The sequence below is a fragment of the Panicum virgatum genome, chromosome 6K (genome assembly GCF_016808335.1).
Source record: "Panicum virgatum strain AP13 chromosome 6K, P.virgatum_v5, whole genome shotgun sequence".
Taxonomy (NCBI): Eukaryota; Viridiplantae; Streptophyta; class Magnoliopsida; order Poales; family Poaceae; genus Panicum; species Panicum virgatum.
The window spans coordinates 46,527,911-46,633,833 of record NC_053141.1 but is presented as its reverse complement, the minus strand read 5'-3'; the positions used below and the strand labels follow the sequence as shown (position 1 = coordinate 46,633,833).

The following is a 105,923-nucleotide window of genomic DNA, read 5'->3' as shown; positions in this document are numbered from 1 at the left end:
ACTCCGGTAGGCAGTAGGATCAACTATGGGATCACTCAAATCAGCAGACAGCTTCGTCTGAGTGTCGACAGGAGTGGAGCATGGCTTGCAATCAGTCATCCTAACCCGTTCCAGAATATCAAGTGTATACTGCCGCTGGTGAATGAGAAGGCTAGACGGGCGAGGCTCAATAGTAACGCCCAAGAAGTGGTGGAGCTGACCAAGATCCTTCATAGCAAACTCTTGCTGCAGAGAGGAGATGATGCACTGAAGCAATTGCTGACTGGAGGCTCTGAGCACAATATCATCAACATAGAGCAGCAGGTAGGCAGTCTCATCCCCACGGCGGTAGATGAACAGAGAAGTGTCAGATTTGACTTCGGTGAACCCCAATGTCAACAAGAACGTGGCAAACAGAGAATACCAATCCCGAGGAGCCTGCTTCAGATCATAGAGAGACTTGTTGAGTCAGCAGACCATGTCCGGACGAATGGAGTCCACAAATCCCACTGACTCACTATAGTAGACTGTCTCTGACAGAGTGCTATGGAGAAATACATTCTTCACATTCAGCTGGTGCACAGGCCAAGAGCGAGAGGATCGTGCGCACAGTAGCAGGCTTCACCACCGGACTGAAATTCTCATCATAGTCCACACCAGGCTGCTCGGTGAAGCCCCGGAGAACCCAACGAGCCTTGTAGCGATCCAGTGTGCCATCAGCTTGACGCTTATGCGTCCAGATCCACTTGCCAGTGACCACATTGCAACCAGACAGACGCGGCACGAGGTCCCACGTCTGGTTGGCAAGAAGAGCCGCGTACTCCTCTTCCATCGCGCGACGCCAGTGAGAATCCACCAGGGCGTCGCGGACAGAGGAGGGTACCGGAGAGATCCGCGGCTCTCCCTCGGTGGCGGAGAGAGTCGCGGGCTGAGAAGTCATCCGCCGAGTCACCATGGGATGAATGTGACGAGGGTCCCGATGGATGACTGGCGGGTGGTACACAGCCGGCTCGACTCGAGAGAGAGTCGGCGGAGGTGGCTGCGGCAACGGCTCCGGTGTACGTGGCGGTGGCGACTTCGGTGCCGGAGTCGGGTCCGGCGCCGGTGCTGGCACCGAACGACGCCGGTACACCTGCACCGGCTGGGCGTAGCGCGCATGCGCCGTAGGAGGCACCGGGCCGCGCGTGGCGCAGCAGGAGACAGCGGGCCGCGCGTGGCGCGACAGGAGGTCCCGGGGCCGCGCGTGGCGCGACAGCAGGTACCGGGGCCGCGCGAGGCGCAACAGGGATCACCGGTAGCGGTGTCGGTGTACCAGGAAGACCTGCAGGAAAAGGACAGGCAGACAAAGGTGGCTGAGGCACCGGGTCAAGCGAAGATAGGGTGTAGAGGAGGTGGAGTAGGGGAAATCCGACTCGTCAAACACGATGTGTCGGGAGATGAGGATCCGGCGAGAGGTGAGGTCAAAGCAGCGGTACCCCTTGTGGTCGGGGGAGTAACCAAGAAACACACACCGTGTCGAGCGGGGTGCCAGTTTGTGAGGAGCAGTGGCGCAGATGTTAGGATAACATGCACACCCAAAGACACGAAGGTGGTCGTAGCAATGAGGGGTACCGAAAAGAGCGTGGTGTGGAGTGGGAGCAGGAGAAGCAGTGGACGGAAGGCGGTTAATCATGTAGGTGGCGGTGCGGAGACTCTCAGCCCAGAAGCGGGGAGGCAGAGAGGCCTGCATCAGAAGTGTGCGCATGACGTCGTTCGTCGTGCGAATCATCCGCTCAGCCTTGCCGTTCTGGGGAGAGATATACGGACAAGACATACGCAGCTGAACACCCCGAGAAAGGAAGAAAGAACTGCAGATGGAGTTATCGAACTCACGCCCGTTTTCACACTGGACGGCCTTAATGGTGAGGCCGAACTAAGTGGACACCTAGGCAAAGAAGTGGAGGAGGGTGGGAAAGGTCTCAGACTTGGCGCGCAAAGGAAAAGTCCAAGAGTAATGAGAGAAATCATCAACCACCACCAAATAATATTTATAGCCAGAAATGCTGGGTACGGGAGATGTCCACAGGTCACAGTGAACAAGATCAAAGGCATGCATCGCATGCGAAGAGGAAGAAGAAAAAGAAAGTCTAACATGACGACCTAGCTGGCACGCATGACAGAGGTGCTCTGCAGGAGCTATAGTACAAGGAACATTGGTACTACGACTAAACTGAGCCAAAATATCGCAGCCAGGGTGACCAAGACGGCTGTGCCAGGTGGTGGAAGACGGCGTCGCGGCAAAAGCGGCAGACGAAGAAGAGGTCGAAGGTAGTGCAGCGGAAGACGGAAGGCGAAGGGTGTAAAGGGGCCCCGTGCTGTCACATCGGAGGAGCGGACGTTGGGAAGCCGAATCCTTCACAGTTAGACCAGAAGAGTCAACTTCGGTGGAACAAGAATTGTCAGCTGTAAACTAGCGAATGGAAAGAAGTATACGAACCATCTGAGGAGCAACAAGAACATTGGGAAGACGAAAAGAACCAGGAGCAGAACCCACGGCGGTGACAGGAAGGCAAGAGCCATCACCAACCATCATGGAAGAAGGACAAGAAGGGTGTGGGGGTCGGACGGAAGAAAGTATACCAGCATCTGGGGTGGTGTGGAAGGAGGCACCCGAGTCAGCGATCCACTCGGTGCTGACTGGCGGCGTCAGCCCCATGGTGCTGAAGGACTGTGCCAGTGCGGCCTGGTCCCACCCCCCAGGCCAGGCCGGCTGCTGGCTGGGCTGAGCGGGCGGGGTTCAGGACGGCGCGAACGGGACGGCGCGAACAGGGGAGCAGCACCGGTGAACATGGCCGCCGACTGGGGCTGAGGACGAGCCCCCCCTGACTCTGAAACGGCCACATCGAGATGCGCCCTGACCATGGGTTGCTGAAGGATGGCTAGGGCGTACCTCCAGGGGCAGGAGCAGGAGTGGGAGCCGTAGTCGGAGTCGGAGTCGAGGTGCCCTGACGGCCCCCACCAGCGCCACCAGGAACAGTGTCGCCAGCACCACCACCGTCCCCCCCGCTGATGACGCCCGCGGCCCCCCCACCCTCGGTCTGGCCGGTGGGAGGAGCAAAGGAGGGAGGTGGCAGGCGAGGCGGAGGAAGCCAGTGGAGCAGCCACGAGCGCGGTGGAGGTGGACGAGTACGAGCCGGTCGCGGGACCCCTGGTGATATCCTCGAGGACGAGGTCGTCCGTTGACCTGCAGGAAGGAGGGGAAGGGCCTCTGGCGGGTGATCCATGTCCGCAGGTGGTCGTAGGTGCTGTTGAGACCCCGCAGGACGTTGAGCACCAAGACCCTGTCGGGTGCCGAGCACCCGAGGTCGTGAAGAGCATCGGCCATGCCCTTCATCCTCCTGCAGAACTCCCCAACAGAGAGGGCCCCCCCTGCTCGAAGGTGCGGAAGGAGGCGTCGAGCTGGAGAGCGCGAAACTCGGCGTTGCCAAGGAACTGCCCCTCGAGCGCCAGCCAGGCCTGTCGAGCGGTGCCGCTGTGAGTCCTGACGATGTCCTGCAGATCTAGGGAGATGGTCCCAAAGATCCAGGACATGACGAGGCTGTCGAGGCGCAGCCACACCACGTCCCGTGCCTCGACCAGCGTGTTGAGGAGGACGTGGTCGTCGAGGGCGTAGCGGCGGAGGGCGAGGAGGACCTGGTCCCGCCAGCGCCCGTAGGAGGAGGACGTGGGGTCGAGGACGACGGAAACCAAGGCCTTGATGTTCTGGACGCCGGCGGCCTGAAGGTGGAGTTGGGCGACCATGAGATCGGTCGGGTCGAGCCGGGGTCCAGAACCAGAAGGCGGAGCCTGGTGGGAAGAAGAGGCGCCGTGCTCGGTGAAGGGGACGACGGGCTGCGGGCCGAAGGAGACACGGAAGTAGTGCTCCGCCTCGGCAACCCGACGAGTGAGAGCATTGGCCGCGGAGCGCTCGCGCTCCCAAGCGAGGGCAGCCGCACGGACCCGCTCCTGAGCCGCCGAAGCCTCGGACTTGGCGGCAAGGAGGGCCGCGGCGAGAGCAGCGTCGGCCTGCTGCCCACAGAGGGCGGCGGCGGCGTACGGCGCATCCGCGGGGGGCACCCCGAGCCCAGGCCACGCGGGAGCGGGCGCGGCCGGCGCGGGAAGAGCTTCATGAAGGCCGGTGTTGGTGGTAAGGGGCTGCTTGCCCGCAGCGACAGCGGCGCGGTGGGTGGCGGCAGCAGCGGCGGCGCCCCCCGCGCCAGCCGCAGCGGCGGTGGCGGCGGCGTCGTCGGGCAGCTACAGGGGGCCCTGCATGGGCGGCAGCTGCAGGGGCGGCTGTAGGGGGCCCGCGGTCCCTGCGGCGGCGGCGCCCGCGGCCCCCGCGGCGGCGGCGCCCGCAGCAGCGGCCGGCGCTGGCTCGAGGATGGCCAGGGCGGCGGCCGGAGCGCGCCAGACCGGTGGAGCGCCGGAGCCCGCAGTGCCAGGGGCTGGCCCGGCAGATCCAGCAGCAGAGGAGAGGGGAGGGAAGGAGGAGAGGGCCGGCGGCCGGCCGGCCATGGAGGCGGCGGCGGTGGCGGCGGCGGCTGGAGAGGGAGGAAGAGAGAAGCTAGTCTGATACCATGCTAGAGGATAATTTCAGTGTATTCCTCCAAATTCTAGAAGAGTGGGTAATATAGTAGTTATACATAAATCTCTAGATGAGCCTCACACATGAGCCATATGGGCTGTACACATATACACCAACAGAGATGGCGACAAGGAGGTTGTGGTGAAGCTGTTGCTGGACCAACAAGATCAGCAGGATGTGCAAGTGTTGCCCGTCATTGGGATGGGGGGTGTGGGCAACACCACGCTAGCCAAGATGGTGTACAACAACCACATAATTCAGAAGCATTTCGAGTTGAAGATGTGGCACTGTGTATCGGAAAATTTTGAAGCTATTCCTCTTGTGAGATCTATAATTGAGTTAGCTACAAATAGCAGATGTGATCTGCCTGACACCATTGAGCTGCTGCAACGGCGACTGCAGGAAGCTATTGGCCGTAAAAGGTTCCTACTCATTCTTGATGATGTATGGAATGAAGACCAACACAAGTGGGAGGATGACCTGAAGCCACTACTCTGCTCTTCCATTGGTGGATCAGGAAGCATGATAGTTGTCACAAGTCGAAGTAGACAAGTGGCATCGATAATGGGCACCTTTCCACCCCATGAGTTAGTGTGCCTGAGTGAAGATGATTCATGGGAACTATTCTCGAAAAAAGCATTTAGTAATGGAGTACAAGAGCAAGCAGAGTTAGCAATGATTGGCAGACGAATCGTTAACAAGTGCAAGGGACTGCCTCTTGCACTGAAGACAATGGGTGGCTTGATGAGTTCGAAGAAACAAGTCCAGGAATGGGAGGCCATTGCAGATAGCAATTTTAGTGATACCACTCAAGGCAAAGATGAAGTATTGCCCATGCTCAAACTGAGCTACAAACAATTATCATCTGAAATGAAGCAATGCTTTGCCTTCTGCGCAGTTTTCCCCAAGGACTATGAGATGGAGAAGGACATGTTGATCCAACTGTGGATGGCAAACGGCTATATTCATGAAGAGGGAAAATATGGATTTGGCAGAGAAAGGTGAACTTGTTTTCAATGAGTTGGCTCAGAGGTCCTTTCTTCAAGATGTAAATGTGAAACAGATTTTTGGCCATGGATAACAGTGCGGGAAGCCTACGGCAATGGGTACGCCCTTTTTTATATTATACTGCAATTGGATGTAAAATGCATGATCTAATGCATGACCTAGCAAAAGATGTCACAGATGAATGTGCATTTGCAACAGAGTTTATTGGTAAAAAAATGTCGATGAAAGATGGAATACGTCACATGCAGGTTTCAAGTAATGATATGGAAAAAATCAATGGATTTTTGAAACCCGTATCATCTCTCCACACTTTACTCACTCACTCAAAGTGCGAGGATCTTAAGGGGATTAAATTGATGCCATTAAGAGTTTTGCAATGTAAATGGACTTCTCTCATCCATAAGCAGCTCATAAATACAATACATTTACAATATCTTGATATTTCCTGTTCCAACATTATTAGATTGCCAGACTCAATATGTTTATTTTACAACTTGCAATCATTGAGGCTCAACTATTGCCGCGACCTACAATATTTACCTGAAGGTATGGTAACTAGTTTGAGGAAGCTCATTCATATTTGTCTTTTTGGATGTGATAAATTGGAACGCATGCCTCCAAAAATTGGCTTACTACACAATCTTCATACACTGATGAAATTTAGTGTGGGCACCGTGATGGCTTTGGAATCGAGGAGCTCAAATACCTACGACATCTTGGCAATAGGTTGGAGCTGTACAACTTGAGGAATGTAAAGAGTGGGTCAAAGGCCAATCTCATGAGAAACAGAATTTAAGTGAACTATTGTTGTGCTGGGGCCGCAACCAATTTTACAATCCTACAAATGTTGATGCCAGCAATGAGGAACAGGTTCTGGAATCTCTTGCAACACATCCACAAGCTGAGCTCAAATATTTGGAGGTACATGGGTATGGTAGTGTTAGAGGAGTCAAGGGCTTATTGGGCCTTAGCCCATTAGAGTTTATTAGTCGCTTGTTTAGGGGTCAAGTAAACATCTCTATATAAGGAGAGGAGATATATCAATCTAATCAAGCAACCTCTCTAATCAAGTAAACCTCTCCTTATATAGAAAGGTTTACTTGACTCCTAAGCAAGCGACTAATAAACCCTAATGGGTTAAGACCCAATAAGCCCTTGACTCCTCTAACAGGTGGCCTGGCAATTCCAAAATGGACGAAAGACTCTCAGCTATTCCTGCGCTTGAGAAAACTCATTATTTCCCATTGCCCTAGATGTGTTGATCTCCCAACAGTATGGTCGTTGCCTTGTCTTGAGGATTTGTCTTTATCCAAGATGTATAGCCTGACCACGCTATCTAGGAACGTTGAAGCTGCAGGATAGAATACCCCTGTGCAATTATTCCCGATGCTAAAGAGGATGGAGCTAACGTTTCTGCCTGAATTGGAGAGATGGTCAGAAAACAGTGCGGGTGAGATTAATAGATTGGTGACGTTTCCCCGGCTTGAAAAGCTATCTATCCGGGACTGTGATAAGCTTGTAAGTTTTCCAGAGATACCCGTTCTCACATGTCTAAACCTATCTCGTAGCAAAGAGAATAACTGTGCTACTGGTGCTCACGTTCTGATGCGCATGCCTTTGGGCTATTTATCGTCCATCGTCCGCTTAAACATAGAATTTTTGCTGGTAGACGTGGTGATGCCACCATACGGCCAGCCACAGCAGGGTCAGAGATCAGTGTACACCCTGCGATGTTTGCATCTCAAGGGCGACGTCAGCTTCGCATCAGTATTTAACAAATCCAAGTTGCAACTTGGACTTGACAACTGCTTGGTGTTGGTGGAAGAATTGCGTATCAATGCATGCTCCAATATTGTCCGCTGGCCAGCGGAGGAGCTCCGATGTTTGCCTCGGCTTCGATGCCTGCGTATTTGGTTTTGCTCCAAACTCGAGGGGACGGGCTGCTCCTGCTCATCATCGAAGGAAGAGGAAATTCTTTGGCTGCCCCAGCTGGAAATACTACACATATCCTCTTGCGACAGCTTGCTCCAAATCCCCAAGTTGGCCGCATCGCTCGAGGAAATCTATATTTAATATTTAGCCCAGTTTCAATGGAGGTGTCATCGATACAGTTACCTAGATTGGAATCTTAAAAACTGTGCCAGTGGAGGGTCATGGTGATGACACTCATCTCATATTTCATGACACTTTTCTCTTCTCTCTCCTCATACTATTGGTACATATTATCAAATTTAATATCCATAGCACTCTTATGACCCTCCCACTGATACTGGACTTACAACAACACAAATTTGGTGGCGCTGCCTTCAAACCTCGGGGATCTAGCCAAGCTGAGGGAACTCTACGTGTGGAAGTGCGAAGCGTTGAAAGCGCTGCCTGATGGGATGGATGGCCTCACCTCCCTCGAGCGGTTGACGATTGGTGAGTGTCCAGGGATAGAGAAGCTTCCGCCGGCTCTGCTCCAGCGGCTCCCAGGCCTGAAATACCTATGGATAGGTGGCTGCCCTGACCTGCAGAGGCATTGCAGAGAAGGCGGGGAGTATTTTGACTTGGTCGCTTCTATCCCCGATAAATACATTGAAGCACCAGAACCCACACCTCAAGTGAAGAAGGCAGTGAAGTGGTTCTTTCCCTCGTGCCCTGGTGGTTCTAATCAAGGCAACTGATGAGGTGCGTATGCTTGCGCTTCACATCTCCCCTGTGAACTTCTAGTCCGATATACCTGGTACTTACCCAAACTGTGCTCCTCATCTGAAATGTACCATAAGCTACTCTATTATCTGAAGGAGATTGGAGTGTCAACTACAATTGTATTGATCTCCTCTTGAGTTTATATACATGTACACAAGCACAACGTGCGCCTAACCAACTACCCTAACTAGCCGCCGTGATCCACAGAAAGAGGACCATGGAGCGGGTTTCCAGGGACGACGTGGTCACGTCGCCAACACCCCCCGGCAGTCGTAGCATCGGTCGGTGAGATGCCAAGACTGGAGCGAAACTCCTGGAACACTGAAGAGGGTAGTCCCTTGGTCATAATATCTGCAAACTGCTGGCCTGTAGGAACATGTAGAACTCTCACGTCGCCGACGGCCACCTTCTCACGAACAAAATGTATGTCGAGCTCGATATGCTTTGTCCGTCGATGGTGGACTGGATTCGACGCCATGTAAACTGAGGAGATGTTGTCGCAATACACAAGTGTCGCCTTGTCAACCGGAACTGATAGCTCGCCCAGGAGTTGGCGAAGCCAGCAGCACTCAGACACGGCGTTAGCAATCGCCCGATACTCCGCCTCGGCGCTAGAACGTGAAACCGTAGGCTGGCGCTTGGAGGACCACGACACCAGAGCATCACCAAGGTAGACGCAGTAGCCTGATGTAGATCGGCGCGTATCCGGGCACCCAGCCCAATCGGCGTCAGAGTAAGCGATGATGTCCAGTGACCGTGACGCCGGAAGATGCAGCCCGTGATCAGTAGTACCTTGGAGGTAGCGGAGAACGCGCTTGATGAGAGCGAGATGACCTTCACGCGGATCGTGCATGTGCAGGCAGATTTGCTGAACGGCGTGTGCAATATCTGGACGCGTGAGGGTCATCCATTGAAGTGCTCCGGCAATCCTCCTGTACTCTGAAGGATCAGACACTGGTTCTCCACTGGCTGCAGGCAGCTTCGGTTTGACGTCGATGGGCGTAGAGATCGGGCGGCAGTTGGACATGCCGGCACGATCAAGCAGCTCTTCGGCATACTGAGTCTGAGACAAGTGAAACCCACCGGCTGACCGAGTGACCTCAACACCCAGAAAGAAGTGGAGGTCGCCCATGTCTTTTACTGCAAATTCCGCTTGAAGCTTGTTGATGACTTGCCGAAGAAGAGCCGTAGTGGAGGCCCTGATGATCATATCGTCAACGTACAGGAGAAGAATGGCCATGGCCGTGCCTCGACGAAGAACGAAGAGGGACGTGTCGGAGCGTGTCGGTGTGAAGCCGATCGTGGCGATGAACCCAGCGAAGCGCTCATACCAGGCGCACGGTGCCTGCTTCAGCCCGTAGAGGCTCTTGGACAAGAGACACACGTCGTGTGGTCGCCGTGGATCGACAAAGCCAATCGGCTGCTGACAGTACACCCGCTCGGAGAGGTTCCCGTGCAGAAAGGCGTTGGAGACGTCGAGTTGTCGAGCTTGCTAGCCACGAGACACAACGAGTGTCAAGACCATGCGGATTGTGGCCGGTTTAACCACCGGTGAGAAGGTCTCTCCGAAATCCACTCCGGGACGTTTAGAGAACCCACGGACGACCCATCTGGCCTTGTAGCGATCAAGAGAGCCATCGGGCTTGTATTTGACGCGGAACACCCACTTGCCGGTGACTACGTTGGCACCCGGTGGACGTGGTACGAGTTCCCACGTACTGTTGGCGAGGAGAGCACCATATTCGGCTTCCATGGCCGCCTTCCAGTTGGGGTCACGCAGAGCCGCACGTGCAGACGCCGGGATCGGGGAGATGGTGGTCGTCATGGTAGTGCACGCGTAGCGCGGGTTGGGCTTGACGATGCCAGTGCGCCCGCGTGTCACCATGGGATGCCGTGGTCGAGCCGCATCAGTGGACGTTGACGCCGTGGGTGCGCCGCGATCTGGAGCCGGAGGCTGCGTCGGTGTACAGTCGAACGCCGGGGCAGTGCGCCATGCTGGAGATGACGGCGACTCGGGTGCACGAGTCGGTGCAGTGGTTGCCATGGGTGATGCCGATGGTGATGCCGTCGAGGTCCGCACATGCGACGCAGTCGGTGTAGACGAAGGACTCAGCGTCGACGGTACAGGTGCTGGTGCCGGGGACGAGGCCGACTGAGCGAGCGTAGGTGTGGTAGACGCGGAGGGCAAGATCTGCATCGGCGAGCGCGATGGGGACACGGCCGGAGCGCGCACTCGCGGTGGCCGTGGCGACGGACAGTCGATGTCACGATGAACCTGCAGAGGGTTAGCGGCCACGACGGAAGCAGGATCAAGCGAACCGGTGGGTGTCACACGTGTCGCTGTCGGAGTGGCAGAACGGTATGGGAAGGAGAGCTCGTCAAACACCATGTGACGCGAGGTGAGCACCCGACGTGTCGCAGGATCATAATAGCGGTAGCCGCGGTGATTCGGCGAGTAGCCAAAGAAGACACATTGTGTGGTACGGGGAGAGAGTTTGTTGGGTGTGGTAGCAGTGAGGTTGGGGTAGCAGGCACAGCCAAATACACGGAGCAACGTGTAATCCGGTGGTGCGCCGAGAAGAAGGTCATGTGGGGTGAACGAGCCTGTGCTGGTGCATGGTCGTCGGTTGAGGAGATATGTCATGGTGGCGAGCGCCTCTGCCCAGAACACAGTAGGGACACTAGAGTGAAAGAGCAGCGTGCGCACACCATCATTGAGAGTGCGAAGGATGCGCTCAGCTTTCCCATTCTGCTGGGATGTGTAGGGACATGAGAAGCGCAAAGAGACGCCGTGCGAGGCAAAGAAAGAACGCATAGCGTGGTTGTCGAACTCCCGGCCATTATCAGTTTGAAAAGCAACTACTGGTCGCTGAAACTGCGTGCAAACATATGAGTGGAACGAGATCAGGATCGGTGCAACATCAGATTTGCGTCGCAATGGAAACGTCCACACATAATGTGAGTAATCATCCAAGATAACAAGGTAGAACTGAAAACCAGAAACACTTGCTATTGGGGATGTCCATACATCAGCATGCAGTAGTTGAAAGGGAAAATAAGAAACTGAAGTAGAGGGAGAAAAGGGCAACCGAGTGTGCTTTCCAAGTTGACAGGCAATGCAGGTATGATCAGTGGCTTTATTACAACTGAATTCAAATGATGCAAGAGAGGAGGGGGAAATGTGACGGCCTGGGTGCCCTAACCGTTGATGCCACAGATCAAGGGAAGTGGATGCAGTGAGCAGCTGTGGTGACGAGCGAAGAGGGTAAAGGTCACCATTGCTTTCACAACGCAAAATCACCTCCCTGGTGTGAAGATCCTTAATGGAAAAACCATAAGAGTCAAATTCAACGGTGACAACATTGTCACGGGTTAGAGCACGAACTGAAACAAGGTTCTTAATCAAATGAGGAGAGACTAGAACATTGTTGAGATGCAAAGCAGAATGAGGTGTAGGTATAGAAGAGACACCTGTAGAGGTAACAGGAAGGGAAGCTCCATTGCCAACGAGAATGGAAGAGGGAGCAGAGGAGTGGGAAAAGGAGTGGAGAGGGGCAGGTGTGGAGGAGATGTGAGAGGACGCACCAGTGTCGAAGTACCATTCAGAGGTGCTTGCAGCAGGGCTGGAGGCGATGTTGTTCAGTGCCGCGAGCAGAGCGCTGTGATCCCAGGGCCGCGTCATCGACGGGGGCATGGTGGATGCGCCCGTCGATGAAGGCAGTTGGGCCGCAAACGCCTGTTGTTGCGGCTGACCTGGCCGAGGACCAAGAACACCGGCGGCCGGAATGCGGAACGGCATGGGCCAAGCCTGCACCATGCTGGTCCACGGGTTAAACCCGGCCTGCCATTGTGCCGCAGACGGAGCTGGAGGACGAGCGAAAGGTGCGCCGGCGCCGCCGGAACCGCCCGTGGTACTGGAAGCGGCGGGGTTGGAGGAGGAGCCGGCGTTGGAGGTGGACTTCCCACGCTTCTTCTTCTTCTTGTTGGTGGTGGCACCAGGCGCGCTCAGAGAGGAGGTGGACGACGAGGGGAGCCCGACGTAGAATGCCTGAGCGCCAGGCCCGAGTTGCTTCTCCTGTTGCTGGAGGCTCTTCTCCTCAAGGAGAAGCTGGGAGCACACCTTGCGGAAGGAGGGAAGGGGATCTTGCCCGTTGATGGAGGAGATCATGTGACGAAACTTGGGGTTGAGGCCGCGCAGCATGTTCACCACTTGATTGTCCTCACGAACGGGATGACCAACGTCGGCGAGTTTTCCGGCGAGCACTTTCAGTTGAGAGCAGTACTCAGTCATGGAAAGATCGCCTTGCATGAGGGAGCGGAACTCCGACTCGAGGTGGACGGCGCGCGTGAGGCGGTTGTCGTGGAAGAGTTCCTCGATGGCCGTCCAGACGGTGAGCGCGGTGTCGTCCTTCTCCATGACGATGTCCAGGAGATCGGTGGAGACGGTCATGTAGAGCCAATTCACGATGCATTCATCAATCTTGGCCCAGTCAGGATCGGAGAAGTGAGGGGTGGTGGTGGCGCTGACATGGTCACGGAGACCGAACTTGCCGAAGGCCGTGTCGAAGAGGCGCCGCCATTGGGAGTAGGAGGTGTTTTCCAGATCAAGGACGATGTGAACATGAGATCTGATGTTCACGGACTGGATCTGGGGGAGGGAGACGGTGGAGGTGGAGGGAGGAGGCGGTCCCATCTGAGCCCGACGAAGGATGTCGCTCAGGGCATCAGGGGATTGCGCAGTGGAGGAGCTAGAGGAACCGGAGGCAAGGGCAGAGGTGGAGCTGACGTCCATGGCAGCGGAAGGAGGCGAGGAAGGCGAGGAGAAGGGGTTAACGAACTCGTCAGATTCCCCGTCTGATACCATGAAGGAGATTGGAGTGTCAACTACAATTGTATTGATCTCCTCTTGAGTTTATATACATGTACACAAGCACAACGTGCGCCTAACCAACTACCCTAACTAGCCGCCGTGATCCACAGAAAGAGGATCATGGAGCGGGTTTCCAGGGACGACGTGGTCACGTCGCCAACATTATCCATCTGAAATCTTTTAATCTGCAATTAATCATTTGCTTGCCCTTGTGCAGCAGCGTAGGATGATCGTGCCCATGACAAGTCCCAAGTGTCAAAAAGGAAGACGTATCGACTGAAAGGAACATTCTCTCAAGAGACCAGCTTAGGCGAGAACATGATGCTTGGTCTGAAGAAATGAAGCAATGCTTTGCCTTCTGCGCAGTTTTCCCCAAGGACTATGAGATGGAGAAGGACATGTTGATCCAGCTATGGATGGCAAACGGTTTTATTCATGAAGAGGGTGCCATGGATTTGGAACAGAAAGGTGAATTCATTTTCAAAGAGTTGACTTGGAGATCCTTTCTTCAAGATGTGAATGTGAAACAGTTTTCCGAGGCAGTTGCATGTAAAATGCATGATCTATTATCTTAATACAATAGTGTTAAAAGAAGCCACCACGTTCGCCGAGAGAGTCTAGAAATTCCCACGTTAATCTAAAAAAGAGAAAGATTTGCACCGTTGGATTTTATGAAGATCTAACGGTATGTATTATTCTAAAGAATCTATATCACATAAAAAACTATATTAGATTAAATTTTATGTTTCCTATTTCCTATTAGACTTGGGCTCTATTGTTTTATTACACTCGGACTCTATTATTTCCAATCTAAAAAAAAGACTCCATTATTTCCATGACGTAGAATTCGTAAGGTGTACTCCATCCTAGCTATCTAGCTATAGGAATATGTTGATGTGTAGTTTAGTTTACAAAATAGGATAAGAGTTTTACGAAGCTGAGGGCACCGATGGTGTGCTGCTGTGATCAGCGGCCACTAGAAAAGCAATTGACATCTATTTATTATATTAACTAGCATAGTGCCTGTGCATTAGTGCGGGTAATTTAAATTTTACCTAGATCTACATGAGACCATCAATTTTTTTACTCTCTCGCTACGTCTACAAACCGTGTGGCGATAGTGTGAGATGTTGATTAATTGCCCAGCTTCCAGTTTTGATTCAGATTGATTTTGTTCGGGTTCCGCTTAGGATTCCGATTGCAAATCTGCCCCCATGCGTGCTACGGACAAAGTTGGTATAGGTATCAGATACATATAGTTGTCCATATTTTAATGTATAAGGATTTATGTGATTGAGTCATGGACGGAGAAGTTGTCCGACTTGCATATGGGATGGACTAAGATCCACATGTCAATGACACAAGACAGACCAAACAAAAAATTAAGGTGGAAACCTTGCTCGGTTTAGAAATAGGTACATATAAGAGAGTATTAAAGGAAGCCACAATGTTTATCGAGAGAGTTTAGAAATTATCGCGTTAATTAAAAAAGATAAAAAATATACTCCCTCCGTATAGGAAAAGAATATCGTTTTGGATAAGGTTTGGGTTAACCATTGGGAATATAAATCATGAATAACTTTTCAGTTATTGAGTTTGAAAAAGTGAAAGCCATGTAAATAGATTTTTCTTAAAAATCACTTATATATATATCACTTTTCAACAAATATTTTTATAAAAACAAGCAGTCAAAGTTATGCTTTGGAGACTGTGTTGTTATCCTAAAAATCTTCTATTTCCTATATGGAGAGAGTACAACATTGGATTTTATAAAGATCTAACGGGCTAAACTAACTTGAAGAGAAATTCCCAGGTTAATCTAAAAAAGTGAAGGATTTATTAAATTTTATGAAGATCTAACGGTCTAGACTAACTCGAAGAGAAATTTCCACGTTAACCTAATAAATAGAAGGATTTAAACAGTTAGATTTTAAAAAGATCTAGCGGTTCATATTAATTTAAAGAATCCATACTGAATATTAGTAAATATCTAAATTAGAATTAGTAAATAGCTAAATTAGAAATTAAAATAGGATAGACCAAGCTTATAACGTCAAAGACTTTTCAAAAAAAAATATGCTGGAAATCAATCTTTCATCCACGTGCTATTCAAGTCAAAATCTAATGCATTAGGCCATTAACATTAGGAAATAGTACTATTGGTTTTTCTCAGCGCCATAGGAATAAGTCGCCTTAGCCCTAGATAGATATGGGGTAGATAGACCCAAAGACAATTCCGACCTGCCACCAGGTAATGGTCTAGAATGAAACGCACGTGTGGAGCCCTTTGGATTGAAGGGCCCCGCACCGGGGGAGGTCACACATCCCTCAGAAGTAGGGTGATCCCTTCGTGGAGAACGGTTAGCCTGGCGGCACATTTAATACATCATCTCGGTGCAGCATAACAGGGCTCGAGGATGACGCGCTTTCCCCATAAAACTGCATGATTATAGGGGAGGCGTGCCCACAAACGGCGCTGTGACCACGCTGGGAGGGGGGCTCCCTGGGGTCACGTCACATCAACTGGTGATGGATAGTGTGGTGCCCCCAGCATCCGCCGCTTCCCATCGTGTTAGACAAATATGGAGAAGAGCAACCGCGACCCCGGGCAAAAACTTAGGGCAAAACAAGGATCCCAATTTACCCCAGAATATCACGGGATCCCTCGGGGTACAATCTCGAACAAGAACAGGTCTGCCTTTTAGAATTGGGCCATGCCCAGACGGTAGGCACCACTTGCCGCCCCGCGCCTATCCTAGGGCATCGTGTTCACACCTAAGCCTCCCCCCACCCCAACTATAAGTAGAATAGAAGAGTAATGTGTAAGTGGGGGATGCTTGGATCCTGATTTAGGACTCCCTCAGTTGATGATACCAGACTGAATATAACAACTAGCATCGCACAGAACATAGGGTGTTACGCTTCCAAGCGGCCTCAACCTATCTAAACTCATTTGTCCACCGTTCGTCTCACGGATGGGATCTATACTGTGTGTTACACCCCATGAATCTCTACTCGCGGTACTCACCCACCGTTAGTTTTTCTTAATAAGTAAACAATAGTAATCGGTGTATATTAATTTTAGAAAACAATTTAATTTGCAATTTTGTGGATAAAGGGCATAAGCAAAAGGAAAAAAATTATCAATCATGCGGCAGGGTATGCATATATATATATATCGTTGCCCGAAAAGACAGACTGTCTTGGCCAACAAGTAGCATCAATCAATCATGCAAAAGGTTTTGAAGTGAAGAACAATTGTACTTGAGAGTGCTCAACTTGGGGGAGTGTGACAATAACCAGCACATGGACATTAGGAGCCTATGAATGAAAATTTGGTGATGCGGCCATGTTGTACGAGAGTATCAACATGATGCATCCTAGCAAGTCATTACCACTGCAGCATGCTCATCATCACTAGCAACTGGAATTATTAAAAAATTAAATTTTAATGATACCAGGATAGTATACATTGAGCCACTCACCAAGAACTTCTTCTTAATAAAAAACAAAGAGAAAATTTTAACCTTAACCAAACTTTCATACAAAACTATTCATGACCAGTCAAAAATAAAAATATATTCCTATTGAATATGAGAAAATAACATGTTGTAGGGAAAGAGTGGTGATATGATCCAAAGAAACCAACTCGGGACCAATATTTGACATGGATATACCTAATTATGGGCAGTCCAACCCAATGAACCTGACCCGACACATCCAAAATGCCCAATCCAACCAATATGTTGACCAGTTTGGATAGAAATTTTCGACCCACAAGAAACAATATGTTGGATAGAGCTAGACTTTTCTTACCTAAAATCCCAAAAAAAACGGCCGAACCCAAAAATTGTACATGAAAAATTGGGTTTAACCCGACCTGACCACATATCGGGCCGGGCTTGAATAAAAGAATCCGACCTGGTGGCCGGGTCGGGTCGAGTTCGCGCTGAAGAGAATACCGAGCTTTTCTTTGACTCAGCCCCCGATCAGGTATGTATAGTAAGTCGCGGACCACATTGACTAAAGTGTAGTGGGCAGAGCTTCTTGGGTGTAATTTTAGCAAATGGAACGAGCTCAAGGGTCTATATCTTGCTTGCATAACAACAAATTTATTGGTGCAGCAGCCATAAAACAAGGGGAGCATGTTTAGATCTGTTGTAGCAATTGGAGAGGCTGGATACGAAAAATAATAAAGATAATGCATCCACTACTCATTAAGTTTTTTTGACTAATATTCAAAAACTAAATTCTAATGATCTCATAGTAGTGTATATTAAGCCACTCATCTAAATCTTCTTCTTAAAAAAATAAGAGTAATCTTTAATCGTAACTAAAACTTTCAGACAAAAATATTCATTACCGGTCAAACAACAAATATATTTCTATTGAAAGCTTAATTTTTGTATTACTTTCAATAAATATCAAAATTATGTTTCTACGTGAGGTATTCTAAAAAATTATATACCACAAAGTATTATGGTGGAAAAAAAAACATAGATGCTACCTTCGTCTAGGATATTGGGACAAAACAATTACAATGACATCACAAACAATAATATTGGCGTAAATTTCTTTTAGAGTAGAATGCAAATGTTATTACATCCATTCAAAATTATTTAGCACTTTAATTTTGTCGTAAGTGGAACATTTTTATTCACTGACCAGGACAATAAAATATATTAATTTTCATAATACCAAATAAATACACTATAAATATATATTTTATGATAGATTTAATGAAACTAATTTGACCTTATAGATGTTGGTACTATTTTCTATAAATTTAATTTGAATTAGATTAGTTTCAAGTAGAACAAAGATAATACGTACCTAATAAAGTGACTAATAATTTAGATAGAAACAGTAACATAAAAATATCAAATATCTAGCTACCCGCGTTATTTGCGCGGGCCTCCTTGCTAGTTTAATGCATGACCTAGCAAAAGATGTTACAGATGACTGTGCCTCTGTAGAAGAGTTGACTCAGAATAAAGCGTGAGTGAAAGATGTGACTCAGAATAAATCTTGTGAATTGGATGAAATCAGCACATTACTGAAAGGCACATCATCTCTCCACACTTTACTAATTCAATCGAAACAAAGGGATAGTAAGGACTTCAAACTGACATCGTTAAGAGCGTTCTGCTGCGTCAATTCTTCTTTTATCCACAGCCCACTCATAAACAGAACACATCTATGGTACCTTGACCTTTCTGAGTCAGACATTGCTAGATTGCCAAATTCACTATGTGTATTGTATAACTTACAGTCTTTGAGGCTCAATGAATGTATAATTGTAGCAATTTAGTGTTAATCATGGCCTAATTATACTCATTAGATTCGTCTCATAATTTACAAGCAAACTATGCAATTAATTTTTTATTTTGTCTAGATTTAATACTCCATGCATGTAAGATTCCCGTTCGATGCGATAGATTTGGAATTTTACAACTAAACAAGAGCTTGGTCTCTTCTATTCTGTTGACACCGTTTTTTGACACGTGTCATGGAAGGTGATTTTTGCGAAGGGAAGGTGGCGGATTTGGAAGAAACCAAAAGACGCACAGGGTTGGAATCGACCGATGGAGTCCGTCCGATGGGCCAGGAGAATATTCTACGAAGATGCTAATTTGTCCGCTCTGGTGCTCGGCCGATGGAGAGTTGTCGATGAAGTCAAGGAAGGAGAAGAGGATCCGGACTCTACGAGAATTTTGATGATTCGGTTGTATTGTAGTATTTAAAGTAGTTTATCTTTAGTTAGTCTTTTCTTTAAAATCAAGTAATGTTTGCCGTAATCGGCTAGGACTTGATAGCGCTAGGCTATAAATATCAGTTGTAAGGGACCGGAAAAACTTGATACACATCCAATACAACAAAACTTTACAATTCCTTTGCACTTTTTCGGCGACTTCGCCTTTTCTTTTCTTTTTCGACGAGTTCTTTCAAGTTGATCAAGAACGCCTCACATTCGAGCGACTTGATTTGCTGGTGAGTTTTCGTTTTACCGAGTATATTTGAATTTTAGTTACCGGGCGCATCGCTGTGGCTTCGTTCAAATCTATTCAAAAGTTATCGAGTTTATCTAGGCTTTGACTTCCGGGCGTATCGCTGTCGTTTCGTCTAGATTTATTCACCAATTATCGATATCGGCTAGATTTGTAGATTTTTCTACGCTTTTTGGCCATTATCATATTTAAAAATATATCGGATCGGCTTTAGGTTTTGCAGTAACACTTTTGTTATTTCAAGAGCCGGTTTAGATCTGTTTTTAACTCGCATCATCTGAGTTACACATTCGTAGCTTAGATCTTGTCATACACACGCGATCGGCTGTTCAGAGCCGGTTTTGTCGTTTAGTGCATCGGCTGATCCTGCCGATGCGCTTGTTTATTACACACCTGCATTTAATATCTTTTTGTCGTCTATGATATCGGCAAAGCTTGCCGATACGCTCATCTGAGAGATATTCGGAATCCCAGCCGATACGCTCTCGAATTTGACTCTATTTTCTCCCTTGTCAATTTCAGTTCAAATTGACTGACACGCTTGGTTCACTTTCCGTGCTTGGCGAATACTTGCCCTCGGATTCCAGTGTGTTGATTTTTGCGTCAATATATTTCAAGAAAGCACATTCCAGCAGCAGAATCCAAAAGAGAGAAGTCCTTAAAGAGGTTCCTTCGCCACTACTGACCTGCATCCCCTCTCTTCCACTTCTCACATTCCAGCAGCAGAATCCAAAAGAAAGATCAGAAGGTTGTCCAGGTGCTGCCTATCATTGGAATGGGAGGTTTGGGCAAGACCACACTAGCCAAGATGGTGTACAACGACCATAGAGTCCAAAATCACTTTGAATTGAAGATGTGGCACTGTGTGTCTAAAAATTTTGAAGCCACAACTATTGTCAGATCTGTCATCGAGTTAGCTACAAAAGGAACATGTGACCTGCCTGACAACATGGAGCTGTTGCAAGGCAAACTGCAGGAAGTGATTGGTAGGAAAAGGTTCTTACTGGTTCTTGACGATGTGTGGAATGAAGAGCAGCGCCTGTGGGAGGATGACCTGAAGCCTCTATTGTGTTCTTCTAAAGGTGGATCTCGAAGCATGATACTTGTCACTAGTTGCATCCAGCAAGTGGCCTCCATAATGGGCACCCTTCCACACCTTGAGCTAGCATGCCTTAGTGAAGATGATTCATGTACATTGTTCACAAAGAAAGCATTTAATAGTAAAGGGGCACAAGAGCAGACAGATGAGTTGGTCATTTTGGGAAAACACATCGTTAATAGGTGCAAAGGACTACCTCTTGCTCTGAAGACAATGGGTGGGTTGATGAGTACGATGCATCAAGTTCAGGAATGGGAGACCATTGCAGAAAGCAATATAGGTGATACAAACAATGGAGTATTGTCCATACTAAAATTGAGCTACAGATACTTGTCATCTGAAATGAAGCAATGCTTTGCATTCTGTGCTGTTTTCCCTAAGGACTATGGATGGAGAAGGATAAGTTGATCCAACTATGGATGGCAAATGGTTTCATTCATGAAAAGGGAAATATGGATTTGACAAAGAAAGGTGAACTTCTTTTCAACGAGTTGGTTCAGAGATCCTTTCTTCAAGATGTAGATGTGAAAGCGATTGTTTATGGATATAAATGTTATACGGTAATTAGATGTAAAATGCATGATCTAATGCATGACCTAGCAAAAGATGTCACAGATGAATGTGCATTTGCAGCAGAGTTTATCGATAAAAAATACCAATAAATGATGGAGTACGTCACATCCTGGTTTCAAGTGATGAATGGAAAAAAAAACCAATGGATTATTCAAATCCACATCATCTCTCCGCACTTTACTCACTCACTCACTCAGAGAACAAGGATATTATGGAAATTAATTTGATGTCATTAAGAGCTTTGCAATTGGGAGGTGGATGCCCTTCTGTCAACTATAACCAGCTCACAAGTACAATACATTTACGATATCTTGATATTTCTGAGTCCAAAATTACTAAATTGCCAGACTCAGTATGTTTATTGTATAACTTGCAATCGTTGAGGCTCAACAATTGCCGTGGGCTACAGTATTTACCTGAAGGTATGACAACTAGTTTGAAGAAGCTCATCCATATTCATCTTTTGGGATGTTGGAAATTGGAACAAATGCCTCCAAAACTTGGCCTGCTGCATAATCTTCATACACTAACAACATTTATTGTGGGCACTGGAGATGGCTTTGGAATCGAGGAGCTCAAAGACCTGCGGCATCTTGGCAATAGGTTGGAGCTGTACAACTTGAGGAATGTAAAGAGTGGGTCAAAAGCTAATCTCCATGAGAAACATAATTTAGAGCATCTCCAAGAGACTCTTTATATCTTCTCTAATTTATAGAAATAGATATTTTGATGAAAAATTAGCCTCCAACAGGCTCTTCAAATGAATATCCAAAGATAGATATCCTCTATTCCGGATTTCATGTTAGCCAAAGATGGAGAGTAATGATAGCTCTCTAGACTACAAATAAGATATAGAAGAGCTGTTGGAAATGACAAAGATATGGAAAACGATTTTCACTCAAATGACTCTCCAAATGATAATTTAGAGAGTAGATTTTGGAAAAGCTCTTGGAGATGCTCTTTAAGTGAACTGTTGTTGTGTTGGGGCCGCAGCATATATGACGATGCTACATGTTAATGCCGAGTGCTAGAATCTCTCGCACCACATCCACAAGGCGAGCTAAAAGAATTGGATGTACACGGGTATGGCGGTCTGGCAATTCCACATTGGATGAAAGACCCTCGGATATTCCTGCGCTTGAGAAAGCTTGAAATTTCTCACTGCCCAAGATGTGTTGATCTCCCAATGGTGTGGTCGTTGCCCTGTCTCGAGGATTTGTCTTTATCCAACATGGATAGCCTGACCACACTATGTAGGAAGATTGACGTGGAAGCTGCAGGACACAATACCCCTCCGCAACTATTCCCAGTGCTAAAGAGGATGTGGTTAATACATTTGCCAAAGTTGGAGAGATGGGCAGAAAACAGCGCAGGAGAGATTAATAGCTCGATGACATTTCCCCGGCTTGAAAGTCTATATATTATTAACTGTGATAAGCTTGCAAGTTTTCCAAACGCACCAGTTCTGAAATATCTCTACCTATCTAATGGCAAAGAGAAAAACTCTGCTACAGGTGCTCTCGTTCCGATGCCCATACCTTTGGACTGTTTGTCGTCTCTTATCCGCTTAAACATATCATTTTTGCCGGTAGACGTGGTGATGCCTCGAGACGGACAGCAAAGTCAGAGTCAAAGACCTCTGGACACCCTGCGATATTTGCAGCTTAAGGGTGACGACGGCTTCGTATCAGTATTTAACAAATCCAAATTGCAACTTGGACTTCGGGACTGCTGGGTCTTCGTGGAAGAATTGGAAATCAGTTCATGCTCCAATATTGTCCGCTGGTCAGTGGAGGAGCTCCGATGTTTGCCTCGTCTTCGACGTCTGCATATTTGGAGTTGCTCCAAACTGGAGGGGAAGGGCTCATCATCTGAGGAAGAGGAAATCCTTCCGCTGCCCCAGCTGGATTTTTTACGTATATACTCTTGTGACAGCTTGCTCCGGATCCCCAAGTTGCCTGCATCCCTCGAGAAAATTGACATTTCCTTCAGCAGAAGTTTGTTGGCGCTGCCTTCAAACCTCGGAGATCTAGCTAAGCTGAGGAACCTCCGTGTGTTGAGTTGCGGTGCGCTGAAAGAGCTGCCTGATGGGATGGATGGCCTCACTTCCCTTGAGCGGTTGGAGATTGGTGATTGTCCAGGGATCGAGAGATTTCCGCAGGGTCTCCTCCAGCGGCTCCCAGCCCTCGAATTCCTATGGATATGGGACTGCCCTGACCTGCAGAGGCGTTGCAGAGAAGGTGGGGAGTACTTTCACTTGGTCGCTTCTATTCCGTATAAACTCATTCCAGCACCAGCACCAGAACCCGCACCTGGAAGAAAGAAGCCAGTGAAGTGGTTCCTTCCCTCGTGCGGTGGTGGTTCTCAATCTCAACTCTCAAGGCAACTGAGGTGCGTTCGTATGCTCCCGCTTTCACCACCTCTGTCCCATCAGCTCATTCTGCTGCTATTATATTGTTCCACCTCGCATTATTGCTTGTTCCGGCATCATCACAACTCGAGGCTACGGCCTATATGTATGCATGTACCCGTGCATCATGCTACTCTTCCCTCATCTACCGTACCATGCATTCCACAATCTGAAATGTGCAACTAATTAATCACCAGAAAATTAATTAGTGGGAGTGCCATTGTCATCTCTGCTTTCCATCTCGTGACAACAAAAAATGTCTTTTTTCACTGGGTGGTGTGTTTGTGCAGCAGTTTGTGTGAGCTGCATGTTATCATAGAGAAACTTTTCATTGTGTTGAGATCGTTAGTGTGCAACTATCATGTGATCCGGTCGAGAATAATTAATATCAGGGCTAATTGTTTGCTTGGCGGCCTTTTGCAGCAGTTTGGGATGATGGTGCACATTAGAGTCACGGGCGTCAAAAGGAAGAAGCACATCGAGCAATCAAGCTAGTTTTGTTGCTCTGATCTCGGCTGGAACTGTTTCTCAGGATATCAGTTTGGCGAAGGCTGAACGGAACCGCTCAAGACTGCAGTAGTTACACCATCGTTTCCTTCACTTGAGATGGGCCTACTACTGGAGCCAACTCCTCTGAGGACGTGGTTTTCCAGAATGAGCTTGAGCTGCGATTCCTCGACCAGTCATACGAACGCCTTCAGCGTCAAGGCATAGTAAGTATACTGAGTGCTCGTACGTACGTGTAACTGCATTCCATGTTTGTTTTAACTTTTCAGTAGTCATCAAGTGGCATTCATATTTATCCTGACATATTTATCCACATATTTATCCTGGCAGAAGTCCTCAAACAAAGCCAGAGTCGTCACCTACAACTGAAGAAAAAACTTCGTCGGAGGTCCTTGAGCCATGTCCAAATAGAAGAACCAGACCTACACAATAAATAAAGATACTGACGACATGCCCTGTCTGCCCTTTCCAAATGCAGATGGAAGGTGGACCGAACAAGGTAGCATCTATCTTGTTGCGTGTTGCAAATGCAATCCCCACAGGAACTCTGTATGTGCAGTGTGTTGCTTTGCCGTCATGTGTGGCATGCTTGGTTGATGGAGCTGCGTGCACTGATGCAAGTCAGTCAACTTACGCCTCCTGCTTCTGCCAGCTTTCAGAGATGGTTTGGTCGTAGACAATGATATGAGAGGCCAGGCAGCACGACGTCACGACACAAAGACAACAGCTATGCCATGCGCGTGAGGTGCTTGAAGAAAATACCCAACGAGCAGTTCCCACTGCATCCAACGTCTTTGCTCGCCATCTCACAAGTACTAGCAACGAATCTTCGGGGGAATAAGCCAGCGTAGTGCGGCCAAACAATTGCACAAGTTGCAGTACTTTATAGAATAGCTTTAAAACCTACAGTCGCTTTAGACCAACTACTGTTGTCTAATAGTGAGGTGGCCATAAGTTCATTGGTCAATTAAATTAGCAATAATCTTTCTTTGCCCGAGGGACCAGTTTCATCACCTAATATTGAGCTTCACTACAACCCAATGAAAATTAAACCAGACCATCAACATCACTTCCACTTCCACTGACAAATTGCCTGAAACGAACCGGGTTGTCGAACGGACAACCTGACTCCCTGTATCGTCGTGATAGTCTCTGGATCAGTAGCTATCACATATAGAACTCATTTCAATTACATATCACAGTCATACTTCGCGATAAAACACAACAAAGGTTTAATTATTACATAATCCAGCGGATTGTGGTACGAAATCATCTGGTACAAGCCCATTGGGCTAAAAGGGAACAACCAGAAAACGGAAGCGGTAGCTAGACTTCTGGGGCATCCTTCATCTTGACGTCTTCTTTCATCCACATGCAAACTTGAGCGAAGCACGAGTCGTCCTTAGTCCTTCCTTCAAAGTCATCGTCGATCTTCGAGTCGGATCTTGCATCTACCAAACTATCCCCAAGGACGGGATAGATTCACTTCACCATCCGTATGCAAGCTTTAAGTGGATGCATTATGGTATAAGAAATAGTCAACGGATAAGGCTAGGGTTTCCTATGTGTAGCATCAACAAAGTATAGCATCTGCCAAGTCACCTGACGCGGGCCATTCCGGCATCCCGGACTCCCGGTCAACTCACACCTCCAAGACTCACCCAAGTCCCTGATAACCAAGTCGGTGCGAGAACTCCCTCTCCTCGCACCTCAGCTGCTATCCAAGCAGGAAAGTAGGCTAGAGGGAGGTAGAAAAGTATCAAGTCACACTAACTAATGGAAGTAACAGAAGAGTAGGAATGTACATGACCGAGTACGCGGCTATACTTATAGTTTTCACACTGCAGGGGTTGTACACATGTACCCACTCGCCCCGTCTCCAGCCAGCAGACAACTCCAACTGACTCCGAGGCACCGGTCTACTGAGAACAAGAACTAGCAGCCATGGCACCATCCTGCTTTCCCGGGTTTGGGCGCGTTCACTCGCAAGAGGTTGCCCCGGGACTGTGAAGCCATCTAGAATAGGATTCCCATGAATCCCGTGAATCGGGGAACATCAGGTCCACACCTGCTCCCCCTGCACTGATACTACATCCGCCTACAGGCTTGGCACCATGCTTACTAGCCTCGGACCGGATCCACCCGCATAGTGGATAAGTGGTGTGCATGCTCACAAAGTCCAACTAATCATAGTTACACCAACCGGTTCCTTATATGCCAGGGCGAGCATCTCCGTCCTCATGCGTATCCGCCACAGCAGTCCGCGACTGGCACCCATTACAGGTAAGGCCCACAAAACACCTCAAAAGTCCAACCGTGTCCAACGACACCTACTTGCACCCGCAACAGGTGCTCGCAGGGTGTGCCCAACACACACCCCCAGCAAAGTCAACTTGCTCGCCCCCTGCTAAAAGCCCTAATCACCAACTCCTGATATGGTGGATCTCCACTCACGCCAAGACTATCATATCTCGAGGAAATCCCACACATACACATGCAAGCATATCAACCATTCAAACATGGTTTATATTAGGAGTTCAAGGAATAAGGGCACACAATTGGCTATGCAGGTTCATCTCATAACAGTAATAAAGCGATAGCAGTTCTAGCAAGCAATGTCTAATAGGTAATCAAATCATAGATGGGCGTGAACCTGAGACTTCTCGTAGTCGTCCTAGGTCTTCAGAGTCTTCTCGTTGTCCAGGACGTACTCCTGAGTCCTCTGGGCGTCCGGGGCGTCGATCAGCTCCTCCTCGCTAAGGGCCTATTCGTAATTACGAATTACTAAGGGCCAAAGTGCAAAAGTGCACAAAAGTATCCAAATAACATCCAAATCACACCAAAACCTATTCTAACGGGTAGATCATGATTTTAGTAAAATTATGAAACTGGTTTCATAATTTTCGGAGCTCCGGTTAATTTATTATCAATTTTTGAAGCCTAAATCTATTTCTAAAATTAAACAAAGGTTTTCGGAAAAAGAAAAACACACAGTCAGCCATGTGGCAGCCTCTGGGCGCGCCACATGTCAAGCTTGACGTCAGCACGGGGTCAGGCTCTGCTGTCGTCATTTATCACGTCAGTGTTGGCTCGGTCAACATTAACCAAGTCAACGGTCAACGGGTCCACGTCCAGGTCAGCGGGTCCGCGGTCAGTGGGGCCCACCAGTCAGTTCACAGGAGACACTGACATGTGGGTCCCGCGTGTCAGCTGGGTTTAAAGCAAACGAAAAGGGTTAACGGGCTCAAAGGAAATGGGCTGGCTAGGCGCAGCCCAGAAACTCGGCTCGGCTCGGCTTGGCTAAACGGGCTGGTTTGGGGAGCAGCTTAGCAGATCGGCTCGCCTTGGCAGGATGGAACGAAGACGGGCCGGCTCGGCTTGGCAGGCTCAGCTCGGGGTATGGCTCGCGGACTGGGCTGGCGAATTGGGCCAAAATCGGCCCATCTCCTTTCTTCACTTCTTTCTTTTCTTCTCCTTCCTTCACCGGCTGACAGTCCGGTCCCTGTGACATCCCGAAACAATTTACTAATTAAGTCACGCGCTAAGTTATTTTCAAAATTTATTTTTTCTTCATTGAGCTCAAACCCTAATTCCTCCCCAGAGTTTTCCGCCGTCCCGACACCCGGCTTCATTCTTCGTGCCACTCTTTTCCGCTGACCGTACTTCTCTTTTTCCTCACCACTGTCAACCCCCACCGCGGCGCCACCATGACCGCCGCCGCCTACTGACCGCCGCCGCCGTGAATCCCCGCCCTGCGGGCCCCCTGTCCCCAAATCAAAGGGGGGAAATCGGCCCCTCGGGTCTCTCTCTCCCATTTTCCCTCACCCAGAGCCGCTCCCGGGCCATACAGCCGGCCCAGGGCCGTCGCCGGCGACGTGCTGCCCCCTCCCCTGTTTCCCAGCATGAGGGGAGGGAGAAGACAGGGCATTTTTCCCATAACCCCCTGGCCCTTCCTCTAATTACTTAAGAACCCTTCCACCTTTTAACATTTTTTGCAAATAAAACCCTTCCCTTTAATATATTTCGAAATAAACCCTCCTCCCATATAAACATAGTTATAAATAAACCCCTGAACCTTTTTAGAATAACCCAAATAATTTCTAAAATACAAACCAAGCCCCTGCCTTCTTAAATTTAATTACAAATAGGCCCCTGGACCCTGATTTAACCCCTAACCCTTTATATAACCTATCATTTCATGTGCCAAACGACCTCGGATCTACCTAAAACTTTACCACGCCTCTCATGACATGATTTTGTCCATGCCATTAGGGAACCGCCCAAAAATATTACCCCGAGCTCCATATCTTAATTATTCTCTATTCGAGCTCAACGATAAAACTTTTATTTCTTTTTCTTGATTGTGTGTTTGTTTGTACGTGTCGTAGACCACGGTGTGAATGAAGGAGAGCCCATTGATGAGTAGTACTGTGAGCCAGCGAACGAGGACCAGTTCTGCGACCCCGAGCCCGAAGGACAGTGCTTCGACCAGGACCTCCCCGAAGGCTTCGAAGACGGCAAGTTCAATCCCATCCTTTGATGCATGTTTTTGTCCTAGTTTTTATAAACACAACCCATTGGCCTATTTTACAAATTGCATATGTTTTGCTTGCATGAAAACACGGTTGGATAGCCACCCCTTGATTTATTATGATCATTCCTTGACCACCGAGATTAATGTCTGATTTTGCTTGGACGTTAATCAATACTAGAACGCTTAGGACCTGCTGCTTCATACAACTTGTTTTATAAAGAAAAGGTGTGTGTGTGGGAAGGGATAAAAGTGGATTTTCGAAAGATGAGTCTAGACGGGATGGATGGCATTTCAGTGTGATTTGCCGTTTGGTGTGCTCGTGCCGGTGTGGCAGGGCAAGGAAGGGAGATATCCATCTTGTCACCCCTAAGGACTGAGTTGGTGTTACATCTCACCTAACTCCACTATCGTGCAAACCACTCGACCGTTCTATGGGCAATGGCTTAGCATAAATCCCACTAGTTAGTCTGATAGCCATCAGGAGAGCTGAGAGCAACGGGTGACTAAGGAGAAGGGATAAGCCCCGAGTGACTTATGCCTCGGTTAAACCTAGGTGAAAGGTCGATGACCCCTTGGTGCATCCCGTGATGGCTAGTCAGGTCTGGCTAAGGTGGGTAATGGCTTTGCTGGGATCTGCACCGACACTAAGGTGATCGTGTTGTGGTACCCCACTTGTGGGTAAAGTTGCACACCTCTACAGAGTTGAAACCTATTCGAATAGTCCATGCCCACGGTTCTGGGCGAGTTACGGTGTGGTCTCACAACTAGTGTTTGCTTTGGGATGGTTTGGCGTGAGTTGTTTTGGAGATGTGTCCGGCAGTTGTGCCGTGTGCTACGGCGGATGAGGAGTCCGGTAGCAGTCTTAAAACTTGGATCTTGTGCGGATCAACCCTTGGTGTTGCTCGATATAAGAAAAACTGGTTCTAGAAATATTTGTTTTCAAACGAATCCCTACATAAAATGTTGTTTTCCGCAAATCAAACCCTAGCCTTATCCTTGATTTACCATATGCATGATACTCTGTTTATACCCCCTCTGTGGGTGTGGTTGGACTTGTTGAGTACGTTAGTACTCACCCCATTCTTTATTTTTACAGAAGAAGATCCAGACTTTGTACCCGACAACGTTGAGTAGGGGTACCGTCCTGCACCCAGCCTTGCATGTGGATTAGGGTCACCCGCAGAAGATACCGCATGGCGCCAGACTCTGATGACTTCCTTTTTATATTTAATATCATTGCGTGTGTGTGGATTGTAATCCTCGCGATAGTGGCGCTTCTCTGCTCTCTACCGCGTAGAGTTGTACGGTAATGAACCATCTAATGTAATAAATGTGTCATCAGCCTCCTGGGACTGATGTTTGTAACACATTTAAGTCTTCTCTTATGAGGGGACGCTTCAGTCCCACTCGTCAGTGCCTTCTTCTACTCTCTTGCAGCTGGGCTCCACATGTCAGCCTCCACGGGATCTTCTGCGTCGGCTCGAGTGATCCAGAGTGGCCTTGTGCCCATGTGGTCGTTCGTGTGCATGCGGGCGCGCTCGAGCCCGTGCGGCGACGGCGGCCAAGCGGACGGTGGTGTGCAGTGCAGAACAAGGCAGCGAGGCTCAGCGGCGGCCCGACGGCGAGGTCCGGCGGCGGCCCGACGGCGAGGTCCGGCGGCGGAGCGGGGTGGCGACGGGTTCCAACTCCGGTGAGGACAGGGCAGGTGCTCGGCTAGGTCAGGAACACGGCGGCGGCACGGCGTGTCCACGCGGCCAGCGCATAGGGCAGGGCCACGGCGAGGCAGAGAACGGGTCGAGGCAGGGCAGCGGGGTCTCCAGGCGACGATGGCGGCGCCAGCATCTGCGTGCGTGTGCGTGGGATTATGCGTCACGGTTCGCCGATGAAGCCAAGGGGGTCAAGGTGGATGGCATGCTCGGCGGCGAGGCAGAGCAGGACAGGGCAAGGCTCGTCGGCGCAGCGGCTTGGGCGACGCGAGGCCGGGAAATGATGGCGGCGAGGCACACGGACAGCAACGGCGAAGCTACGAGGTCCAGGCGGTGGCCAAAAGGGGCAAGGCAAGGCCAAGGCGGGGCCGGGCACGGCGAACGTGCGGGCAGCGCGTGCGCGGGACAAGGCCGGCACGACGGCGCAAAGGAAGGTGAAGGGGGCTACGGGTCACGGCGGTGCGGGCTCCTGCAAGAAAGGCACACAAGGGGATTGGGGTGGTCCTAGGGCTGGCTACAAGGTTCATCGGCGGCAGAGGCAACACCGGCAGCACACAAGGGGAAGGCGAGGAGCGGTGGAACGGCGGCCTACCTCTCGGATTGGGGAAGAACACGACGACGAAGAGGCGAGGTGAGGCCGTGGCGATTCGATGCCGTGCAGGCAGCGCAGGATCGTCGGTGTAGTTGATCGTGGGCGCCAGCTCGGCGACGTGCTCCAGCAGCGGCGGCGTTCTTCTCCTCCTGGCGCTCCTCTCCTCCTCCTTCCTCTCTTCTTCTTCCTCCTCTTCGAGTTCTCCTCTTCTCCTCTCCCTTGCTCTGTTTCTCTGGCGGCGGCGGTAGGAAGGGAAAATTCCCCTAGCTCTAGGGTTTGGGGAGCGGCAGCCACGGGTTTTATAGGGAGCGCCGGCTAGGTTTGGAGCTCGCAGTGGGTCCGGACGCCGAGGGCGTCGATAGGACGCGCGCGCCGGGGCTGGGACGCGTGGCGGCATCCGAGGCTCGCGCGGCAGGGACTTGGCGGGCAAGCAAGGGGACAGGGCAGGCGGCCTTTTCAGCTGGCATCGCGGCACGGCGACCGGGTGGTTGTGGATCCTTGTTGTGAGGTGAGGACGGTGGTGTGCCGCGCGCGTGAGGGCGCAGTTGAGGCTGCGGCGGCGTCATCCACTCAGCGCGAGGAAGAGAAACAAGGGAGGTGATGGGAAAGCTGCCCGGTGGGGTAGAGCTGTCAGCGAAAGCGGGTTGAGGAAGAAGGTGAGGCGGCTGGCGCTCGCGAGCTGGGCCGGGCGAGCGGCTCGGGCTGGCGGCAGGCCATGCGGGTGGTGGTGGCGTGGCTATCGGGCCGGAGGCGCGCGTGTGTGTTGGGCTGGCCTGATGGCGGTTACTGTAGCTCGAGCACTGTAGCACGTCGGGTACTGTAGCGTCGCGTCACTGTTCATCCGCGGGAATTGTCCCATACTGAAAGTTGGTTGAGAGCCAGACCAATTTAAATACCGAGTCACGGGAAGCTAATTAATTCCGGATCGATCCTTTTTGCGCGAAGCGAGGACGAAAGCGCAAGAGGATTAATTAGTAGGTGTGGTTTACTCAACTTGAAGAGTAGATCTTAGCCGTTATCCCGGGCCGGGTCGTTACAGTGGTATCAGAGCCGACTCTCGCGGTTTCACGCCATATACGGGCAGAAGTGCGCGGACATGAGCACGGGCGCGTGGTCGCAGATGCCACCGGCATGTGGACGGGCGCGTGTGGGCGCAGATGCGCGGGCATCGAGGATGCGCCGGCACTGGACGCACGGACGTGGCACAGGGACCGTTGGCACTGGACGCACGGACGTGGCACATGGGACCGTTAGCACTAGACGTATGGGACGTGGCTAAGAGAGGAGATCCTGGTATTTAGGTTGGTCTGGTACTCGACGAGGACGTCGAGTCCTAAGGGGGGATGATTGTAACAGCCCAGGGGAACAGTGTCGGGCCGGGTACTGTAGCAAGACGGGTTACTGTAGCTAGAGTACTGTAGCCGAATTGGACCGGGCCTGATGGCGGTTACTGTAGCTCGAGCACTGTAGCACGTCGGGTACTGTAGCGTCGCGGCACTGTTCATCCGCGGGAATTGTCCCATACTGAAAGTTGGTTGAGAGCCAGACCAATTTAAATACCGAGTCACGGGAAGCTAATTAATTCCGGATCGATCTTTTTTGCGCGAAGCGAGGACGAAAACGCAAGAGGATTAATTAGTAGGTGTGGTTTACTCAACTTGAAGAGTAGATCTTAGCCGTTATCCCGGGCCGGGTCGTTACAGTGACGGGCTGGCGGGGTTAGCAGGCCGGGTTGGGTAGGTTAGGAGGTTTGGGTCCAGCTAGAGTTAGGGGTTTGTTAGCTTTTGTATTTTATTTGAATGGCCCTTTCAAATAAAATACCACACAATTCAAACAAAAGGAATCCAAATCAAATGGAAGCAAGGTAGATTCAATTAAACTCCAACTCCAAATGAATCACACTAGCAATTAATTATCCTTATTTCAAAACAAATTTTAATTTACTAAGAATTTAGAAGGGATGAATTCTTACTTAAGTGCATTTATCTACAACATTCCCACAAAAATTTTGAAATTCACATTTTTGGAGAATATAACATTCCGTAAAAATACAGGATGTTACAGTCTCCCCCCCTCACAAGAATCTCGTCCCCGAGATTAAAGGCTTCCTAGGGCTTCGTAAAAGGTGAAAGGTCACTGTCACTGTCGGTTCCACAGATCTAGCAAGTTGATCGTGGGTCCCCTTCTTTTGTCCATATTTGTGTCTTGTATTTTCTTCGGAATTCCTGAGTTGAGTACTTGATTCTCCCACGAAACTTGGGGAGCGTACGATACGCCCCAGTTATTTGTGAAGTAGCCTCTCTCGAAGGTTCTCTTGTTGATTTCTGTTTGGCCAGGTATCCAAGTTCGTATCCTTATACCAACTGAGTCTCGTTACTTCCATCTGAGTACGAATTAGGCATTAGCCAGAATCTGGTTTCAAAGGTCTGACTTCCATAATGATCCTGTACTTCTTGGATATCCATGGTTAGTCTGACACCAACTGAAGTCCTCTGCAATCTCGGGGAAATAAGAAAAAAGTCCAATTTTGGAAGATTGGAAAAAAAAATTCGACTAAAAGTCTATCTGAATCAATTGTTCATATTGGATAGGCGGGGAGGAAGATCTCAAAGTATGGGGCAAAGGATCAAGCGCTTTTACTTTGCTTTGTCACCCGGGATCCACCACAGGTTGGGTTCGAAGGGATCCTCCAATTGAAAACGATAACAGAATGCATAAGTCATTAGAAGGAATTCTAATAAACAAATAGATATAGTATACCACCTAACGATTTTATTTCCTTTCAAAAAGAAATCAATTCCGTAATGATAAGACGGAAAAAAAGAAAAAAATAAAAAGGAAGTGTGCAAAAAATGACAAGAAGATATTGGAAACCTAAATGGTTTCAATTTCAACCAATCTGTAGTTGATAGCCAAGGTCGCGTTATTAATACTTTGGCTGATATCATCAACCGTGCTAATCTTGGTATGGAGGTAATGCATGGATGTAATGCTCACAACTTCCCTCTAGACCTAGCTGCTCTTGAAGTTCCATCTCTTAATTGATAAGGTTTTTCTACTAACATAGACCATAAGGGAATTTTCATATACACCAGGACTATAATATCAGATTGGGGAGGAAGGTCAGAATTAGCAATTAATAAAAAAGAAAGGACGATACTCCTCCGATGCGAAAGTAATTATGCATCATTCGCATACCTGTAGCAGTTTCAAATAGATCATATATCAATTCTCTCTCTCTCTAAAAATGTAGAAAAAAGGAGTTTGTGTCGTTTTAGCTGGTTGTGACCAAGAAACCACCGGCTTTGCTTGGTGGGCTGGGAATGCCATACTTATCAATTTGTTCGGTAAACTACTTGGAGCTCATGTAGCCCATGCCGGATTAATTGTATTCTGGGCCGGAGCAATGAACCTATTTGAAGTGGCCCAGATATTGATAGTAACCTAATAAAATAAAAATCAAGTAAACATTCTTTTTCCTTAGTTTAAATATTGTATCCTTTTTATTTAAGATCCCCTTTTCTCCATCTCATTTCTACTTCTACTGCTTATTTGGATGTCTATGTGACCCATAGAAAGTAGGTCATATAATACATACATACATAATTGTATGTATAACTATAACTATAAGAAAAAGGAAGGGAAATTTGATAAGATAAGAAGAATATTGGGTTATACATATGGAAAAGCAAAAGTCAAAAAGAATAAAAAAATAGAATAGAGGGAGTTTCGAATCCAATCAAAAAACCTATTTTGGTCTTAGTATGGATAAGGGATCCTCCTATGTTATATTATCCCACTATCAACCATAAATTGATTTGATAGATCCAATATTCATAATATTGAATTGATTCAGTATTATCAGAATGCAAGTCCTCCCCTTAAATTTACAGGATACCCCTTCTTCCTCTCTATGGGATTACATCCCGAGTTATTGTGAAAAAAATAAAGAGATTATGGAAGTCAATATTCTCGCATTTGTTCCTACTGCATTGTTCATTCTAGTTCCTACTGCCTTTTTACTTATTATTTATGTAAAAATAGCCAGCCAAAATTAGAATTAAGAAAATTTTGTCGTTATTGTCGCAAGCATACGACTCATAATGAAATAAAGAAATAGGAGCATCGTGTGTTCAATTTTTCCAAAAAATAGAAAGAGTAAGAACTTCTTATTGAATATATAGAACATAGATGGAATAAAAAATACAAATCAACTCATCTGATTTTAGGTAGATATTATTTCATATGTATAGAAGGTTTATATTTCTATATATTGTATATGAATCAAATAATATATGGATCAAAGAAAGACTACTTCTGGATACAAAATTAATAAAATAAAGAAATCCATTTTTTTCAAATTTTTAAATAAGAAATAAATCATGTATATATCTAAACAACCTTTTCATAAATTTAAGCAGCCCTTTCATAAATCCAAACTAAATGCTACAAAAAATAGGACTAAGAAAGAGGCAAATTGTGTCTAAATAATTAATAGTAGCGACCCTCTTCTACATTTTTATTCATTTAATTTTTCAATTAACTCAATGTTCGTTCCCCGACAGGTTCTACCATAGAGGACAACGATAGACAATAACTCCCCCCCCCCCCCCGAACATCGTACTATGCTCTCCAAAGAGCAACTCTTCTCAAAATCTCAACAAGTTTAGTTCAGACATAGCTGCCTTCTTTTTGGGAGTGAAGCAATGTCAAACCAAAATACCCAATAAGCATAAGCATTAGCAAGGGTTTCAATGCGGACTTTGATGGGGATCAAATGGCTGTTCATCTATCTTTATCCTTGGAAGCTCAGGCGGAAGCCTGTTTACTTGTGTTTTCTCATATGAATCTCTTGTCTCCCGCTCGTCTTCTTTCCTTGCTCTTTTCTATCGGTAGAGTCCTTCCGCACCAATACCACTGTTTGCAGTATTCACCTAGGATTCCATCTCTTCACTGTCCGTAGGTTGTTGCCTTTTGCTTCCCCATCTCTTCTAAGAGAAAAAGACCCAACTCAAGCTTCAATCAGACAATCACCGTGATTCTCGATCATCGCCTCCACCTCTCCTTGCTTGTCATAGCGCACGGTGCTCACTGAGAAGTGAGCAACTATGAATCACCGATACTTCACTAACCCAGCCGTACTCGTATCCGATACTTCGATACTTCGATACTCCGATACTCTCTCTATACTACAACTATGTCATTTTATAAACTCACGTATCACCGTATCGCCGTACCAGTATCGCGTATCGGTGATACATAGGTGAGCAAGCACCATCCCCAACAAAGACTGCCCATGGCCCTGGCCGGGTCGCTACTTCTTCCCTGGGTGGAAGGTTTAGTCGGCAAGGCGGCCGACGTGCTCGTCCAGAGGGTCACCGGCATGTGGGGCATCGAAAGCTATCGCCGCAAGCTGGAGGACCAACTGGTGTACATGCTGTCCCTTCTAGCCGTCGCCGAGGAGAAGGCCGAGGCCAAGATGGAGGCCGGCCGTGCTGTCAAGGCGTGGATGAAGAAGCTCAAGACTGCCGCGTACGAGGCTGACGACGTCCTCGATGCCTTCCAATACGAGGCTCTGCGCCACGAGGTTCAGGCTAGCGAGTCCGCATCACGAAAGGTACTCTACTTCTCTAAACATTATATGTTCCTCGCACTTGGGCTTTATCGTAATAATTTGCTTTTTTCTTCGGACAGAATTTGTTCAATGTTGAGCTAATTTGGGGCAAAGTGTGAAACCTGCTCCAAGACTGGTTCAGCCTATGTTCAAGAGTGCTGTGCGCATGTGGTGGAAGAAGTGAAACACATCTGCTCAACTGTAGCAGTTGAGCAGGAGACTGCTCAGATAATTGCTGAAGAAGTGCAGAGCTCCAATCTGTGGCAGAAGATGAAATGGTAGAAGACTGAAGCTGAAGTAAGACACAAAGAAGAGGACCGAAGGAAAACAGAGTGCATCATTTTTGAGCTTTTGTTGTTCTTTTTTTTTGATACGTGTCCCATACGGTAGCTGTATGCATGCTGATTGCTGAGGGTGACGTAGCTGAACCCAAACTCGCCGTGGATGAGCTGCTCTGAAAACTCAGTTTGGTAACACTGGGACATTGCGATGGCTCCGGCTCAGCTCGTTGTCAAAAGTAGGAAATACTCTCATTGTTTGCATGGTTGTACATATATCGGAAGCAACGAAAATCATGTTCTGACCATTTCTATATGTTAAAGACCCACCGCTCCGAGCCTTCTCATTGGGCCACCATAGCAAAAATAATTTCGTCCGTTTGATCTGCATCCTTCGGTGACTATCTCCTCCGCTAGTTCTCCGGCTGCCGTAAAAAAAATCTCCTTTCGCGAAGCATCCGATAGGCCGCCACTACCGTGGTTGCAGCCGGAACTGCCGTGCCGGCGACACCCGCGGGACGCCGGCCCTCTGCTCGAGCGCGGGGGCCGCAGCTGCCTCCACTACCGCTGCTGGAGCTGCAAGCGGCGGCCGCAGGATCCGCAGCCGCAACTGCATCGAGCGCCCACTGGCCGTCGGCCCTTCCATGCGCGGCCCGCCACCCGCTGCCTGCCGTCCACATGCGTCCCGCTGTTGCCTCCAATGCTAGCGTCCCAATGCGTTAGAGGGAGAGGGTAGGCGAGACGTCACCTGTCCGCTACCGCTGCCGCAGCTGCATCCGCCCCCGCACCCGCAGGCCACTGTCCGCGTGCAATCTGCTACCCGCCGGTCAACACTTGTTGCCTACCTGCTTTGCTTGTGCTGCCAGTGCCACCAACGCTACCGTGCCACTGCGTCATCTCTTCATGTCGAAGGTGCAGTGATGGCAATAGAGACCGCTCCACCTATCGCTCATTCTGTGATTTTAGTTGCTGCAGCCCCATTACTTGCGAACTAAGGGTTCTTAAACCTTCTAAACTCTATGGTCTTAAGCTTGCAACTGAATTCATTAGATCTAGATTTAATTTGGTTTCCTTATAATGTTTGAACCGCGCTAGATGTTCCTTTCATTCTTCCTCTTTTTCTGTCCTTTTCTCTTTGCAGCATTATGTTACTGTTATGTGTCTCCCCTTTTACCTATAACATTTCTAAATTGTTTCAAAAAAAGAACTATGAAGGAACAACAAAAAGCAAGGCAACAAATCAGCTTTCCACAAGCAGGGAAGGTACTGGCCAGGTATGTTTTCTCAAATTCAATCGTTATAACATGAAATATATTCAGAAAATATAATCTGTCTGCTTCCTGTCAATAGGATGAAACTTTAGATCATGTTTCTGATTTAGATGACACAAGGAAGAAAAACATCTCATTAGAAGGTGATTCATCACTTCATATTGGAACCAAAAGGTGCTAATCATCATCATCTGCAATTTTCATTTAAAATATGATAGAATAATTTTCTGAAGTCATCTAAACTGAAAGAAACTTCAATACAGATTCCTAATCGAAGAAAATCCACAGCATCTAAGAAAAGCAAGCCATCTAAGAGTCCCCACGACTCCAAAAAAACTACTAACACAATCATTTAATTGTTCATGTAACAATACATCTGTTGACATCGTATGTGCAGTAAATAGGGAATTCAAAAAAAGAATTCTATTTATGTTATCGAAACTAATTATCTCTTCTCAATAATAATTACAGGCACCAAGATGGCACCAAAAGGAAGAACTTTGGATTTATTAATTTGACTTACCTGTTTACAATAAACATATGATTACTTCTATTCATATCTGCACAGAACATTACAATGCCCTTTTGTACTAATTCTATAAGTACAAGGCAAAAGGGAAATAAGAAGATCATCATATCTACATTCTGTTATAAAAATGTGCACCAAAGCATCATTGGAGAATCTGGTAAATCTTAATAACACTCAGTTTTGTCTTATCATAATACAACATAGGTGGTTGTAAGAATGTTCCTAATATTATTTTCTAATGGCTTTTCAGGAATCCAGTCATCACTATATTTGAAACCTACTTCTTGAAGTCAACCTGCATTTCTAGAACCGAACCTGGCAGGCCTCATCTTCTGAAAGTCAAGGCGTTATCTATTTAATTGTGGTTACATTTGATATGAAATTAAACTCTGCTTCTGCAAGTCAAAGACTTCCTTTCCAATGTTGACTATTATAATAATAAAGGATGGCAACCAAGATGACAATTCCTTTCCGATGTTCTTATTCTCATTTTGATTTTCTTTTTCTTCTGTTTTGCTTCATCTTTTATTTGTTCTTTTAGTTACTCCTTGATAAAAGACTTCCTTAAATTTAAATGTAGAACTCTGCTTCTGCAAGTCATATAGTTTTTGGCAGGAATGACACACACACTTCCAGAAGTAGGAATGGCAGTACTCTTCTGCTTGAGTTCTTAACTGCTTTCTCGCTTAGTATTTCCAAACAAAATCTCAGCTAACAATGTATAGAAAGGCTTTTATGTGAAATGCATAGGGAGGTATGCCATGAATATCTATTGTCACTTGAACTTTCCTGCATCTAGTAGTTTGATCTGCCTAAAACTATCTATATGTATGTAACTGAACTTCCAGTGCACTGTAAAAATGCTGAATGTCGCTTACTTATAACTACTCATGTAATATATGTGCATGTCCTTGCTATGAAACCTCTCCATAGCTTAACCCTCTTACTGTTCCCTCATGGTCAGCTGATTCCTAAACCTTTATGTACATATATATCAATAATTTGCATACTTCTTCAGTATGCAATGCGATGTAACAGATGCTGGCTCCAATTGCCTTTGCCAATTATCATGCAACTCCACATAGACAAGTTTTTTTAAAAAAAATTGCTGCTATATACGTATGTATATTTCGAGCTTCACAGATGTTAAACGCATTTACTCTTAAACTTTGCTTATATCATTAAAAAAATGACATGAGGGTGCGCCAAGGCACGTGCAAAGTACTCGTTCAGTGTTAAAGGAACTGTGAAAGAATTGGCCCTGTTTAGTTGCCTTCAAAATTTCAAAACTTTACAAAATTCCCTGTCACATCGAATTTTTCTACGCATGCATGAAATATTAAATATAGTTAAACAAAATAACTAATTACACAGTTTAACTATAATTTGCAAGACGAATCTTTTGAGCCTAGTTAACCCATGGCGGGACAATAATTATCAAATACAAACAAAAATGCTACAATGCTTTACACCCAAAACTTTATACATCTAAACAAGGCCTGAGACTGAGAACAATGTCTGCACGAAGGGAACCTGTATGAACGTCCACAACTCTACATGAATGAATAACTGTAACTGGTTAGATTTTTGCCCCTCCAAGACTGATCACATCCACGCCGCTCCTCTCTTTTTTTTTTGACGCCGCCGCTCCTCTCTTGTGCGCGCGTGTCTCTATTGGTCAAAGGCTAGCTGCTGTTCGGACCACTAGAACATTTAGTGCGCTTTGCGCGCCCTAGCATGACTACAATAAATTTTAACAATATAAATGAGTTAAAGAGCATCTACCTGAAATTTTGTTCAAAAAGTATGTAAAAAATTATATCAGGTATCCCTAATATAGCGTGCTTTGCTAAGCCTATGCTTCCCTTTTCTTATTCTCAAATAGTCAATTTATTACAAATATTTTAAGTAGCATCTGGTAAAAACTTTGACGGAGTTATGATGATGAATAGAAGCTCAGACGATCAGCTATTAATTATACAAAATAAAGTTGCATGTTCCCAATTAACATCTACACTATATTAGTGATTAGTGATAAGAATATAACAAATCTTGTTCTCTTCTATTTATTTTCTTCTTTTGTTTATTTCTCTTGCTTTTTCTTCTCTTTCCTATTTCTTTCCTTCTATTTCTATTTCCCTTCTTTTTCCCAATCCTTTGTATCTATTTTTTTATCTATTCTCTCTCTTTCTTTCTTTCCTCATTATAAATCTCATGTATATGTTGTCAGTCGAAACCCACCGGCGAGCAGCGACGGGCAACACGAAGAGCCGGGAGGTCGCCGGGGCGCTGGCAGGCACTGCTCCCTCGTCGACGGCCCGCAATTCCGTCACGCGCCCGGAGAATGTGTGGAAAGCCGAGCGTGCCATCTGACCTATACCCCATCAGGAGGGTGCGAACGTGCTCCGAACAGTTTCCTGCGTACAAAGACACGTGTAAATGTAAGTCCGAGGCGTGGTCGGCTCCCCGGGACGACTCTTGCATCGGCTTTAAAGAGCCGATCGAGTCCCGGTGTCAGATTGGATCTGAATCTATCCAGATATTGATGAATAAAGCAAATAACTAAGAAACTGCTTCAATTAAATCTAATTAATCTAATCCACGATGGTAACAGCTTCACTGCTAGATCGGAACATCCTACACGTGACTAGGCCTAATGAACGTAACAGACAACTAAACCGTAACCCAAAACAGAGGCCTAAGAACTAGCAAGAGCCGAATCCCGGAACAATCCATATCAAGGCCAAGATAAAGCATCTATTACACCACCGGATCATCCAATCCGTTTGCAAGGCCTAACCTAACGATATTACACAAACTCTTAAGATAAGAGCAAACCACAACAGATTAGATCTACTAAACATAAAAGAAGCAGGGTGCTGGCTCTGTGCAACTAATTCTATGCGACAAGAACTAGCATAAGATTGAAACGTGACTACACAGAGACAACATGATATTCGTAGATGATAAGCAACGAAGCACAATGGATCTGCTAAAAGTCAAGCTATGAACATCAAGATAACTAGCATTACTCGCCATAAAAAATGCTTCAGTACGAGTAATACCAAGGTAAAAGCAAGAACAATGTTGCCCTGATCGCAAGAAGCGATCAGGGCAGCATGGCACTTACTTGGATGAAACCCTAGGATTAGGTGTGGCGATGCGCCGAGAGTTGTTGTTTGCGAAACGTGATGACGCTCTCCTTTACGAATAACAAATGGTACATATTTATAGTCTGGAGACTTGGGAAACAATCTAAACTAATCTTGTCCCGATCGGACTCTATCTATAATCTTAAACTAAATCTAAGGATACATGGCCCATGTGGCCCAGATGCTCACGCAGGAGCCGATTTACAAGTCTTCTTCAATCTTCTGCTTTAAGCCCATCTTGCTTTCGGCCCATAAATTAATCCTATTAATTTATGGCAATAACATATGCCCCCTGGTTTTGGCAATGATAGTTCCAAAACCAATCCATTGCTTCATCTTCCCGTTAATGCTCATTAAACGCACTGCAACCACCAAAGAAGACGCAACGTCTCTACAACTGGCTCCTCGTAGAACGTGAAAACTGCCGATCCATCTTCCATCTTTTCACTATTTAATCTCGCCCCGAATCGGCTCTTCTTCACAGCAAAAACTTCTTCTTCCTCCCAAGCCAGTAGCACAGAAACCCCAATCCTTCCATAGCCATGGCCATCTCTTCCTCCTCCGACTCCAACTCCTTTGGAGACTCTTCTTCCTCTTCTTCTCCTTCTTCCCCTCTCCCTGCTTCTTCCATCGACTCCATTCCGGAGAGTCGGGAGTCGACGCCGGAGTGGGACCCAACCGCAGCGTATGAAGCGCTGGCTCCTCTGCACTGGGATGCAGAGGAGTTTGACTTCGGGGTCGTCTCCGAGGAGGACGAGCCCATGACTGAAGGAGAAGACCTCCGGCTCCTCTTCCAAGAGGAGTCGGAGAGCGGCGAGGAAGAAGACCCCTCTTCGAACGGAGTCGACTCCTCCTCGGAAGAGGAGATCGACTCCCCCTCCGATGACGACGAGCCGATGGGCGGCAAGCCCTTTCGGTTCCTCGGGTCCTCCGAGGAGGATAGCGAGGAAGAGAAGACCGGCGACGGCGACGGCTGGAGCGACTTCGGGTCTGAAGGCGGCAGCAGCGCCTTCAGCAGCGATGATGACGACGACGACGGCAGCGACGACGACGGCAGCGGGGATGCGCAAGCCCGAAGCCCTAAGCGTCATAGGTACTAGGTACCTACGAACTATAGTAGTAGCCTCGTAGGGGTAGGATCACAAAGCCGAAGGATTAATTCCTTTGTAACAATCGGCTTTCCTTGTAATGAACTCAACTTCCCTTTAATTTCGTGTGTTCGATATTTACTTTCCAAAAAGCCGATGGCAACGCATCAGGCTTCTATAAATATCCAAGAGCCGACGGAATTCAAACTAGAAGCAACCCGCAGAAGAATAGAGTAATACTTCCTGCCTGAACCGAACTCGATGAACTCTCGAATCCGAGCGCAATTCGAAAAACAAGCTCTACAAATTCGAGCAAGAACTCTCCAAGCAGCCGGAATTCGAATCAGAACCCATAGCAACCAAACCTTAAGTCAACGGATCTTGGACCATGGCAGATTCTGCAGCTCATACGACAAGCTCTGCAATCAATGATGCGGCAATCCACGACCTGAAGGTAATATTCGGCCTAATCCTTTAGTTTTCTTCAGCTTACCAAGCCTCTGAAACTGAAACTCTGAAACATGACACCATACGCATATTTCTGAATTTCTGAACTTCAGGTGTCAGACATCCTTCTGCCGCATCCCTCTAATCCAAAATCTTTCTGTCTTGGCCCACAAACCCATGAAAACACCATATATTTGATCTCTTGTGAAGCAAATAGGATACCTTTTGTGAGTCAAAACATCGATCTGAACCTCTGGGCCGACTGCTTAAGAGCCTGACCCAATCCTCCTGAGAGCTGGATCACATGGTACAACAGAGTAGCAAAAGCTCATATGCCCTTGTGACAGGATTTGAACATAGCCGATGCACTTAGCTTATCAATGTCACCCCTTGACAAAGATGAAAATCTTCTGAAATCCATCGGCTATTTTTGGTCTGATGCCCTGAATTATTTCCTCTTTGGTCATGGACCCATGACCCCTACCCTGCTGGATGTCACCATGATCACTGGCCTAGACATTAGCTCTCCTAATCCTACTGCCCACAAAATGGCAGAAGTCCCCTTCAAACTTTCTTCCAAGGTCAACTGCACAAACTGGGGCACTTACATGAACCAGCACATGAAAACAAATGGTCCAGTGACTGAGAAGGAACACACAGCCTTCTTAAATCTTTGGTTAGAGCACTTCATCTTCTGCGGTCCTTCTTTAGCTCCAACAGAACTATCTTCCCTTGGCCTACCACCTGGCCCATGGCAATCACACCGGCCTTGGCAAACTCTTCCTTGGAGAAACTTACAGATATCTACATTTGATGACATCTAACCTGCTTAATCACAAGAAACTGAGAACTGGAGGCCCTTGGTGGTTTATTCAGTTGTGGGCACAACTGTACTTCCAGCACCATATTCCCAACTTCCAAGGCCTGACCAAGAACTCTTTCCCTGATGAGAGTGGAAAACCAATTAGATGTACTAGTTACGGCCAAGCTTTATTCAGCCTTCCTGGCAGTAAATTAAATTCATCAGATGCAGCAAACTGGTTCAGAGTTTTCTACAAAGGACTAGATAATCCCCTCTACTTCCCATTCACTGAATCTGAATCCTTCGAAAACCCAACTGCCTTCAGATTAGATAACTTTGCCGATGATGACAGCACTCGGCATTTGTATTCTTTGATGATTCGACCTGGCTTCCTCCCTGTTGGCATCAGCACCTCTAATAGAATCATCAAGCCAGGTTATGAATCTTACCAACCAATTATAGCAGCTCGGCAATTTGGCCTAGGACAGGTCCCTCCCCACTTCCATATTCACCACTTGGTGGAGAGCAGAGCTGATCTGCCTGATGGTCTCACTAGCTCAAGATGTTACAGCATGTTTGATAATCTCCACATTCCAATACCAGCCGATCTGTCCTTCACCTCTTCATCAATCGAACTTGATACTTGGTGGAACATGTGGAAAACTCATGTCTTCAGAAAAGCTCTAGGTCCTCGACTGCAGCAAATCGATCTTGAATATGTAATCCCCGAGGAAGAGGTACTGAATTTATGCATTTTTCTCTCTCCAAATCATCCATCCTTCCATTTGTCTAATTCTAACTCACCCTGTTTGCAGCAACAAGATGGTCCAGATCCTATGACCATCAACGGGGAGCCATTCCACTTTCTTCCGATTGCTCCTAATGTACTCTTCTGCAAAGGATCACCAATAATGAAGAAAGTGATAATGACTGTTTAGCCAGACTTACTTCAGTCGGCTTCCAAACGAAGACAAACTTCTGCAAGTGTTGCCCCCGAGTCTTGACCAAGAAAAGGAAGATGATCACGAGGCGAGTGATCAAGAAACCAGTACCAGCTTCTCCGAGTCCATCAGAGTCCAACACCAACCAGGTAACTTATCATTCAAAAACTTCTTCTTTATTTCGTACACATGCACTCTGGTTGACTGTAATTCTATTTCCAGGATGCAGCTGAAGAAATCCCCAATGCAGAAAGCCAAGTACAACATGGGATGACTGCTACTCCTGATGCACTGACGGAGACAAACGAAGAACAAACCGATGCAGTAGATGTTCTTGACGTCAACACCAGCTCTAACAGGACAGTTGCTCTTGAACCGTCCAACACTTCTTCTTCAGAACAGGTAACATTCCAAAACCAATTCTGAACCAGCCAATAACTCCATAAATGCATCTTGCTCTAACCCCAGATATATCCATAGAGCTTTGACATTTCAGGTTTGCTTTCCTTTGACCCTGCATCAATGGGTCTGACTGTCCCTGGAGCAGAGACATCATCTTTGGAGCAATCGGCTAACTTAGCACATCAGGTTCAACTCATCAAGGATATACTATCTGCTCCAATCACTGCTCTGGTTGATGATTCCAGCAAGATAAAGAACATCTTCGAGCAAATAGAATCCCAACTCCCGGAGCCATTGCAAATCAAACTCTGGCCAGCCAGCAACCTTCCATTCTTTCGGATAGAAGTGAATAAAGCACAACAAAGGATGGACGCACGTCGCTCTCAAGCTTCTCTGAAAGCCGACATTACCCAAAAGTGCAAGGCCCTTAACCAGAAGAAGGCAACTCTAGATATCAAAGCTGATGTGTCTGCCAACATGAACCGACTCAACCTCCTGAAGAAAGAATTGGCGGAACTCGAAGAAAAGGTCCGCACCACCAAGGAACTCATCCAGGCCGAGGAAGCTTCCATTGCAAACTTCAGACAAGAAACCCAGGAAATAGCCGAGCAGATACAAGCAGAGTTTGCAGAAATAAGCACCTTGAGTCGGCATATAGTAACAGGCAATGACAAGGATGACGAAGCAATTATAGCACGAGCAGACGCCGTCCGTACTGAAGCCATACATGCCATAGAAGAATTCCTGAACCAGTAGATAGGCTCGAGAAACAATTAGTACTACCTGTTAACCTGAAACTTGTAACTATTTTAAAAACATCTTAAGTCGATGGTTAGACATCGGCTGTCTTGCTTTTATATATATTTTACTAGCCAACTCAACGTGTTGGCCCCTTCTCTTTTTCTTTTTTTTTACTGGCCAACTCAACGTGTTGGCCTGTCATCATTTTTTTTGCTGGCCAACTCAACGTGTTGGCCTTTCATGATATTTTTTTTTTGCGGCCAACTCAACGTGTTGGCCTGTCATGATTACAGCCAGATGGATCTCATCGGCTCTTGTTACTCGCTTTCCCACATGCTCGGGAAATACTTCTTGAGGTATTGACCATTGACAGCGACAGACTTGACACCGTCCAATTCCTCGAGCATGTATGCATTCCCAGGCAAAACCTGATCAACCTTGTATGGCCCGTGCCAAGTTGGAGACCATTTACCAAACTTTTTATCTTTAGTTCCCAACGACAATACTACCTCCCAAACCAAGTCTCCCACCTGGAAATCCTTAGGCTTGACCTTCTTGTTGTATGCACGAGCAACTTTAGCCTTATTTTCCTTGATCTTCTCCAGCGACCAAAGCCTTAGCTCTGTCAGATCCTCCACGTTGTCATTCATCAAGGCTACATATTGTTCGGTTGATAGATCATTCTGAAACTCAACACGCCTTGATCTAGCCATGATTTCCCATGGTAGCACAGCATCCTGGCCGTAGACTAGATGGTACGGCGATGTCTTGGTGGACCCATGACATGAAATACGATATGCCCACAAGGCTTCTGATAACACCTCATGCCAGCGCCTAAGATATTCATCGATCTTTCTCTTTATGAGCTTGATGAGGCTCTGGTTGGATGCTTCAGCCTGTCCATTAGCTTGGGCATAATATGGAGATGATCTGATCAGCTTAATCCCTATGTCATCGGCAAACTTTTTGAATTCCTCTGATATAAAGACCGATCCTCCATCTGTCGTGATGGTCTGAGGGATCCCAAATTTGTGGATGATGTGTTCTTTGACAAAGCTGATCACATCTCTCGATCGTACTGACCTCATGGGCGCTGCCTCTACCTACTTTGTGAAATAATCTGTGGCAGCTAAGACCCATTGGTGACCCTTGCTAGACGACGGGTTGATCTGTCCAATCATGTCCATGCCCCAACCTCTGAATGGCCACGGTTTGATGATAGGATTCATCAATGATGCTGGCACTATCTGAATTTTGCCAAACCTCTGACATGCTTGACATCCTTTATAATATTTGAAACAATCTTCCAGCATAGTGGGCCAGTAATAACCCGATCGCCTAATCAGCCACTTCATCTTATGAGCCGATTGGTGAGTACCGCAGGCTCCTTCATGAACCTCATGCAAGCGCCGATTTGACTCTGAAGGTCCCAGACATTTAAGTAGTAGTCCTTCCAAGGTCCTGTAGAACATGTCATCCCCTATCAGAACATACTTCATGGCCTTGAGTCTTGTCCTTCTGGGTGCCCCCCGAGCCGAATCCTTCAAGTAATTGAAGATATCGGCTCTCCAGTGTCCGGGTTCTAGAAACTGAACCTCCACGTCGACTCCATCGGCTGCTTCCCTGTACCCGGAAGCCATCTGTGCCAAGTCATTGGCTTCATTGTTCAGAGTTCGGCGTATCCAGTGGAAATTGATGTACCAAAATTGTGACATCAACTCACGGCACTATGTCCATATCGGAAATAGAGCCTCGCTCTCACATCTATATTCTTCCATGAGCTGAGAAATCACCAACTTTGAATCTCCAAAAATTTCCACGGCTTCTGCACCAGCTTCGAGGAGTAGTTCCATCTCTTTGCGAACGGCTTCATATTCCACCAAATTATTGGTGCATGGGGCAGTCATTCTGATGGAAAAGGAGTAAGTCGCCCCACGCGGTGAGACCAACAGAATTCCCACATCGCACCCATCATCACAAGCCGATCCGTCAAAAAACATAGCCCAAGCACGAATAAATAATACAGCAATATCAGCGCTGATCCTGTCTGCAACAAGATCCGCCAGTGCTTGTCCCTTGACCGCTTTCGCAGGCTGATACCGAATATCGAACTCTGACAATGCAAACATCCATTTTCCAAGCCGGCCTTTCAGGACAGGAGCCGACAGCATGTGCTTTACGACATCCGATTTGCATATGACAATTGTTTCCGCCGAGAGAAAAATATGGCGAAGCTTTGTACATGTAAAGTATAAGCAAAGACAAAGCTTCTCGATTTCAGGATACCTGGTCTCGGTGTCTAACATGCGCCTACTGAGGTAGAAAACCACCCTCTCATGGCCGTCATGCTTCTGGACTAACACCGAAGCAATGGACGTGTCACCCACGGATAGGTACACATAGAACGGCCTATCTTGCTGAGGAGGAACCAATACTGGAGGCTTTGACAAATATTCCTTGATTTCATCGAAAGCTTGCTGCTGTTCTGCCCTCAGCGAAACTCATCATCGGATTTGATCTTCACTAACCCCATAAATGGTTCGATGCATCCAGACAGATTAGAAATAAATCGCCTGACAAAGTTAATTTTACCGATGAGCTTCTGTAATTCTTTCTTTGTAGTAGGTGGCTTCATCGTCTTTACAGCTTCTTGACTCTTTAGGCCGATCTCGATTCCTCGCTCATGCACCAGGAATCCCAGAAATTGACCGGCCGATACTCCAAAGGCACATTTCTTTGGGTTCATTTTGAGCCCAAACCATCGAGTCCACTCCAACACTTGGCGCAGATCTTCTAGATGCCCCCAACTGATTTGGACTTGACCACGACATCATCAATATAGATCTCTACCAGTTTACCGATGAGATCATGAAAAATATAATTCATGGCACGTTGGTACGTTGCACCAGCATTTTTCAGTCCGAAGGTCATTACCAAGTATTCGAATAAGCCGACTGCGCCTGGTACTCTGAACGCAGTCTTGTTCACATCTTCTGGGGCCACGAAGATCTGGTTGTAACCAGCATTGCCATCCACAAAACTCATCATTTTGTGGTCGGCAGCTGCGTTGATCAATGTTTCTGCAACAGGCATCGGGTATTCGTCCTTTGGTGTTGCTCTGTTGAGATCTCTAAAATCGACGCAAACACACCATTGGCCATCCTTCTTTTGCACCGGTACCACACTAGAGATCCATTCTGCATACCAGCACGGCCTAATGAACCCAGCATCCAGCATCTTCTCCACCTCTTTTTTAACTTCTTCTAGGACTTCGGCCTTCATCTGACGTGCTCGTTGCTGAAACGGCCGAAACCCTTTCTTGAGCAGGAGCCGATGCTCGATGATGCTTCTATCCAGTCCGGGCATCTCCGTGTAGTCCCATGCAAAGCAATCCTGGTACTCTTTCAGTAACGCAATCATCTCCTCTCGCAAAGCCGGATCCAACTTCTTGCTGATAAATGTCGGCCGTGGCTTATCCCTAGGACCGATGTCAACCTCTTCCAAATCATCAGCCGATGTGAACCCGTATCCGAGTTTGCCGTCGTCTGAAAAACCAGCTGCGAACGCAAGCGAGTCTTCATCACCCACAAGATCAGCGGCAAACACAGGGAGATGATAAGAAAAATTATTTGGCCAACTGCCAGAGCAGGCCATCGTGTGTACATGATGTAATAGTTCCGAACCAAAACATGATTTTTCTATTTTTTGGGGCCGATTGCTGGAATCGGCCTCTCTATTTCTATTACATCCCGTAGCATGCCCGGATGTGTTTACTCTGTGAGGCCAGTGGATAAGACCAGCCTCAGTCTGTTTTTTGTCGCCTCGATCCGATCACAGTCTTCCAGGGCAATCCCTAAGATCGGCTCTTGTCCTTCTGCATCCCAGGCGTTCATGTCTGCGAGCGAGACCTCGCTAGAGTCATCTGCACGGACCACCTCCACTTCATCGCCGTCCCATTGGACGAGATACTGATGCATTGTGGAAGGGATACAACAGTTGGCGTGAATCCAATCCCTCCCAAGCAATACCGTGTATGTACTTTTGCTGTTGACGATGAAGAACGAAGTCGGGATCGTCTTGTGGCCCACTATCAACTCCACATTAAGGACCCCCATCGCCTCTGATAGTTGTCTGTTGATGTCATTGAGCATCACATTGGTCTTGATCAGATCGGCAGAAGAACGACCCAATCGGCGCAGCACAGAATACGGCATCAGGTTGACTGCGGCACCAGTGTCGACCAACATCCTGTTCACAGGCTTGCCATTGATGAAGCCCTTGAGATACAATCCCTTTAGGTGCTTGTAGCTTTTCTCCTTGGGCTACACGAAGATGATCGGCTATGGGCCCAGATCCAGTTGTGCGATGGCCGATTCTTCTGGTTAGGGTGCCCGAAATTCCGATGGGAGCACGAACACCATGTTCACATCAGCCGATGGCTTCTCATCAGCTTTTGTCTGCTTGGGGCGCCACTCTTTTCTCGGAGGGCGCTTTTCCTCCCTTCGCGGTTGCCTGACTTGCTCCGCGAGATCCGGACGCGCTTTCCTCAGCACGTCGAGGGTACTTTGCTTCTGCCTCTTCCAGATTGCGCAAGCGCTACACCCTACGCTTCTGCGAGCGATTAAGCCCGTCAGGACACCACCGTGGACGATGGTACCTATCTTCTTCTTCTTCTTGCTTGGAATCACCCCTGATCGGCCTCCTCACACGGTCATCATGACGTGTTCTGGGCCCTAAGCGCCGAAACACCGATGTCTCGTCTTGCTGGTGTCCTCGAGGCTTGCACTCCAAGCAATCATCTATAGTAGTCAATCGGCTCATGCCGGAATTCCAACAGTACCTGAAGAACGGGCAATGCCAGTGGTCGCGTATAGCCTGGCGTCTCCCCAGTGTCCTTCCTGAGCGGCGCTCGTACTCGTCCTCCTCCGATTCATATCGGCGGCGCAACTTGTACTGGTACTAGTACTTTTCCAGAAGCCGATTAGAAGCTGGAAGCTTATTGCGGATGTGAAGCACCTGCTCTTCAGTCACATGTTGCTGTTCCAACTTGCGTTCATCCTGCGGCCATTTGCCAGAAACGGCCTCTCTCCTCTGCTTGTCATGGCGGCGCATGGGTCCCACCATGTTGACCTGGAACGCCAAATCCTGGCCCTTGGATCCGAAATCTGACAGCTCCACCATGTTAGCTTATGGGAAGGGCTTTGTGTCAACCTTCATCGTGTGTTGAGCCAGGATTAATCGGCCTTGCTCGATAGCCGATTGTATCTGACGACGTAGCTCCTTGCATTCATCCGTGGAATGAGTGAACGAGTGGTGCCATTTGCAGTACAGTCTTCCCTGCAGCTCCTGGGCCGTTGGTAACTTGTGATTCTCTGGGAGCTTCAGCTGTTTTTCTTTGAGGAGCAGATCAAATATCTGCTCTGCTTTGGTTACGTCGAAGTCGAAGCCCTTCACAAGCCCTTGCTGTTTGACCCACTTGCACGGGACAGGGTTTGCCCCCCCGAGTCCACTCTGCCATGGCCACTTCTTGCTCCTCGCCAGAGTCGTCAGATTCATCTGCCTGGGCCATGTTTACATGGCTCTTGAACTTGTCCTGGTACAGCTCAGGATGGTAATGTTCGTACACTGTGAGCTTCTGCACCAGGTGCGCCAGAGATGTGAACTCCAACTGAAAAGCCGCATCCTTGATCGGCTTAGCAAGTCCCAGGACAGCCAGATCGACTGCCTCCTTCTCTGTGATGCGCGACGAGTAGCATCAGTTCTTGACCTCCCTGAAGCGCTGTATGTACTCTGACACAGTCTCTCCTCGCTTCTACCTGACCTGGGCGAGGTCGGCAATTCTGGCTTCAGCAGTCTTCGAGTGGTACTGGGTATGGAATTGATCTTTGAGCTGCCTCCAAGTTCGAATCGAATCCAGAGCCAGTGATGCATACCATCCAAAAGCCGGGCCTGTAAGGGATTGGCCGAAGAACCGGACCCTCAACGGATCCGACATTGAGATCATCCCAAGCTGCGTTAAGTATCGGCTCACATGCTCGATGGAGCTGGCTCCCTCTAACCCGTTGAACTTGGTGAACTCAGGAAGCCGATACTTGGGTGGCAGTGGGATCAAGTCGTAGTCACTTGGATACGGCTTGGAATAGCCGATCGCTTTCCTCTTGGGCAGGATGCCGAACTGGTCTCTCAGTATTGCACTGACCTGCTCCACACTAAGAACTCCTGGGGCCGATGGCTCAGCACTCGGCCCAGTAGCGTACTTTGCCAGCCACGCTTGTTTCTCCGCGTCTGCTCCAGAAGCTCCTGGGTTTACCATCTGCACCGAGCATGTTGGATTGACGCTATCAGGGATGTAGGCGCACGTGTAGCCGTGCGGAATCTCCTTGGGTGGCTCGGTGAGGAATTGGACTTCTCCAGGATCACCGCCGATCTTGTGGATGACGAAGATCGGCGAACTTTGTGGTTTTGGAGCCGCAAACGAGAACGGCAATACCGGTCTAGAATGCAGTGCAGCTTCCTCTGAGTGACTCCCTAGGGTTGGCCCTGATGGAGAGTACTGGTTCTTGATTATCTCCTGGATGACGCGATGCGCCATGCGCTTGAGTTCGTTCATCAGGCTCTGAGAGTGCCGATGAAGCGCATGGGCCACCATGTAGTTCATCTCCTGACGCAGGGCTCTGGTGCGCTCTTCTGATGGTACAGACAGATCTACATTGTCGAGAGCGCCTTCTGGTGAGAACCCCTTCCACCTGATGCCATGGTTGCGGGTCCTCTCAAAAGAGCCAATGAGATCGGCTTCCGGCAAAGCTTTAATCTCATCATACTTCTTCTTGTGTTCAGGAGAGAGCTCTTCATACGTGACGGGCTTGGGAGCGGGTTCTTGATCTTGAGCTCCAGTCATTGTTGCAGTGGACATTGTTGCCGAGAAGGGTCCCACTGGGCTTGCCAGAATGTGTTGTCAGTCAAAACCCACCGGCGAACAACGACGGGCAACACGAAGAGCCGGGAGGTCGTCGGGGCGCTGGCAGGCACTGCTCCCTCGTCGACGGCCCGCAATTCCGTCACGCGCCCGGAGAATGTGTGGAAAGCCGGCGTGCCACCTGACCTATACCCGATCAGGAGGGTGTGAACGTGCTCCGAACAGTTTCCTGCGTACAAAGACACGTGTAAATGTAAGTCCGAGCCGTGGTCGGCTCCCCGGGATGACTCTTGCATCAGCTTTAAAGAGCCGATCGAGTCCCGGTGTCAGATTGGATCTGAATCTATCCAGATATTGATGAATAAAGCAAATAACTAAGAAACTGCTTCAATTAAATCTAATTAATCTAATCCACGATGGTAACAGCTTCACTGCTAGATCGGAACATCCTACACGTGACTAGACCTAATGAACGTAACAGACAACTAAACCGTAACCCAAAACAGAGGCCTAAGAACTAGCAAGAGCCGATTCCTGTAACAATCCCTATCAACGCCAAGATAAAGCATCTATTACACCACCGGATCATCCAATCCGTTTGCAAGGCCTAACCTAGCAGATATTACACAAACTCTTAAGATAAGAGCAAACCACAACAGATTAGATCTACTAAACATAAAAGAAGCAGGGTGTTGCCTCTGTGCAACTAATTCTATGCGATAAGAACTAGCATAAGATTGAAACGTGACTGCAGAGAGACAACATGATATTCGTAGATGATAAGCAACGAAGCACAATGGATCTGCTAAAAGTCAAGCTACGAACATCAAGATAACTAGCATTTCTCGCCATAAAAAATGCTTCAGTACGAGTAATACCAAGGTAAAAGCAAGAACAATGTTGCCCTGATCGCAAGAAGTGATCAGGGCAGCATGGCGCTTACTTGGATGAAACCCTAGGATTAGGGGTGGCGATGCGCCGAGAGTTGTTGTTTGCAAAAAGTGATGACGCTCTCCTTTACGAATAACAAAGGGTACATATTTATAGTCCGGAGACTTGGGAAACAATCTAAACTAATCTCGTTCCGATCGGACTCTATCTCTAATCTTAAACTAAATCTAAGGATACATGGCCCATGTGGCCCAGATGCTCACGCAGGAGCCGATTTACAAGTCTTCTTCAATCTTCTGCTTTAAGCCCATCTTGCTTTCAGCCCATAAATTAATCCAGTTAATTTATGGCGATAACAGTATATAATCTTTGTTTGAGTATTGTGACATCCCGGAAAATTTACTAAATAAATCACTCGCTAAATTATTTTCAAAATTATTTCATCGTTGAGCTCAATTAACCCTAAACCCTAATCCCCTCCTAGAGTTTCCGCTGTCCTGACATCCGATTTCAATCGTCGTTCCATCTTTTTCCGCCGCCCGTACCTTCCCACTTTTTCCTCGCCGCCATCTCATCACGCGCCGCCCGGCTTCCTGTCGGCCACACGCGACCGCCCGCCGCGATCGGCGCCGGCGCGATTCCCCTCCCTCTTTCTTTTTCTCTCTCTCTTTTCTTTTTCCCTCCCCTTTTCTTTTTCCTTTTCTTTTTTCTCTTTCCCTCCTCCTCCCTTCTCCTCTCTCCTTCCTATGCTCCCGAGCGCCGTGCATGCCCGCGCACCCCGCCCAGCCCGGACACGCCGCACGCCGCTCCTGCACACGCACCCCACCCCGGCTTCTCCTCTCCTCTCCCGAGCGCTGCAGAGTGGCCCGCTCGCCGCGCCGCCCCTGGCCTGCCCGCGCGCGCGCATGCACGCACGCACGCGGCGCACCGGACCGCGACGCCACGCCACGCCGCAGTCTCCCTCGGCTCACGCTCGCCGCACCCAGATGTGTCGAGCCGAGCACACCGCACCCGCTCGCCCGCGCGCACGCCCGTGCCCACGCCCTCCACGCGCACGCGTCCAAGCACACCGCCCGCCGCGCCGCTCGTCGCTGCCCTGCTCTGCTCCCGGCCCCGCTCACGCACGACAAGCACCGCGCCCACGTGCGTTCGCCGCGCCGCCCGTCGCCTAGCTACAGCACCGTCATGCGCTTTGCTCAGCGCACGCCGCACGCCGCCGCTGCCACCCCTTTGCACGCCCACGCGCGGCACTGCTCGCCGCGCCGCCCGCCGTCAACCACAGTAACGCTGGCCCACTCGCCGCGCCTGCCCGAGCCATCCCTTCACCCCTGCGCCGGCCTCGCCGCCCGTGCGCCGCTCCACGACGGCCGCAAGCGGCTGGAGCGCCATTAATGGCGCCCTACGATGCTCGCTAGTCGGCCACCTGCCCCACACCGCTCCACCGCCTCATTCGCCCTATAAAGAGACCCCCCCCCCCGCCGCTCCTCCGCACCACAGCCACCTCCGCCACCACCAGCGCCCCTCCCTGCTCCCCAACGCCGCCGCCGTGGGTGCCAGAGCCGCTCGCCGCCAGCTGCCGTGGACCGATCTCCTCGCTGTGCCCCGGCCCAAATCGAGGTGGGGAATGGGTTCCCCGAGGCCCTCTCCCCCTTTTCCCTTCCCCATGGCCGCCGCCGAGCCCCCCAGGGCCGCCGCCGTGTGCCGCCCCCCCTCCCCTGTTTTTTGGTCGGCAGGAGGAAGGGGAAGGGCAAAATTGCCCATAGGCCCCTCCTTTACTTCCTTTTTAATTAAGAATCTTTCTCCTTTTATGTCCCTTTTCACATAAGCCCTCCATGTTTTCCAAAAGTTAGAAATAACCCACCCCTATACAGAAATAATTACACATAGACCCCTACACCTCTGTGGTATGCCCAAATATTTCTAGAAATTGCAATCAAGTCCTTCCTCTATCCAAATAATTACAAATCGGTCCCTGACTCCTTATTTAACCCCTAGACCTCCCTGTAACCTATCATTTCATGCGCCAAACCACTCCCGATCGACCTGAAACTTTACCACGTCATTCCTAACATAGTTTTAGCAATGCCATTAGGAAACCGCCCTAAAATATTACTCCTATCTCCATATCTTAATTGTTTCCGATTCGAGCTCAACGATAAAACTTTTATTTCTTTTCCTTGATTGTGTGTTTGTTTGTATACGTCGTAGATCACGGTGTGAACGAATGAGATCCTATCGACGAGCAGTACTGCGAGCAAACGAACGAGGACTAGTTCTGCGACCCCGAGTCCGAAGGACAGCACTTCGATCAGGAATCCCCGGAAGGATTTGAAGACGGCAAGTTCAATCCCGCCCTTTGATGCATGTTTTGTCCTAGTTTTTATAAACACAACCTATTGGTCTATTTTAGAAAATTGCATATGTTTTGCCTGCTAAAAACACGGTTGGATAGCCACACCTTGATTTGTTATAACCATTCCTTGACCACCTAAATTAATGTCTGAATGTGTTGTTTGGACGTTAATCACTGCTAGAACGCTTAGGACCTCATACACAATACAACTTGTTTTATAAAGAAAATGTGTGTGTGTGTGGGAAGGGAGAAAAGTAGAATTTCGAAAGATAAGTTTAGACGGGATGGATGGCATTTCTGTGTGATTTTCCGATTGGTGTGCTCGTGCCTGTGTGGCAGAGCAAGAAAGAGAGATATCCATCTTGTCACAATTAAGGACCGAGTTGGTGTGTCATCTCACCTAACTCCACTATCGTGCAAACCACTAGACCGTTGAATGGGCAACGGCTTAGCATAAACCCCACTAGTTAGTCTGATAGCCATCAGGAGAGCTGAGAGCAACGGGTGATCAAGGAGAAGGGGTTAGCTCTGTGTGACTTATGCCCGGTTAAAACCTCTGTGATAGGTCAATGACCCCTTGGTGGATCCCGTGATGGCTAGTCAGGTCTAGCTAAGGTGGGTAATGGCTTTGTTGGGATCTGCACCGACATTAAGGTGATCGAGTTGCGGTACCCCGCTTGTGGGTAAAGTTGCACACCTCTGCAGAGTTAAAATCTATTCGAATAGCCGTGCCCACGGTACTGGGCGAGTTACGGTGTGGTCACGCAACTAGTGTTTATTCTGGGATGGGTTGGCATGAGTTGTTTTGGAAAAGTGTCCGGCAGTTGTGCCGTGTGCTACGGCGGATGAGGGATCCAGTAGTAGTTTAAAACTTGGATCCTGTGTGGGTCAACACTACGTGTTACTCGGTACAAGAAAACTGGTTTTGGAAATGCTTTCTTCAAACGAACCCCTGCATAAAATATTGCTTTCCTCAAATTAAACCCTAGCCTTATCCTTGATTTACCCTGTGCATTATATTCTGTTTATACCCCCTCCGTGGGTGTGGTTGGACTTGCTGGGTACATTTGTACTCACCCCATTCTTTATCTTTACAGAGGAAGATCCAGACTTCATTCCTGACGACGTTGAGTAGGGGTACCGTCCTGCACCCAGCCTTGCCTGTGGATTAGGGTCACCCGTAGGAGGTTCCGCATGACGCAATACTCTGATGACCCCCTTTTCGTAGTGAATGTAGTTGTGTGGGTTCTAGTTGTAATCCTCGTGATAGTGGCGCTTCACTGCCCATTACCGCATAGAGTTGTACGGTGATGAACCATCTGATGTAATAAATATGTCATCAACCTCTTGGAACTGATGTTTGTATCACATTTAAGTCTTCTCTTATGAGGGGACGCTTCAAGTATATAATTTATCATTCTTATAATTTTTATCAACCATGTTTGTTTCTTTTATAAGATATCATATTAGTAGATCTGTACTTACTTACTTACCTTTTACCGTGATCTAAAAAAACATTTTACTATAGTATCAAACTATTTGATCACAACTAAGAGTGAGCCATGCTTAATTTATATTAATTTATTTGTGTTGTGGACTCATAAGTTGTGTGAAATAATTTATTTCCTTTTATGAGCTAAGCTGTTCATCACGTGTATGTTTACTTATAAAAATATATTTTTTAAATGTATATGTATTTGTTCTTCACATAAAGTTTGCGATATTTAATATTTTATTTGTAGCATATTATTATTTGTTCGATATGTTTAACATTTTTTGTAAAAAAATATTTATTCTCAATAGTTTAAATTAATTATTTAGTGTAAAAAATATTTTTTTTCAAAATATCATACAAACATAGGTAACTGGGATCTTGTTTGAAAGATCTTGTCATAAGAAAGACAATGATGCAATTTAAATTTAATTTAGAAGCTTGATCTAATAGTTATAGTTTTTTAATTTTGAATTTGCCAGCTAAAACTATTATCCCGCGGTATGCATGGAAACAGTTCCGCAGTTGGACTGATGATTGCCCATCCAATATATCCTCCAGGTAATGATAGGTGGAAATATCATCTGAAGTGATATATAACTGCACCATGAGCCTCATTTGTTACTATTTTTCATCGCTGCAGATGGGGTAGTCATACTTCAGGACCTATCAATCTGTATGGGTGGAAGTTGGGCATACAATACGGATGAATAATGTTGTATTTTTTTCCTCCATGCCCACCATCGTGTGGCAAGCTGAACCCATTCCACACTGACTACGATGCCATAGCGATTGTATGGCCCATCCTCTGGTGTCTAGCACGTCATAGTCCTGATGCCTCCATGTTTGCCAAGGCCTCCGCCTGGGGGCGTCTACTCCTAGCATGTACGACTACCGTCATATCATCGCACAAGTCCGTTGGAGTTTAAAAATATTCCAAAGATGTAAATTGTTTCAAAATCAAATAAAATGTTCCAAAATAAATAAAAATATTTTAGAAAAATATCATCTAAATATAATCAAGTGTGGTCTAGTTTTGAAGATCTTGTCGTAAGAAACACAACAGTGCAATCGAAATTTAATTTAAATAATCGGTTCGTAAAGTAGAGCAGTTTTTAATTTAGGATGTACGAAAATCAAGACATATGGCCACCTCTACCCTTTCCCTCCTCGTGGAGCTGTTGTGCAGCAACTAAAAATCACGAGCTCATGTTGACGACGTAGCCGTAAAACGCGGAGAAGGCCGGAGAGGGCACCTGTCTTTAAGAACGACTAGAACTCAACGCGCCCTTCGCGCGCCCCATCATATGAGTTTACATCAATATAAAAATAGTACAATAGAAGGAATACTAAAGTAAATATTTTAAATGATAAATTTATAATAATATCTCATACAGATATCTTAATAACAATAATATTGCTAATTGAATGGCATCCGTAGCATGTGGATTCTATCAAATCATATATTGAATTTATCTATTAATATTAGTAGTTAGCAAATACTTTAATAATATAATAGGTAGCTCAATATTATATTTTCCTATCAACATTAGCAGCTACCAAATACTCACTCACTTACGGATAAGACCCATTTCACCAATGAGAGATGGCGCACAGGAGAGGGAAAGAAGGAAGAAAAGAAAAAAAAAAGAGAAAAATAAGGTTCACTCACTTACGGATGGGATCCACCAAGTAGGGGTTTGTTGGAGTTGTAGGTTAAATACAAAGGCTGTGTTTAGTTCGCGAAAAAGTTTGGGTTTTGATACTGTAGCACATTTCGTTGTTACTTGACAAATAATATCCAATCATGGACTAATTAGGCTTAAAAGATTTATCTCGTGCTAATCAGTTAGACTGTGTAATTAGTTATTTTTTTCAACTGCATTTAATGCTCCATACATGTGTCAAAAAATTCGATGTGACGGATACTGTAGAAATTTTTTGGGAACTAAACAGGGCCAAAGTCGAGAAAGTAGGGACAACCCCTACTTTAAAAATAAGGATCTTAAAGTAGAGGTTATTGTTGGAGTATACAATAAAACTAATATTTGTGTGGAGGCAACTATATTTTAATCAGCCATTAATTTTTTAAGGACATTTTTAGTGGAGGTTTCATGAGAGTTTTATACACATTAAATAGGGTACTATGTCAGTATTTTAGATGATGTGGCACTGGATTACCGCAGAGAGAGATGAAAGATGAAACTATGTACGCACAGTTACCAACTCTTGATGAGTCTTAAAATTAAATGAAATGAGAGCATATGAAATAGCAAACATGGAACAATGCATTCTGAAGTGAGTTTAATCTATGGTTTCATTTGTGTTTTGATGATGTGACATTTTTGGAAACAAAAAATGAAACTACCCAGTGGGATTAGTCTAAGTAGAGAAAGATGTTTAGGTAGGCTTGGGACTGTCATGTACACAACTATTGTCTTCGTTTCCGGTGTCTTCGTGGGCAGCAGCTTCCTGGTGATTTTCTTGTTTGAAACGCGACACTAAAAAATGAATGTTTGATATAAGATTATCATTTGACATGTTATGAAAAACTACTTTATGTTATGGTTTTTTTACGATCTTTTCTCTTCTTAATTGTAGAGTTAGTAGTATACGAGCAAGAGAGAGACGTATGAGTGAATGAGGGGTTGTTTGAATTGAGGGGCTAAATTTTAGTCTATGTCACATCAAAGAGAATCTTAATATTTAGAAATATTAAATAAAGATTAATTATAAAAGTAACTGTAGAATCCTGAGGCTAAACTGTTAGACGAATCTAATGAGATATATTAATTTATAATTAGAGGATGGTTACTGGAATATCACTGTAGCAAAATATGGATTAATTAGGCTCATTAGATTCGTCTCGCGAATTAGCACTCAGCTGTCAAAAAATATTTATAAACAGATTTTATTTGATACTCTAAAATAGTAAAAAAAATTTTGATGTGATAGGGACTAAAAAAATCTGTGAAAACATGGCCTAAGAGAACTGAAGAGATGGGGAAAAAATAAAATAGGTAGAACCCATGCAGCACAGGAGCACCTCTCCCAGCCCAGTCACGCCACGCGTCCCGTGGAGGGCTCGGCCAGGCCGTGAAATGCGGCCAGGCCGTGAAGGGGCAGCATTCTTTAATTTACCCGATTGTGCCCCCGCCATGGTGGCCATCGCCGGGCACAGCTCGGTCGATCGCACACGCCCTAAGCCAGGCAGGGTACGCGCGCGCTCTCTCTCTCTGTGTGGTGTCGCTTCTCCTTTATGGTAGGGTAACCCTCTCTCTCTCTGTGTGGTGTCGCTTCTCCTTTATGGTAGGGTAACCAAGTAGAGGCATGCTAGTGCACACGCGACACACTTGTAGAAATGACTGAGCAGAAACATCAAGCGAGCCTGCTTGCTCGACGTCCCCTGTACGTTTGCGTAGTTCGATTCGATCCTTTTGGTGGTGTACGTGAAGTGCTAGTCATTTGCCACCCCTTGGCCCTTGCCCACCGTGAGTCCGTGACCGTCCTTTCCTCCCGTTGCCGCCACCTCCGCTTAATTTGAGCATGTTCGTGCTGTTTTTCCTGAGGCAACTTCTAGCTATTTCACTCTTAAGCGACATGGTTTCATTTTTTTTTGAAAGAAACACATGCTTTCATTTGTAGGCTCCCTTGATCACAATCACAAGCTCACACCCTTTCAGTTGCCGGTCTGATTTTTGCCGGTAATGGTCCGGAGCGTCGTGCAAACCTTTCGTGGCCTGCCGCTTGTACCCGTCAGTTGGCGACACTGATGTGCGTCGAGCGGGGCGTCCCATGGCACATGGCAGGGCACTTGGCCTTGACCACCACCGCGTGTCCGCATCCGTTGGTGAAAATATCTTCTCAGGTAAAAAGTTCACCAGAGTAAAAGATGTGCAGCCGCGGGGCATGCAGCAGGAAGCACCACATGATGGATTTTCCTCGGGGAAGAAGAGCGTTCATAGTTTCCCACGACAAGGCCCTGTACAAGCCTACAACTGCAAGGACTGTTATGCTGGGCCAACTACCAGGCCATGCATTATTGCTTCCAAAGAGATTCACTCTGCGTTAAGTATATTAGACCAATCCCCTTCATAAGTTAGAGATAATTTATTTTTTCTTATAATACTGGCACCAGTTTTGCTGACTTGTTCTCTTTTTCAATGTGAAGGCATGTCATATCATACACTCATACCTGCGTACGTGTCTTTTTAAGTCAAGACGCGTTTCAAACCGAGTGGCCGGCGGGCCATGAGCACAGCAGCAAGTTCGGAGAACGGGAGAGGAATCAGCAACAAGCAGCCATCGCAGTGGCACTGGCAGCAGCTGCTGCCACGAAATGAGGTAGTACTCGTAAAAGCAGCAGCAGCACATTTCCAGTGAGGCATTATTGACTGAGTCGAGGCTCGAGAGAACCCTTCTCCCTCGCTCCTGCTGAGCCTCACTATTCTCCTATTGCTGCAGACATGGTGGCCAACAGGTCAGTGACCTGAGAAGCACACTCGTCACCTGCTTTTCTTTCACAGCCCCCGCAGCGGGAGAAGGAGACCCCGGCCCGTGTTGACGCGCTCCTCCGATGTGGAGTGCAGCAATAGCTACCCACCAATAATTGTCCTTCAGCCTCTTCACGGGTTGCTTTCCCCATTCCCCTTCTCTTCCAGCTCAAGCATTCAAGCTTCCCTCACCATAGTCACCGGTGGTTCACATTCACTGCCTCCCTCGATTCTCACAGCGCACACACTGCTTGCCAATACCTAAGAACCATCCCACCCCAACAAGGCCAACCATGGCCATGGCCATGGCCGGGTCGCTGCTCCTCCCCTGGGTGGAAGGTTTAGTCGGCAAGGCGGCCGACGCGCTGGTCCAGAGGGTCACTAGCATGTGGGGCGTCGATAACTATCGCCGCAAGCTGGAGGACCAACTGGTGTACGTGCGGTCCCTGCTGGCCGACGCCGAGGAGAAGGCCGAGGCGAAGACGGAGGCCGGCCGCGCCGTCAAGGCGTGGATGAAGAAGCTCAAGGCTGCCGCTTACGAGGCCGACAACGTCCTCGATTCCTTCCAATACGAGGCTCTGCGCGATGAGGCCCAGCCCAGCAAATCAGCTTCACGAAAGGTACTCTACTTCTCACGTGATCGTCTTATGTTCCATCATAAGGCGAGCAGGGATCTCAAGAACGTGCTTGACAAGATTGAGGAGCTGGTGGCGGAGATGAATACATTTGGTCTGCTAGAGCGGGCAGAGGCGCCACAAGCTCTGTATCGGCAAACCTGCTTGGCACTGGATGAGTCTCTGGATATCTTTGGCAGGGATGACGACAAGGAGGCAGTGGTGAAGATTTTGCTTGATCAGAAAGATCAGAAGGTTGTCCAGGTGCTGCCTATCATTGGAATGGGAGGTTTGGGCAAGACCACACTAGCCAAGATGGTGTACAACAATCATAAAGTCCAAAAGCACTTTGAGTTGAAGATGTGGCACTGCGTGTCTGAAAATTTTGAAGCCACAGCTGTTGTCAGATCTATCATCGAGTTGGCTACAAATGGAAGATGTGACCTACCTGACAACATGGAGCTGTTGCGAGGGAAACTCCATGAAGCGATTGGCAGGAAAAGGTTCTTACTGGTTCTTGATGATGTGTGGAATGAAGAGCCTCGAAAGTGGGAGGATGACCTGAAGCCTCTATTGTGTTCTTCTAATGGCGGATCAGGAAGCATGATAATTGTCACTAGTCGCAGCCAGCAAGTGGCCTCCATAATGGGCACCCATCCACCCTATGAGCTAGCATGCCTGAGTGAAGATGATTCGTGGAAATTGTTCACAAAGAAAGCATTTAATAATAGAGGGGCACAAGAGCAGCCAGATGAGTTGGTCACTTTCGGAAGACGCATTGTTAATAGGTGCAAAGGACTACCTCTTGCTCTGAAGACAATGGGTGGGTTGATGAGTTCGATGCATCAAGTTCAGGAATGGAGGACCATTGCAGAAAGCAATATGGGTGATACAGGCAATGAAGTACTGTCCATACTGAAATTGAGCTACAGATACTTGTCATCTGAAATGAAGCAATGCTTTGCATTCTGTGCAGTTTTCCCTAAGGACTATGAGATGGAGAAGGATAAGTTGATCCAACTATGGATGGCAAATGGTTTCATTCATGAAAAGGGAAATATGGATTTGGCAAAGAAAGGTGAACTTGTTTTCAACGAGTTGGTTCAGAGATCCTTTCTTCAAGATGTAAATGTGAAAGAGATTTCTTATTTACAAAGATGTTATAAGGTAATTAGATATAAAATGCATGATTTAATGCATGACCTAGCAAAAGATGTCACAGATGAATGTGCATTTGCAGCAGAGTTTATCGATAAAATATACCAATAAATGATGGAGTACGTCACATGCTGGTTTCAAGTGTTGAATGGAAAAAAGCCAATGGATTATTCAAATCCACATCATCTCTCCACACTTTGCTCACTCACTCAGAGAACAAGGATATTATGGAAATTAATTTGATGTCATTAAGAGCTTTGCAATTGGGAGGTGGATGTCCTTCTGTCATCCATAAGCAGCTCACAAATACAATACATTTACGATATCTTGATATTTCTGGGTCCAACATTACTAAATTGCCAGACTCACTATGTTTGTTGTATAACTTGCAATCATTGAGGCTCAACAATTGCCACGAGCTACAGTATTTACCTGAAGGTTTGACAACTAGTTTGAAGAAGCTCATCCATATTTATCTTTTGGAATGTCGGAGATTGGAACAAATGCCTCCAAAAATAGGTCTACTGCATAACCTACACACTTTAACAACATTTATTGTGGGCACTGGAGATGGCTTTGGAATCGAGGAGCTCAAAGACCTGCGGCATCTTGGCAATAGGTTGGAGCTGTACAACTTGAGGAATGTAAAGAGTGGGTCAAAGGCCAATCTCCATGAGAAACAGAATTTAAGTGAACTATTGTTGTGCTGGCCCCGCAGCACAAGAGACGATGCTACAGATGTTGATGCCTGCAATGAGGAACGAGTGCTGGAATCTCTCGCACCACATCCACAAGGCGAGCTAAAACAATTGGAGGTACATGGGTATGGTGGTCTGGCAATTCCACAATGGATGAAAGACCCTAGGATATTCATGCGCTTGAGAAAGCTTGAAATTTCTAACTGCCCAAGATGTGTTGATCTCCCAGTGGTGCAGTTATTGCCCTATCTTGAGGATTTGTCTTTATCCAACATGGACAGCCTGACCACACTATGTAGGAACGTTGACGTGGAAGCTGCAGGACACAATACTCCTCTGCAAATATTCCCGGTGCTAAAGACGATGCGGTTAATGCATTTGCCAAAGTTGGAGAGATGGGCAGAAAATAGTGCAGGAGAGATTAATGGCTCGATGACATTTCCCCGACTTGAAAGTCTATCTATTATTAACTGTGATAAGCTTGCAAGTTTTCCAGACGCACCAGTTCTGAAATATCTCTACCTATCTAATGGCAAAGAGAAAAACTCTGCTACAGGTGCTCTCATTCCGATGCCCATACCTTTGGACTGTTTGTCGTCTCTTGTCAGCTTAAACATATTATTTTTGCCGGTAGACGTGGTGATGCCTCCAGACGGACAGCAAAGTCAGAGTCAAAGACCTCTGGACACCCTGCGATATTTGTGTCTTCAAGGTGATGTCAGCTTCGGATCAATATTTAGCAAACCCAAATTGCAACTTGGGCTTCGTGACTGCTGGGTCTTTGTGGAAGAATTGCTTATCGAGTTCTGCTCCAATATTGTCCGCTGTCCAGTGGAGGAGCTCCGATGTTTGCCTCGCCTTCGACGTCTGCGTATTTGGTGTTGCTCCAAACTGGAGGGGAAGGGCTCATCATCTGAGGAAGAGGAAATCCTTCCGCTGCCCCAGCTGGAAACGTTATATATTGGGGATTGTGACAGCTTGCTCCGGATCCCCAAGTTGCCTGCATCCCTCGAGAAAATCGAAATTTCCTGGTGCACAAGTTTGTTAGCGCTGCCTTCAAACCTCGGAGATCTAGCCAAGCTGAGGAACCTCGATGTGTCGAGTTGCGGTGCGCTGAAAGAGCTGCCTGATGGGATGGATGGCCTCACTTCCCTTGAGCGGTTGGAGATTGATGATTCAGGGATCGAGAGATTTCCGCAGGGTCTCCTCCAGCGGCTCCCAGCCCTGAAACGCCTAATCATAAATGACTGCCCTGACCTGCAGAGGCGTTGCAGAGAAGGTGGGGAGTACTTTGACTTGGTCGCTTCTATTCCGTATAAATACATTGAAGCACCTGAAAGAAAGAAGCCAGTGAAGTGGTTCCTTCCGTCGTGCGGTGGTGGTTCTCAATCTCAAGGCAACTGAGGTGCGTTCGTATGCTCCCGCTTCCACCACCTCTGTCCCATCAGCTCATTCTGCTGCTATTGTATGCATGTACTCGTGCATCATGCAACTATTCCACAATCTGAAATGTGCAAGTGCGCTTCACGGAGCACACTAATCACCAGAAAATTAATTAGTTGGAGTGCCATTGTCATCTGTGCTTTGCATCTCGTGAGAACAAAATATGTCTTTTTTTTCCACTGGGTGGTGTGTTTGTGCAGCACGTGCAGTTTGTGTGAGCTGCATGTTATGATAGAGAAACTTTTCATTGTGTTGAGATCGTTAGTGTGCAACTATCATGTGATCCGGTCGAGAATAATTAATATCAGGGCTAATTGTTTGCTTGGCGGCCTTTTGCAGCAGTTTGGGATGATGGTGCACATTAGAGTCACGGGCGTCAAAAGGAAGAAGCACATCGAGCAAGCAAGCCAGTTTTGTTGCTCTGATCTCGGCTGGAACTGTTTCTCAGGATATCAGTTTGGCGAAGGCTGAACGGAACCGCTCAAGACTGCAGTAGTTACACCATCGTTTCCTTCACTTGAGATGGGCCTACTACTGGAGCCAACTCCTCTGAGGACGTGGTTTTCCAGAATGAGTTTGAGCTGCGATTCCTCGACCAGTCATACGAACGCCTTCCGCGTCAAGGCATAGTAAGTATACTGAGTGCTCGTGTAACTGCATCCCACGGTTGTTTTCACTTTTCAGTAGTCAAGTGCCATTCATATTTATACCGATCTCTTTATCCACGACAGTTTTCACCTACGGCTACACTACAACTGAACCTTCATTAAAAAGAAGAAGAGAAGAGAATACTTCATCGGAGGTCCTTCAGCCATCTCCAAAGAGAAGGGTCAGAACTACACGGTAGTTAAAAGAGATGAAGCAACGCAGTTGGCAGTCCAATGATTAGGCGGCTACAGCAGGCAGCCGTGCAACGCTGAGAGAGGTGCTATGCAAACCAAGTGCTGAGGGCTGCCAACACCCTGACCAGTCCTCCCTGAGTGCCCTTTTCAAGTGCAGATCAGCAGGGCAGATAGGATCGGAGGTAGACTGAATACGGTAGCATCTGGTTTATGTGGCTTGCGAATGCAATCTCCACAGGAACTTCTGCATGTGTAATGTGTTGCTTTGCCAATTGCCATCGCGCGTGGCAGCGGACGGCGGTTGAAGACGCCAAGTCGTGGAGGCACGGGCGTCGGTCTCGGGACTGACAGAGGCGACGGGTGTCGACGGCGTCTAGGGCCTCGCTGCGGGCGAGGAGGTGACGGGCGTCGGGCGGCGTCTAGGGCCGTCAGAAGGCCGAGGCGGGAACGGCGTCTAGGGCCACGGCGTGGAGGCGGGAATCTTCCTGTGCTTGAAGTTTTGGCGGTTTTCTCAAAACCGGCCACCTACCCGGGTTTCGCGGACCTTCCAAAACCGCGAACCGGATCTTCATCGACATGGCGGCATCGCGGAGAAGACTTCAATTCGAAGAAAGAACATCGGCCGTCGGATGAGTCCATATATCTTTTCCGGTTTTGCCCCTATGGACCTTTTAGTTTATTTTCAGCTCTTGGGGTAGTTTAGTCTTTTGGGATGAGAGTTGTTGGGGTTAAATACACCCTCACCCCTTCTCTCTCACTCTCTCTCCTTTTTCCCCCTGGACAGCACGCAAGTCGCCCCTGTCCCTGGCGCCCTCCTCTTCTCCTCTCTAGGATTAGGACTTTAGGGATGTATTGTTGAGATTTTTGTATTGAGATTGATCGGGAAAGGAGGCCCAATCCTCCTTGTGCCCTCCGGGGTTTTGAATTCAATTCAATCTCGTACGTGTTGTACTTTGTTTTGGATGAATTCGATTTTCCTTCGACGAATCTTGAGCATGAGATGACGAATGGTTTTCTGATGATCGAGTGACTCTTTGTAGTGATTCTAATACATCTAACCTAGTGCTAATCCCCCTAGAATCATGAGTTCACTCGAATCGAAGTTCTTGGCGTTCTAAAGAAAACCCCCGTTTTTGCTCGGAATTCTTTGATTCCTCCCAAACCATGGAGTGATTCGTCGATTCCTTCCGTGGACATGTTCACAAGTCCTTTGTGATCATGCCTGCAAAATTTTAGCTCCTTTCGACTTGATTTGACCCTCCAATCATCAAAGATTCCAAAGGTCGCGGGCTGAAAAGCGTTTCTGGACACTGTTCTTCCTAGCACCGGATGAACCGACGCTTTGAAGTTGTACGCGTCGGTTCAACCGGTGAGTAGGCTGTTCAGTGTTAGGGTTTTGGCGTTTGACTCGTTACACCGACGTATAGAAATTTCTGAGCATCGGTTCAACCGATGTTCAGTGTGATTCGTTTTGCAGTGTCTCTGGACAACTGCATCGGTGTTCGGGTTTTCGTTACATCGGTTTAACCGGTGCGTGGAAACTCAGGTTTGTGGTCCATCTGGACAACTGCACCGGCGTTGGTGTTTGATTTTGCCGGATCATCCGGTGTGTGACACCGGTTGAACCGACGTTGTTCAAACTCATCCGTCGGATCAACCGGTGCTCACTTTTTGACTGCTGCCGGCTCTGCTCGTCGGTTGAACCGACGCCTTTCAAACTCAAGCGTCGGATCAACCGTGAGTTATACCGTGCTGTTTTTGTGCTGATCTTCGTGGTTGCTTCCGCAGTTGATCTTGCTTGTTCCTAGGGCTGCTTTGTGTTAGTGTAGCTCCTCTATAGCTACTCTACACTACACCTAGGACTCGAGGGTTGGGTGTAAACTTGGGATCACAGGCCGAGCTTTCAGTTTGCGATAAATTTTGATCGGCTCCCATTCACCCCCCTCTGGTCGCCTTTTCGGTCCCTCGTGGAGCCAACTCCTCTGAGGACGTGGTTTTCCAAAATGAGCTTGAGCTGCGATTCCTCGACCAGTCATACGAACGCCTTCAGCGTCAAGGCATAGTAAGTATACTGAGTGCTCGTGTAACTGCATCCCACGGTTGTTTTCACTTTTCAGTAGTCAAGTGGCATTCATATTTATACCGATCTCTTTATCCACGACAGTTTTCACCTACGGCTACACTACAACTGAACCTTCATTAAAAAGAAGAGAAGAGAATACTTCATCGGAGGTCCTTCAGCCATCTCCAAAGAGAAGGGTCAGAACTACACGGTAGTTAAAAGAGATGAAGCAACGCAGTTGGCAGTCCAATGATTAGGCGGCTACAGCAGGCAGCCGTGCAACGCTGAGAGAGGTGCTATGCAAACCAAGTGCTGAGGGCTGCCAACACCCTGACCAGTCCTCCCTGAGTGCCCTTTTCAAGTGCAGATCAGCAGGGCAGATAGGATCGGAGGTAGACTGAATACGGTAGCATCTGGTTTATGTGGCTTGCGAATGCAATCTCCACAGGAACCTCTGCATGTGTAATGTGTTGCTTTGCCAATTGCCATCGCACGTGGCATGCTTGGGTCCGATTCACGGTCAGATTTCTTTCTTTCTTTTTTTTGAGTCTCTTGAGTCTTTTTGTATTCTCTTCATTTTTCCTTTTCCCTGCCCCTGCTCCAGGTTAGGGCCAAGAACTCCAACGCAAAAGAGGGTTAGGTTTAGCTAATCTCTCAAATTAGTGGGTAGGATGATGGGCGGATGGCTCTAGCTTTGTATAGGTGAATTCCTCTGAAATTTATGAATGAAATCTTGTTGAGATCATCTATGTCCGCTGAGTATTTGTCCTCCCCTTCCTCTCTTGCGTTTTGGGTTTGATTTCTCCTCTTTTGGGATGCTTCATGTTTAGAGGAATCAAGCCCGTGGATTCGTGTTTTGCCGAACTCTTTGAGACGATTCCTATGCATCTAGCCTAGTGCCAAACCCCCTGGAATCGCGAGTTCTCACGAATTGGAATTTTTGTGTTCTTGAGAAAACCCCAATCCACTTTGATCTTTCCGCGAATTCTCACAATTCTTTAATCTTTTGGGAGAGATCTCTTGGGGATATGTTCACGGGACATATGTGAAGGTATCCTCCAAATTTCGTTGGACTTAGACTTCGTTTGCTCGAGATTTGCCATTTGGAGCTTTGGTTGCGGGCTGTCTGGGAGCGACCGGTATGACCGTTCTGTGTAACCGGTCTGACCGGTCTGTGCTAGCGGTCAGACCGGTCTGACTCAGCAGAGCTGCTGTTTGGGGAGTTTTTCCGCATTGCTTCCGTTTCTCTTCCTAGTGGTTTTTGCTTAGAGATAGCTAGTCCATAGCTACTCTCTCACCCTAAGTTCGAGGGCTTGTGGTGATTTTCGGGATATAGGCCGATGGATCGATTTCGAGAGATATTTTGATCGGCTCCCTCTGGTCGTCAGTTTCAGTCCCTCAAGAAGGCATTTAGTAAAGGAGTCCAAGAGCGAGCAGAGTTTGTCAGAGTTGTCAACAAGTGCAAGGGACTACCGCTTGCTCTAAAAACAATGGGTGGCCTGATGAGTTCAAAGCAACAAGTCCTGGAGTGGGAGGCCATTGCAGAAAGCAGTTTGGGTGATACTGTTAGGGGCAAAGATGAAATATTATCCATACTTAAATTGAGCTACCAACACTTGTCACCTGAAATGAAGCAGTGTTTTGCCTTCTGTGCAGTTTTCCCCAAGGACTATGAGATGGAGAAGGACATGTTGATCCAACTATGGATAGCGAACAATTTTATTGGTGAAGACGGAACCATGGATTTGGAACAGAAAGCAGAATTCATTTTCAATGATTTGGTTTGGAGATCTTTTCTTCAAGATATTAAATTAGTGAAGCAAGCCCTTTATGGCTCGAAAATAGAGTCAAATGGATGTAAGATGCATGACCTAGCAAAGACTGTAGCAAACGAATGTGCAACTGCAGAAGAGTTACTTCAGCAGAAAATATCTATAAAGGATGTCCGTCACTTGCAGATGTCTAACACTGATGAATTGAAACGGATCAATCGATTGTTCAAAGGTACGATATCTCTCGGCACCTTGTTGACACTATCAACATCAGATAAGGATCTTACAGACTTAAAACCAATGACATTAAGAGCACTGCGTTGTCACTCTGATCATCCTTCTATTGTCCATAGCCGGTTTGTAAATACAGCACACATAAGATATCTTGACCTTTCTGGGTCACACTCCATTGTTAAATTGCCAAATTCAGTCTGTATGATGTACAACTTACAGTCGCTCAGGCTTAATAACTGCTATGGGCTACGGTATTTACCATAACGTATGGCAACTATGAGGAAGCTCACCCATATTTATCTTTTAGGATGTCATAATTTGGAACGGATGCCTCCAAATCTTAGCCAGCTACACAACCTACGGACACTGACAACATTTGTCGTGGACACGGAAGATGGCTTTGGAATTGAGGAGCTCAAAGAACTAAGACATCTTGGTAAAAGGTTGGAACTGTACAATTTGGAAAAAGTAAAGACTGGGTCAAAGGCCAATATCCATGGAAAACAGAACCTAAGTGAACTCTTGTTATATTGGAACCACAAAGAAAGTATCATCTATACTATAAAAATTGAAACAATTAAAAAATTTTCTCACCAAAATTAAGCCCACCATACCCCTCACGAAGGTCCCACTTGTCAGGTCCAGAGATTTGACAAAAGGGGGTGGAGTCCCATTTTTTGATAGAAGAAAAATGTTTTCACCCAAAAAATTTATTTTTTCTCACCAAAAGTTTTAGCGTACCCGCAGTTTACTTTCCTTTATTTGATACGACACGCCCGGAGCATGCATGGCAAAAATTTTGGCGGAACCACCCTACATGGAAGGCCAATCAATTCCCACATTCACATAAATGTGAGGAAGGAAAAATACATTTGGAAGGAAAATATCTTTTGTTTCTTTCCTTTGCTTATCTCCTTATGCACAGGCACACAGTTTATTTTTTCCTTACTTATGTACACGCACAAGGTTTGTGTTTGAAAGGAAAAAATATTTTTTTCCTTTCTTTTCTTACGCACACGCACACGATATATTCTTTTCTTTCCTTATTATGCACACACACAGGATTTCTTTGGAGCGTAGCTTTTTTGAAACGACTCGTGCCTCGTCCATTGTCCCAGCCACCAGTGTTCACGCCTCTCCACCAGCACCTCAGGAAACTGGCACCCCTGTTCACCGCCGGCGCACACGTCTCCTTATCTTCGTTTGTCCCTGCCACCGGCGTCCAGTCCTCTCCATCGGCGCCCATTTTTGTTTTCGACACCGACGCCCCTATCCATCGGCGCTCATCGATCTACTGACCACCGGCGTCCATATTGTTTGTCGCTAATAAAGGTAACGTTCTTCATTCCATTTGAATGTTGTGTTTCCCTGGTCCTGGTCACCGGTATCCCCACATTCTTTCAGTTTGTTCTAACATCGCACATTACATGGTCATCATGATCAGGGCCTTTTATTTCTGTCCATGGAGGTCACCCTGTGCGCCCCTGATGCGCTTCTCGCTACCGTATAGATGAAAGGCGATCGAGCTCTTTGTTGAGACTGCTAGAGGTAAGATATTGTTCTCATTCAACTTTTAATACATTTTTTTGTTTTAATATGATGATTATAGTGAACCATGTATTTTTAGATGTATGTGATAATAAAGATCCGTGATACATGATCAGTTGAATATTTTTCTTAGCAATGGATGGCCGTCGATCATCTAGAAATATTGATCGAGAAGATTAGTTTGACTCAGATTTATGGGAACTAGATGATCCGATGCATGGAGTCGAAGGTATATTTTTTCAAACTGGCTTATGAAAATGTATTCTTACATGATATACATGATAACTAATTAATAATGATTTGATTTATTATTTGATAGAGAATGATTTAGATCAAATGAACCCAGAGGATCCTAGAACAGAGAATATGGAAGACGATGAAGCACATGTATTTCATGTTAGAGGTTTGCTTCTTATTCAAGAAATTACTCGACTACTACTATTATTTAATATACAAAGAATATTGTATATAGCGATGTCTGGGAATCATGAGATATGTTTGTGCTACAGTTTTCTGTAAAGGTGAGGTGTAACAACATGCATTTATATCGAAATATTTTCAAATGTTAGAATTCATAATGATTGAATATATGTATAGTGTATACGTTTAAACATACTTGGCGCACTGGAATCTGCAGTTTCATATGAGTCTTTGGATTAGTTTATATTAGAATATTAGATGAGATTGGATTGCTATGATATATTAGTAAATAAATTTAAATTTTAATAGTTGTTTGATGCAATTCAATTATTTTTAAATACCATTCTTTAAATACGTGCCTGTGGCACGTACAACTCCACTAGTTCCTAGAAACGGCCAGGTTGGTAATGAGGAAGAAGTGCTGGAATCTCTTGTACCTCACAGTGGATTCAATATTTTGGAGGTACATGGGTATGTTGGTCTTGGAATTTCACGATGGATGCGAGACCCTCATATGTTCCAATGCCTAAGAGAGCTCCGGATTTCCAACTGCCCAAGGTGTACGGATCTACCAGTAGTATGGTTGTCATCCTCTCTTGAGCATTTGTCTTTATCCTGTATGGTCAGCCTGACCACATTATGTAAGAACATAGATGATGAAGCTGCAGGAAACAGTAGCAGTCAATTTTTCCCAAGGTTAAAGAAGATGACCTTGGATAATTTGCCAAACTTCGAGAAATGGACTGAAGATAGTGCAGGAGAGAATAATAGCTTCTTGATGTTTCCCCAGCTCGAAGAGCTTAGAATCTATGATTGCTTTAAACTTGCAAGTCTTCCGCAGAGCCCAGTTCTTACAAATCTAACGTGTATCAGTTACTCTTTAAAAGCTTTTGTTTCCATGAGCATGCCTTTAGGCTCGTGGCCATCTTTAGCCAGCTTAAATGTTGGGTTGCTGGCAAACATAGTGATACCCTTAGATGACCAGCAGAGTCAAGGCCAAAGATCTTTGGACACCCTGCGAAGCTTGGAGATAAAAGGTGACAATGGCTTTGTATCAATATTCAGTTTATCCAAATTGCGTCTTGCACCATGTGACTGCTTTGCCTTTGTGGAAGAATTGGCCATTTCATCATGCTATAATATTGTCCACTGGCCTGTGGAGGAATTACGATGCATGCCTCGCATTCGATCTCTGCGTATTTGGCATTGTACTAACCTGGAGGGGAAGGGCTCATCGTCTGAGGAAATCCTTCCACTGCCCCAGCTGGAAAGGTTATGGATAGCATCTTGCGGCAGGTTTCTGGAGATTCCAAAGTTGCCTGCATCACTTGAGGAAATGAATATTTCCTATGCAATAAGTTTGGTGGCGCTTCCTTCGAACCTAGGCAACCTGCCCAAGCTGAGGAAGCTTGGGATGTGGGGCTGTAATGGGCTGAGAGAGCTACCTGACGGGATGGTCTCACTTCTCTTGAGCGATTATCGATTAGTGAGTGTCCAGGCATAGACAAATTTCCAAAGGGCCTACTTCAACATCTCTCAGCCCTCAAATACCTGTACATAGATGGCTGCCCTGACCTTCAAAGATGCTGTCGAAACGGGGGGGGGGGAGTATTTTCATTTGGTGTCCTCTGTTCCAGATAATTTCATTCCAGCAACAGAGCCCTCAAAAAGAAAGTTTTTAATCCCCTTCTGCTGAGGCTCAACTGAGGTGTGTATACTCCTGCATTTCCTCTCTCCCACTATATTGTTCTATTGCCAATCTAGCAGAGTTCAGTGTTGATTTATTTATTTGTTTTTACATTTCAAGTATACACGGTAGAACTCAATGTGCGCCAATCTGAATGAATATTGATTCCCTTCTTTTTTAATTGGGCAGTATGTCAGACTCTGAGATATAACTTGGATTTTATTGGAAGTAGTGCTCCACACATGCGCCACTCCATTACTCCTTGTTGGTCATGCTGCATAAATTCTGCTCTGTTTTTGGATGGCAAATCTGTACCTTTTAGCAGCATGATGGTAAGAGCAAACCTTCCCGAAGGGATAACAAGAAATTGTTCTTAGATGCACACTTCATTCCAGGCCGAAGACACCTCCAGCTACATGTGCCTCTGAGGGACCGAAAAGGCGACCAGAGGGGGTGAATGGAAGCCGATAAAAATTTATCGCAATCTGAAGCTCGGCTTAAGATACCAAGTACACACCCAACCCTAGAGTCCTAGGTGAAGTGTAGAGTAGCTATATAGGAGCTACACTAACACAAAACAACCATAGGACAAACGAGAAGTAGCGCGGAAGTAAACAGCGAGAAGAAGCAGCTGAAACAACGCACGTTATACACACTGGTTGAACCGACGTGCACAAGGGGCACCTCGTCGGTTTAATCGATGCGCAGAGCCTGCAGCAGTAAAAAGGTAGCACCGGTTGAACCGATGCAGAGGCTTAAGAAGCGTCGGTTCAACCGACGTTGCAACACCGGATGATCCGATAAATTCAAATCCAATCGCCGGTGCAGTTGTCCAGAAGGACTGCAAAACGACTTAGTGGTCACCGGTTAAACCGACGCGCATAGGGAGCACATCATCGGTTTAACCGACGCGCAGAGCAGCACAAAACACAGAACCACTCACCGGTTAAACCGATGAGGGACAAAAAGAACTCGTCGGTGCAACGGCTCAACAACAAAACCCTAACACATGAGAATCCTACTCACCGGTTGATCCGACGTGGGTACTTTCAAAACGTCGGTTCATCCGGTGATAGGAAAAACTCTGCCCGTGCCCAGAAACGATTTTTCCAGCCCGCGTTCTTTTGAAAACTCGATGATCGAGTGGCCAAATCAAGTCCAAATCTCACCAAATTTTGTAGGCATGATCACAAAGGACTTGTGAACACGTCCACGGAAGGAATCGACGAATTACTCCATGGTTTGGGAGCAATCGAAGAAATACCGAGCAAGAACGGGGTTTTCTAAAAACTCAGTTCTTGAGAGCTCACGATCTACAGGAGCTTTAGCTCATGGATATGACGATTCAAGCCGCACAAAAGTGCCTCAAGGACCACAGCAACAAGTGGATAAAACCCCAAAACGAAGAACTCAAGAAATTGGAAGATTCAAACACCGAGAGTTCCAAAAGACAAGAGATTGAATTCAATTCGAAAGCCAGAGGGCACAAGGAGGAAAGGGCCTCCTTTCCCAATCAATCTCCGTACAAGAGTCTCAAAAATCCATCAACAAAGTCCTAGTCCTAGAGAAGAAGGAGAAGAACAGGAGGAAGGGAGGAAGAGGGCGCCCAGGAGAAGAAAGTGGCGGCGTCCGGTTGCTTGGCTCCAGGGGCAGGTGAGTTGGCTGCTCTCCTCTCTCTTTTAACCCACTAACTCTCTAGACTAAAGACTAAAATACCCCTAGACTCAACTAGACACTAGAAGGCCCGTAGGGGCAAAACCGGAAAAGATACATTGGACTCATCCGACGGCCGAGGTTCTTTCTTCGACTCGAAGCCTTCTCTGCGATGCCGTCATATCGATGAAGATCCAGTTCGCGGTTTTGGAGGGTCCGTGAAACCCGAGTATGTGGCTGGTTTTGAGAAAACCGCCAAAACTCCATGCGCGGGAAGATTCCCGCCTCCACGCCGTGGCCCTAGATGCCGTTCCCGCCTCGGTCTTCTGACGGCCCTAGACGCCGCCCGTCACCTCCTCGCCCGCAGCGAGGCTCTAGACGCCGTCGACGCCCGTTCCTCCGCCAGTCCCGAGATCGATGCCCATGCCTCCACGACTTGGCGTCTTCAACCGTCGTCCGCCTGCTTGGTTTTGTGGCGCAAACCAAGAAACCCGTCTTCCGTCGTCGCTTGCGCCCTTGATCCAGGAGTGGATGCCACAGTTGCCGCCCGGCCCGAGCTCCGGTCTCGGCTGTCCTTCACCGCCGTCCACCGCACGGTCCATCGGCCACAGCACCTCCACGGCAGCTCTCCGTCGACACTCGACGCCCGTGTACTTGCAACCAAAGACCAAGCGCACGATCCCACCGCACGGTTGACAATTCACTCATCACAGCTAGGAGAAGGTACTCAACATTCCTCAGCCTCTGCTTCCTTCCATTGAGAATGCACCAAGCCACCAACCCCTCCTCGACAAGCAAAACATTCATCTTGGAGCACTTGTTCCTTTTGTATTGCTGTTGTGATAAAACAAGGTTGCTTTTGCTTCTTCACTCCCTGGTTTCCAAGGTTGTTGGCACTATATTTTCTTGTGGTGGGCTTAGGGCCCTTGTCTTATTGTCTAGCCTTGCAATCTGTGGTCTTCCACGCTGCTCTGCTGTTACTGCGTGATTGTTCTAATTGTCGAATTTGTTCCTGTGCAGCGGTGTAGGATGACTGAACATTTGATGATCGCCAGAAGCAGCAACAAGAATGAATGGTGTTAGCTCAGAGAACTAGATGATTGATCCAGAACCGCAGAAAATTGTGATGGCTCTATGTTCCAAAATTAGGAAGTAGGAAATGCACTTGTGAATGGTGATGATGGCATGCCCGTGGATATCTTGAAGGGCGACGGATGTCATGTTTTGATTATTTTTTAATTACATAGTACAATTTAGACACTCATAGCACAGCACACTGACCTCTATGAACGCACGTATGCAAATCCTACCCTATGAGCAGGGTGGACCCAGCAATGGATAAAGACTAGGGCCAAAACTATGGATTGGGCTGTGTGATTGTGGGCCAAAACTAACTGTGGTAGTGGTTTGTGGGCCCGAGTGGCCCGTGGTAGGCCCGCCACTGCCTATGAGTATTTTAGCCGGCAAATCTTTAATATTGACGAAGTCACGACATGTGTCTCGCTATCGACGGTAACGTCGCCTATCACTAAAAGCACAACACCGTTAAATACTAAAATATTCACTCCATTAGAGGGGTCAAATTTAGGACCTAAAATGTTACAGAGGATCTTGTAATCATTGGTCTACAACCCTTTCACCATATTTTGGTAATCTAGTCTTGCTGTGAATGTTTTGTGATGACTACTGTGTACTGCTCTTCATACGAGTGATTGCACGTGGTTATATTATATTTATGCTTCTGCAAGCCTAATTAAAAAAAGGTAATGTGATAACGTCCTTTTAGTCTGAAACTGCAGGCTAGCCAGAGGAGTTATTTATGTTGTGGTAGGGCAAGGTATTGGTAGTGGTATCCTGTCCGGCAGGGTGTGGATCCCAATAGGTGGTGGATAGGTGTGCTCTGCTCCGTATGCCATCATTTTTCTGAAATAGTTTCAGTTTCATTTCAGTTGATTTTAAAGCTTTTCAAGATGTGCGATAAAGCATCTATCATGGATTCTAATAAATTTTGGACTGTGAAAGTAAAAAAAGTAAAAAAAATTGGACTGTGAAAGGATCTATCATGAATTAGTTTTAAATTTTTTATATTTAATTTGATTTTTTTAGAAAAAATAATGCAAACCACATTCAAAACTGCCCCAAGGACCAAATTTGTTCTGTTTCGATAGTTGGATGGTCCGCACATTTGATTATGTCCAGTACTAGCTAGATGCAAAGTCTGTCAGATGTTGAGTCTTAAGGAAATGTATATGCATGTGGCGTCCTTCAGTTATAGAGTTCCACTATTCTAATTGGATTGCCAGCTATGAGATGCTGGCCTTAGGTGGAATCATGCATGAGCGTGTACATATATTTAGGACTTGCAATGGAATAGTAGTTAAGGAAATGAACTATGAGACGTACGCTGGTGTCAGTGTCACATTGCATGTCCCTCGGAGGCCTGGATATGCATGAGTTGGTGGCACTCGCTTCGTTGTGTGTATATAAGGCAGGGCAGTTCGCCCTCAGTTTCTGCATCCATCCATCCATCATCGATCAATTTGTTTGTTTTTCTTTCTTTCTTACTTTCCAAAATCTACATCATCGTTAATTCGGAAGAGACAAATATAAGTGGGTGGGTCGATCGGATCAGTTCATGGAGCTCCCACGCAAGAATAATATCTCAGCTGTTATTGCCCTGATCTTCCTGCTTGCGGCCAGTGGTACGCATACATGCATGCATTTACTATACAGATCGACCATTTGAACTATCTTTTACATGAGCATCATTATATGTATTGTACCAGCAAATATAATTAGATTGGTCGTCCATCCTTTTAAATATATTTAATTTGCATGACGTGGTGTTTTCTGCATGCATGTGATGGGCGCGCCTAGAGGTTGGGCCGGTGGCAATGGCACTGCAGGCGACGGTGCCGTGCCTGTATCCTAATCTGAAATACCAGGGCGGTTGTGGCATATACGATGAGAATGCCTGCTCCAGCTCCTGCGTCAACGACATCCACTGCCGGCGGGGCGGCTATTGCTCGATTCTCGGCTGCACCTGCGACTGTGATTGCCGGTCGCCGTCTAGTTTAACTTTCTAGTGTAGTAATCCAGGCCTGGACGTACGGCCGGGCTGCCTGAATTCCTCCTGCCTATGCGTGTGCGTATGCTTGAATTGTGTGCTAGTGTTTCCTCGCTCCTTCCTTCGCAATAATAAGCGGACGAGGTCATCACTCGTTCCCCTATGCTTCGGCTACTACTCCCTCCTTTCTAAAATATATAGGTCATTTTGGATTTTCTAGATTTATAGTATTTGCTATGCACCTAGATATAACGGAGGAGGTAATTTATTTCAACCCCGGCCGTAATTTACACAAATAAACTCTGTATCCATGTTTCTTTCAATTAACAGTCGTTATGTATGTTTTGAATTATAATACTGCCAGCCGGCCGGCGGCCAGATCCTTTGATGAGCTCTTACTAGACTCATATTGACCCTAAGCTATCTATTAGCAGGGCCAAGTTCAGAAGTGAGATCGAGAAGAACACCTCATCACTGAGATGCATGTGTGCTAGCTATATATATACTAATCATATCATGCATAGACGTACTTGGATATATATATATATATATATATATATATATATATATATATATATATATATATATATATGGTTGCATTTGAATCTTACAATTACTAATTACTAATTGAAGGCTCCTTTTGAAGCTGAGGGACCGAAACCGGCGACCAGAGGGGTGAATGGGAGCCGATCAAAATTTCTTTCGAAATCGATCCGTCGGCCTATATCCCAAAAATCACTACAAGCCCTCGAACCTAGGATATGAGAGAGTAGCTATGGATAAGCTATTTCCTTGCGAAAAGCCCTAGAAAGCTACGCGGAAGCAAAAGAGTCAATACAATGCAAATCGTAGAACTCGACTGCCTGGACCGGTCTGACCGGTGCAACGGATCGGTCTGACCGGTCGTGGCCTGAACAGGTCTTGACCGGTCTGACCGGTCTTGTTGTCCGGTCTGACCGGTGTCACCCAGAAAAACCCGTGAACAAGACTTCAAAACAAGAATCTCGAGCAAACGAAGTCCAAATCCAGCGAAACTTGGAGGACACCTCCGCAACTAACCTACGAACAGATCCCCAAGAGATCTTTCCCAAAAGATCAAAGAAACTTGAGAATTTAAGGGAAGATCAAGAAGGATTGGGGTTTTCTCAAGAACTCAAAAACTTCAATTCGTAGGAACTCGTGATTCCAGAGGGTTTGGTACGAGGCTAGAGGTACGGGAATCACTACAAAGAGCTCTACGAACCGTCGCGATCATGTGCATCAAAAACGAAATGAAAATCCATCACAAAAGAGCACAAGAGGGACGTGATTGGATTGATTCAAAAGCCTAGAGGGCACAAGGAGGATGGGACCTCCTTTTCCAATCAAATCCAATACAAAGTCTCACAAATCCATAATCAAATCCTACTCTAAAGAGAAGAACGGGGAGAGAGACACAGGGGCGGCGGCCTGGGAGGAGCAGAACAATCCACGGACGGAATACAAAAGCCGCACTAACCTAATACAAGGGAATGGGTATTTATACCCGCGGAGACTGGTTAGACCGGTTCCATGGACCGGTCAGACCGATTGGTTAGACCGGTCAGACCGGTGCCAGGGATCAGTTAGACCGGTTGGTCTGCAGATTCCCCCTGTACACAATCTCATCTGACGGCTGAGGTTCTTTCTTCGCAACGAAGTCTTCTCCACGATGCCGCCATCTTGATGAAGATCTGGTCCACGGTTTTGGAAGGTCCGTGAAACCCGGGTAGATGGCCGGTTTTGAGAAAACCGCCAAAACTCCTCGCGCGGGAAGATTCCCGCTTCCACGCCGTGGCCCTAGACACCGTTCCCGCCTCGGCCTTTTGACGGCCCTAGACGCCGCCCGACGCCCGTCACCTCCTCGCCCGCAGCGAAGCCCTAGACGCCGTCGACGTCCGTCGCCTCCGTCAGTCCCGAGACCGACGCCCGTGCCTCCACGACTTGGCGTCTTCAACCGCTGTCCGCCTCCTTGGTTTTGTGGCGCAAACCAAGAAACCCGTCTTCCGTCGCTGCTTGCGCCCTCGATTCAGGAGTGGACGCCACAGCTGCCGCCCGGCCCGAGCTCCGGTCCCGGCTGCCCTTCACCGCCGTCCACCGCACGATCCATCAGCCACAGCACCTCCACGGCAGCTCTCTGTCGACACTTGACGCCCATGTACCTGCAACCAAAGACCAAGCACACGACGCAATCTCCACAGAGTCGCGACTACACCACGGTTAGTCCACTCCACGTGTTGACCACTCGTCAACACCTAACACTCCACACGGGCACTGAAGAAGGAAACACAAGAACATAAACAAAACGCACACACAGCGGTTAGCCTGACACAAACACACGCCAAAATCAAGCTAACACGCCAAAACCTCCAAGTCATCACGACAATCACTCATCACAATATATGAGGTCAAGGTACTTGTCAACTTGACCTCTCAGAAGCTTCAAGTGAAGTCACGCACGCACATAGGACCTAGGCGGACACTTAAAAAAATAAAAAAAATCTAGAAATTTTTACAAAAACCAGAAATATCTGCCCATTAACCCGACAACTCTAATCATAATAATCATTTGATCTATTATCTTTTCTAATAAATTACCCATCACTGTCATTATGAAAATAGACTAAAGTAGCCCCCTGAACATGCATGTATCGAAATTACCCACTTCTGCTATTGTAAAAAAAACTAAAGTAATCCCCTAATCTTCATATAATTACCCACATATGCCATTATAAAAAGTAATGCAAATAACCCCCTAATTTGCAAATAAATTATCCAATTATGTCATCATTAAAAGTTAAAGTAACCTCTAAATCTAAATCTAAATTATATAATTATAACAAAATATTGAAGTGCACCAATATAAAAATCTAAATTACTATTTCTACTATTATTAATATATCATTTATATAAAAATAATATTAAAGTTAAAGGGCTTAGGGCCCTAGTCTTATTGTCTAGCCTTTCATTCTGTGGTCTTCCATGCTGCTCTGCTGTTACTGCGTGATGGTTCTAACCATCAAATTTGTTCTTGTGCAGTGGTGTACGATGACTGCACATTTGATGAGCGTTGAGCGCTAGAAGCAGCAGCAAATAATGAAAGGTGTTAACTCGGAGAACTAGATGATTGGTGTAGAAAAACGCAGAATATTGAGATGGCTCTCTAGATTATGCCCTCAACCAATCAAGCCTATCAAGATAGAATATTAATGCCACTTCCAGGTTCTATTTTCCCATCAGACGTCTGTAGGCTGGATCTTGTACTTGTGGCTCCTGTGTGTTGACGCAGGTCATCCAGATACCCTGGAACTCAATTCTGGGAGAATACCACAGTGTCTATTTGGAAGGTTATGACAATATGAGACTTGGTAACAGAGTTCACAAGAGGGCTATTGGATTTTTGTCTTTAACTCTCTGTATTTAATAGAACGTGACAGAAGAATGGTCCACTAAACAGTTTGCAAAGAGTTTCTCCCTTCCTGAACTTCATAATATCTGAGGCTGCATTGCGAGTAAGATTTTTATCCACAAGTTTCTATGTGTATCTATTAACTCCTAATTCCATCAAAAGTTTATAATTTTCTTTTAAAAAAGTAACATATTAGAAAAAATAAAAGGACCTAAACCGGGAGAACTCGGAATGACAAGCATGAGAGACAAAAAGAAAAGGCATTGTGCCACTAGAGGACAACGAGAAAGAAACGTTGTGCTTATTAAACCATTGAACCAGTCAATAATTTTCCATTTGGTTGCATCGAATGATCCGTGGTCACCAATAATCAAATATATTTCTGTACCTTTCTGCAGTTAATTCCAGCAAGCCTTGGAATTGCCGGCAAATTTGGAATCTTTTGAGTAGTATTCATGTAACCTTTGTCACAGTCTCCAAACCTCTGATCATCTCATTTTTTTGTAGCAAAGGTGCGTTCATTTCTTGCTGATGGATCGCATGAGGAGAGTTGCAGGAATCCGCAAGGCTAAGGTTCCTTCTGCGCCTTCTGCAGTTCAAAAAGACAAAGATGAAAGCATCGTTTTCTTTAGGGAGTTGTACAAGCGTGAGAAGGATAGGGATGTTAACCTCTTGGAACCAATGTACTCAGTCGAGTTTGAAGCTATTCAAGGTGAGCTATTTGGTTGTGGTAATCCTTTATACTGGGTATTTTATCAGGAATTTTCATGAACACATCCATTATCATTGCGTATCGTGTGCAAGTGTTTTCCTCAAAAGTGGATCCACTGACTCAGTGTTTGTATGCCTATTCATGTTCTAGGTGATCATACTTGCAAAGTTCCCCCAGGAAAAAGAGACTACCTCATACCAGTGGACGAGAAGCATGACTATGACTGGTAGGATAGGATTAAACTCGTTCTATACCCAACATATATTCTTGCATAGGATGGAATTGTTTCTTGAAGAACATTTCATTTCAGGTTGATAACACCTCCAACTGCACCACTGTTTCCTTCCCTTGAGATTGAAGCCAAGTCCTCCCAAATGGTGTTCCAAAAGGAGCTACCAATCCCTCCTCGTCAAATTAAACCGTCAGCTTCAAGGGTACACTGGATGCTAGTACTCCTAGACATCTATTTAGTACTCATTTCCCAAAGAGTATTAGAATATTCTCTATAGAAATCTTTTAAATATCTTTCTCTTGATCTTTTCATCTGTGATAGCTCATAGCCAAGCCAGAGGCAACCAAAACATCGATACGGTCAGCACCACCTACATCTAACACTTCGTCAAGAAAAACATTCATCAACACCTCTCCGGCCATCTCCAAAGAGAAGAAGCAACCTTATACTGAAGACCAGAGATCAAGCCGCAAGGTTCCAGTGAATGGGCATCAGAAGGCCGCTGATGCAGCTATTCCAGGTACCCGAACAGGTGGCGCACCGAATAAACACTCGAAGCCGTGCTACGCAACCCGAACCAGTAGCACAAGCATGGTCAAGGGAGTGACAGACCAAGAAATCCCTTTCAAGACACCGAAGAATTTGATCACAACAGCCAGGTCAATATTCTGGCGCCATACTCCATCGACCGCTCGGAGCAAAGATCCTGGGTCCGGTGTAGATGTCAAGAAGGAAAGTGACAAGGTGAGGAGGCCGTCACGTCCGCCGGCGGCAATAAGAGGCATGACGGAGCTGCAGTTACAGGACAGGCGGGATGCGCTGCTGTCAAGAGGGAAGAGTGTGACTGGGAGCGGCGGTGAGCTCGCTTCCGGCACCGGTGGCCGTGCAGGGAGGGTGGCACTGATGAGGGGCATAGGAACAACTGATGGGAAAGCATGGATATGAGCTTGGAAGCCAGGCTACGAAGGGAGCATATAGTTCTACTGCCATTTCTGGAATCTGAAATTTATATGGTGCCCTTGTATTGCCAAAGTGCCAAACTTTGCAAAAACAAATTAGACAAGCCTATGCCAAATCAGTCAGTTGTTGCTACAGTTTTATGCCAGAAACTGCTGGATACTGGCAAACAATGCAGGATCGCTATGGTGGCGAACCAAACATGCTTCGAATATGTTTAGAGCAGAAGAGACGCTGTAAATGATATAATCTCCTTTTTTTTGTCAAGTATCATTTTTCTACTTTAATATACATATCACAGTAAAGGTTTTTATTTGGATGTAGTTGATACAAGACCAGCAGATTTGTTATTTATAGCCTAAATCTAGACTCTTTGTCGATCATGACTTACATGACCTAACAATAAATAAAACAATTTTTTCTAACATAAACGACTCGACACGATAACTTAACTTGCTGACAAAATCTGACAGCCCAATCCTGCTCCATTAGCTTCGACGCCTTCCGGCTTATGGGCCTAATGAACTCAATCTTCTCTGCTTGCTTCCAGTGTCGGCCTGCCTGAAAGTGATCGGGTGCTCTAGCCTAAGAGAGAGAGGGGGTGAATTAGGCACTCTAAAACTTTAACATATGACTCCAACTAGTTTGCACAAAAATTTAAACTAAAACAATCTATCTAGATGTGTAACTATGGTTCTTCTAGTGTGAAACACTCATCCCAAAAAGAGTTCTGCAACCTATAGTCAATCCTAACAAGATACTACACTAAGAAAGTAGAGGCACACGAGTTGCAATAAGAAATGCGGAAGCTTAAAGAGGAGTGATGAGAGGAAGCAAACTCTCGACACGAGGATTTATCCCGTAGTTCGGATTGCCACAAATGCGCCCCTACATCCACATTGTTGAAGCACTCACGAAGAGTATCGCTTCCCGGCAATCAAGTCTCTTCCGTGAACACAATCATGGTCACCTTGATCCCGCTTTCTACTAAGGGAACTTGTCCACGAAGGAGGGGTCTCCGTCCCCCGCACAATGTTGTCGACGCAGCTCCACACCAAGCCGGAGGGTCGTTGACTTGCCGGCGAGCCACCAATGCTCAAAGGGGTCGGCGCACCAAGATACAATGGTTGGTTCACTCAAGAACCGCAGCACAAGGATCTCAACCTTACTTACTCACTCAAGAGCTATTCTAGCACTCACACTAACAAAGTTAGTGCTAAACGTAAAGATTTGATCAATTTCCTCTTGGATGGCTTGGAGATGCTTCTCTGGTGTGTATGGGGTTCCTCTAGACTCCAGCCAGCTCAAATGACCCGGGTGAGGCATATATATAGCCCAACAAGTCCATAGAGCCGCTGCTCAAACGGCTAGCTGAAATCAGCTTACCATCAGTTGAACCGATGCCTCTGTATGGGGTAGCGTCGGTTTAACCGGTCTCTCTCAAACCTGAAGTAGCCGTTGAGCTTCTAATGCACTGTCTGCTGCTGACTCAGTACCCATTGGTTAAACCAATACTTAGCCATCAGTTAAACCGGTCACACTGGACCAAATACATAGCCGTTGCACTCTTTTCTTCTTGCTGACGTCATTGCACCAATACTATGCTTCGATGCATCGTCGGTTCAACCTGTGCTGAAGACTTGGCTTCTACGCGCTTGACATCGTCTCTGGACAATAGTATGGTGATTGCACCGATGTCTCCAAGTGACCCGTCGGTTAAACCGGTGCAACTGAGTTTTTCTCACTTGGCTTAGTATAGCATATCAAATTGCACCGATGCAAGGGCGTCGGTTCTTCCAACAACCATCGGATGCACCGATGGTGTAACGTCGGTTTAACCGGTGCTGCAGATTCTTCATTCTTTTTGTCCAATTCATCGCATTGAACACTTGGATCCTTGAAATATCTTCTATCTCTGGATTTTTACTATACTTTGGCATCTATACGCCGGATTGGACTTGACATCTTGATGGTGGATTGGACATGTCGTCTCGCCGATGAATTGAACATTGTGTCTTGACGGTACTTTGGATATTTTGAATTACATCCATGGGATCTGAAAACTCCTACAAATGTGATCTCACAAACTTGTTAGTCACATTGATTATATTGTCACTCAATCACCAAAATCACAAATAATGGTCTAAATGGGGCTATGTTCCTTACACTGCCTCCATCGGCTATCTGCTGCACAACATCAATTGGAGACGTGCCAAAAAAACGGTATCAACGCCAAGCTCTTAATTCCCAAGGTTAGAAATATAAAATGCAGGTGTGTCCATGCTAATTATTTATTTAGTTCAACTAACTGGTGGATCAAGCTTGCTGCAAATTGCATAGCTGCTCAAGATGGTGATTCTTTAAAGTACACTACCAATCATGACGCCAGTGGTAACACTTATGTGTCCGACCTCACGGTTGTTGACGTAACTAGCACCACTGAAATTTCTCTGAAGGGCTGCTCAGAGTAGGTAACACATTTATTTTATGATTTTTTACCACACATATTTTTTTGTAAGAGTAGAAAATATATAGGAAAGTACTACTGATCATGAATGTTTCGTATCTTACTAGAAAACTGCGCGGCTTGGCCGCTTATGGCCATCATCGTTAGATCTTCTTTTTTCTGTTTTTTTTTTCTTTTTCTCCTTTGTAGTTAGGTACATCAGTATGAATAATGGTAGCTGAATTGTTCTTTGTGCAATATATTAGAGTTTTTTTCGTGTTATTTGGAAATTATCATTTACCGATGATTGTATATGTTAACCGCAGATTTACCATTTTGCTATCTATATATTTCGAAGGTTGAACTATCTCTTTTTTTATTATTTGAGTAATTTTTTTTAGCTTTGAGATATACTCCTTCTGTTCCAAATTATAAGTCGCTTTAACTTTTTTTTGGTTCATCCATTTAGTTATGTATCTAGATACAATAGTTATGTATCTAGATACAATAATATGTCTAGATACATAACTAGATACAATAATATGTCTAGATACATAACTAAATGGATGAACCAAAAAAGTCAAAGCGACTTATAATTTGGAATGGACGGAATATGTATTTTGTTCTTTTGGCTATGTTTGTTGTGGGTAAAGAATGGGAGGCAAAAATATATAGTGAAATCTTTGTACTAAAACATGCTTCATTTTGGTTCGACTGCATAGATCTTTTCGTGAGGATTCCAAAACGATTTGATTTTCTATTTTACGATTTTCTTGTGATTTACTATGCAATTTCTAAGTTAATAGATGCTCAAGTAGATAAAGGAAACCAGCTTCAGGCTGAATTCAGCCCACTAAGGCCCACTGAACTTGGCAGGCAGGCCCATGTGAAGGCGTGGACGGCGGGTACTATTTGTGCAAAGATCGAGAGTTTTTTTATAAAAAATCCTGAGAGAGGAGGATGGACTGCGGGTTCTATTTTGCCAGAGTTCAAGGGTTTTTTTTGCAAAATGTCGGGACTTGTCTGATCTGGGCCGTCCGTCCGGCCGATCGAACGGCCGAGGACAGCCAGTGACGTGGCCACACTGGTTGCCCTCCTTTTGGTGTGTGAATCGTTTATAGAGATTTGGTTATCATCATGTTTGACGAGATTTTGTGCAACAACTTTGAATACAATTGTATAAATTGTGCAAACCATATACGGGCCATACGAGAATCCGGAGATGGAAACAAAGTAACACTACAAAAAATTTGTTGATCCATGACGATTAAATTTCGTCAAAAATCACTAAAAACCGTCATAAAACAGTATCTATGACGATCTCAAATAGCGTCATGTATTGAGCGTCATAGATCACACCTCGTGACGTTTCTTAAATTTTCGTCATGGATTGCTTGATCCATGATGTTTCGAAACCGTCATAAAATGTCCCCGGGCCCCCAAAGCCCAACCCAAACCCATTTTTTATGACGAAAATAAACGTCACAAACAATATAATTTTCGTCACAGATTCAATTGTCATGTCACACATTGATAACATGGAGGATGACGTGGCTGTTGACTTGGCGATGACGTGGATAGCAATGATGACGTGAAAATGATATGGCTGCTGACATGGCAATTACGTGAAAAGTGGTGCTGACATGGCAGGTGATGTTGCAATCGACATGGCAGGTGATGTGGCGAGTGACTTCAGCAGCACATTCCATGAGTGGATAGACCCAATTCAGAGTGGGCCACCAAGTTGGGCCTGATTTCAGCCCAAGATTAATTATCAGCTAACCAGATTTAGCTACACAGCCCATTTATTAAAACAAAAGTTCCAACCCATAATTCACAATAACCAATTCCAACTCAAATTCACATGAATAGGATTTGCAATACATAGAGTTTTTCCATCTATCAGAACTAACAGTAACATTCCAAGACCACAAAATTGACAAGAAACAACAAAAAATAGGTTTCAGCAAGAATCTAAACCAGCAACACCAAAATTTGGTTGAAGTTCGACCAAAAGCTAACAAATCAACAAAATACGAAGCTGCAATAGCAAAGTTTGGTTTCTGTAAAAGATGAAGTCCCCCCAAAGCTAACAGACCACCGTATTGCTTAACTTTATTGATTTTGAAGCTGACCAAGAGCAAAATATTTTTGAGCCCCTCATGGCCTGTTAGATTGCTGCTTGTTGCTGACCGAGAGCCCCTGACATGCAAATATTAAATCCATGTAAAAGTTCATATTGCATTTTCAACAAATACAGGAGATAGATCAAAATATTTCTTTGCTCTTAATCTATCAATAAAAGCTTTTCATTTCTCAATTGCAAAGAAAGAGGAATATGTTCGGTTTAGGAACTTGAAGTTGACGCACTTGCTCTAGGTAATTTCCCATTTCTCACAAACTTGCACTCTTGTTTTTTTTTTTTTTGCAAAAAGGGAAAACATCACATTATAAGCCAAGAAGTAGGTACAGGTGCATCCCTTTTTATGAAAGGGCCCCTATGTAATTGTAAAATTACATCGAGGTCCATTATCCTCTTCCTCAGGCCAGCGAGCCTGTGCAAGGACTCGAGAAGCCACGCAACACGCCGGCGAGCACATCCACCAACACCACCGCTAACCCAGATGAGGAAGCCGACACCTTGCATGGGAAAGCCGCAAGAAATCCGCGATGAAAGAGCATCGGCCGTCAAGCTTCTCAATCTTTCACACCCTCGTCGCCATCTTTTCTGTGCTGCATAACACATTGCACATGCTCCCGAGGAAAGCACAAGAAGCTCCAGGCAATCCACATCAGGCCGGGGAAGAGCAGAGCGGCCCAATCGGAAGGAAAATCCACCGCCGACGAGCTCGTCGACGCGGATATAGAAGCCATCCCAAGGGAAGCACAAAAGCTCCAATCCAAGAAGGAAACAGAGCACAAACCTGCTCCAAGAGCCTTCCAACGAGTCGACGTCGTTGCCGCCATCGACGCCGGAGAAGGCCCGGAGAACCAAAATCACCTCCCCATCGACGACGCCCGGAGCATCATCAACAGCGAGGAGAACCAACGCCCGGAGCGCCTCGTCGGAAGGAGCGCCGACCACGCCGCCGCCGCCGAAGAAGCACAGCAGGGAACCTAACCCTAAATGGCGACCAAGGAGTCGTCGCCGGGACACACAAGCACGGAGAGCTACATCTACGGCTATATAGGGTCCACCCGCCGAGGGGCCGAGCTCCCCTCGCCGCTCCGACGCCCCGAGGGTCACCGGAGGGGAGGGGGCCGGCGGATCGACGAAGGAAAAGGGGCTCATCCTCTGAATCGCCCGGTGCTACTGTAGCAAGGGGAAAAACGAGAGAGAGAAATACTTGCACTCTTGTTTTGATGCATAGGTACAACGAAATTATCAATTATTGTTTTCTTATTCTTATCCATGCGACACAGCCATGGCTTGGAGGGGATTCCAAGACGCTGATGTTTATGAATCTGCCTCCTGAAGTGTCTTCCACCGAAGAGTCTATTTGCTCGTTGCAGTTTGCAGCAGAGATGAACTCTTTGTGAGATCGGGATCCCTCGGCGCCAAACTCAGATCTTGGGCACGGGCAAGGGGAACTCGGTGAGCCACCACCCGTCATTCTCGGCGGCGCGGGCGGCGTCAGGCAGCCAGTCAGCCAGAGCTGCGGAGTGCGGAGCAGGAGGCTCGCAGTCGGTGCTGGTGATGAGGCACTCTTGGTTGGGCTCTTGTACTTGTACTACTAGAGGAGATATAGGAGGGTTGTGTACTGGACTCTACGGGCCGTAGATTCTTAATTTGGATTTGGTGGACATCTGGGCCATACTATGGTAACTGTGCTCTGGTCCAAAGTCCAAACACAAGCCGAGGTCGCGCTGGTGACCAATTTTGCGACCCGCACTGCTGTGGCCCTCAGACGTTGTTGAGCTCCCACAGCCCACGTTCTTTTCTATTCCAGGTTTCACCTATTAAAAATGTCATACTTTTCCTCTTAATTATCCGTTTTCAAATGCCGATCACATCACTTTCGTTGCAACAAGATCTACAGAACTTGATCCATAATGGATATATTTTGGGATAGTTTTTATACTCCAACAACTTATGTTAAATATATAGTAGCTAGTTCTATTATATCACGTGTGTAGTAACTTAAATCTACGAAACAAATATATACATAGATTGCTATAGAAATAATTTTTACCTACCTTGTTGCATGTATGAAGTATCTACATAAATTGCCAAATAGTCTCTACATGACTTGATACTTTTTGCTTCTATATAAGTTGTTACATTGTCTCCATATAAATTGTAACAACATTAAATGTGTCACATGTTATCGATATAAAATTATAAATTGAAACCAATAAATAGTTATAGTTCTTTACATAAATTAAATGTGTGACTTAACGTACAAGTATATTATAGAGTACAACATAAGTTGCTCCAGGTATATGCACAATTTTTCTACTAAACAAATAAGAAAGGTCCTATCTCTAAAATACAACACAAGTTGCTACATATTTTGTGTATAAGTTAGGGAATATACCAGGAGCAAACCAACCTCTACTATATTTAACATAAATTGACAGTCGCATAAAATCTCTACTAACGTTGATACAATCTCTATATTTAACATAAGTTGATACATAATCTTTACATAGCCTCTATATATACAAGTCGATACAATCTCTACTCCCCTAGTTTTCAAACACTGCACACGATGTTTAGCACAAGAAAATTAGTTTATTTTTCACCAATTTGTTTGTTCTAAACATCATAAATTCATGAATGGATGTAGCATATATTTTTGCGATAGCAATGCACATACAGAGTACTATATTTTTAAATGGAAACTTATCTGCATACCATTTGACAACTTTAGTATATTTGTGCGATAGCAACTTTAGTATATACATGGTGGCAACTCTTTTATATCATTTTCGATCACATATTTACACATAAGTTGCTACGAATAAAAAAAGGTTTTAAAATATATGCAAGTGAGATCTAGTTTTGATTGCCACGACGTGTAGAGCACAACTGTGGAGATGAAATCAGAAACAGATACTCTATTGAAAAGTTATGGAGATTTAAAACTAATGGATACTGACTCTGTTCGGCTGGCTGTGGCTGGTGACTGGTGCTTATTTATTATGAGAGAAAAGTACTGCTGGCTGGTTGTGGCTGGTGTAAGAGAAAACAATGCTTGCTGGCTACAGCCCAACAGAGTGACTCTTTTTTCTGAATGATGTCAGACATGAATGCAACTGTTTCTCTCACCACGGGTTGCGTGCGCGTGACTGGTCGTGGCTTAACGCGGTCCAAGCCGAAAAGTGACTCCTTATCCGTTTTTTCTCAAAAAGAAAAAAGTAGGGGAAAAAAAGATGATCCATGGTGTACTGATCCATGTACTTTTCTCCTCCTGGCTAAGTTGTCATGAAAATCCCTATATTTGTAAATGCACGGTCAAGGGAGTGACAGACCAAGAAATCCCTGTCGAGACACTGAAGAATCTGATCACAACAACCAGGTCAATATTCTGGCGCCATACTTCATCGACGGAGAATGCTCGGAGCAAAGATCCTGGGTCCGGTGTAGATGTCAAGAAGTGGCAAGGTGAGGAGGCCGTCACGGCCGGCGGCGGCAATAAGGGGCATCACAGAGCTGCTGTTACGGGACAGGCTGGATGCGCTGCTGCCAAGAGGGAAGAGAGTGACTGGGAGCGGTGGTGAGCCCGCTTCCGGCACGAAGGGAGAGGTGGTGAAGGGCATAGGAAGAGCTGATGGGAAAGCATGGATATGAGCTTGGAAGCCAGGCTACGAAGGGAGCATATAGTTCTACTGCCATTTCTGGAATCTGAAATTTAAATGGTGCCCTTGTAATGCCAAAGTGCCAAACTTCACAAAAATAAAGCCTATGTCAAATCCTTCAGTTGTTGCTACAGTTTTATGCACGTCTTATAATTTTATATGCATCCTTGTCATAGACAATCACTCTGTTCGCTGGGCAGGAGTTGGTGGCTGGAGTGGTTTGAGAGAAAAATACTGTTGGCTAACTAGTGGCTGGAAGCTGATGCTAGAGCAGTGTGAGAGAAAAATACTATTGGGCTGGAGGCTTCTAGAGCTGCCGAACAGAGTGAATATCTTGCCAAAAGCTGCTTGATACTGGCAAACAATGCGGAATCGCTGTGGCGAACCAAAAATGCTTCGAATATGTTTAGAGCAGAAGAGCCGCTGCAAATGATATAACCTTTTTTTTTTGTCAAGTATGATTTTTTTTTCTACTTTAAGAACTACATATCACAGTACTTGTTCACATGTTTATACCCCCGGTGTTGGTATACACGCATGTACCACGGTACCAGCCATATATTTTTTCTCTCTTTTAGATCTCACATCAAAATGAACCAGCACACCACAGCAATCAGTTTTAGAACCTGAGAAAAGGATCACTGTCATGGTTTGTACGACTGATGACGAGCAGGATAAGTCATCACATGGTAACACCACTAGGCAGCATCTGTGATAGGCGCAGCATCTGTGATAGGTGCAGCATCTGGGGAAGGGTTGAGCGGCTTCCCTCGGCCCATGGTAAACCCTCTTGTGCCATCTGGCATGCGGGGGCCTGGGGGTGGCTTTGGGATAGCTGGGTGCTCTGATGGAGGAGTGCCAATCGGATGGTGGGCATCTCGGCTGTGGCCGTAGTACTGGCCACGACCGCGGCCTCTGCCTCCACGTCCTCGCCCTCTTCCTTGCCTCATTCCCTTGTCATAGTAGCCATCTTCAGCCTATGGAATTTTCGTGGTTAGAATATCCATCATTAAGAAGTTTGAGCCAGTGATAGCAACATGAAACTGGGGCCACAGCAGTACCTGATGATCAAGATGTGCTTCAGAAATCTGGGTCGTATCATCTGCTCCGTAGTCATGTGAGTGGCCAGTTGTGTCAGGGCCATCTTCATCAACAGCATATTCATCTCCACCTCTCCTCCCTTGACCCAATCCATGCTTCTACGAAAAATGAAGATGAGTAAACAGAGGAAATTGCATAAGCGTTTTCTTCACTATCATCCCATTACTGCATCCAACTTCACAAAAAACATGGAATGGACGTTGAAAAAACAGCACAGTGGTAGTATTCAAAGTACCAGACAAGCAAGCAGCGAGCGAACTCTAATTGCACCATCCCTCCACTTTCCCTCGCCACTGAATGCAACCTATACATATTACAGGGTGTTCCTTCTCTTAGTGAACCAAAGGTGGGAAAGCACAACTGGATACAAAGGCCAAGTTGACATACCGCTTTTTCAGCATCTTCAACAGTCCCATACTCCACAAAAGCATGCAGCTACAAGAAAAATAAAACAAAATAGTAAAAATAGTATGTTTATTGTTTCATGTCACAGAGATTGCGCTCACTGAACAACTTTTAGTATTCATACAGGCAGACCTTATTAGCAAAAAGCATCTCAATCCTTGATGTTTTGCTAGCAGCAGCCGCACCGCCATCCTGTGGATAGCAGGTACGTATAGATTTCACACTGCAACGTAGATAGCATCCTAACTCATCAGCTCAGTATAGCATTGGGCAACTGTTTGTGCTAACAAACATGATTACCTCCCAACATCCGAGAAAATCTTCATAAGAGTCTGATACTTTTGATCAGGTAAATTTTCAGCAACAACGATACGTGACTGGATGCACAAAGGAAAATTTTCAGTAGTCTATACACATGAATAGATCATTAGACTAGTTTGATGCTAAGTTGCTAACCTGAACTTCTTCAGTGTTGAAGGGCCGTAGGCGTTTAACCTTTTTCCCATCCTCTGAAACAACCTATTATTGATACAATACAAATCTGTATTTTAATGAAGGCTAAACCATCAAAGCATCCCTTCTGGATGTGGGGAGGATAGAACAAAACATGACAAGAAAGTTCTTTCCATGGGATGATATAAGTTTATAAAGATATTTGTTTACACCTGCATTGAGTTTGAAACAGCCAAATCCTAGGTTTGACTAATGGAACCTTATTACTTGAGAGCGATTATGTAAAATATATGCAAACAAGAAGGCACCAGAAAGAATAAAGTAAGCTGATTTGTGCCAGAACATGAATTGAAAGAGTGGTAAGTACAATAGTAGAATTAGATGTACCAGCTCTGACGATGTGCGCAATGCAGCAACCAACAAGGATCTGTCAGAAACTATCTCCCGGATTTTCCTAAAAGACGCAACTACAGATATTGGCACTGCAAAACACAAAATGAATTGTCAATATCACCACTCACCAGAAAATAAAAATCTAACAGAACTGAGACATCAAGGTGACCATTTGGTTAATTCATGTTCATTGCTTGCTGACATGGCAGAATTAAAATGCTGTTTGATGAACAAAGAATGTTGAAAAGGCATGGATAGTTCACTAGCACTACATCTTAACCTTTCTTAAGGGTGGACAGCTACCATTAATGAATGGCAAATGATGCGAGAAAAATAGAAACATTACAGCTCAGTATAGCATTTGCCCATCTCTAAAAATGTGGTGCTAGTTCAACATAACATGATTATTGGCAAATGGTAATCCCCGAGACTCGTAACTTACAGTAACACATGAAAACAATCAATTAAGAAACAAAGATCAGATGATGGGAACATGTACCAGAAACATAGCAGAAAAATAGCTTCTTTTTTTAGAACATCATATAGACACTACTTTCATAGTGCATTTTCAAATGGTCTTGACAATAAACCGTCTAACAAAACTGTTATATACCATGAGACAGGTTGATTGGGAAGCTTATATTGAACTCACCAAATCCATCTGGATCATTAGTGATGAACTTTATCAGATGTTCAGTTGTGGCCAAATTGATATCACTGAAGTAAAATTCCACCTGCCACATTGTCAAATACATTTAATCAAAGGGATACATAATAAGACGGATGTAAATCAAGCACCCGATAAATGAGCAACTATAAAAGGGAAACAATAAAAGCCTAAAAGTGAATTTAGTGCAGCCAATTTGTCTTCAGTAATTTGAGAGAGAAATAAAAAAGGTAATCACGAAAAATTAAAGACAGTAATAAATAAGCGAAGCTATTTTCTGTTGTTTATGATCCTTTTTACCTGTATCTATAACCCCAACCTTCTATTACGGCCTCAGAAAGACAAAGCAGGAAAATAGTGAAATCGTGCATGTTTTAACTTCTTTCTATTTTCCGGAGTATTGTCCTAAAATAGAAAACAGTAAAGTAACGCTTCCACCTACCATGCATGCTCCAGATACAAGTTAAATTAATTTCTGAAACACGACAGATCTGTAGTTTGTCGTATTTGCTATACCCTAATAGCGACGGATGAATCCGACTATGCACGTGTTTACCAAGCATTGGCATGCACACTTATAACTGTTCTAAGTTCCTGCCTTGCCCCCACCACCAGTCACTCAACGGCGAATGCAGCATGTTCCCTTCCCGCCATACAATGGATTTGCATGAAGTATGAACCACGTAGCATTACCCAATAAAAATAATTCATGAGTTACCTAAGAAATTGAATCTGACATACTATTTCCCAGTTTTCTGTATCCAAATACCACTCCTTCCTCGCTAATGAATACATGCCGCGCTACAGTTGCGCCATCATCTTATATAGGCATATAGCTAGCAGTAGCTACGAAACCTAACACAGTGATAAGATACTTCTTCTAAGCCATACATCAAAATCGAGGGATGCCGCACCCTGCAGTCATCTCAGTCGAGAATGCATCTAGAACTCGAAATCAGAATTTTTCCAATACATGGCAGGTTCCAACAGAGTTCTGGAGCGGCAAGCAAGCAATCAAGATCAAAGTGCATCAGGTCACTCCTTACGATTAGTCTACCAACACAAGGATCTAGGTTCGCGCGACACTCCAGATTCGCACTACCCATCGCTCGCAATCGACATGGAGATGCATCAACGCAGGCAGACAGCGAAGTAACCGGGCGCGGCGGCGCGAGGAAAGCTACCTGCTTGACGACCTTCCGGGCATCGGCGTCGTTCAGGCGGGGCTGCTGCGCCTGCCCCGCCCCCGCAGGCCCCTCCTTATCCTCCCCCGCCGCGGCGGCGCTCCCCTCATCCTCGCCGCCCTGGTGGTGCTGTTGGTGCCGCGGCTGGTAGTGCTGGTGCGGCTGCTGGTGGTGGTGGTGGTGGTGATGCGGCTGGTGGTGGTGCTGCTGGTAGTGGTGAGACCCGCGGCGGTGGGGGTTGCTGCCGTGGTGCTGGGCGGTGGATCGCGGGGTGAACTCGGGCGCGGCGGCGTTGAGGCGGGCGGCCGGGGCGGCGGCGGCGGCAGAGGAGGTGGAGGAGGAGCCGGATGCGGTGGCGGGGGGCTCCGGGGTCTCGTCCTGCGCCATGGGGGATCCGGTAGGGGAGGGGAGGAAGCCAAGAGCCCAAGAGGGTTTCGTCTGATTTGCTCGCAGGCTACTTGGGGGGAACGAAGGGGGAAAAGTGAAGAGGAGCGGTTTCCAATTTCCAAAGGGCGGCTTTTTCCTAACCCTGGGTTTAGCTTAACCACGGTGGACTAGATTAGAGAGTCCCACACCACACCGTGTGGTAGGGTTTTTCATCTGCAACAGCTAGCGCCGTTTTTACTTCAGATACGACATTTAAAAAGGTTTCGTGAACAACCTTTCGACAGATTGGTGTCAGTTTTATTGTCTGTGGCGATGAGCTATGGCTGCAAGTGGAGTCATGGAGTACCATTCTAGGATTACGGTCTAAGATGGAAGAGGCCTTAAATGAAAATTATCGTAGTAGTAATAAGTAAAAGGTGACGGATTGCGAGCGGTATAGTGAGACAGTAAATATTTGTCACTTTAGATGAAAAATAGAAAGTAGTTGTATGACGAATAGTTACGACGAACGTCAATGGTTACATGGCTGATTCAATGACCATAGATGTGCACCGTCCATATCATTATTGATCACAATTATGGAAGAGTGGTAAAATACAAAGAAGGTGAATAGTCGAGGAAAGAAAGAAATCCGATGGTTGTATCAATAAGTACGTCCGACTGTCACGTGCATATTTTTCATAATAAAATGCTTTGTTCTCCAATTGAAACAAAGTTATTACTTGATTATGTTGATACTTAGATATGAAGAATTATGGGGAAAAAAGGTTCTTATTTCCGAGAACAGAAGGATCAGGTGCCTACTTTTGTGAGGAATTCCTCATATCTAAGAACCTTTTTTTTGTGAGAAAAAAAGGCTGGCTGGCTGGTCCGTTGTGCGAGATAACGTTTTGACTTTTGAGGCGATTAAAAAATAAAAAAAAATTGTATTACATCCCGTTTATTTGTTTTCCGGGAAGGCCCGTAACCTTGTACAAGAGGCCCCCATTCCGGTCGGATATGGCCCACGAGGCCGATGCCACGTGGACAGGTTGCTATTCTTGCTCCGGTTCTCTCTCGCTTAGTCCACTCATAGAGTCTAAAGCCTCAAAGACTCCATCACAAGAAACTATATTTCTTAATGCAAAGTGTGTTACTTTAGTTTATATGGCTCACTTGTCTTTCTCACATTCATTCTTGATTTGCATGAAGACTTGGTGTCTAAATAAGACTTAGAGTCTTGATTTCTCTCCCTCTCTCTTCTATAAATATACTGTCACATCAACAAAACACAATAAATAGGAGGTTTAGACTCTATGGTAGAGTCTAGGTTGGGACTGCCCTTACGAGCACAGTTTTTTTGTCTCGGTTCTACACGACCGAAGTCTGAACTGATGCCGCAGCTTCTCATTAAAAAAACTGATGCAGCTGGAAAAATGGGATTTTGCTAACACTGTTTTTTTAAACGAACCAGGCAGGAGAACTACCGATTATATTAAAAAAACAACAACACCCAGACTGGGCACCACAACAACCAACAAGACACCACCACCGACCAAACGACCACACAACTCCTCTCTAACTTGACTCAAACAACAACCGGTTGGATTGGGACATCAACACGGTTACACAACTCAAACTCGACTCCACACCCGCTGCTCAGATCGGAATGAGACATCGACCCCCGGTCGGATTGGGTCGTCGATCAGAGCCTCTGCATCATGCTCGGTCGAATTGGATCCTCGACGCGAGCTGCACTAACACAAAAGCAACAGAAGGGATATCAAGGCAACTACTAAGGCTAAACTACCAACACAAACCTCGAAAACCACCAACATGAAGCAACACAAGAAAACACAACAGAAAAAGCTTAATGAAGAGCCAAAGATGCCCCTGCCACAACATCCCAGAAGTCACGGCCTTTCAAACGCATTATTGACTGGAGTAGGTCCGGTGGCACCAATTCCTTCAAACAGTCAGCACAGTCTTGAATTGCGTTCTCATCAAACTTTCCGTACTCTCTAATTAAGCCTAAGTCTTTGAGCACCTTACGTTGGGCAAGACGGGTGCTTCGACGAAGCGATGATCTGTCAAAAGACTTGCGCACGCATCTTGCTGTCGTTATCATTGATGGTGAGTGATGTACAGAAGGACGTCTAACATCGTCAGCCTTCAAGTCATTGGTGGCTAGAGGAGAGGTTGCCTCCAACCACGAAGTATCTGGCGGTTGTGGCTCTTCCTCCTTGATCTCAATCGTAGACAGGGTGGAGCCATCTGTAACGGCAACAGAAAGCAGGGGGTCTTCAATTACCACACTCGCATATGAGTCAGCACTGTGGTGCCAGTGAGTTCTGAAAACTAAAATTAAATACCGAAACAAACTGTGCGCTCATGGATCAAAGAGGGATGTCCACTCGATGCTCTGGTTTTGTTTCATCATTAATTTTTTTATAAAAATACCCAGTTAAGCATGATGAGTGTTTCCTTAATGATGTCACAGTCCCTTTTTGAATGGGGCCTGTAAGTTGCTATGAATATGGTCTTTTTTCAGTTTATCAAGCGTGATCATTTATCCTATTCCCCCCTTGTTACTTGGAGCGGCAAGAGTCTCTGATGTGTTGGCCCCTTGTATTCGAGTGGGTGAATAAAAATCCAGAACTTGTATTCGGAGACATGATTTGGCCCCTCTGATGCTGTTTTGACTTTCTGCAGCATATAAAATCAAACTCCCTTTTGCCAAATAAAATCTGACCAAACTGCAGCAAATTCGCGCTTACACATTCAATTTTGTGGTCAACAAATTACAGGGTCATCGTCTAGGCTAGTCGTGAAGAAGAGCCGAGTCCTGGAAAACTTCCGTGTGATCGATCACCGATCAATTTTATGTCATCAACACATAAAGCCTGTGTCACGTACAGGTACAGGCCACAGGTCCCAAGGCCCCCCCAGTAGCAAACAAACAACCTACCAGCCAATCGCTCGCTGAATGCAACCCATTAAATCATCCGGCGCAGGATCAAAATGCATGACCATTACACTTAGGTACTGAACTCTTTATTCTACTCTAACTGAATTATCTCCATCATCATTGACTGTTTCAGGTGCAAGCGAGCTACACAGCTTCAGCAGATTTTCACCCAGGGCAGATGCAATAAGCAGTCAGAGTGAGCTGAAAGGCAATGATGTCCTCGTGTTGGCAATGAGGTACCTTCAGCTAAACACAGATACAGTGCTCCAGCCGCTGCATCATCCTGAGCTTCAGTTATATCCCGGTGAATGCTATCCGGTATCATCAGGCAAAACAGCATTGATATGTACAAAGAATCCATCATCATGTAATTGTTATCCTACAGCGCGTACATCTTCGTCTTGTATTCGCTGTTAAGTATCTCCTCATCCGAGTCGACCGACCGGGACCATGAACCTCGGGATTGGCTCGCAGATGCCTTCCTGATCTTCCTTGTGTTCTTCTCCTCCAACCTGTGGGCGATGATGCAGTAGCACATGGAGCCGAGGGTGGTGAGCATGATCACGGTGCCAATCGCCATGGTGCACCAGGCCAGCCACCAGTCATCGCGCCCCACCACAACATAGGTCAGTGCGATGAAGGCCACTGAGATGAAGAGGCATGCCAGCCACATCAGTTTGTTCATCACGAACACCATCCGTTTCTTAGCTTTCTGCTCCACCACAATCAGTGAGGTCTGAACCACGACGACGGCGAGCGAGATGAAGAGAGCCAGAGCGTCGAAGACCAGAAAGACTATGAAGGCCGGGTTGCTTGCGACATAGGCCTGTCCCAGGGACATGTCGGGAGGCGCTTGGCTCAGATCCTCTACGAAATTTCCTGGGACGGTGAATATTGCAGCAAAGGCGACAGTGGCGATAAGCACGGCAACAACAGTGTTGGAGTTGATGGCATTGTTTAGCCCACCAATATGGAGCTTTTCGAGTCTCTTCTTGATCTTATGGACTTGCATCTTGGTCTGTCGTGTTTGTTTGATCTGGGACTGGACATCATGTCTGATATCACTGACTGTTTTCTTAAGTTGCTTTGCTGAATTTGGAGGATGTACTGGCTCTTTTGCAATTACTCCACCAGCCTCCTTAAGGATGTTAACAAGCTCTTCATTGTTCATTTTCTCAGCAATGGCAAATGCAGTCTCTCCAGATCTATTAACTGCATTCACATCAATCCCCTCAACTGATAGTAGAGTCTGCACTATCTGTAAGGAAGTACAGTCATATATGAGCCAAAATTCAGAAAGCCAAAAGATGGTGAGCTTTATGCTCAAAACTATCCTAATGAAATAGGTTCATCGAGTGAAAGATTGGATGTAAATGATGGAGAAATTGTATAACTGAAAGAAGGGAAAAAAAAAGACATTCCAAAATGTGATCACCTACAATGATATTCCCCTTGCGAGTGGCAACATGCAAAGGTCGGTTCCCCTGTTTGTCTTCAACATGGACAACTGAGATATCAGGCTTCAACAACTCAACCACGATATCAGCATTTTGTCCTTTCGAAGCCATATGCAGTGCTGTTTGCCCCTTCTTGTCAGTCCTTAAACCAATGCCCGGATCTTTATTCAACAATGATCTTACAACTTCCACATGGCCCATTCTTGCTGCTGAATGCAAAACTGTTTTCCCATTATTTCTCGCAATTCTGGCAAGGCTAGCATCTGTTTCCAGTAGAAGATTGACAATATCAACATGACCCTGAATTGCAGCAGTGTCCAGAGCTGTAGCATTTACAGAATTTGTTGTCATGGCAAGAGCAGGAAAAGCCTGCAGCATCTCCTTCAGAACTTCTGCAAAACCAAGATGGGAAGACTATTAGCCATCAAAGTACTGGTACCATTGCAATTCCCTGTCCAATAATACGTGGTTCATGTCAACCAACCAATAGTCACACCATCACCATCATTGTGCACAAAGGAAACACAAGCAACTTAGCATAGATCATAGTATGAATTTCTTTAGGAGAACAGACTCAAGAAAGATCAAGAAATGACTGATGTTTTCTCTCAGCCATATGAAAAAGGTAGTCACGGTAGTATATAATTGCAGACCTATTTATACTGTTGAATAAATCATTATTCAAGCTAGCACATGTATTTTTCTGAGTCAATCAAGATAAGCACAATCACTTTTCTAAGATTAGACAATCACATTTATAACTAGGTCAGCAGTCAACAGGACAGTCTCAACTAATGCAACATCATCTGCCCAAATTCTAATTACATTCTATAAACCCCTAATCATCTTTGATTGACTATTTTGGCTAAAAAAACTGGTTGTTTTTTTTTCTTGAACTGAAAAAAAAACTGGTTGTGGAAAGACTTTTTTTACGTTGACGGCAAGCAAAAGGAAGATGACAATTTACCAAGATGGCCTTGCTTCGCGGCGATGTGGAACGCATCGAAGCAGTTGCTCGCCTTGATCCCGGCCGTCTGCACATCAGAGACCTTGAGGATCTCGCGCACGACCTCGGCGTGGCCCTTCTCGGCGGCGACGTACAGCGGCGTCTCGCCGTCCTGGTTCTGCTTGGCCGCCATCTCGGCGACCAGCGCCCGGTCGAGGTCCGCGAGGATCCTCTGGGCGTGGGCCACGCTCCCGGACCTCGCCGCGAGGTGGAGCGGAGTGTCGCCGCGCTTCCCTGGGCTGTCCCTGCTCCGCCGCTCCAGGGACATGATGCCCCGGAAGCTCTTCTGCTTCTCCATCCCCCGAAAGCTCTTGAGCTTCTCCAGCGCGCCCAGCCGGATGCTGGATTGCCGCTCCATGTCCGAATCCGATGGGAGAAGGCTTCAGGCCTCACCAAACTCTATGCGACTCTTCAACAAACTCCCCCCAAAGATTGCAACTTCGCCTGATACTGGAAAAAAAAAACATTTGCATTTACTCCCGCTGTTGCACTGTGATCTTAACTGAGAGCATGAACTGAAATGGACCGAAACAAATGAATTTCAAAGCAGAAATCCATATCGAAATGGAAATAAAACGAGAATATTACATAATCCATTCCCCACTGAACCAGGAACAGACCAGAGAGCTCGAGAATGCAAGAACCCAAAGAAAAGAAAAAATCGAACGAATCATCCAAAGAGAGAGTCCCCAAAAACCTCACCTTCCTGGCACCAACGACCGCAACACCCCACCCAATGAGGGAAGCAAGGAACGAAACCAAAGGTCCTGGACTCCTGGTGGAGATATTGGTCGGATCCCTGCTCCTGGCTTTTCTTGGTTTGGCCCCTCTCTCTTTCGTTGAGCTCACTTTCAGGCTTCGCCACTTCTGCCTGGCCGCCGCCGTTGATGAGAGAAGACTGTCGAACAAATATGCCAATTGCCACCCTGACCACAAGTTGGTAGAATGGTAGGGTTGGGTCCTTTAATTTTTCTGGGAATAAATTATTATACTACTTGGCAGCTACCTATTGGCTGCAAATTCCATCTCCTGTTTGTTACTTTGTGGTTGTTCTCAGATCAAGTTTGGTTTGTGGTGCTCTATGCCTCTGTCATTAACTCAACCAATAAAAAGAGTAAAAGGCCAATATAGAGAAACAAAACAGCTGTACAAAATCAAAATGGTATGGCAATACCTTTTGATTGGAAGTTGTGGAGAAGAACTACAGTAATGTAAGAAATAGTGTGGTCCTTGAATATGGAAATGTTTCAAATTAACCTTAAGCTGCAAACAACGGAAGATCAAGTATCACTGTCCAGAGAGGCTAACAATGCTGCTGTATGGTAACTCTTGCAATGAAACAGTAAAGTAACAATACTGATTAATTAAGAAATGGGTTTAACCAGCGATGTGTCTGTAGCAGCAGCTCCTGTTCACATGGTCAGCAACACACTACCCTATTGTACGTACATCACGTACATCACTAACAAAAGCATAAACAAGACATAGTGGACGCTTGTCCTTTTCTCCCTTTAACCTCTCTTTACATATTCTAAATCTTTTTAATAACAATCCAACAAGGACGTTGCCGGCCGGCCATCACATTCACCGGTTAGGGTAAAAGTAGATAAACAAACTCGGATTTTTTTTAAAAAAAAAAGCAAAGTCACCATAAGTTACACACATGATGCCGATCGGGTATTGGCTCGCAGCATTATGCATCCGGGCCCACATGTCAACGTGGTGACTGATGCTAGTAGTAAATTTATGTCCTGGATTTTCGGGCCCTACGTGTGTGGGCTCCTGCAGCCGAAAGCTTCCAAGGCATGATCAATCGGGAAAGAGCAAGGAAGAACATGGTGGTGGTTTCATGGCGGAGAAAGAGTACAAGAATGCATGTGGCTCCTGTCTCCTTTCCTCTATCATCACAAAAAAAAAAGATGTATTTCCTTTAAATACTAGGAGTGTGCCTTTAGGTTGGCAGAAGTTTATCCATTTTCTTCCAAACCTTATGTAAAACTCAAGCGCTCATGTTTCAGGTAGTAGAAACATACCTTTTTTTTCCTAGAAGATTAGGCTACCCAACTGCTCACGGTTTGAAGCATCTTGGTGTGTGACAGAATTCAGTAACACACAAGTTATGGATGTCTGAATTTTGCAGGATTAGATTGTAGACTGTATTGTTTTACTGCTTATTACATGGGTGGCTCATGCAATTCTGATGACAAATCTGGCAGAGCCACCTAAAACATATATCTGTGTTTAGTTCGCGAAAAAGTTTGGGGTTTTGGTATTGTAGCACATTTCGTTGTTATTTAACAATTAATATCTAATCATAGACTAATTAGAGTTAAAATATTCATCTCGTACAAAACATTTATACTGTGTAATTAGTTATTTTTTTAACTGTATTAAATGCTCCATGCATGTATTCGAAGATTCGATATAAACTTTTTGGGAACTAAATAGGGCCATAGTATATTGGATTGTGTGTACGGGCACACAGCAATAATCTTCAATTAATGAGAAGAGCATATATGTTTGTGTCCCAAAAACGAAATAATGTGATTATGACAGACATCTCGCAGGTCCATGTAAAATATTACTAGCTAGGTGCATCATGTGCTGGTGTCCCCCCTGATGAGAGCACCTAATCCTTGCATTTTTATGTAGGTGACAGGGGTCATGCATGCATGCATGATGCGCGAGATTAGCATCCCTGCAGCACCTAACGCCACTCCGCAACAATTCTTTAAGGACGCCTGGCTGCTGCCTGCGCCCCATGAGCAGAATCAGTATAGTATTCAGAGATGGGAAGCCGGCCAAAAGCAGGTAATCAGGGCCACACGTGGGTCAGCAATTAGCAGCATAGTGTTTGTTCTTGGGCAAGTGGCAAGCTGTTGCGCGGCCGTAGCAGTATCTAAGGTTAAGATAACAGTGTTTATATCTCGCGGATAATCTTGATAGGTCGGCGAGGTGTACCAACTGATGAAGGAACACTGATCTCTGAAGAGGGGAAAAACAAACGCCAATCTGACAGTGGTTCAGACCCTTTCTTGAAAACAGGATATGCAGTGATTCAGTGCTGTTAAACTAAACTGCTTACTATGTAAACAGTAAGATGCATGATGCGTTTGCATTGGATGGGAAGGAGGCAAGCAAGATTACACATGCAGGCAG

The 105,923-nt window shown here is 46.2% G+C and overlaps 8 protein-coding genes and 2 pseudogenes across 12 annotated transcripts; 8 read left to right on the top strand and 2 right to left on the bottom strand.

The window, feature by feature from the left end:
- The first annotated feature begins 4,536 nt into the window (after window positions 1–4,536).
- On the top strand, window positions 4,537–5,831 carry LOC120713068 (putative disease resistance protein RGA3). Its single transcript, XM_039999047.1, has 2 exons — window positions 4,537–5,659; window positions 5,703–5,831. The coding sequence occupies exon 1, from the start codon at window positions 4,784–4,786 to the stop codon at window positions 5,585–5,587; it is 804 nt and encodes a 267-aa protein (XP_039854981.1). The 5' UTR covers window positions 4,537–4,783; the 3' UTR covers window positions 5,588–5,659; window positions 5,703–5,831.
- Window positions 5,832–12,990: 7,159 nt separating this feature from the next.
- Window positions 12,991–20,810, top strand: LOC120713582 (putative disease resistance protein RGA3). The gene is made up of 2 exons (XM_039999511.1): window positions 12,991–13,109; window positions 19,880–20,810. Exons 1-2 carry the CDS (start codon window positions 12,991–12,993, stop codon window positions 20,664–20,666), a joined length of 906 nt encoding a protein of 301 aa, XP_039855445.1. The 3' UTR covers window positions 20,667–20,810.
- A 1,048-nt stretch (window positions 20,811–21,858) lies between these two features.
- LOC120713067 (disease resistance protein RPV1-like) lies at window positions 21,859–69,340 on the top strand. The gene is made up of 3 exons (XM_039999046.1): window positions 21,859–23,222; window positions 23,665–23,954; window positions 68,910–69,340. The coding sequence occupies exons 1-2, from the start codon at window positions 21,943–21,945 to the stop codon at window positions 23,675–23,677; spliced, it is 1,293 nt and encodes a 430-aa protein (XP_039854980.1). The 5' UTR covers window positions 21,859–21,942; the 3' UTR covers window positions 23,678–23,954; window positions 68,910–69,340.
- Window positions 35,203–36,780, top strand: LOC120713070. The gene is made up of 2 exons (XM_039999050.1): window positions 35,203–35,678; window positions 35,844–36,780. The coding sequence occupies exon 2, from the start codon at window positions 35,877–35,879 to the stop codon at window positions 36,294–36,296; it is 420 nt and encodes a 139-aa protein (XP_039854984.1). The 5' UTR covers window positions 35,203–35,678; window positions 35,844–35,876; the 3' UTR covers window positions 36,297–36,780.
- LOC120713066 (disease resistance protein RGA2-like) lies at window positions 61,950–66,994 on the top strand. Of its 3 annotated transcripts, none has more exons than XM_039999042.1 (3): window positions 61,950–65,865; window positions 66,246–66,532; window positions 66,635–66,994. In XM_039999042.1, the coding sequence occupies exon 1, from the start codon at window positions 62,284–62,286 to the stop codon at window positions 63,871–63,873; it is 1,590 nt and encodes a 529-aa protein (XP_039854976.1). In that variant the 5' UTR covers window positions 61,950–62,283; the 3' UTR covers window positions 63,874–65,865; window positions 66,246–66,532; window positions 66,635–66,994. The 3 variants fall into 3 exon arrangements, with proteins under 3 accessions (XP_039854976.1, XP_039854977.1, XP_039854978.1); XM_039999043.1 differs by having other exon boundaries at window positions 66,243–66,532; XM_039999044.1 differs by having other exon boundaries at window positions 61,950–65,873; window positions 66,243–66,532.
- Window positions 69,341–69,948: 608 nt separating the features above from the next.
- On the top strand, window positions 69,949–71,416 carry LOC120713580 (annotated as a pseudogene).
- Window positions 71,417–73,278: 1,862 nt separating this feature from the next.
- LOC120713579 lies at window positions 73,279–74,477 on the top strand (annotated as a pseudogene).
- Window positions 74,478–83,120: 8,643 nt separating this feature from the next.
- On the top strand, window positions 83,121–84,723 carry LOC120639273. The gene is made up of 4 exons (XM_039915247.1): window positions 83,121–83,327; window positions 83,478–83,553; window positions 83,638–83,761; window positions 83,881–84,723. Exons 1-4 carry the CDS (start codon window positions 83,147–83,149, stop codon window positions 84,502–84,504), a joined length of 1,005 nt encoding a protein of 334 aa, XP_039771181.1. The 5' UTR covers window positions 83,121–83,146; the 3' UTR covers window positions 84,505–84,723.
- An 8,471-nt stretch (window positions 84,724–93,194) lies between these two features.
- On the bottom strand, window positions 93,195–97,455 carry LOC120713065 (la-related protein 6B-like). Of its 2 annotated transcripts, none has more exons than XM_039999040.1 (10): window positions 96,968–97,455; window positions 95,769–95,850; window positions 95,111–95,205; window positions 94,727–94,789; window positions 94,571–94,647; window positions 94,403–94,493; window positions 94,253–94,300; window positions 94,101–94,169; window positions 93,826–93,963; window positions 93,195–93,741 (listed from the first exon to the last, which is right to left on the bottom strand). In XM_039999040.1, exons 1-10 carry the CDS (start codon window positions 97,352–97,354, stop codon window positions 93,463–93,465), a joined length of 1,329 nt encoding a protein of 442 aa, XP_039854974.1. In that variant the 5' UTR covers window positions 97,355–97,455; the 3' UTR covers window positions 93,195–93,462. The 2 variants fall into 2 exon arrangements, with proteins under 2 accessions (XP_039854974.1, XP_039854975.1); XM_039999041.1 differs by having other exon boundaries at window positions 93,826–93,960; window positions 96,968–97,440.
- A 2,592-nt stretch (window positions 97,456–100,047) lies between these two features.
- LOC120713064 (ankyrin repeat-containing protein At5g02620-like) lies at window positions 100,048–103,676 on the bottom strand. Of its 2 annotated transcripts, XM_039999038.1 has the most exons (4): window positions 103,467–103,676; window positions 102,726–103,214; window positions 101,741–102,150; window positions 100,048–101,559 (listed from the first exon to the last, which is right to left on the bottom strand). In XM_039999038.1, the coding sequence occupies exons 2-4, from the start codon at window positions 103,120–103,122 to the stop codon at window positions 100,681–100,683; spliced, it is 1,686 nt and encodes a 561-aa protein (XP_039854972.1). In that variant the 5' UTR covers window positions 103,123–103,214; window positions 103,467–103,676; the 3' UTR covers window positions 100,048–100,680. The 2 variants fall into 2 exon arrangements, with proteins under 2 accessions (XP_039854972.1, XP_039854973.1); XM_039999039.1 differs by lacking the exon at window positions 103,467–103,676 and having other exon boundaries at window positions 102,726–103,453.
- Window positions 103,677–105,923: the final 2,247 nt, after the last annotated feature.

Excerpts from the sequence above, each read along its gene's own strand:
- LOC120713068 (XM_039999047.1), top strand. The coding sequence starts at position 4,784 with ATGGGGGGTGTGGGCAACACCACGCTAGCCAAGATGGTGTACAACAAC.
- LOC120713582 (XM_039999511.1), top strand. The coding sequence starts at position 12,991 with ATGTCGCTCAGGGCATCAGGGGATTGCGCAGTGGAGGAGCTAGAGGAA. Across the intron at positions 13,110-19,879 it reads GAGGAAGGCGAGGAGAAGGG|CAGCAGAATCCAAAAGAAAG; the intron begins GTTAACGAACTC and ends CTCACATTCCAG.
- LOC120713067 (XM_039999046.1), top strand. The coding sequence starts at position 21,943 with ATGAAAGACCCTCGGATATTCCTGCGCTTGAGAAAGCTTGAAATTTCT.
- LOC120713070 (XM_039999050.1), top strand. The coding sequence starts at position 35,877 with ATGGCCCTGGCCGGGTCGCTACTTCTTCCCTGGGTGGAAGGTTTAGTC.
- LOC120713066 (XM_039999042.1), top strand. The coding sequence starts at position 62,284 with ATGGCCATGGCCATGGCCGGGTCGCTGCTCCTCCCCTGGGTGGAAGGT.
- LOC120639273 (XM_039915247.1), top strand. The coding sequence starts at position 83,147 with ATGGATCGCATGAGGAGAGTTGCAGGAATCCGCAAGGCTAAGGTTCCT. Across the intron at positions 83,328-83,477 it reads CGAGTTTGAAGCTATTCAAG|GTGATCATACTTGCAAAGTT; the intron begins GTGAGCTATTTG and ends TTCATGTTCTAG. Across the intron at positions 83,762-83,880 it reads TTAAACCGTCAGCTTCAAGG|CTCATAGCCAAGCCAGAGGC; the intron begins GTACACTGGATG and ends CATCTGTGATAG.
- LOC120713065 (XM_039999040.1), bottom strand. The coding sequence starts at position 97,354 with ATGGCGCAGGACGAGACCCCGGAGCCCCCCGCCACCGCATCCGGCTCC. Across the intron at positions 95,206-95,768 it reads TAATGATCCAGATGGATTTG|TGCCAATATCTGTAGTTGCG; the intron begins GTGAGTTCAATA and ends TGTGTTTTGCAG. Across the intron at positions 94,494-94,570 it reads ATTTTCTCGGATGTTGGGAG|TGTGAAATCTATACGTACCT; the intron begins GTAATCATGTTT and ends TCTACGTTGCAG.
- LOC120713064 (XM_039999038.1), bottom strand. The coding sequence starts at position 103,122 with ATGGAGCGGCAATCCAGCATCCGGCTGGGCGCGCTGGAGAAGCTCAAG. Across the intron at positions 102,151-102,725 it reads CGCGAAGCAAGGCCATCTTG|AAGTTCTGAAGGAGATGCTG; the intron begins GTAAATTGTCAT and ends TTGGTTTTGCAG. Across the intron at positions 101,560-101,740 it reads CTCGCAAGGGGAATATCATT|ATAGTGCAGACTCTACTATC; the intron begins GTAGGTGATCAC and ends ACTTCCTTACAG.